Source organism: Zootermopsis nevadensis, unplaced genomic scaffold (assembly GCF_977971745.1).
Source record: "Zootermopsis nevadensis isolate Lab colony 2312 unplaced genomic scaffold, Znev_1.0 Znev_ptg000008l, whole genome shotgun sequence".
Classification (NCBI taxonomy): domain Eukaryota; kingdom Metazoa; phylum Arthropoda; class Insecta; order Blattodea; family Termopsidae; genus Zootermopsis; species Zootermopsis nevadensis.
The window spans coordinates 14,362,657-14,475,638 of NW_028259140.1; the positions used below are offsets into that span (position 1 = coordinate 14,362,657).

Below are 112,982 nucleotides of genomic sequence, written 5' to 3' on the forward strand. Positions count from 1 at the left end.
GGGTTTTTGCGTTTAAGATGAGGGATATTTGACTAGCTGAGCGACCATCAGCGTCGCGGATTAATCTCTTGGCCTGTTCCTTCGTTTTGTCTGACGTCCTTTGGCGTCTCCGCCCTTCGGCTTGTGCCGACAGAAGATCCGGGGTGTCGCGTTCTCAGGCGTTCTTTGCGAGGCTTTTAAAGTCGTGTTTATATTCGTAATTCTCCTCGTGCGTCTTTAAATACTTGCGTGCAGTTAATTACAAAGATGTAATTATGCCAATTAACTTTGTCACGTATAAACATTAATAATCTTTTTCCTTCAATCACGATACCAGCTTCTGATTTAAGCCTCGTAACTGAGAACTCGTGCAATGAAAACTGATTGAACAGGAAGCGGAAAGAATTTTTAAGTAGGCCTTGGCTTCCGAAATGAGCTCTAATAGCTAATAGACTATGTAAACCATGATTTATTCTTGCCATAAATAAGGCAGTCAATAATTTTGGTGCCTGCCGGCTGTTTCGTTTTGTTCCCATGTATTTTTTACCATGGAGCAGAGTCCTTGAGAATATAAGAGTACTCCAAACTAGCGAAACAGAGTTATTTGCATTTTATGGACCGAGACGTTTCATTATCGTGTTCGAGATAGCCCGCCATCGTCCCTGTCCTGAGCCTCGTTGCCCCTCGTAGATGGTCACAGGTCACGTTGTTCCGATGCCCATGTTCTTGACTTCATTGCAGAGAAGGTTGTCAACACTGTATCTTCCAAATCACACGACGTATTGTTTCCAAATGATATTTTACGAAGATAACTAACTAGATGGCTTACTGAACCCGGAGGTTCATCACCGAATTAACCAAAGCCCTGTCCTGGGCCAACAAAATCCAGTCTCCTTCAACTCCTGTCTCCCATAGATCCCGCCTGAGATTATCCTCTCATCATCTAAACATCGCAAGATGTGGATAGTAATATTTTTAATAATGATACCCGACGGGGGCAGAGGATTGTTCGTGTAGCCTCTGCGTCCAGACCGGCTCTGGGGCCCACCCACCGTCCTTCCTTGGGGGTCCTCTCCCGGGGATAAGGCGCGACCCTGTCGTATCCCTGGCAGGGAATCGATGGACCCTGGACTCCCCGCGTCAGGATACGAACTGAAGATTAGCCGAGCAGTTGCTAATTTGATCAGATGGCCTCGGAGCTACTGACTAAGGCAGCGTTTAAGGGCGAAAGCACAAGAACAATCTTCAATCGATTCCTTTATTACGAATGAGATTAAAATGAAGAAGGTGACACAGAATTCCTGGGTTTTTTTCCTGTACTCAGTGGGTCCAGGTTTGGGTCTGAACAGGACGGCCAAGAGAAAAACCACTGTTTCTGCCGAAATACGAACACCGGTCGTCCAATCCGTTGCCGGTCACTTCACTGACTGCTATCCTCCCATCGTGGTTCATACTAATATTTGATATAAGTCTGGAACACTTCAAATTTATTTTGATTTTACGGATTAATCATGTAGTTTAGATAACATAGCTTCTACAGCGTTCCATCTGAAAACTCCTCCAAAGTACACGACGTAGGGAGCATGGATTAAATTCAGCCTCCAGCGGCTTCTGTAAACAACGGACGTGGAGTAGCAAAAACAGAATCCGGGGTTCGATTCGCTCTACGCGTCCTTTCAACTTTTGGTCGCGTTGTGTCTGGAGGAACTGCTCCCTTGGATGTGTCCTGAGCCCCTGCTCTGAGAGTTGGGTTAGGAGCGCGATTTGACGTAACCCACTGACGCACGCATCCCTGATTCGACACGAGGAGCAGCGCTGAAATCTCGATGAGATCAATTAACATTCTACTGATGCAGTCGGTTAATTTTGGCATCACACGAAGAGCTGTGTGCATTTGTTTCCGTTGTCTTCTGAAGTCAAGTTGAGTGCAGTGCATAATGGAGACAGTAGTTATTAAAGTGTGGAGCGCGAGTCAAATTGGGCTGAAACACTGGTTCTGCTTTAATGGTTGGTCAGTTCGTGCCTCAAAGCAACGTCGCTTTTGGCGCTTCGTTGTAGAGTTTCTCAACCTGTGTGCCGCGACGCGATCTTAAATATGCTACGACATTTTAAATTCAAGTTGGATCTTGGTTTACAAGTGTGTTAATATTAAAGGTCTCATTAGCTTGTGTCTTCGTATCTGTGTCAAATTTCAACTGCTTTCGTATTTTAAGTGTTATCCACAGCCTTATCAGTTTCCTCACCACTGGGCAGAGACTTTCTTGAAGAGTTTGTAGTCACTCAGGTTATCAAGAAGGACCTAGTTATATGAAATTAAAAATTAATTTTCGTCTTCACTAAAGCTTGGCCATGAAGCAGCTTAATGTAATTGATAATTTCATAGTAAGATACATTTTATCATTATCCTCCCATTTAATTCTCTCAAGCGATCCTTGAGTAATTTCCAATCACAGACTTCTGTAAGAATTTATAATTTATCCTATGGGTGCTACAAATACCGCCCACCTTCCATTCTTGATTTCGTCAGTTGAACAATGTTAAACGAGGAGTGTAAACGATAGAGACCTTCGTTGCGTAAATGCTTAAAAAAATTGCTCCACTGCGTTAAATGAATATCTGACGTCCTGTTTGCTGCCGTATCACTAGAGAAGAGGGAACATTATGTCGAATCTCTTATATTTTACAAACACGTCTATAAAAATTTATGAAAAACGTTTGTGTATTGGCTTACAGTATACTACAGAAAGGCATTGGTTCGCGTTACTACACATTTGAATAACGCATCGCAGTAATGGTCTAACAAAAGTCCTTTATTCTTCTGTCGCAAATCATAGGTTCAAATATTCTAAATGTATAACTTCTAATGGAAATTTAAGGTTCTCGTGGCGCAGAATATGATGAAGGCTGTATTCTTGATTGTATCGCCGCGTAGTATGATAAATATTTACTATGTTTCAGAGGTGCTTGATGCCACCATCATCAGGGCAAGGAATCGGATTGAGATACATGGACCAGGAAGAGCATTGCCCGAGGCAGTGGGATTTACACGGCGCAACAACACGGAAGACAGCCATCTCAGTGCAACTACACGGTACCCAAGCAGAGTGCCTTTGTATTCATTCAAGTATATGTTACGTTGAAAAGAATAGCTGATCTGCAGTGAACTGACATACTGACTAACAAAACCAAACACTCAACATTCCTTTAACATCGGACGACACTGAACAGAATCCTCAGGCAGTTCAATCCTTTCCATATCCTCTCTAGTATTTATGTGCTATAGAAATGAATTTGTTATCGCCGCCTTACCGTGGAGCCACCTGTACAACGCTGATGTGTACACCTTAACAAAAGACTACATGAATCGTTCATTTGGGAACAAAGAAAGATATCTTTAAATGAAGAATCGAATAAGTAAACACGTGCCTTTTCCTTCCCAAAGCAGTCATCCAACGTCAAATGTTTTACTTTTTATGCGGCCATATCAGCCTTTCTGCCATCTCCAGGCAGATCGCTTCACCGCAATGAGCATTATTTCGAGGGTATTCAGAGGCTAAGTCCGGGGAAATTTATTTCACTACTGGGAAACAGAAGAATCCAACTACGATTATATCTTTAGGGGAGTATAAAAACGAATCAGATGTTGCATAATAAGCAGGAGGTGCTTTCTCAATTGCCTTTAGTAACACAAGTGTTGGATAAAGCGATGAAGCATGTAAATTGGGCGAAGAACAGATCTTGCGATGTTCTTCATTATGTCCGGATGGATACCGAGACAGTCCCTGTACGTAGGTCACCAACGGTTAACACAGTACGATGAGAGCGACAGCGGTCAATAATTGTATTCTGGAGATACCGGGTTTGAATCATGGCTGTGTTGTTACCTGCTATTTCCTTCATCGTCGTCATATTCTAGTCAGTTAAATATAGTAATAGGTGTTTTTCACATTGTTTTTGAATGTAAGTAGAAATTGCCTCGCATTGTGTCCAGATACGTCATGGCCAGCCACCACCTCTAGCGTGGAATACAAACGAGAGATGAAACTACATATACTTGTTCCAAAGCGGAAGCAAACTTCCACCACGAGTTTCTCCTTTAACTATTGTTTGTACGTTTGTCACGAACATTCAGAATGCAAAACCTACGCTTTGTTGGAACCGTTATGTATGCTGAAGGTGCACCGGCCAAAGTTGTCCACCATTTTACCCATGTTATTAAACGTAATCTTCAAGCAATAGCAAACAATCTTAATCGATGCATATGCTTCATTTTTGTAACCACCCAAATTGTTTCTTTGAAATCTCATGGAGTTTACCACCAGTTTTATTAACATGTGAATCTTGTTTCAAACAAGCATGAAATAAAGAATGTATGCTAAGCAGTATTATGTTGAAACTTCAAATAAAATTTATAAAAATGTAATGTAATAACAGTTTTCTTAAAACCTCATTCTCAAACACCCCCTCCCACAATCTTTCCTTTTCCTTAGACAGAGCTTCAAACCTTAATAACTCTTTCGCAATACCAACACTTTTATAGGGACCGGACACATGGGTGAGCACGAAGTTAAAGTATTCAAATTCTGAATTGTAATTCAACATTTGGCTTAGTTTAGCCATGATAAAGGAAGCAGGAAGCACTTCTGAAATGTCAAACTACTACTAGACTACACAAAACGTCCCACAAGTCATTTTCGAGCTAAATAAATTAGAGAACCAATACAATTATTTTATTAATTAGTCTAAAACAGTCTAATACAAGTACTTGAGAAATTTCTCATTCATGGTTGAAGAACTACAGCCATATTTAACTGACCTGAAAGATTCATGTTCACAAAAGCCTGCTTAACTCCATCCTGAGCCAGCTACATTCAGTTTGCTCCATTGATTCCCATCTCCCTGAGGTCTTCCAGCAGCCTCTTTCATTCAGGGATCCCAACCAATACATTATATTTCTCACCCATCAGTTCAACCAACTTGCGAGACATTAACACAACTTCAGTTAAAAAACATTTGGTACAAGTATTTGAGAAACTTAAATGCCGGTAGAGAAAAGATGGAAGGTAAAAGAAATTGCACAAAAAATATTGCTTTCAAAATGAACTGAAGCACCTGATCAATAGGTTGCAACATTATTTGAAAAACACAAAATTCTTACAATACTGACATCCCAAAATGAAACTGGAGTTGACATTTAGTACTCCTCTGCACTGTATTCTTCTCCTTCAACAGTATCCATGCCGACCTCCTCGTAATCCTTCTCCAGGGCTGCGAGATCCTCGCGAGCTTCTGAGAACTCGCCTTCTTCCATACCCTCACCCACGTACCAGTGAACAAAGGCACGCTTAGCGTGCATGAGGTCAAACTTGTAGTCCAGGCGAGCCCAGGCCTCGGCAATGGCGGTCGTGTTGGCCAACATGCACACGGCACGCTGTACCTTTGCCAGGTCCCCTCCTGGAACAACAGTTGGTGGCTGGTAGTTGATGCCAACTTTGAAGCCAGTTGGACACCAGTCCACGAACTGGACCGTGCGCTTCGTCTTGATGGTCGCTATGGCAGCATTGACGTCCTTGGGTACGACGTCTCCTCTGTACAGCATGCAGCACGCCATGTACTTTCCATCTCTTGGGTCACATTTCACCATCTGGTTGACAGGCTCAAAGCAAGCATTTGTGATTTCAGCTACAGAAATCTGCTCATGGTATGCCTTCGCAGCTGAGATGACAGGGACATAGGTAACCAGAGGGAAGTGGATGCGGGGGTAGGGCACCAAGTTAGTCTGGAATTCAGTCAGGTCAACGTTCAGAGCGCCATCGAACCGGAGAGAAGCGGTAATCGAGGATACAATCTGGCCAATCAGTCTGTTCAGGTTGGTGTAGGTGGGACGCTCAACGTCCAGGTTACGTTGGCAAATGTCAAAAATGGCTTCATTGTCAACCATGAAAGCACAGTCAGAATGTTCAAGCGTGGCGTGGGTGGTGAGGATGGAGTTATAGGGCTCGACAACAGCTGTTGAAGTCTGAGGGGCGGGGTAGATCGCAAATTCCAGCTTGCTCTTCTTTCCGTAGTCAGCCGACAGCTTTTCCATAAGCAGAGACGTAAAGCCTGAGCCAGTGCCACCCCCAAACGAATGGAAGATCAGGAAACCCTGAAGACCGGTGCACTGGTCGGCCAGCTTCCGGATGCGGTCCAGAACGAGGTCAATGATCTCCTTGCCGATGGTGTAGTGACCTCGGGCATAGTTGTTAGCAGCGTCTTCCTTTCCAGAAATCAGCTGCTCGGGGTGAAATAGCTGACTGTAGATGCCAGTGCGAACTTCATCTGTGAACACACCAGTCAACGTCCAATTTCAATATATCAACATTACACTCTGCTACATTTCAACAGGCATTTCCCAATACAATTAAGCAGGATTCTCCTTTGCTTTACTTATGAGATTTCAAATAAACATACCTACTACTGTGGGCTCCAGGTCCACATAAATTGCCCTTGGTACATACTTTCCTGCCCCAGTTTCACTGAAGAATGTCTTGAAACTGTCATCACCACCTCCAAGAGTCTTGTCTGATGGCATTTGACCATCAGACTGAATACCATGTTCCAGGCAGTACAATTCCCAGCACGCATTGCCCATCTGCACGCCAGCTTGCCCAACATGAATTGAAATACACTCACGCTGAAACACAACACAACTTCAGACTACCCTGTCACATGACAAGACATTGAAAGTTCCTGACCTTTCAAATGTAATAAGTGAAACATGAAATTACAAGAGCTTATGAATTTCTTAAATGTTTTAGAGCCACAGTTCAAAACTCACACATATGGAAGCAGTGATTCTTCAGACAATGCCACATCAATGCATGTACAAATATATACAACTCATGCATCACTGGTCACAAATCTCTTCTTAGCAACATTGTAAACTCATTTCATACAGAACCTCACTGATAGTTCCAAGTTCATAACAAATTAATTCGAGACTCAAGTTTTTCTAACAAGGAAATTTCATCGTTTACTCAAGCCTTGACAAAAAAATTTAAAACTCAGTGGCAATAGTTCCTGCATTGCTGACATGCAGCAACTGCCACGTGGAAGCAAGATTAATTAAATTTAGGTTACATAACAAAATTATCACACAAAATTAAAAATTCATATTACTTTCGCATTAATTAGATGCTAGAACTTACATTTTATTAATCACAAGTAATAACGTATTTAGCAGAGGTAGCACATTCCATTCGTGAAAAACATTGTAATCAAAGAACACAACGAAAATTTCTTCCTTAAAACATCTGAAATGAGCAAAATATAATACTCACCATTGTAGTAGCTAATTTGATGACTTATAACAGAAAAAATGACAGTGGAACCACGGTTCTGGAGAATCTGACGTAAATACGTACTCCGTAACCAAGCGGATTGTGATATGTAAAATCTGAAAACAGATATGGAAATCTCAAGAGGTAATTCGCATTTCGTACGCAATATGTCCGATCCATCTCTTATAGTTTTCGAGAGGCGGGCGCTTAACGAGCCAGATGCATTGAAAATTGTACACATTGGTTCATTAAAATTACAATAAATGTATAAACAATTATAATTACAATAAAATACATTACAGATTCTGAAAGGTCATAATTTACTGATCATTTTACAAATAGATTATATTACCCTTACTCTTACCATTCCTGAGGAATTAAAATTTAAAGGTGACCCGGCGCTGGATCTTACACATCTTCGTAACTAACGCAGGTTTGCCTAATGACCGTTCCGTATAGACGTACGAGTATTTACGTCAAAAGAAGACAAGACTAATTCTCTTACACGAGTTCACAAATGCAGATGAAAACATTAAATGTGATGAACAATAATAATAAATAGGAATCCCTTACCTCAAACTTTGTTCAGTTGTAAGAGACCACGACGTCCACCGTCAATTATCAATTTAACCAAAACTAAAATGGAGTATCACAGATTTCTTAATAATTCTTATATAAGATAAGTAATTGCGATATTCTAAAACGTCTTTAACAGCACAAAATTACCTAGTCCACGACGCACTTCTTCTACAACCGATTCACAGCAAAGCTCTTTCCGCAATAACGAAAGCGGATTGTTGACAATAATGAAACACAACAATGACGAGTAAACAGATGATGTAACAATTAGCTCCTTAGGTAAAGCATTGTTACGCACGCAGGAGTTCATATAAAAGCTGACCATTGTCGGCCATATTTACAGGGGACGCTCACCCATCCGGGTCGTGTGCCACCCCCAAGCAACAACTTAAGTGCTGCAGCTGCGGAGGCAACCACACTGCGAACTATAGAGGTTGCAGTAAGTGGAAGGAAGCCAAGACGGCCGCTGCACAGCGTGCGAAAGGGGATCGCGGCCGAAAGGACGACGTCTCCACGCGCCTGCCAGCGCCCAAATCGGCGCTAGCTAAGCCTTCCCTCGAGCAGGAGAACTTGGGCCCTGGGTGGAACCACGTGGTCCGTGGTGGCCGCGTCGTCAAGGCTGCGGCTATGAAGAACCCCGCCCCAACGCCAACTGGAGCCATTGTACAGACTGAGCGGCAGACTATCCCCAAGGGCGGCCGTGCCAAGCCCGCTCGTCCTGTGGCGCCGGTGGCAAATCCCACAGCACCTGCTCTCAAAAAGACTGACCCCACCCCACCCAAGGGTCAATCACCGCTCCAGGACATCTCAGATATCCTGGAAACCCTCTCACCACGGGTCTGCATTGAGTTGACACGACGTCTCCTCGCCGCGATCCATTCACTCCCCCCCGGGGGGTCTCGTCCGCGAGCCCTCCTCAAAACCGTTCTCCTCTTCATGGCCGACAATGACTGCACGGCCTAGAGGACACGGTAGCAAGGCCTTGCGGCTGGCTTACTGGAACGCCGACGGTGTCCGCGACAGGAAGCTGGAGCTGGAGCAGTTCCTCGGTGACTACGGAGTCGATGTTTGCCTCCTGAACGAGACGCACCTCACGTCGGGTCGGGCCTTGAGGTTCGCGAACTACGTTTGCCACCGTACGGACCGCCCGACGCTAGGGGGTGGCACAGCGATCCTTGTCCGCAGGGGCATTGATCATTACCCTGTGCCGGTATCGGGTCTACAACAACTAGAAGCAACCGCCATTCACCTGGTACTGGCAACCAGGAAAGTCAAGCTAGTGGCGGCATACCTCGCACCCACCCGGCCATGGATAGAGTCGGACCTGACCGAGTGCTTGAGCGGGGGTTTCCCGGTCCTCTTGGCTGGTGACCTCAACGCGAAACACACGGACTGGAATTCTAGCCTTATCTCTACTAGGGGCTCGCTCCTGCGTGATTACGCCAACAGAAATTCCTGCTTCATCTACGGGCCGGATTCTCCAACCACGGCTCCCTACACACACAACGCCACACCTGACGTCCTTGATATTGTCCTCATCAAGGACTTCGTCCTACCGGTGCACCTGACTGTCTGCCCCGCACTCAGCTCAGATCACCTGCCCGTCCTCGTCGACACCACGTGCCGATCGTCCTTTCAAAACCTGCCTGATCGCCCGGACTTCGCGAGAATGGACTGGGCTGCATTCCAGGCTTGCCTCGAAAGCAGACTACCGGGGAACCCCGTGGTAAACGACGAGGAAGAAATTGACAAGTGCGTCGAGGAGCTGACCAGTGCTATCCTGGAAGCCACAGCAGCGTCCGCTCCCAAGCTTCGACCCCGCATTGACAGGCGACCGCTTCTACCCGCTAGTATTCGAGATGAAATACGCCTGAAGAACCGGCTGAGGAGGCGATGGCAGGTCACAAGAGACCCCGCTCTTAAGACCCAGGTCAATCGACTCCAGAGGTCGGTGACCTATCGTCTCAACGAGTGGCGGAACGAACAGTGGAGCGACACGCTCGAATCCTTGGACTGCGAGGACCAGTCGCTTTGGAAAATGACCAAGCGTGTGATGCGAGTCCCCACTCCGTCGCCCCCCTTCTTAGTGATGGGAGGACTGGCTCTCTCGAACCCCGAGAAGGCAGAAGCCCTAGCCGACAGCCTTGAGGTCCAGTTCCAGCCGGTAGACTACCCGTCGGACCTGACTACAATTGACATGGTTAACGAGGCGATGCGAGCATACGAGTATGCCCCTGTAAATGAACCAAAATTAACCAGTCCATCGGAGGTCGCCCAGGCCATCAAGGGACTCAAGCTTGGCAAGGCTCCGGGCCCCAACGGTATACCGAACAGGGTCCTGAAACATCTCCCACGACGCGCGGTAACCTTTCTCACGAAAGTGTTCAACGCGGTCCTTCGCAGGCAACACTTCCCCTCGGCATGGAAACACGCTCGAGTGGTGTCCATACTGAAGCCGGGGAAGGACCCCACGCTACCTTCTTCCTATAGACCCATCAGTCTTCTCGACACGGTCGGCAAACTCTGCGAGAAAATCCTACTAACGAGGGTCCTACACGAGGTCAGTGAACGCGGGCTGCTGCGCGACGAGCAGTTTGGGTTTCGACCCAGACACAGCACATCGTTACAGCTGGCTCGCCTCGTCGAAAGGGTCAACAGAAACCTTGATGAGAAGCGGCTAACTGGCGCGGTTTTCCTGGACGTGGCCAAAGCCTTCGACACAGTCTGGGTCCAAGGCCTCCTATACAAACTGACCGTCCTCAACTTCCCGTCGTACTTGGTAAAAACCATCTCTTCCTACCTCGCTGACCGGACATTCCAGACATCCTTCCAGTCGGCCATGTCCACACGTCGTACCATGCGGGCTGGAGTTGTGCAGGGCGGAATTCTCTCCCCTGTGCTCTTCAGTCTGTATGTCAACGACATACCCACACCGTCCCGCCACGTCGAGTTAGCACAATACGCGGACGACACGGCTCTAGTAGTCACGTCCCGTAGCCCAACGCTTCTCGTCAGGTATCTGGAGACCTACCTCAGTAGACTTGAGCTCTGGCTCAGGGCCTGGAGGATTGCTATCAACGTCTCGAAGAGCACCGCGGTTCTCTTCATTTCCGCGAGAAGACACATCCAACAGCCCCGAGCAGTGCAGTTCCTCGGACAGCCGATCCAATGGGTCAAAACAGCACAGTATCTGGGGGTCACCCTTGACGCCGGGCTTACTTGGTCGGCGCACGTCAACCAAGTGGGAAAGAAGGCAGCGCAACGATTAGGTGTGCTAGGCCCGCTTATCAATAGGAGAAGTGGCCTGTCAATCAGGAACGGTGTACTACTCTATAAGCAGCTCATCCGTCCCATAATGGATTACGCATGCCCGATCTGGAGGTCAGCTGCCCACAGCCACGTCCAGAAGCTGCAAGTTCTGCAATCCAAGTGTCTTCGAATTGTTACTAACGCGCCCTGGTACGTTAGTAACAGGCAAATACATGAGGATCTGGGGGTCCCTTTCTTTGCCGACCACATCAGAGCACTAACTGAGAGGTTTGACTCGAGGTTAGCTGGTGTGGGGAACCCCTTAGTTCGGCAACTCGGAAGACACTCGTGCCGAATGAGGGCTGCCAGAGTTCACCCAAGGGCAACCGAGGGCGACTGATGTTCAGCAGGCCAGCCGAAGCCATCCCCAAAAGACGGCCAAGTCAGCACAACGAGTGGTTAGACTACTCGGCTACCCTGACTGAGGTTTTCCGTGCTTTCCTCAGTTGTAAGGCGAATGCCAGGGTATAACTTAATAGGGGCACGGCCCGCCACCCTTCCCCCCGATCATGGAGGCCATCAGCTGAAGTGATCTTCCCCCCATGCCGCAGAGGCCTTCAGCCGAAACGGCCCCTCCCTCTCTGGGTTCATACCCCAGAGACCCAACCAACCAAATTCCTTCGACAACTTGCCTGACAGGATAACCTCCCATCAGCAGCAACAAATCCCAGTTTGAATGGTCGAGGCTCCCGCCACGACGAAACCCCGTTAGCGTTAGCAAAATTTCCGTTCTTATATTACGACCGTTTACCATTTCCAGCAATGCGTCTTGTGCGCAGGAATGGTTTCACCTAGGTAGGGACGATGCTTGCGCTTGCGCAGGCCTCTGCCCTCAGTTAGCTTCTTTGGTTGGTTTTGGTTTCCATATTTACACATTGTTGGTATGAATCTTACACATTTTCCTAACGCTGTTTTCCCGAATGACCCTTCCGTATAGACGTACGAGTATTTACGTCAAAAGAAGACAAGACTAATTCTCTTACACGAGTTCACAAATGCAGATGAAAACATTAAATGTGATGAACAATAATAATAAATAGGAATACCTTACCTCAAACTTTGTTCAGTTGTAAGAGACCACGACGTCCACCCGCAATTATCAATTTAACCAAAACTAAAATGGAGTATCACAGATTTCTTAATAATTCTTATATAAGATAAGTAATTGCGATATTCTAAAAGGTTTTTTACAGCACAAAATTACGTAGTCCACGACGCACTTCTTCTACAACCGATTCACACCAAAGCTCTTTCCGCAATAACGAAAGCTGATTGTTGACGGCAGTAATTAAATACAACAATGCCGAATAAACAATTAGTTTCTTAGGTAAAGGAGTAAAGCATTGTTATGCAAGCAGGAGTTCATATAAAAGCTGACCATTGTCGGTCCATATTTACAACCCAACCAACCAAATTCCTTCGACAACTTGCCTGACAGGATAACCTCCCATCAGCAGCAACAAATCCCAGTTTGAATGGTCGAGGCTCCCGCCACGACGAAACCCCGTTAGCGTTAGCAAAATTTCCGTTCTTATATTACGACCGTTTACCATTTCCAGCAATGCGTCTTGTGCGCAGGAATGGTTTCACCTAGGTAGGGACGATGCTTGCGCTTGCGCAGGCCTCTGCCCTCAGTTAGCTTCTTTGGTTGGTTGGTTGGTCCATATTTACACATTGTTAATATGGATATTACACATTTTCCTAACGCTGTTTTCCCGAATGATCCTTCCGTACAGACGTATTTACGTCAAAAGCATAAGCCATTTCCATAAACAAATATAGAATCATTTCTTGGGTCTGTTACTGCTGTCGTGTTAGCTTTTAAATTATCTTCATTTGGAGACGTTTTACAAGTATTTTGTTTCGTAAAAATGCTGAGTAAGACAGCCGTTCTTCTTTCAGTTAAAATTTGCGGTGATGATATTCATTGTCATGAACACTGTTCTGGCATGGCCGATTTCAGCTCTGTATCATTTCGATTCGATATTTCAAACGGCATATACCTCTCAATTGAACAATTCATAATCACCCAGCAATTCGAACTTAGTTTCAGGTAATTATAATTTATATTCTTATATCAATAAATTGTCTGTTCATAAAAGAGGAAGAGTATGCTTAATTTGTTATAGTTCCTAGACCAGGGGTCGGTAACCTGCAGCCTTAAGGCCACATGTGGCCTTTTGACTGAATCCAAAATTTACATAACAAATCCTTTTATTTTTATTAATACATTTTTCAAGACGCCCTTAAGGTCACAAATGACGGATACCCATCTAGAGGATCAACTGAAACTGCGGACCTCCATGCTGCAACCAAACATTCAAATGCTCTCCAACAAAAAGCAGACACAACAAAGTCGTTAAAAGATTAGTTAACTTTAAAATTAACAAATAGTTTTCATTTTTTGAAATTATTAAGTACATACTAGTTAGATTTTTACAAAATAATGTACATTTTTAAGTATGTCTAATTGAAGTTTCTTGAATGCGGCCTTCCAACATGAAAAGGTTCCCCATCCCTGTCCTAGACCTCCAAATATTACATCTGTTCGAGAAAAGTATAACCAAGTCAAAACATCTTGTGAGCAAAACAGACACAAGTATCATTCCTGCCAGACACTTTCCTGAAATTAGTTGTACTCTCCTTTTCTAAAATATTTTGATTGCATTTGCTATAATTTTAGAACAAATCTCAACAGTAGAATCGAAAAGAACAGTGAAAGTATTGAGATGGCGTTACTATAGTAATCGCACCAAATTATAATAAAACAGATAGGGATAGGACAATAGGTTTTGATGAGATCCCAACGACATACTTTCCTCTAAATGTTTCAATACACATGGCGAGACGAGCAGGAGCTATAAAATGAAATATAAAATTTGTTTTTGTCCATAATTTGCAGTAGTACAGATTATACGTTAAATGATCAGGCAGTATCAATAAGTAATATATTGAACACAAAGGCAAGAGAAATTTCAGTTGCTCACAGTGGCAAATATGAAAATGACAGCGTTCTGGGATATTTCACCGCGTAGTCACATACAAGTAATTCATTCTAAAGGTGCTTACTGCCTCCATTATCTCCCTGATGACAGAGACAATAAGCACATCCAAAACATCAGTAGAGTAAGATATTTGCCAACCCATGCAATGTCTCTGAAGTTTCAATCTGAAATACAATCTCGGTAGATACTTAATACACGGAAATTAAAGAAAACAATGAGCAAAAGGACATAATGCGATCAGAGAAAGAGCCGAGTATTTTGTTTCGCCCAAAGAGGATTATAATAGCACAGGAGAATTAAATATTGTGCCAAACGTGGAATACTCTCCTACAAATTAAGTGCTTTATAAACACTAACTTTATTTCTTGGATTCCCTTTGTTTCTTATGTTCCGACAGCTGACCTTTCAACTTCTGTACCGAGTCTTCATAAGTGGCATCATATTCTTGAAAGAACGAACGTGCCTCTTCATTGACTTTCGATATGTGATCTGTCATGAGCTGAACGTTTTCTCTACTGTCCTTCAATTTCTCTCCTTCCTCCTCAACAAAAGGAATCTTTACTACAATATCCACACAATCTTCTTCCAGTCTCGTCAAATTGCATTTAAGAATTTGTTCCTCATTCTTTACTTTCTCCTTCAGGTTCGTCACATCTGCCTTCATATCTTCCACCTCCTTCATGTACCTGCCGTACGCTTCAGAGGTTGGTGAACTCGCGTTCACGGCCTCTACTGCAGATTCTTCCTGCTCCTCTGTACGTGTTCCCATTTCGTTCAGTTTCATTTTTAGATCTGTCCTGAAGTTCTTCGTCTCATAAACAATTTGCTGTGAATGAAACAAAGATGTCAGAAATTATGATTAACCAGTGATTCTTTTGTAGGATCTATACTTTCATGGCCACTAAAGTCAATGAAGTCTTCTCGGAAAATAAGCTGCGTCAGACGGCCCTAAGAAAACCGATGTTTTGAGAAATGTCAGTTTCTTGCAACCACCTGACATGGCTGATTCCCTGAGAAGACTTCAATCATTTATTTGTTGTTGCAATTGATAGGTATTACGCAATGCAAAAGCTATATGGAGCACTTTTGTTGTTCAGCCAAGGACAACTTGTCCTCTTTGTATACAGGGAGTACCCCATGCCTGATCACTGTACCCCTCCACCAGCAATTTATAGACTGAGCATTGAGAGGACAAAATGAATGGAATTAAGAAGACAAATCGCTCCATGCTACCATTGCAGATCACGTATGTCATGCACCTCATTAATATACTACCAAACCATCAACTCTGGAGTCCAGTCAGCAGAACTGTACTAAACGGGTTCGAACAGCCTATTCCAAAACGATGAAGGTTAATGAATTTGTCTGTCTGTTTTAAAGTGCAATCGCAGCTTCGTTTTGAAGGGAATTAAGAAAACGATAAAACTCTCACTTAGGTTAATCAGACTGAGTAGAGAATTGAACACACATAAAAAAGAGAGAGCTAATGACTGAACTGCCATTGTAGACCTTACCTGCATGATGAGATTAGTATCTGTGTGCATTTTTATAGACCTTATAACGTTTTCTTCAATTATAAAGTAAACAACTTCAAACGCTTGACCCTCGATGTCTAACAGATATAGATTATACGTTTCTTAAGTCACGATTGAGCTTCGAAGGTGGGGACAGTTTGTTTCTTTGAAACAAGAATAATTAAGTGCATGTTAGTGGAATAACTTCTCACATTGCTAAAGCACCTATCCTTCTGCATACTTCAGCATTGGTAACTTTATCCACTCATCTTATTTACAGTATTTTTCTATAACACCACATCTTAAAGGAGACCAATCTTTTCTTTACTTCAGCCCCCATCATCCAACTTTCACTCCCATACAACTCAATACTCCAGACATACGTTTTTAATAACCTCTTCCTAGTCTCAATACTGACATTATCCGAGGTCAATAGCCTTTTCTTCATATTGAATGATTTTTTGCCTGGTTGATTCTGCAGCCTACCTCTCTCTTGCTTCGAGCATCCTTAGTGATCTTACTCCCCAAATATGTCCTCTATCATCTGGTTGTTTACAGATATTCGTGCATGCGCGTCTCCATCCTTGTTGCAAGCCATAACTTTAGTTTTTCTTCTGTTTATATTTATATTGTACTCCTTCCCCATAATCTCTTCCATCTTATTCAGAATATTTGTGGGGTCTTGTTCACTCTCTGCCAATATTGCAATCGTCTCTCCTTGTATCTTCACTCCTACAGTGATTTCATCTCTGACTTTATCAAGGGCATTCTGAATATGAGCATTAAACACCCATTTAACATTGTCGAATGCTTTCTCAACGTATCAATAAAGGTTTCCTTGTCCTTCTCTACAATTAATCTCAAAGCTAGAACTGCCTCTGCCCTTCCAGAATCAAAACTGGTCTTCCGTCAGTCTACGTTCGATCTTCTTTTCCATCATGCGAGAATAATGGTTGTAACAATTTTGGAGGCAGGCGTTACTAGACTTGGTGTGCGGTACTACTCGCACGTACTTGCACCAGCTTTCTTTGGGATAGGAACTATGATGCTTTTCTCAAAATCTGCGGGTACTTTCCTTTGTACATAGATATCACAGATCAGATCATACAATCTCTTATTCAGTCTCTCTCCTCCCGCCTTGATGAGAATCTCATCAATCCGTGGTGCTTTCTTGTCTTTCAGTGATTTCAATGCTTGTTCAAATTCTTCTTTCGTTATAGGATCGCCAAGTTCATCTTTGTCTACTTCAGTTTCTAGTTCAATAGTTGTTTCATCACTTATCTCTCCTTGATAAAACTCTTCAATGTACTCTTTCCATCTTTTTGTTAAAAGTTCCTCGCCATAAAGGATTTCACCATTTTCACTTCTTACTGAATTTCCTGGGTACCTGCATCTTCCAAAAAAGTTTGTCGTCGTTTTCTATGCTGTTTCTATCTTTCTCTTTTTTATGTCCTCTTCCACTTTTCCACAAATTTCTCTGAGATAGTTCTCTTTCGCTCGTCTAGCACCTCTATTAACAGCATTCTGTACTACCACTGATTCTCCGGTTTGGTGGAGTTTTTAAGTTTCCGTCTTTCCTCCAGCATGATCAGTAACTCATCTGTAATCCGTTCTTTCCTATTCTCTGACTGCATTCTCCTCCAAAAAAATTATCATCACCAGCATAAAGGAATACAACATAATTTTACAAATACAAAATTTTGTGTAACCACATTTCAATGTGCACAGGCTACTAATATTTAAATAAACGTTCATGAAACCAGTAGTGACACTTGAATAACAGCAAATGCTAATGGAAACAGAATGACCCAACCTAACCTGTGCACATCATTTGGATAAATGAATCTTGATTAAAATTGGTATTGCATGTTCTTACTAATATTCATCATCCAAATGGAATTTTGACCATAATGTGACAAAGATGTATCATATGTGAGACTTGAGGTTTTCATTGTCTTGAAGATGTTGATTGTGATCTTCTGGGTTGTAACATTGTATAATCTTGTGGGTGATTGCCATCAAGGCAATGGCAAACCACTTCTGGATCATCTGCCAAGAACTTATATGAACAGGTCTCAGTCCGAGAAAAGGATGGAAGGATCCTGTTCATATGGACCTGTCGTCAGACAGAACACTAAATAAAAATGATGTAGCCGGTGGATTCATATTATATTCAGCTTAATCACTGTGCAAATTTGGAAAGACGGTAGTGGCGTCTTAATCCAAGTAGATGCAGCGATCTTCAAGCAAAAATATCGAGCTGTTCGTTTTTGTCTCTACCAACTTAGATACCAGTACATCAAATCGAACACACAAACAGAGGGACAGCATTGGCTTATGCATGTAAAAGTGAAAATATTATGAACTAATTTTATTTTGTCCGAGCTAAAAGAACACGCGCATACTATGTAAGCTTTTAAAGATTTGCCCGTACATAAAAATTAATGAAATTAGACCTTTATAGCAACAACTATGAACGCAAAAAAGATTTTCTGACGTGTCACCAATGTAATGTTTCAAATTCCTAAAAACTTTGTTTCTCATTGACCGAAGTTCAACAAAACTACAAATTTAAAAAATCAAGATATTTCTCAGTGGAATGAGTCCCAAGTAGCAATTTAAACTTGATTGTTTTATTACATTAAAATAGACAATGTAGACCATATTAAACTCTGAGCCACACTGGAAAGTATAAAATATATATAATCGGGGGGTGTTGGATACTTCAGTATAGATACTGAAGATCGGGATTCTATTCCTGGGACATGCCTTTTTCGACTCAATTCAGATAGACTTCAGCTCTTTTCCAGTGGGTGTCACGGACCGGTTAAAATAACTCACCTCCACCTATTTTAGAAGTCAACACGCGGCCTCCCTCTCAAATACATCTTCGTGGTGTGTTACTTAATATGATATCGTTACCCAATATCATATATATCGGACTTGAGCAATAATAATGCTCCGATCCCTACAAAAATCCCGGTCCGCTTGCTTAACGTGACTGAAACAGGCTACTGGCAATGACCCGCTTACAAGCATGCAGCAGACGTCGTATTTTTACAACAGGCTGGTAAACCTACTTAGGTTTTGAGAATCGTACAATCGCATCCATCATTTGAACATTTCTCCAGCCTCGAATGTCACAGAAGTATGTAAATAAACAAGTCAATTCGTAATTGACAAACTCACACTCCACAATGCACGCCCGTACGTAGTGTTTTGTCAGCTGAAACATGTTTATATGTCCCACACCACGGACCGTCGCGCGAAAAGAACAATTCTGCGACCTCTTGCATTGCAAAGTTTCTCTGAAAATACGAGGGTCGCTCATTAAGTAATGCCCCACATTTTTTTCCTCAGAACATATTTATTCAAGATGGCTCAAATTTAGTGACAATATAAATCAATGTTTCCTTTACACATACTATTTTTTCACATAGTCCCCATCAACTTGTACGGTTTTACGCCAGCGTGGAACAAGTGCATGCATGCCTTGCCGGTACCAGCTCTTGTCCTGTGCACGTAGCCATGTCCTCACTGCTTGAATCACGCTCTCGTCATCTTCAAATCTTGTTCCGCGGATAGCATCTTTAAGTGGCCCAAAGAGATGGAAGTCGGAGGGTGGATGGGGCAGCACCGTCCAACCCAATTTGGTGATTTCTTCCCGGGTTCTCGGACTTGTGTGAGGGCGTGCATTGTCATGCAGGAACAAAATTTCTGCTGGATGCTTGTGAGGCCGAACTCGTCGGAAACGCTTCTTGAGGGTTTCAGGGTCCCGATGTACGCGTCTCGCACCTCTTGGCATTACATCCACAAGAATGACCCCATCACTGTCCCAAAAGACAGTCATCATGACTTTTCCGGCGGAGGGAGTTGACTTGAATTTCTTCTTTCTCGGTGATTGAGGATGATGCCACTCCATTGACTGCCGTTTTGTCTCTGGCTCAAAGTGGTGTATCCAGGTTTCGTCACCTGTAATGATCCGGGACAGAAAGACCTCTCCCTCAGCATCAAAACGCTCCAACAATTCAGAAGAAATCGTTTTCCTTTGAATCCTGTGGTCTGCTGTGAGACTTCGTGGAACCCATCTTGCGCACACCTTCGAATATGCGAGAGCCTGGATAATTGCAATCACACTTCCATTGCTGACTGAAAGCTGTTGGGCCAATTGTCGAGTTGTGATGCGCCGATCCTCACGAATAATGGCATCCGCGCGGTTCAACATGTCTGGAGTGGTGGCTGTGGCAGGACGCCCAGAGCGCGGCAGATCACGGAGCTCGGTTTCTTCACTTCCTGAAGCTTTAACTCTCTTAGCCCAGCGACCAACGGTGCTCCTATCGACTGCACAGCTTCCAAACACAGCACACAAACGTTTATGAATGTTCACCACCGTTTCTTTTTCAGCAACAAGGAATTCAATTACAGCTCGTTGCTTGTAACGAGAGTCGTTCACAGACGCCATTTTAACAGTTCACTACAGCTCCGCTATCGGTTGGAATCATTTGAAACTCCGTACACGAACGCGGGAAACATCAAATCTCAAGCATGTAAAAGTACACTTTTCTATCTTCATTATTGGCTGAGAAAAAAAATGTGGGGCATTACTTAATGAGCGACCCTCGTATATTCATGCTCGTCGGGCTATCAAACGCGTCAACTCATATTAACAGCATCTGCTTCGCCACAAATTACGAATGCTCTGTCTATCAAACTTCCCTCCTCACTCTACGTAACCTGATGTCCTACTGGACGTATTTTATCTTTATAAAGAAATAAGAGTCTGTATCTTGACATACACATTTCTGATCAAGGTACATTACAAGACGCAATTCATTTAAAACATCCTCCGAGATATATAAGTGTTTCGTAATAAACTATAAAGTCAACATAAGCAAAAGCAGCAACTGTATTCATTCACAAAAGGCAATTATTTTGGCTAAGGTAAATAAATAAATGTACTTACCCCCTAAAAGATTAATCACGTTCTCATAAATTAACTGAAGTTATTTTAGCATAAATAAATAATCTCACCATTTCTTTCACCACACAAAATAATCTGAACAGTCAGACATCTAGACCTGCAGCTGCGACATTCAATTACACGTAATTCCGTGTAGGTGTTCAGAAGCTTCAGTCATTTAACAAGCAATTAATATTTAGTTTCAGAATTAATTCATATGAGCAAAACATAAATAATAAATAAATAAATATATTATAATAAACTTGATTACTCGGTTTTCTGTCGTGCGTTCTTACTGAGAGTAGTTGGCGGTAAAACTTGAGGTCACCAAGTAAACAGAATCTTTGCGGGAATTCGTGTTTCCCGATGTGCTGGGCCTTTGAAAATCGGGAAGTTGAGTGATGTCAGATGGCATGACAAAAGATGTTGAGTGTTCTTCTTGAACTCCAAGACTAGAAACAACATCCGTAATCTTCGTTGGAAAATCACGGTCTCTGAAGATACTGGCTTGGAAAGGAAAAATCCAGTCTTTCGAAATCCTTTCACTGCGACTTCTATTGGGGCGGAAGGCGCACAAGCTTTTGCGAACAGTGCTGCAACTTCATAGTGCGTGAGTATTTAAGCACATTTGAATTTCTGACTCTGCCTGGTTCCAGCCGGAGGTGTGACAAGTGCCAGTCGTGCCAGCAGGTGCGCCATCCAGCAACTCTTGATTTCATATTCTTCCTGGGGAAGACCAGGAACGGATGCACTCACGCATGTGACAACCGTTACCAGAGCTCCCCTCTCAACTGATGAGAGACTTGCAACTTGCCTTTTACCTTTCGTACTTTTGAGTTGCACTAAAATGGAAAAGAACTGATCGGCATTCTCTTTGGTGAAGCCACGAATTCTTGCAGCGGTTTCCTGAATGACAAGTTAGGGGTCTCTTGACACACAGCTTGAGACATTTTCTCTCTTGAGAAGAGATGCCTTACAGCATTCCATACAGCAAGCCAAGCTGTATGCCACACGCTTGGCATCCTTTGCCTATAGGCGGAATTAGAATCTAAACGACTTTCCAACATGGCAGCGCGTACCTCCGACATGCTTGTGACAAAGTTGCTAACACCAGCGTGCAATAGCCTCTGGCATCTGTTGTACATTTGGAACAGTGGGCGAAATTTGGTTACTTTCCCTTACAATTTGTTTCAAATAAACAAGTTTCTGTGAAGTATCGTGAAGTGGCTGAGAGTGTGGTTAAAAAAGTAGGCCCCTGCTCAATTGAGCCCGGAATCCAAGAGTTTCTTCATTTACAGAGTCAATCACGTCCTGGTTGGGGGCGATGATGATGTTGGGAGGATCCCCAACAGGGGTGATGCCGCCGCCAATATTTCAGTAGATACCTGTGGTCATCAGTTCCATTACCTCTCACAACCTATTCCAAGAACAGACACAAATTTACTTATTCTTCGCGGCTCTGGTCATATTTTTACTATGTACTGGTTTTAATTATGAGCCGGGATAGCTCAGTCAGTATAGTGACTAGCTACGGGCTGGACGACCGGGGTTCGATCCCCGACGGGGGCAGAGGATTTTTCCTCTAGCCTCTGCGTCCAGACCGGCTCTGGGGCCCACCCAGCCTCCTCTACAATGGGTACCGGGGTCCTTTCCCGGGGGTAAAGCCGGCCGGGGCGTGATGCTGACCACTCACCCCCATCTAGTGCCGAGGTCAAGGAAGAGAGGAGCTATACCTCCTCTCACCCCAAACGCCTACATGGCGTATAGTGGGACAAACTTTACTTTTTTACTGGTTTTAATTTGATACAAATCAACTATCGGGAATAAGATAATGTGAGACTACTCAACTGCGAAAAGAAGACACTGTTATGAGCGGATATTTTGTTTCTGATTGAAAAGTATTGCAATTCTGTATAAAGTAATCACAATACTTGTAAATTAATAGCGACCAGAATATGTCAGTGGCAACCACATTAAAAGTGTGTTATTTGTCCTGCAGTGACGAGGAAGCAGATATTTCTTTTAATTTTTCGTAATTTGATGTTCATTGGCATTCTGACAAGAAAGTCGTGATCAAGCGTAGTGTATTCACCAGAGGACACACCTTTCTGTTTGTTATCTGAAAATTACACCACAGAGCTTCATAATCATTTTGCTTGCTTTACTGCATTTCGTATCTGATTACATTCAGCAATAACGTATTCTAAAATCTTCTACCTCAAACTGAATGAAATAATATCGCTCATTTCCTCAAAAAATCTTCAACTTTTGAGGTTCCACAGATTATCACAGCCCATTATTGGACCGTGACCTAAGTCATAAAAGTTCGGTCCGCGTCCTCACATCAAAATTCTTTACTTACATTTTAATATTATCCTCCAATTTATATCTTGGTCTTTAAAGGTGTTCTATTCTTTAACGTTTCCTTATCTCATGCGTGCTATGTTCTACATCCATATAATCCGCCTTGTTTGTTACCAAAGTATCTTGTAATGAAAACGTCGACATTATGAAATTTTCTGTAACATTTTTTTTATTTTCCTTCCTGTTCTTATGAGTTTCTGTGACTACTAGTCGTGCCAACATGAAACATAATGAGGTTGGTCAGACTGCCAGAGGAAAATTCGGACGACACCGCAAGAATTCGTAGGACCAAAAAATGTTTCAAATGAATTCGTTTCTTATCAAATTTGTTGGCAGTCTCTACGAAATATGGATTGCGATATTTTAATTCAGTACAGAACGCGCCTTTGGCACCAAACGAGCAAACACTGAAAATAGTGATGACAAATATGACATTAAAAATTGTTATGCATAACAAAAATATTGTTTTATTTTGTAAAAGTCCATTAATTTAATCCCAATTATTATCCAAGTCCCATACTTAATTTGGAAATATTTAAAAAAATGGATTATTTTAGGAGACCCGGTTATACGTGCCTGTGTTCAATAATAGATCCTTTCTCCACGAAAAATTTAGAAATCCAGAAGGAGAAGCAAAGACTTAATAACACTCTTTTCCAGAAGGCAGAAGTCACACTCATAAATACGAAATGCACGCAGTCGTATTCATTGTGAATACTCGGGTTGTATGATCTCTTACGACAAAATCTGTACGAATTCATTCAAGCATCAGTCACTTGAATCCGCATCTAATATGGCCGCGGCCATATCAGCGTCAGTTCACTTCGCGAAAACACTGAAGTGAATTTTCTCGATCCTTACGACATCGTTTATGCAACGGCGTGCAAAATAAATCGATGAAGTAAGATTCCAAGTAGGATCTGAGTCCGAAGATGGCTGTCTTCTGGTTTGTAGCGCCGTCTAGTCTAGTAGAAGTTGAGCATCGTTTCATAGGTCCTTACTGCCTCCATCATCAGGGCGATTGAGGCACGAAGGACCTCCAAAACTTTAATAAACTTCTACAAAGTTAGACTTTGCTAGAACCCAGAATACAGCCATCTTACACATTGTTCTTGCCCTACAAGCGTAGACAGCCATATAGTCGAATATGCCGGTCTCTGAAAGGATAGCCACCATTATCATCATGGAGAACAGCAGAAGCAAAGTCTCTACGTCGATCCCCGAGAGCAGTTCCGACGTCGTCGGCCTCTGTAATGCGTCTTCACTGTCACACAGTTTTGTGATCATACAACAGTGCCTCAACATTTTCGCGGCGCGCGAAACGAGATTTTGGGCGGTTGTCTGTCTGTTTTGCGTACAGAAAAACTTATTCTTTTCTGTGAAGAAACTCCGCGGACATATCCTATAGAAATTAAATCTACAAACTCTTGTTAATAGGTAGACCTAACTTAAGAGCACTCAGTGAATAATTACTGTTAAAATATTTCCATTACTTTCACTGTATGATTTAACATTTTATCAGTACTGTGAAGATGGCAGAGTCTTCTATACAAATATATGAGGAAATCTTATAAGCCTGTTCCAAATTACCTTAATATATGCTATAACTAGTCTCTTTAAGTGTCCTCCTCCATTGCTCCTTCGGCAAGAGATAGTTATATCCCGAACTAGTGTCAGTGGGGGAACAAGGATCACCTCAGGGTTGACGTAGTAAATCTTTTATATAAATAAAAAGTTGACATTGGAACCACAGTTCCGGAAAATTTGACGTAAATACGTCCATACGGAAAGGAAGTTTATATATTGGCTTTATTCTAAATATTTCCTTTATACATGCTTTACAATTGAGATAAATTTGTTTAAGACATTGCTTAATTAACTTGAATTATTTATGCTGAAGATGGGTCTGTGGTAGCTGAATGTAATGTAAAGTAATGTAAGGTAAGGTAAGGTAAGGTAAGGTAAGGTAAGGTAAGGTAATGTAAGGTATGGTAATGTAAGCTAATGTAATGTAATGGAAGGTAATGTAATGAAATGTTTTATAGGTAACAACAATGCCGAGTAAACAGATGACGTTTCCTAGGTAACAAAATTGCCGAGAAATGTAACGTTTCCTAGGTAACCATTATTGTCGATTTGTTGATAAACAGATGAAGTTTCCTAGGTAACAATAATGCCGAGTAAACAATTGACGTTTCCAAGGTAACATAACAATCCACTTTTTCGTTCCAATTTTTCGTTCCACTTTTTGCCGAATGACACTGACCCTAAAATACAGACGTATTTACATAAAAAAATAAGAAGATAAAATACTTTTATTCTTGCAAATTAAATCCTCTGATGCACAATTCCCATAACAGGTAAACTACATGTGACAGAGACCCTTGAATTACGAAACAACACAAATCAAAGTCCCTTTCAAGAATTAACGTCTTGGCATTGGTTTCTTTCGGATTTCTGGAATGTTCTGTTAGCACTCGCGTGTTAATCAGTGAAAATGCATCGGTGCGATAAACGGCTATTGTATACCCCTGAAACAGAAACGAATTGGGGAGAAATAGATAAGAGATTCGCGTTTTTCAGGAAGTCAAACTAAAACCCATCTGTTCACATCGCTTATAAAAGCCATGCAGTTGATATGTTCGGACACAGATTCAATGTTTAAAAAGCCATTGCTTCAAAATACAAATGAAAGCCCTACATTTGCATCTACGCATGCAAAACGATTTGAAGCTCTAGTTAGGACTCAGACAGGAAAACCTTGCTCCAGATTCCAAAACATCGTTCGTAGGAAACTTTAATCACTTTCTGCATATATGCGTTTTGAAATGGGTGCTGACACACAGACCGCTGGATTTTAAATTCGGCAATGCTTCTGGGTGTGGCCGATTTAAACCTATCGCCTACTCTAAACGACGGGTTTCATAGTGGGTCTACCTCGCAGTACGTAGCCCGCCTTGAAACAGTCAACGAAGGAACGATTTAAGTCGAAGCCTTTCAATTTTAACGCACGAGATAGTGTTCTCTTATTATACGACGTTAAATAACTGATTCAGTTGGTACAGGATCGTTATTCCCCTACGGCAATACATAACTTGGTGAGCAAACTGATTGTTGGAAGTGTAAACTGCGAGATATGACGTCAGTGCATTGTTGTATTACGTTGTCTCTCTGTCTCATTGTCGACTGCCTCTTAGTAACTTCCTGTTGACGTCTTGTGTGGCTTTCAATCGTAGACCGTAAATATTTTACTCAGATAAATAATTTAACCACCAGGAATATTTTGGTCATAAAATCTTCGTCGGGATGAACGAGTTTATTCGCTGTACCAAGTCAAAACTTAAACGTAGCAACGAAGGGCCTGATAAAGTTGGAGCCTGCAGTCGACAGCAAAGGCAACTGCACATCACGGACTTGCCGCCAAAGTTGCTGGCTCGCATTTTCGAACTTTGTTCTTACGATTTCTTGGCTAGAAGAGTGAGGCCCGTGTGCAGACGATTCCGTGACGTCGCCACCTTAGTTCTCAATTGCGGGTTTTCGACCTTGGGTTCCAAGATTGATCGAGCTATGGTGGGTGCCGTGTCTCGTTTTGAAGAAGGTCGAACTTTGGGAGAACTGCTGGTAACGACTTTTCCTTTCACTTCAGCTATGGTGGATGTCGTGCCTCGTATAGGACAAGTTCGACCAACTGAACAACAACTGCTGATGGATCAACATTGCATTGCGCTGATGCTTATGAAGGATAGGGTAAGAGAGCGGAAGACCGAAACTTTGTAACAACTCACAGGAAATTGAAGCGAGCTGTGTCACGAACAAAACCTTAATAGTGTTGACGAGGGTTTTAACATTTCTGCTTCTAAAACAAGTGCTTAACTCCTATTGTTTGACGCGGACTGAGACAGGGCAGAATCAGACGCGTTCCTGAAAACTGCTGTAGGCCAAGGACTCTTCGTCACAACAACACGAAGATAAGAGTGCACGTGGTTTACGACAAAAAGCGACGTTGAGCGTTTAATCGAACAGAGTAAATTGTCAGCGACCAGGACACTGGTCGACAATCAGATTTCAGTTCTGATACTGTTACTATGTAAGAGTCTTTACGGAACAGTGAAAAAATAAAATTAATATGTTTGAGGAGGATATTTGGGCCTAGGAGAGAAGACGATGGGGCATGGAGAAAACTGCATAATGATGAGCTTAAAAATCTGTACTCCTCCCCCAGTATTATCAAGGTGATAAATTCTAGAAGAATGAGAAGGGCAGGGCATATAGCGCGCATGGATGGGAAAAATGTGTGCACCGGGTATTGGTTGGGAAGCCTGAGGTGAAGATACCACTGGGGAGACCTAGATGTAGATGGGAGGATAATCTCAGGCGGGATCTATGGGAGATAGGATTTGAAGGCGACAAAATTTTGTTGGCCCAGGACAGGGACCGGTGGAGGCCTTTGGTTAGTTCGGTGATGAAACTTCATGTCCCGTAAAGCATCTTGTTATTTAGTTACTTAGAAACAGCGAAACCAAATCACTGATGAAACGGAAGAAATATTTCTCATATGCATCCTCCGTGTTTCCAGATCGTCTGCTTAAAATATGTGGAATCCAGTTCTAACTGCAAAGATGGCTTAAGTAACCCGATGGTTCATCACCGAATTCCCCAAACCCCTCCACCGGTCTCCGTTCTCCTTTCTATTTCTTGTAAAGTAGTGTCGGCTACAAATAGCATGAACAGCAAAACCACCCAAAGCAACAACGACTGTTCATTCGTTAATGATTTAAACGACGACATACCAACTGCAGGGTTTGTATTCAGCTGCTCATAACTTGAATAGCGGTATCAGAAATTCATACGTGTGAACTGAAGGACATCGTTAGTTATGTTGACAGCCCATGTGGTCAGCTGGCCGTCTGACAGTTGCCCTGTTTGTTTGCAGTACCGCCTGTTGAGATACGTCACCTGGAGACACATTCACAGCCCCTATTCCGGCTCTGGACATCCGGCGTGCTTCTACGCCGGCAGTTTGCTGGACGAGTTCCTCAGGTTCCTGCGATGGGCCCACCATTCGCCAACACTCTTGGGGTTCTTCATGCTTAATCCAAATAAGTTAAACGAAATCGTCAAACTGTTTGCTCGCTCCTCGATATTCATGGACCACTTCGAGATAAGAACTTATAATTTTATTCGCAATTATTCAATCTCTGATGCAAAGCTTAATGACCTTTGCCATCGCTTGAAGAAGTTGTATTTCTTAATGACCCCACATGAAGAGGCGGTGACAGTCAATGGAACGGAATGCCACATCGAGGCTCATTTTAGGTAAGGAAGTGCACATTAACTTGGGGCCCCGTGACACGGAAATACTTTTATCAATAAAGAACTCGCCATCTTCAGTTTCTACTGCGAATTAACAACACTGTCGAACTCCAGGGGGCAAGGTTTGCAAACGGAATTTTTGCAGGGAATCATTCTGGAAGAAGTCCACTGGGCAGACCAGGAAGACGATGGGAAGATAATATCAAGATGGATCGAAGGAAGGTGGGGTGTGAGGATGGCAAATGGACGAAGTTGGCGCAGGATCGTGGACGGTTTCGGACTTTGGTTTTGGCGTTGGACCTGCGGGTTCTCCTACCAGGGAGTTCAGTTCGTTTGTCGGTCTCCAGAGAACGCACTAGTGGTGTGTTCCTCTGACAGCGCTCACAAAATAGGTCCAACGCACTGTGGCTGTGAGATTGTATTCGTACGCTTTCAGTTTGGAATGATTTTGCAAAACACTTTTGAGGAGGCCTCGTTTAAGCGTCAGGTCCAATGGCGAAGTCAGAATATTGAAGCTACTCACAGTTGCTTGTAGAATGCTCTGCTATAAAGCTGGAGTCCCTAAACATGTCTGAAGATTTCTTACGATATTTTTGATGCTTGGTACAACTTTATGTGCTCAAAGTTGAAGGAAAACACAGAAGGAAGTCTTAAGTGCTTTACAGTAAAAATGCTTCTTTCTCGCCGTGCTATAAATTATTGTTCAACCCGAAACTGATGCCGTCAGTTACAGCGACTTGTTCAGTCAGACGTAATCCGGAAATTACGTAAACGCAATTACTAAAACCTACGTTTATTCCAGCCGAGAGTCATCGTCTGTTCAATTCCCTGAGTCGAGCAATTTTGCTGTTTCTTTTGAATCCCCTTGCTCGTTGCCGAGAGTGAATTTGCGTAAGCAAGAAGAAATATCAAATCTGAAACCGGAGACGGTTACCTTGATCGAGGTTTTCCTCGCTGAATTTCACGTGAGACTCCATGAACGACTCTCCACTGTTTTATTGCTTTTGTTTCTTTGTTCGAAGAATGCCAGCCGATTGCTGAGGGGCATAGAGCATAGCACTTCAACGTGAAAACAGGATAAGTTATTGGCCGCGCGTTCATTTACGTACGTCTGTATGTCGTACGTGATGTTCCGAAAAAAAGGAAAGCGACGTTTGTGTCCGTGTCGGGAACCGAGTGAGGGAAACGGTTGTCAAAATGGGCCGCTGTCTTGTCCACCCCCCGAATTTAAGAGCCCCCTACTGGACGAAAATTTCGAAAGTCTTTAACTGGTACTTCATTTTGTAAATCTGAATCCCCGAAAGGACTTTAGAACATTTGGCATATTAAGAATCTGTTCGAGTGAAATTGGTTGTTCTTGCACTTTTATGTGCGCTCTTCGGATATTTTGCAACGCCTTACCAGGTTATGTAAAGTAAAGTAATGTAAAGTTTGTCCCGCCATACGCCATATAGGCGCTTGGGGGTGAGAGGAGGTATAGCTCCTCCCTTTCTTGACCTCGGCACTAGATGGGGTGATTGTATAGCATCACGCCCCAGCTGGCTTTACTCCTGGGAAAGGACCCCGGTACCCATTGTAGAGGAGGCTGGGTGGGCCCCAGAGCAGGCCTGGAAGCAGAGGCTAGAGGAAAAGTCCTGTCCCCGTCGGGGACCGAACTCCGGTCGTCCAGCCCGTAGTTAGTCACTATACTGACTGAGCTATCCCGGCTCATCTTATCAGGTCATGAGGTTCTGTAATCTTGAGTATCATACGGAGATTGTCTGAGTACGATAACCCACTGGCCTCAGGGGTGCAGATTCTGCGAGGTGGGAGCCTCCCGATGACAGAGTGTGGTCACATACAATCACAACATTTTTGAAAATTCTTTGAGCTGAAGTTAAACCACGAACCTCTGACTCATGCATGGCCTGAGCTTGATTGTCGCAAAATATCTCCGAGCTTTGTTGTAGTTACAAACAGACAAAGAAATTTCGCTGGAATCCAGAATTCTGGGTAGGGGAGTCGGAGGGAAAGTAACAGAGCACATGGCGCCTTCGTCCCCTTGACCTCTTCGTGTGACGTAGCCGAAGGTCGCTGGAATTTTCAACCCAGTTCAATTCCCTGCACTGATCACAGCACAATAGTTTAATCTGTGTTTATGTTTCTTACAGGACGCCTTACACGTGGTTCAATCGCCTGCCTTCATCTCATGCTCAACCTAATCAGAGGAGCGAAGAGCCGTGGCCGATATACCTGCGCATGCGCCAACTAATCGATGGTAGGAACCATTTCTTCCTCGAGAAGATTCACCACGAAAAAGAACTGCTACTTCGGAAAGGACCCTATATGTTAGCATTAAAATACATTGTACCTCCTCTTTACAACGCGTTTCACCAGAATAATGGCTTTTTATTTTTTTATGGAACCATGGATCGGTCTGCTTATGACCTTAATTTGCACGAAGGAAGACCTCCAACTGTTCAGCTCTTCGATTATTTTAATCTGGATTTCTTTACTTCACATAACGAAACTGATTCTTCTGACGGCGTAGTTAATGTTCCAGAATCTTCTAACATGGACCTGGATATTGACATGGAACTTCACTCACCCTTAAGACTGGCACCAATAAGATTTTCTGATAACTCTCTAGCATACATTTCGACGCCCAATGTAGGAGTTAACGGTTATCGCCAGATCCGCTTTAGGTGAATCACGGAACTAAATTCCTTTTTAGACAATTTCTATAAATTGCTCTGCATTTCTTCCAATCTGCCTAACTTCTACGTTTCAACATATTATAAGCTCTAGCAAAAGTTATTAATACAGAAGATGGCTGTCTTCTGAGTTATTGCGCCGTGTAGTCTGCCAGATTTCCACCGACTTTTCAGAGGTCCATGCTGCCTCCGTCATCAGGGCGATAAATGTGCCCATCCATCAGAAACGGCCAGGTTTATAGGGAACGGAGAGTAACCGGAGTAGCCTGATCATAGCCAATGAGAGAAAATCAGGCGTGGGTGGGAACCAATAGGAGGGCGTGAGTGGGTCTCGGGGTGTACATTCATTGCCGAGGTAATGGAGGCAGCATGTACCTCTGAAAAGTCGGTGGAAATCTACCAGACTGCACGGCGCAATAGACTCAGACTCACCGCTGTGAAAACCTCAAATAATACAAGATTAATACAGTTTCTTTGATTAAGTGTATCTCAGTACTGATTTATTTGTTTAGTTCACTATGCTACAAATTTATGTATGTAAATAGAATTTAAGTAGAGAGGAAATAAACACAAAACATGTACACAAAGATTTACATTGCATTTCCTTGTGTCAGTTTGAATGCATTCCACCAACAGGCTTAAATTCCCATTGTAAGTGCATGCAGTGGAGAAGCGTGTCTTTTGAAATGTGTCAGCCATGTTGCAGAGTTTCGACTTATTTTTGTGCAGAGTATGCCTGTATTAGATGCAGCGAGATGCGCTTGAATATTAGGTAGTTGTTATGTATCACCCGGTGCTTTGTTTCCATTAAGAATGGAGTTGGTATCCTGGCTCGAATACCTAATAATGTAGTGTCATTTCTGACACATGTGTGCTTGGAGTACGTGGCGTTTTTCCCTTTAGAAAGCTAGCTAATACCCAATGCTGCAATTAAAATCGTAATGCGACAAAAGTTAGAGGACAGGCAGTTGATCGTTGACATCCAAACTGAGTGGATGCAGGTCACCTCAATCGACGTCATGGCAGCCGCAACGCCGAGTCATTTTTGGTAGGCCCAGGGAATATCTGAGTTTCTTTGAAGGAAAACCAAGACGGGACTTACTGCATTGAGTAGGCAAATCGAAAATAGTTAATGTGTACAATTTTTGAGCCATTCCTCATGGCTTGGAGTGACTATCTCCCGCTCTCAACGTTCTTTGGAGCCGCTGGCTTCGAGGCCTTGATGAGGCAGAGGGGTGGTCAGTCTGTGTGTGTCCGATCAAGGAGAGACCTTGAAGACAGATCGGTCTGATTTTTGCGTTTGCTTTACGTGACCCTGGCCGGAGCCTGAGACTTGGGAGGTTTGATTGTTTGTGTCTGAATGTCCTTTTTCAAATTTACTAGAGCAGAGCACCTCTTTCGGAGCTCAGGGTCATTCGGCAAAAAAGTGTAAGATCAATATCAACATATCGACAACAATGGTTACCTAGGAAACGTCATCTGTATACAATGCCGAGTAAGCAAATGATTGTTTGATGACGTCATTTTTGAAGACAAATTGGTTGGCTACAATTTGTTTGACGGGGACGGGGAATCAGAATTCTTATAGTACATAAGAGATATATATATTTTTAAATACATTCTGGTAAATTTGAGAGTGCATTTATTTTCTATTTTGGGTTAACCCCTGAAACAATCCTAGGGTCGTACCACCTCCCGGCATCTGGGATTATTTTAATCCTGTCTCGGTCTTCGGTAGGGCGCACTTTAGATCCGCTGTTGGTGAGAATTCTCTCTCAACTATTCTAAACTTAGAATAACAGAAAAGTTTTAGAACAGAGAATTCTCTGCACCAGTATCATCTCTGGTGGTTATATCGCAGTTTTTCTTATTGTAGATTATAAGGTCCAGTTCTTAAGAGAATAAAAGTGTGTTTGCATTCGTCGTTCGCAATTTCCTGGACTAAGCGCGAATCTCAGAAGCGCTTGGGCTCAGGGAAGCGATACTGTGCAGCGATCGGGGAAGCCTTCGCTACCCCGACAAATTGTAAGCAAACTCCACCCGGGATCGTTGCACTTGGTGGCAGAGGTATACTTTCCAAGCCCACCCTTCGTGATTTTGTTCAGGCATTTTTCTGTTTTGAGCAGTTGAGTTTCTCGCATTATTTAGCACTAAAATCTTAGGCTTATCCGTCAACTCCACCCATCCCAGTGGTCGATCGCAGTTCAGTGACAATATTATTAAAATAGACCTAGCTAATATCTAAAAACATGGAGATGAAGGAGCTACATGCTTTGCAACGGCAAATAGCTCACCTCGCAGCTAATTCGGCTCAAGAAAAGAAACCTCAAATCTTACAAACGATGGAGGATTTATCTGTGGGTTCCTTCATTCCCGAATTTAGTGGTTCGAATAAATCACATACTGTTTACGAAGTTATTGACGCGGAAAACGGAGCAGGAAAAATGGGTGCATGGGCGGAGGATGACAAAATATATGCAGCAAAGTTGAAACTCTCAGCCGCAGCCAAGACATTTTACACAGGAAGTACATATTTTCATCTGGAAAATACAACGTGGGAAAGTTTTATTGAAATTTCCAAACAAAGATTTCAAGACATAATGCCAGATCAGTTTCATTATTATTTTAATATTATATTATTTAGTGTTCTGTCTGACGACAGGTCCATATGAACAGGATCCTTTCATCCTTTTCTCGGACTCGGACCTGTTCATATACGTTCTTGGCAGATAATCCAGAAGTGGTTTGCCATTGCCTTCTTCTGTGTGTGAATGGAGTAATTGTTGGGATGCCACGGAGAAACCGGGGAAGCCCCCGGAGGAAAACTCCGTGTTGCCTAGACCACGGCCTTGCCCAACACAAGTTATAAATTCGGGCACCGCCGGGAATCGAACCCGAGACCCCAGGATTACAAGGCCTGCGTTCTAACGGCTAGATCACCGTGGCGTTCAATTTCACTACCAACAAATATTGACAGTAAAAGAAGCATAGACGAGGATCCACAAAGTTCTGCAGATAGGGTCCGCACATTGGCAAAGAAACCACTGACCTCCTCGCGTATCACAGCGGTTCAAGATAGACCTCGAAAATCGACAATTGTCTTTAGTTTGCGTCCTACATTTCAATGCAGATAAAGTTTAAATCCCCTTAATAGAGAACACGACTTATTTAACTGTCAATGCGGAGAATAAGTCGGATAATGTTTTTGTTACCTACAGACAGAACAGGCCCGTAATAACAATCGAACAGCAGGATATAACAAGAGGTCCGCTAATCACAGTTTTCACACCAGTAACTTTCAGGTATTTCCTTGCGCACCTACACCACCCCTCATACGCTGGTAGTTGCTTTAACTGGAAGTTTCGGTCAATTTGCAAGGGACTGGAGGCAGCCACGAGCAGACGATCGTGACACACGTGGTTACTATTCTCGTAATCGACATGAAAATAGGGTGCTCTCGCAGAGACAGAATTGGTACCAAAGGCGCAACCCCCAAAATGTAGTGCACCGAAAGGAGGTACAGTCGGGAAAGGAAAGATGGACAAACGCGAGTCGTCGTCAATAAACGTACGGGTTGTAACCGAAGAAATCAGATGAACCCCTTGAAGTCAGCTTCAGCCCCAGCGCTCGAAGCCAATATTCTACGAAATTCAAAGAAATTAATTATTGACTCGGGGGCAAGAGATTTTCTGAGGCAACGTGGAGCCACCGTTAGCTTCGAGGACCAAACTTTGCTGCTGGACGGACAAAGATTTGACCTCGTAGGTACATCTAACTCAGCAGAAGGATTTGTGGAGCATTTGAGGGACGCCTCTGAGTTTCGCTCTACAATCAATGCGTCGTCGTCGGGTTCGACCCCAGTGTATACCTCGGAGATCACGGTCACACAGCCTCTAAGCAAATGCATAGAGAGAGGAAAATTATCGGGCCCCATGGCCTTTCCCATATTGAGAATGTGTAGACCCAGTAGATCTGCAGACGCGAGGTCTCTCTGTCGCGTGTTCTAACTTAAGTTAGACGCACTTTGAAAAACCAAGTACGCACAGACGAAACAAGTCCCCCTGAGCCAATGAGCGGTGTCAGTGTACGTTTGGGTTTCCAACAACAGGCTAGAGAACATATTTACTATGGTGACTGAGACGAAGGCAAATTCAGGGCACACATTGTTGCAAGTAACAAATGCAAGTCGAGGGCCCCTTCTAATTCAGAAGCACGTGAGATATCAGAATCTCTAATTAACGAAGTCAACGTAAACGGAAATTGCGAAGAAATCTCAAAACAAAGAAACAGAGTTACAGCAAGGATGACGCCACTACTAAGGAGTGAAATGAAACATTTAAGAGAGAGGGAGAGAGCAGTGATAGATGCGGTCATACAGTAGTACGCCCACGTAATTTTTTGAAGAGGGACACTGATTTCGATTGTATTAAAGTGGTAACTCATACCATAGAAACACGAAATACAGCGGCGATACGGAAACGTCCATATAAGATACCGTACTTTTTAAAAGAGATGTTACGAAAGAGTAAATTCATGATTTGTTGGAAAAAGGTATTATACGTGAAAGTGATAGATAGTCCATGGACAAGCCCCGCCATATTGACCCCAAAAAGGAGTATGGATGGCGCACAAAAATGGACTAATTATTCAAATTAACACGCACTATCACTACATAATTTCTGCATAACAGTCACCTCATTTAAAAGACGCATCCTATGTTAGATAGAGGTCTGTTAAACGTGTTTGATTCACGGCACTCCCAGTAACGAAGTATATAACACACACAAATTAGGTTAACTTTGTAACATTACATCATGTATCGCAACTCGGTAGCAAAAAAATGGAACAGGCCCACTCTTACATAACGTACAATCTGCTTTAAAAATCAATAATTCGGAGTTCTGCAGTGTAAAGAGCGCTTATTTACTTCAACATAATTAAACCCTTGTAATGGCTGAGCTGTCTTCTTTGAGTTAGCACTGAATGTTCAAACATCATTTAGGCGACTTTAACCTATAGAAGGTGAATATCTAATTGATGCTGATGTGGCTACAAAACACTTGCACATGAAAAATGCAAACAAAAATGGTAAAATAAATGAACATAAGACATATATATATAGGAAAAAGAAATGTCTTTACCATTCTTTTAAACATAAAAATGGTTGACCTCAACATGAACTGAAGCAGAGATGAAGTGTGCCGAAATCACTTACAAACTGCAATTTTTATAAACACAATTGCAGTGACGTAACAACAAAACCTAAAGTCAAACGTTCAAAAGAAATAGTTGTCATTTTATGCATAATTTGCCTTATTAAGGTAACATCCATCACTCAGTTATAAATGTTAAATTAATTAATTACAGAAAAATGGAAGTTTTCGAGTTAAAAATGACGTAACTATAATGTTTTAAATTTTATCATCACAGTAATTCTAATTCAAAGGGGCATCTAATATTAACTGAAAATATATCACGTTTACTCCGTCATAAAATACATAAAACCAATCATAAGGAATTCATATCCAACAATATTGTCCACGTTAATACAAATTGATATCAAGTACATAAAACATTTATGAAAGTATTTTAGCAGTAAATTAAAGCACACTACATGCCTCTAAATACATGACAAATTTAAGTAATTTATATATTGAAATAGCAGAAATGTATGAAATTTTAAAAGAAATATTTTTACATCAAACAATAGTATAACCTCGTTGACTGAATCATTATTTGAAGAGGAATTAACTTGTGGGCTTCGAGCACTAAATAGTGTTGGCATTTGTTTTATTTATTTAGTGTTCTGTCTGACGACAGGTCCATATGAACAGGATCCTTCCACCCTTTTCTCGGATTGGGACCTGTTCATATACGTTCTTGGTAGATGATCCAGAAGTGGTTTGCCATTGCCTTCTTCTGTGTGTGAATGGAGTAATTGTTGATGCCACGGAGAAACCGGGGAAGCCCCCGGAGGAAAACTCCGTGTTGCCTAGACCACAGCCTTGCCCAATACAAGTTAAAAATTCGGGCACCGCCGAATTGAACCCGAGACCCCAGGATTACAAGGCCAGCGTTCTAACTTCTAGACCACCGTGGCGGTTATTGTAAGGTAAGGTAAGGTAAGGTAAGGTACGGTAAGTTAAGTTAAGGTAAGGCATTTGTAGACGGTAGAAAATAGTGAGTTATGAAGAAACCCCTTATTATGAGCTAAAGTAAGTTTATGTGTTTATAAACAGTGGAAGATCATTTGAAGTTAAGATACGCTGAACTAAAATAATTAAAATAAATTAAATTAAAGCAGGTGATAAAATGGCAGCTGGCTTCTATACAGCAGCAGATGCTCTGAAGCCATGTTTATTAATTCTCCCAACTAAAGAACTGAAAGTTGCGGACGTAAGATTGATCACGATCTTACAAACTCTCTTTATAACAAAATACCGACGCGCCTAATTAACAAACTCCAGTAAGAACAAGCATTTCTTACGATCTAATATTAATTAATCTGGTCAATAAATTGAACTACTTTTATGGATACTGCATATTAATTGCCCAGTTCATAACAGCTCCTCCCACTGAAGCACAACGTGGCCCAGACAAGAATAGTCCACACCCTGATATTCTACGTCTTTTAAGATCGATTTTAATATTATCCACAATGGTGGTACAAAAAGACTTACAGTGACAGTGATGTTACTGTAATAAAATAATCACTATACGTAAACCAGGTATTTTGGAAAATAAATTAGGAATATGCAAATATTTGATTTTCCCAAGTATGATCTGTAGCTGTCTTCTGTCTCAACGTGATGATTTCTCAAAATCAAACTATAAAACAAGCACACTACATAGAATTTATACTCTGACTCTTTATTTTCTACTGCACAAATACCAAATATGTACGTACGTACGTTTCTGTTTTTATATTTGTACATAAAACAGTTTTCTTTTATCGTTTGCATATCCCTAATATCAACAGATCATTTAGTGTTTTGACTGATAAAGAACAGAATGAGATAAATTTCTGTAGGTGATAAATCTTGCTGGTTTCAACTTCCTCTGCAACATGTTTCACACGGATGAACGTAAAATCAATTTTGATTGTCGCAATTTGACACTTCCTATATCCACAGATGGCAGGATGAATAACTAAAGGCAACATAAAAGTGTCAACTTTCAAACAGTGTTTTAAAGCTATGAGGTCAGGCTCAACACTCCCTGTCATTCACATCATCATGACCTAGATTCAGTGAAGGAATGACATCTCCAAACTGTAGTTTTCTGGATATTCCAGCTGGTAATGATTGATGGGCGAGCACAAGTTCGCCCAGTCCCACAGCATCACGGTACGCCCCCTGACCGACTTAACAGTGCGATGTTGAAATATGGTCCGATACGCGAAAAGAATCTGCTCGATACAGGACGAAGTTTACATTATCAAGTCAAAGCACGTAATTTCACAGAGGAGGGGATAGTAACTGGACGTATGAGCTGCAAACTGAAAAATAAATAAAATTATCAATTTAAAATTAGCTTCAATTTTCGGCCTCTCGCCTAATCTAACTGACGGATTTCAAAGTGGGTCTACCTCGCAGTAAGTAGAACGCCTTGATGCAGTCAACGAATAAACGATTTAAGTCAAGGCATTTCAATTTTACCGAACGAGATAAAGTTCTCTTATTATACGATGTTAAATAACTGATGCAGTTGGTACAGAATGGTTATACCCTTACGACAATACATAAATTTGTGTGAAAACTCGATATTGTAAGTAAATCGCGAGACATAAGTGCATTGTTGTACTACGTTGTCTCTCTGTCTCATTGTCGACTGTCTCTTAGTAACTTCCTGTTGACGTCTTGTGTGGCGAGAAACGTGAACAACCTTTCAATCGTACACCGTAAATATTTTACTCAGATAAAATAATTTGACCACCAGGAATATTTTGGTCATAAAATCTTCGTCGGGATGAACAAGTTTATTCGCTCTATCAAGTCAAAACTTAAACGTGGCAACGAAGGGCCTGATAAAGTTGGAGCCTGCAGTCAACAGGAAAGGCAACTGCACATCATGGACTTGCCGCCAGAGGTGCTGGGTCTCATTTTCGAACATTGCTCTTACGACGTCTTGGCTAGACGAGTGAGGCCCGTTTGCAGACGATTCCGTGACGTCGCCACCTTAGTTCTCAATTGCGGGTTCTTGACCTTGGGTACCAAGATTGATCGAGCTATGGTGGATGCCGTGTCTCATTTTGAAGAAGGTCGAACTTTGGGAGAACTGCTGGTAACGACTTTTCCTTTCACTTCAGCTATGGTGGATGTCGTGCCTCGTATAGGACAAGGTCGACCAACTGAACAACAACTGCTGATGGATCAACATTACATTGCGCTGATGCTTATAAAGGATAGGGTAAGAGAGCGGAAGACCGAATCTTTGTAACAACTCACAGGAAATTGAAGCGAGCTGTGTCACGAACAAAACCTTAATAGTGTTGACGAGGATTTTAACATTTCTGCTTCTAAAACAAGTGCGTAACTTTTATTATTTGACGCGGACTGAGACGGGGCAGAATCAGACGCGTTCCTGAAAACTCCTGTAGGCCGAGGACTCTTCGTCACAACAACACGAAGATAAGAGTGCACGTGGTTTACGACAAAAAGCGACGTTGAGCGATTAATCGAACAGAGTAAATTGTCAGCGACCAGGACACTGGTCGACAATCAGATTTCAGTTCTGATACTGTTACTATGTAAGCGTCTTCACGGAACAGTGAAAAAATAAAATTAATATGTTTGAGGAGGATATTTGGGCCTAGGAGAGAAGACGATGGGGCATGGAGAAAACTGCATAATGATGACCTTAAAAATTTATACTTCACCCCCAATATTGTCAGGGTGATAAAGTCTAGAAGAATGAGATGGGCAGGGCATGTAGCGCGCATGGATGGGACAAAATGTGTGCACCGGGTATTGGTTGGGAAGCCTGAGGGGAAGAGACCACTGGGGAGACCTAGATGTAGATGGGAGGATAATCTCAGGCGGGATCTATGGGAGATAGGATTCGAAGGCGACTGGATTTTGTTGGCCCAGGACAGGGACAAAGCAACAACGACTGATCATTCGTCAATGAATTAAACGACGACATACCAACTGCAGGATTTGTATTCAGCTGCTCATTACTTATCAGAAATTCATACGTGTGAACTCAAGGACATCGTTAGTTAAGTTGAGAGCCGATGTGGTCAGCTGGCCGTCTGACAGTTGCCCTGTTTGTTTGCAGTACCGCGTGGTGAGAGCTGTCACCTGGAGACACATTTACAGCCCTTACTCTGGCTCTGGACATTCGGCTTGCTTCTACGCCGGCAGTTTGCTGGACGGGTTCCTCAGGTTCCTGCGACTGGCCCACCATTCGCCAACCCTCTTGGGGTTTTTCATGCTTAATCCAACAAAGGGAAACGAAATCTTGAAACTGTTTTATCTGATCTCGAAATTCATGAACCACTTCGAGATAAAAACTTATAATTATAGACGCAATTATTCCATCTCTGATGCAAAGCTTAATGACCTTTGCCAACGCTTGAAGAAGTTGTATTTCTTAATGACCCCACATGAAGAGGCGGTGACAGTCAATGGAACGGAATGCCACATCGAGGCTCATTTTAGGTAAGGAAGTGCACATTAACTTGGGGCCCCGTGACAGGGAAATACTTTTTTCAATAAAGAACTCGCCATCTTCAGTTTCTACTGCGAATTAACAACACTGTCGGACTCCAGACACGCAGGGGTTAGGGGGCAAAGGGTGCATACGGAATTTTGGCAGGGAATCCTTCTGGAAGAATACCACTGGGCAGACCAGGAAGACGATGGGAAGATAATATCAAGATGGATCGAAGGAAGGTGGACTGTGAGGATGGCAAATGGACGAAGTTGGCGCAGGATCGTGGCCGGTTTCGGACTTTGGTGTTGGCGTTGGAACTGCGGGTTCTCCTACCAGGGAGTTGAGTTAGTTTGTCGGTCACCAGAGAGCGCACTAGTGGTGTGTTCTTCTGACAGCGCTCACAAAATAGGTCCATCGCACTGTGGCTGTGCGATTGTATTCGTACGCTTTCAGTTTGGAATGATTTTGCAAAATACTTTTGAGAAGGCCTCGTTTCAGTGTTAGGTCCAATGGCGAAGTCAGAATATTGAAGCTACTCAGAGTCGCTTGTAAAATGCTCAGCTACAAAACTGGAGCCCCTATACATGTCGGAAGTATTCTTACGATATTTTTGATGCTTGGTACAACTTTATGTGCTCAAAGTTGAAGAAAAACACAGAAGGAAGTCTTAAGTGATTTACAGTAAAAATGCGTCTTTCTCGCCGTGCTATAAATTATTGTTCAACTTGAAACTGGTGCCGTCAGTCACAGCGACTTGTTTAGTCAGAAGTAATCCGGAAACTTAGCAAGGATACTTGATCGCAAATTTCGTAAACGCAGTTTACTATAACCTACGTTTATCCCAGCCGAACGCCATCGTCTCTTCACGTCCTTCAATCGAGAAATTTTGTTGTTTCTTCTGAATCCCCTTGTTCGTTGCTGAGCGTGAATTTGCGTTTGCAAGAAGAAATATCAAATCTCAACCCGGAGACGGTTATCTTGATCGAGGTTTTCCTCGCTGACTTCCTCGTGAGACTCCATGAACGACTCTCCACTGTTTTATGGCTTTTGTTTCTTTGTTCGAAGAATCCCAGCCGATTGCTGAGGGGCATAAAGCATAGCACTTCAACGTGAAAACAGGATAAGTTATTGTCTGCGCGTTCATTTACGTACGTTGTAACCGATCTCCCTTTTAATTTGTTCTTGGTTATTTGTTGGGCGCCAGTGGACCTCTTGTGTCCACGAGAGATGGTTGCTCTGGGTAGCTCAAGCCGACAGAACACGCCGTCTGTACACTCAGGTTAGTGTAACGGCCGGACTCACGGTGATGCAGCGGACGCTCGGACTTATGACACAATTGTAGGTTTTCAACAAGCCCAGATTTATTGTTATAAATTGAAATTAAATTGTACACAAGTGTTCACACTGTCTATATTACATACTAAATCACACAGGTACACTTCTTCACCTCGCCTCTGCCGATGTATGCAGTTCCAATATATTTTATCAAATTTGTTATAAATTTTGGTAGATATCGAACTTGGTATAATTTCCAATATAAAGGCCGAATTGTGGCTGGGCAGTTTGCCACCGACTTACTAAGGGAAGAGCCTAGAAGCATCTGCACACACGACTAAAAACCCTCGGCTCTCCAAAACCAGGGGTACCTGCAGCACATCCTTGCTTTTGATTGGATCCCCTAATTTTGGGACCCACACCTAAATTTTGTAACAAAAGGATCTCAAAGGCCATCGGTCAACCCCGTTATTACAGGTAGTGCCATTAGACTTTGCCCTACCTTAAGATTTAACAATATGGCTTAGCTCTTAAGCGAAATGCTATACAAAAGAGGCCTTCTGTTAATGTAGCTTCTTTTGTCTTCATCAACAGACATGCTAAAGGGGCATGTTTTCAATAACATGTCGCCAATAGATCAACTAACTTATAAATAGATACATTAAACTAATATAAAGTAAATAAAACCTTATCGGCTGAGGGTTCGGACGACTACAACGTCTGTCTGTCGTACGTGATGTTCCGGAAAAAAGGAAAGCGATGTTTGTGTCCGTGTCGGAAACCGAGTGAGGGAAACGGTTGTCAAAATGGGCCGCTGTCCAGTCCACCCCCCAATTTAAGAGGCCCCCACTGGACGATAATTTCGAAAGTCTTTAACGTGTACTTCATTTTGTAAATCTGAATCCCTGAAAGGACTTTGGAACATTTGGCATATTAAGAATCTGTTGGAGTGAAATTGGTTGTTCTTGCACTTTTATGTGCGCTCTTCGGGTATTTTGAAACGCTTTATCAGGTTATGAGATTCTGTAATCTTGAATAGCCTACGGAGATTGTCTGGGTACGATAACCCACTGGCCTCAGGGGTGCAGATTCTGCGAGGTGGGAGCCTCCCGATGACAGAGTGTGGTTACATGAAATCACAACATTTGTCGTTTGAAAATTCTTTGAGCTCAAGTTAGACCACGTACCTCTGAGCTTGATTGTCGCAAAAGATCTCCGAGCTTAGTTGCAGTTACAAACAGACAAAGAAATTTCGCTGGAATCCAGATTCTGGGTAGGGGAGTCGGACGGAAAGTAACAGAGCACATGGAACCTTCGTCCCCCTTGACCTCTGCGTGTAACGTAGCCGATGGTCGCTGGAATTTTGCACCCAGTTCAATTCCCTGCACTGAACACGGCACAATAGTTTAATCTGTGTTTATGTTTCTTACAGGACGCCTTACACGTGGTTCGATTGCCTGCCTTCATCTCATGCTCAACCTAATCAGAGGAGCGAAGATCCGAGTTCGATATACCTGCGCATGCGCCAACTAATCGATGGCAGGAACCATTTCTTCCTCGAGAAGATTCACCACGAAAAAGAACTGCTAATTCGGAAACCACCCTACATGTTAATATTAAAATACGTTGTACCTTCTCTTTACAAGGGGCTTCACCGGAATTATGGCTTTTTATTTTTTTATGGAACCATGGATCGGTCTGCTTATGACCTTAATTTGCACGAAGAAAGACCTCCAACTAATCAACTCTTCGATTATTTTGATCTTGATTTTTTTACTTCTCACAACGAAACTGATTCTTCTGACGGCGTAGTTAAAGATCCAGAATCTTCTAACATGGACCTGAATACTGACATGGAACTTCACTCACCGTTAAGACTGGCACCAATAAAATTTTCTAATAACTCTCTAACATACATTTCGACGCCCAAAGTAGGCGTTAACGGTTATCGCCAGATCCACTTCAGGTGAATCATGGAACTAAATTCCTTTTGACAATTTCTATAAATTGCTCTGCGTCTCTTGTAATCGGGCTAACTTCTACGTTTCAACATATTATAAGCTCTAGCAAAAGTTATTAATACAGAAGATTTCTGTCTTCTGAGTTATTGTGCCGTGTAGTCTGGTAGATTTCCACCGACTTTTCAGAGGTCCATGCTGCCTGCGTCATCAGGGCGATGAATGTGCCCATCCAGCAGAAAGGGCCAGGTTTATAGGGACCGGAGAGTAACCGGAGTAGCCTGATCCTAGCCAATGAGAGAAAATCAGGCGTGGGTGGGGACCAATAGGAGCGCGTGAGCAGGTCTCGGGGTGTACATTCATTGCCCAGATAATGGAGGCAGCATGTACCTCTGAAAAGTCTGTGGAAATCTACCAGACTGCATGGCGCAATAGCCCAGAAGACAGCAATCTTCAGACTTACCGCTGTGAAAACCTCAAATCCTACAAGATTAATACAGTTTTTTTACATAAGTGTATCTCATTACCGATTTCTTTGTTTAGTCCACTATGATACAAATTTCTGTATGTAACTAGAATTTAAGTAGAGAGCAAATAAACACAAAACATGTTCACAAAGATTTACATTGCATTTCCTTGTGTCAGTTTGAATGCATTCCTCCAACAGGCTTAAATTCCCGTTGTAAGTGCATGCAGTGGAGAAGCGTGTCTTTTGAAATGTGTCAGCCATATTGCAGAGTTTCGATTTATTTTTGTGCAGAGTATGCCTGTATTAGATGCAGCGAGATGCGCTTGAATATTAGGTAGTTGTTATGTATCACCTGGTGCTTTGTTTCCATGAAGAATGGAGTTGGTATACTGGCTCGAATACCTAATAATGCAGTGTCATTTCTGACACATGTGTGCTTGGAGTATGTGGCGTTTTTCCCTTTAGAAAGCTAGCTAATACCCAATGTTGCAATTAAAATCGTAATGCGACAAAAGTTAGAGGACAGGCAGTTGATCGTTGACATCCAAACTGAGTGGATGCAGGTCACCTCAATCGACGTCATGGCAACCGCAACGCCGAGTCATATTTGGTAGGCCCAGGGAATATCTGAGTTTCTTTGAAGGAAAACCAAGACGGGACTTGCTGCATTGAGTAGGCAAATCGAAAATAGTTAATGTGTACAATTTTTGAGCCAAGCCTCATGGCTCCGTGTGACCTATCTCCCCATCTCTGAGATCTTTGATGCCGCTGGCTTCGAGGCCTTGATGAGGCAGCGGGGTGGTCAGTCTGTGTATGTCCGATCAAGGAGAGACCTTGAAGTCAGATAGGTCTGATTTTTGCGTTTGTTTTACGTCACCCCGGCCGGAGCCTGAGACTTGGGAGGTTTGATTGGTTTGTGTCTGAATGTCCTTTTCAAATTTACTAGAGCAGAGCACTCCTTTCGGAGCACAGAGTCATTCGGCAAAAAAGTGTAACGAAGACGAGTAACAAAAATGTGTAACATCAATATCAACAAATTGACAACAATGGTTACCTAGGAATGATTGTTTGATGACGTCATTTTTGAAGACAAATTGGTTGGCTACAAATTGTTTGACGACGACGGGGAATCAGAATTTTTATAATATAAGATATATATATATATTTTTAAATACATTCTGGTAAATTTGGGAGTGCATTTATTTTGTATTTTGGGTTAACCCCTGAAACAATCCTAGGGCCGTACCACCTCCCGGTATCTGGGATTATTTTATTCCTGTCTCGGTCTTCGGTAGGGCGCACTTTAGACTCCGCTGTTGGTGAGAATTCTCTCTCGACTATTCTACACTTAGAACATCAGAAAAGTTTTAGAACAGAGAATTCTCTGCACCAGTATCATCTCTGGTGGTTATATCGCAGTTTTTCTCTTTGTAGATCTTGAGTTCCAGTTCGTAAGACAATAAAAGTGTGTTTGCATTCGTCGTTCGCTATTTCCTGGACTAGGCGCGAATCCCAGAAGCGCTTGGGCTCAGGGAAGCGATTCTGTGCAGCGATCGGGGAAACCTTCGCTACCCCCACAAATTGTAAGAAAACTCCACCCCAGATCGTTGCACTTGTACTTCTAGCCCCACCTGTCTACTAGCCTCTAGTAAAACTTCTGCGTTCCTCTTTATTGTATTCATATCGTCACCCAATAAATTAACATCATAAGCATATGCCAATAGCTGATGTGTCCCATTCAATTGCAAATCCTCCTGCCTATCTTGGACTTTCCTGATGGCATATTCTAGCGCAAAGTTAAAGAGCAAGGGAGACAAAGCATTTGTTTTAGACCGTTCTTGATGAAGAATGTCTCAGATACATATTTACCTACTTGAATTTTGCTACATGTTTCATTTAAGCACATTTTTATTAGACTCACCAGCTTCTTTTGTTTACCAAATTCAATAAGAATATTATATAACACTTCTCTCTTCACAGAGTCATAGACTTTTTTGAAATCTATAAATAATTGATGTACGGTCCCACCGAACTCCCACTTTTTCTCTAGTATCTGACGAATGCAAAAGATCTGATCAATCGTTGATCTGTTTCGTCTGAACCCACACTGATGATCCACAAACTCATTAATAATTAACAGGAATTTGTGTATATAAATTTTTATTTTAATGGCCTTTTATATCAGTTATATATAACTCATATACTTCATTATGATCAATTGTATTTTTTAATCCATTGAATTTGGTGAAATAGTTCCTAAGATACTATATAATTGTAAAAGTTTGCATATAAAAACTCACCATTCTGCATACTAAAAGCAGCTTCCTCCTACACAGGATAACTGCTACACCAAACTGGAAAGGAAAACAGATATAGCAAGATAATTATTTTAACATGAAGGAGTTATATTATTTTAATGGTCCCTTATAACAGTTATATATAACACTTTTACTTCATTATGTCGTAAATTACATCTCTATTCTGTTGAACTTGGTGAAATAGTACCTGAAATATTAATTTTATTGCAAAAGCCTACAAATAAAAACTCACCTTTTTGAATACTCAAAGCTGCTTCCTCCCACACAGGACAAACATTCCACCAAACTGGAATAGAAACCAGATATAGCAAGATAATTCATTATTGTAACAAGACACTTTTATGCATAAAAGGAATATTAAGTTACAAGTGTGCACATCAGCTTTTCCAGCACTTTCGGCGTTCTCTACATATTCACATTAAATAATTCATCAATACTTAACAATAACAAATGAACGCAAATTCTTATTATTTTAATGGTCCCTTACATCAGTTAAATGTAACACTGTTGTTCCTTGAATGGGCGTATGTCCCACTACAGTGGACTATTTCTTTATTAAAACACACTTCAAACTCAGCCACGGTGGTCTAGCAGTTAGAACGCTGGCCTTGTAATCCTGGGGGTCTCGGGTTCGATTCCCGGCGGTGCCCGAATTTATAACTTGTGTTGGGCAAGGCCGTGGTCTGGGCAACACGGAGTTTTCCTCCGGGGGCTTCCCCAGTTTCTCCGTGGCATCCCAACAATTACTCCACTCACACACAGAAGAAGGCAATGGCAAACCACTTCTGGATCATCTGCCAAAAACGTATATGAACAGGTCCCAGTCCGAGAAAAGGATGGAAGGATCCTGTTCATATGGACCTGTCGTCAGACAGAACACTAAATAAAATAATAAATACTTCAAACTCGCACAGAACCTGCAGCAACCTTCCCTCTACGAAGGCACAAGGCAGAAGAGGACAAGAATACAGTACCAACATTATACACTGAACAGAAGCTAAGGTTACAGTCGTACCAACATTAAACATCGAACAATAGCTACGGTTACAGTGCTACCAACATGAACACCGAACATTCTGCCTACCTAGACGGATGTCAACACTTACTACAAATTACATTACTTGTAAATCCAAATTGTTCAAATGTAAACAAAACAAAACAAAAAATGATGTGTAAGTTGAACGATATTCGTATTCATCGGTCACTAAAAGGAATACTTATTCACACTTAATTTATTTAAAACCCCTTTCACTAGTACAGTAAAACCCCTCTAGTTGGACACCCCTATATCCTGGACACCCCTCTATATTGGACACTTTTAATTGGAACCGGCGAATATCCTATAATTTTACATATCCACAATACCCTATATCTTGGACACCCCTTTATCCTGGAACTTGGTCACCCCTTTTGTTGTAAGTTGGACAGGTGCATGCATGCATGCACTTAGCTTCAATGCTTTTATGGGAAACGTTTACAGTTAGTATTTTGTTGTTTTGAATTTCTGACTGATGAATGCCTTCTACCTGAGGATTAGCTTATGGTTGAGGGTGTGAGACATTGAACACATCATTGGAATCCAGTGAAAGTGTATAGTTATTCTTTTGTTGAACCCCTCACTGGAGTTTTAACTTTGTCAGTACAGTGTTTGCAACTGAGTTAAACAGTGTTAACAGAAATTGGAAAGGTATGCTTTCCCTCATAGTTAACCAGGAATGGTTTAAACTTTATTCCGACTGCTGCGAAAATTAGAAAGGGAATGGACAAATTCCAAGATAAAAGCAAAAGGCAGTGTCTTGTGACGAAATTTTTACAAGAAATAAGTGACATTATATGTTGAGCTAATGCCGTAAGTACAATTAAAAAAATACATTCTGAACATTGCAACCATGAGAGTGGGTTTCAAAAGATTATTATTATTGTCATTAATTCTTAATTTGAGCAAGCCTACAGTAGTTAGATTATGTAAGTAACTAGATTACATTGTCGATAAACGTAAAGTATTGGTGCCCTTCCCTTTGAACTTATCCAGGCAAGTTTAATTTAGTGAAAACAAAATTTGTAAAAATTTAATTTACCCTTTTGATTTTTGTCATCAGTAATTCCCTTTTTTGTGGGGGGAAGGGCTCCATAATACCCTACAATTACCACATTGTCATTACACCACAATTTGAAAAGATGCTTTTCCCCTTTCCCTCTATCCTGGACACCTCTGTAAGTTGGACACATTATCGTGGAACCGCAAGTGTCCAAGTTAGAGAGGTTTTACTGTAATATGGAAGTGGACACAGTTTATTTATGTCTTTTCACTTGACCCCTTGCAAGTTTAACTGTCGGCAGTCTTGCCGTCTCTTCCTAGATGCACTGCTATGACCTTGCCCATTCTCCAGGTAAGGGGTGGCAGCCCGTCTTCTCGCAGTAGCACGATGAGCCCCACCTCGATGTTACGTTTTTGAAATTTCCATTTTCCTCGTTGTGAAGTTCCCTGAGATACTCCTTGGACCAACGTTGCCAGAAATGCTGCAACATTGAAGATTAAATTTGAGTTGTCAAGGTAATGAGCTCTTCCAGGGTCAATGCAGTGTTCTCAATCACTCTTCTGTAATGAGATTTAAATGATTTCACACCGGCCTCCCATAGCCCACCAAAATGTGGAGAACGCGGAGACAGATAATGACATTGTATTCCTTCATTTGCCAGAGTTGATTGCACTGCCTGCTGATGTTGGTTTGATTTGCAAAGTTTCCTTAATTCTGCAGTGCTGTTGGAACACAATGTAGCTGCCTTTGATGATAATCCTTGGTGATGATAATCGTCAAATGGTGTTTAGGATCTGAAATTATTTGGTCCCTTTGTTCTTCTGAGAGATTAGACTGCTGAAGTCTACCGCCTACCCTCAACAATCCATCTTGGCCAATGAATGGGTTCGAAGCACTAGTTAGACTTCTGGTGGAAATGGGATTGCCCTTATGAAGTTCGTTTATCTCTTGTGGAAACATTTGCCTTTGTCCGATCTTCAGGATGACGAGCATTACAGAATGAAGTTCCTGAGCATTTAATGAACCTCCGACTCTTTCGACTGGAGAAGTCCTTGCATTGTGTGTAAACCGAAGGGTGTAAGCAATCACTCTTCTCAGTCTTGTTAATGATGAAAATTTGTCCAGCAAGTCGTCATGAGTTTCCCAAAGAACAAACGTGGTGATGGACTTCTTCCCTTCAACCTTGGATTCTTCAGGCATTTCCTCCATTGTAAATGTGGGCCAGTTCTCCTCTGTAGTTGTCAGCCAAGACGGTCCTGACCACCAAACATCTGACCTTATGAGCTGTGTAATGAAGGCTCCTCTGGATACCAGATCTGCTGGGTAATCATGAGTTCTGACATGTTTCTATTGGCTTATGTCGGATCTTTCCTGAATCCTTGCAATTCGATTTGCTACAAATGTATTCCAATTCGTTGTCAGAGCAGAGAGCCAATACAATACAATACAATTGTGGAATCACTCCAATAATATACATCCTCTATGAGCATGTCAAGTGCTGTTTGTACCTTGGTCTTCAATGTTGTTGAGAGTAATGCTACACATAGTTCTAGACGTGGTACAGACTGAGTTTTCAATGGAGTAACTCTAGATTTTGAGCATATGAGCCTTACAAAAATGTTGCCATCTTCATCAATACATCTCGTGTAAAAGCATGCCCCGTAGGCATTGACTGATGCGTCACAGTAACCGTGCAGATGCACATGATTGTAATCATCTCCAACTCTTAGTCTTCTTGGGATGTTGTAGTCCTCAATCAGTAATAAAGTCTGACGATGTTCCTTTCATTTCCTTTCAATCTCTGGAGGCAGAGGATCATCTCAGTCGATTTTACTTACCCACAATGCTTGAAGTAGCATCTTGCACTTTAAAATGACTGGACCTATGAGTCCCAAAGGATCAAATAGACGTGCAATATCAGACAACATGGTTCGTTTTGAAAACTCCGAGCATTGTGGAAATATGTTTTTCACTGCAGATCTGAATACATCAGTACTTGGGTCCCAAAGTAGACCTAATGTCCTGATTATACCTTCTTGATTAATTGTCAATGGTTGCTTTGTAAATTTGTTATTTTCTGGGATGTCTTCTAGAATGACATCATGATTGGCACTCCATTTCTGAGATTAAATCCTCCCTTCTTAAGCAGATCTGTGAGTTCAGATTGTAATTTTCTTGCTCCTTCGATTGAATCTGATCCCGTAAGCAAATCATCGACATAGAAATCTCTCTTCAATATCTCTGCTGCTGCTGGGAATTCTTTGATTTCATCTGTAGCTAGTTGTTGTAAAGTTCTGGTTGCAAGAAATGGTGCGCATGATATTCCATACGTAACTGTCGTTAACTTATATGACTTAAGAGGTTGATTGGGATGTTCTCTCCGTAGTATCATCTGCAGACTGGTGTCTAAGGGTAAACTATAACTTGATGATACATCTTCTCTGTCTGAAGTCATTGTATATTTGTATCTTCTGAAACGTAAAATGATGGAAAAGACATCGTCCTGAACAGCAGGCCCAACCATTAAAATATCATTTAAGGATTCCCCAGTACTTGATTTGGCTGATGCATCAAATACCATCCTCAACCTTGTCGTGGAACTTGAGTCCTTAATAACTGGATGATGTGGCATGTAGTACTTGACTGATGTGTCATCTTCATGTTGGTCATCTGCAGCAGCTTCCATATGTCCTAGCTACATATATTCTTTCATGTATACGCAACTCCGGTTCTTTCAAGAATCGTTTCTCAAGCTTGTAAAATCTCTCTTCAGCCATTTTTCTTGACTCAACTAGCGAGTCGGGATTGTCCTTAAGACGCAGTTTGACCACGTATTTACCTGTGTCCAATCTTGTTGTGGTTTCACAATAATGTTCGCATTTTCTGTCCTCCCCTGTGAGAGCCCTTTCATTGTTGCATTCTTCCAACTGTCAGAAAAGTTGAAATTGATAATTGATGTTATGATTGATGCCGAGACTGCACACTGTGTAATTTGCTGAAGTAACAGGAACAACCCTACCTGTTACTACCCAGCCCAACTTGGTCTCTCAAACGACCAACTTGTCCACATTCAAGTTGATTTGTGCTAAACCAATGATTTCCCAGAATATGTCTGCTCCTAGGAGAACTTCCACCTTACTTGGAATGTGGAAATGTGGGTCAGCCATTTTGATAGCTGAAGGTAATTGTATCTTGCTTACCTTTATTGAACTGGAAGGCATCCTGTCAATGATCCTTGGAACGAGTAAGAATTCTGCTGATTGCTCAGTCTGTACACCGTGACTTGAAATTAGTCATGACACGACGATTTACTGAAGTTGAGGTTCCATTGATGCCTATTACAGGTATTGAACTATTCCTGCCTAGTAGACCCAACCTACGACTTAATGACTCTGCCATATACTGACTCTGGGATGCTGAATCCAATATGGCTCGACATGTGACTGGATGACCTTTCTGGTCCAAGATCTCAGATTGCACAGTGGCAAGTAAAACTTGAGTTTCACTTGAATTGGTTGAATAAGCTACAAAGGAGTCCTCCTTGTTAGCTTCTGAAGTAACATCTTCCCCTTTATCCCTTGTGTTGATTGCCTGAGATGAATGCAATAACGTGTTGTCTCTTTTCTTGCACTGTTTACAGTGACCGGATGTGCACTGCTTGCTTAGGTGATCTGACCTTAAACAGTTAAACAAGGTCTCAATTTCTTTACCTTCTCACATCTCTTCTCGTGATTCAATTGCAGAAACTGGAGACATTTAAATATCTGGTGGTCTCCAATGCACATGCTGCATGTGGTTTGACGTGACATGAAGCATGACATTGCCTGATTTTGCTTCACAGGTGGTTTTGATGTGGCCTTGACATTGAAACTTCTTGTTTGGTGTTTATAATTGCCTTCCACGGCCCCCAGGATTTGACTCCTCTGTTGTAGAAACGTTGTAATGTCCTTTATTGTTGGCATCACATCTTACTAGCCTGTTGTTTCCCAATGACATAAGGTAACTTGATCCAACTTTGATGTTAATAAATGCACGAGTGTGTCCCAATGCTCTGTAGGTTGTCCAAGTGCTTTGAGTACTCTTAAATGCTTTAAAGTATCATCTAGCAGTTTCCTAAGGGCAGCAGCTGATTCCCTTTCCACTCTTGTTAACAAAAAGTTGTCAGTGGAACCACGGTTCCGGAGAATTTGACATAAATACGTCTATACGGAAAGGAAGTTTATATATTGGCTTTATCCTAAATATTTCCTTTATACATGCTTTACAATTGAGATAAGTTTGATTAAGGCATTGCTCATTTAACTTGAATTAGTTACGCTTAAGATGGGTCTGTGGTAGCTGAATGTAATGTAATGAAATGTAAGGTAAGGTAAGGTAATGTATTGTAATGTAATGTAAAGTAAGGTAAGGTAATGTATTTATTTTTATTTATTTAGTGTTCTGTCTGACGACAGGTCCATATGAACAGGATCCTTCCATCCTTTTCTCGGACTGGGACCTGTTCATATACGTTCTTGGCAGATGATCCAGAAGTGGTTTGCCATTGCCTTCTGTGTGTGAATGGAGTAATTATTGGGATGCCACGGAGAAACCGGGAAAGCCCCCGGAGGAAAACTCTGTGTTGCCTAGACCACAGCCTTGCCCAACACAAGTTATAAATTCGGGCACCGCCAGGAATGTAATGTAATGTAATGAAATGCACAAGGCAGAACAGGCCAAGACTACAGTACCAACATTATATACTGAACAGAAGCTAAGGTTGCAGTCTTACCAACATTACAACATCACACATTAGCTAAGGTTACAGTCCTACCAACATGAACACCGAACAACTGTTTTACTTCATTATATTGTAAATGATCTCTCTATTCTGTTGAATTAGGTAACATAGTTTCCAAGATATTAACTTCATTGGAAAAGTCTGCATAGAAGTTTAAATTCCCTATCGGAGCTGTTCAGTGCATTGCCTGCAGTAGAAAATAAAACTCACCATTCACATACTCCAAATCAAAAACTCAGAGAAGCGTACGTCAAACAGCCAGCAGCCCTTGACGATCTCTAAACACAAATTCAAGAGTAAATTAAATAGATTCTACCGGAGATGTTGCAGTGCATAATGAGGATCTTCTCCACATGTTTACGACATGTCCGGCCTGACTTAGCTCATCCAACTAATGTTATTTTTAAAAATAACAATTTCTGTGTTATGTTTTTTAAGAAACATCCTGTGCTTGAAAATTTGATTAACACTCAAGCCCCAAAAGAATTATCATTCTGAAAACCATCGGGTGTTACTGATGGACCCTGCAAAATATTCATAATGAAATATGTACGAAACATTAGCCTACATTTAAGCGCATGCCACAGCATAAAACAACGCCATGGTAACTTGCTACTCACTTTCAGGATTTGAGGTTTTCATGGTAGTGAGTCTGAAGATGGCTGTCTTCTGAGATGTTGAACCGTGTAGTCTTGTAGATGTTTACAGCCATCTCAGAGGTCCTTGCTGCCTCCATCATCAGCCTGATGCAACAATAAAGAACACAGAGCCATTATATTCGCTGCCAAGTGATCCTCCAATTATATTTTGATAAAAATGTTTTTTTTTTAATTTTCAAGTATGAGTAATATCATGTAGGTAGTTGGTGCCTATTTGAATGTCAGAAATTAGCATACTTCCCTAAGAAAAGAATAGTGCAATAAGCATAAGATATGTATGATTATAGAATGGCATGAAATGTATTTACTATCATTTTCACCAGGGCCAAATTCAAACATTAAAGTGCAAAAAGGCCCATGCCAGTGCAGACTTGTGGGAGCCAGAAGTCAACCAAACTGTGATAAATCCCCACACATTGCAATGTGAATGACCTAAGGTATGGCATAACCTGCATGCCAATAACCCTATATGATTGCTAACAATATATACAAAGTCCTCAGCCACATTAAAACATTTACAGCAATATCTACAGAGAATGCATAGAGAAGTCAAGACACTGGCGATACAGGGACTCATCCAGAATTGAGAAACACGCCATACTGCACATTCCAGAGCGTGCATATTAAATTGTTAAAGTGAAGGTACATTGGACCTAACCAACACTTTTCCGAGGCTAACCAGGTCAATCATCAATGCTGTCAATGTCTCATGGCATTAATCTATTTCACTGCTCCCTCGAAACCCAACGACACATAACCTCAACTGACATATGACATCTCCTCACACTTTCCAGTTTCTTCCTCAATACAGTAAACACTGTTCGCATCGAGTTCCTAACTGCAATGAATTCTCTTTCATGTCCTATGAAAAGACCGGATACATGCCACTACAAAGGCAAATACTTTTGTCACGCGCAGAAAGCCACGAAGGGCGAAAACCTGGTCATATCCAATATACTGAGAGAAACTACATATGCCAGTTACGCCACGTTTACAACGCTCCAAAGGCCGATGGATACACACCTACGCTTCCGAACTCTTTGTCATAGTAGCGTAGTAGTAAACTACATCTTACGCAGGAAAAATCTGAGAAATGATGGCAAAAAAAAAACTTGAAAGTACAATCTTCCGTGTGCCTGGTGGTCTAGGGAGCAAGTCAAGAGAGAGAAATGCACAATGCAACCAATTTGCCTCTAGCCATATCTCAACTTCTTAAAAGAAATGAAAAAAGAAGTCACTCGGCCTCAGTCCCTTCTGGAGGCAGCCACCTACCTACTGTGGTGAGCATCGTCATCGTCAACCAAACTAAAATATGTTACTTACTCTGAGTGTGTTATACTCTAGATTTAATGGGGCTAAACGCAATATCCAACTGCCCAATCTGCCTAAACAGCCAACAGAGGTCACATGCACAAACACAAAAATAAAATTCCAAGCAGAATGCAATGTATTTTTATTATGTTCTATATAACTGGATTCTTGTATGCATGAATAACAGCAGCTCAGTTCAGATACTGGAAAGGAATAATGCTTCAAGCTGGAGACAAACTTCATTAAAGCTTTTAAGGTTAGATTAATAGCTAAAATCTTTCTTGTAGCCATTTGAATATTATTCCCTCATCCTGGCAGTTGCTAAATTGAGGTCAAGTGCTTGAAAGATGGTGCTTTGCTTCACATAAAGTATATAACAATAACACAGAAATCTGACCAGAGCGGCAAGTCTACAAGAAAACATCTCAAATCCTGAACAAATTCACAATGTAACTATTGGTCACAACCTGTTTGAATAGATTTCAAAACACATCACATGAAATATAGCTGGCAAGTAGTTTAAATCATATCTTCATGACAGAATGCAACTACAAATAAAATCATCAAATTCAAATGACAGCACCTACTCAAATTGGAGTGCCTCAAGGTTTAATACTTGGTCCTCTGCTTTTTCTCGTATATATCAATGATCTGCCCCCAACAAACTCACATTAAATTTTTACAAAAAAAAATCATGAAATTTTGTACTAACAACAGAATTTGTGTAAATCTAAATGTGGGGTACGTTGATAAAATAATCGAAGAAATAGAAACATCTAAATTTCTTGGCCTACAAATTGACAACAAATTAAACTGGAAAACACATATTCAATACATCATCCCTAAACTAAGCTCGGCATGTTTTGCTGTGAGGGCAGTTGCAGCACTCATTAAAACAGAAACTTTAAAATTAGTTTATTTTGCTTACTTCATTCCATCATGTCTTATGGAAGCATTTTCTGGGGAAATTCAACAGACAGCAGAAACGTACTTTACATTCTAAAGAGTATCATTAGAATAATGGCAGGCACTAAAAGGAGAGCCTCTTGTAGGGAATTATTTAAGAAGTTTAATATTCTTCAACTACCCAGTGAATTCTTGCTCTCACTATTATTTGCAGTGGATAACAAAACAAATTAGATATCCACAATATAAGAACAAGATACAAATACAACATTCAAGTGCGCCAACTAATCGAGAAGATTCACCACGAAAAAGAACTGCTAATTCGGAAAGGACCCTATATGTTAGCATTAAAATACATTGTACCTCCTCTTTACAACGCGTTTCACCAGAATAATGGCTATTTATTTTTTTATGGAACCATGGATCGGTCTGCCTATGACCGCAATTTGCATGAAGAAAGATCTCCAACCGTTCAGCTTTTCGATTATTTTAATTTGGATTTCTTTACTTCACATAACGAAACTGATACGTCTGACGGCATAGTTAATGTTCCAGAATCCTCTAATATGGACCTGAATACTGACATAGAACTTCACTCACCGTTAAGACTGGCACCAATAAGATTTTCTGATAACTCTCTAGCATATATTTGGATGTCCAATGTAACCGTGAACGGGTATCACCAGATACGCCTCAGGTGAATCATGGAACTAAATTCCTTTTGAAAATTTCTATAAATTGCTCTGCATCTCTTGCAAACGGCCGAACTTCTATGTTTCAACATATTATAAGCAATAGCAAAAATAATTAATACAGAAGATTTCTGTCTTCTGGGTTGTTTCGCTGTGTAGTCTGGTCGGCAAGTATAAACCACTAAGCCAGAAAACTACACGGCATAACAGCCACTGTCGACACACCAATTGTAAAACTAAACACAGAAACTCATGGTTGGAGAGAAGCAATTCAATCTTATACATCTATCACTCAAATTATCACCTTGGTGATGAAATATTCATGGTGTACAACGGTCCTGCTGTGGCACAGTTCTCTGGAGGAGGTGAGGACCGGCCACGCACATCCCCACTGCTCTGATTGTGCCAGTTAACAAGATGGATAGCACAGCTATCGTCAGAACTTGTGATGCCAGTTCTGATTTGTCGACGTCCACTGGATCCTCCTTGCGTGCAAACTCCACAACCGAACAACTACGAGCAGCCTGAACAAATAAGTCACATGTAAGGAAAAATGTATGGTGCACAATGCACATAATAGGCTGACTGAAGTTATGGCAATTTTTAACTTAACAACAAATTGAAAATTTGTGGCTACAATAGATCATTCATATCCCTGTTGCAAGAGTACTTGTATGAGCAACGAGAGAAGTGACTATCTGGACAAAAATTAATTTATTTAACATTATAATAGCTAATATTTCCATTTGTGTCCTAATTCAACCTTTTTAGCCTCTCCCTGACGAAGCATTAATAAGGAGTCCATTTCTGAGGTAGGGGCAGATTTTGCTAACAACCCCCCCCCCCCACCCTTAATGGTAAGATGATGGCAAGCTGAAGAAGCCTGCAGATTAATGTGGACCTAAACTGTGATTGGATCCTGGTCTTTCCAGCACTCATAATGTCTCACACCTGTAAGGAGTTAGAGTAAGAAAACGCAAATTCAAAAATATCTTCACTGGTTGCATCCGGACCTTTAGATCGCCAGGTCTCCTTCTTAGGAATAATTCATATTACAGCAAAATCAGGGTGGACGTAAATAGCCCGAGTGATTTCAAATGTTTATTTAACAAAAACTAAACAGCATGTGAAAGTGAAACACCACTAGAAAGATACTTAAGAAAGTGTTCTCGTACATTAGTGGAGTTTGACATGCACTCCATTTGTGGCTCTGCACACATCAGAACAATACTAGATTGTTCTGCATCACTGTTGGTTTTCTTTGCTGTATCTACCAAAGTGTGTGAATGTGAGGCAACTCTAATACCAACCTCCATCTAGTGCCGAAATCTAGAACGGTGTAACTTTACATCCATGCCCCTTATGCCTTCATAGTGTTGTTACCAGAACAGTTGCTTTTGGAAGTGATGCGATCATTACAAACAGCATCTCTCTCAGGTTCAGTGTTCCCTTCGTCATTGCCACGCATCTTGCCAACAGTCGCCACTGAAAACAATATATTTATTGAATGGTTGAGTTCTTACAAACACACATCCTGAAATATTGTTGGTGGAACAAGAGAAGTATGTTTTCTGTCTTCTTTCTGGGATTGGGATATAATAAATAAAAATTAACTTTACTCTTTTCCGCAGCCTTTAATTTCTCAGCACCATGTTTGAAAACAATACCAACTTGTCCTTTGATCAGTGACAGGCATATGTATTAATGCTTTTAGAAATTGATTCTGGTATGACCATAAATGGTCCTTGCCACACTGTAAAGGTGAAAGTGGGGTTTAACCTCACAGGCCTACCTCAGTTAAGACAAGAGTGGAACGACATATTTTCCAGATGCAATCTGTGACTTTATATACTTCACTGAATTTTATGTTTGTTTGTTGCGAATACAAATCCATTTTCATATAGATAATTACAGTACAGATTCATTGCACTGAGTTATAAATGTTTTCATTACTTCATTATCATCGCCCACGTGTCACTGCTTACACAAGATCCAGCTGACCATATATGACTTCAGAACATCACTAAACTTGTTCACCCTGAGTTAAAGTCCATCTAGCAACCCCATAGTACAAGGGTTTAAATCCTCTATTAACCATACAATGAAGGTTAAATTTTCACATACAAAAACTGTTGTCAAATAAAACATGTATGTCTTAACCCTTATGCAAAAATTGGGAGGGAGGATATCTTCAAACCCACAATAGGCAGCGAGAGTCTCCATGCACTTAGTAATGATAACGGTGTCACAACAGTAACCTTCGCTATGTCAAAAGATTTAATTGTAAAAAGTACAAAATTTCCACACCGTGATATCCACAAATACACTTGGACTTCTCCAGATGGCAGCACACACAATCAAATAGATCATGTGTTAGTAAATAATAGAAGGCACACAAATATAATTGATGTGAGGTCTTTCAGAGGAGCAGACTGTGACACCGATCATTATCTGGTGGTAGCAAAAGTGAGGGAGCGGCTTTCAGTTAAGTAGACGAACTAAGCAAAATTTTGACACAGAAAGATTTGACTTGAAAAAATTAAGTCAGGGAGAGGCAAAGGAGCAATGTCAAGTTGAAATTTTGAATAGGTTTCAAGATAATGAAAGTGTGGACATCAACAGGGAGTGGGAAAATGTCAGAAACTGCATCGAAAATTCAGCCAAAGAGAAACTAAGATACTACAGGAGAAAACAAAATAAACCGTGGTTTGATGAAGAATGTTCAAAATTAGTAGATCGAAAGAAGCAAACAAAATTTCAATGGATGCAGGACCCAAACAAAACAAATGCAGATAATCTATGTAACGTGAGACGTTAAGCTAGTAGAACCTTTAGGAATAAGAAAAGGGAAAGGAAGTTGAAAAGTTATAAATCTCCAGGTATTGATCAGATTCCAGCAGAATTAATTAAAGCAGGTGGCAAAGGGTTGCATATGAGGATCCATAAGCTTATTCAATTAATTTGGGATAAGGAAGAGATGCCACGACAATGGAAGGAATCCATAATTATTCCTATTCATAAGAAGAGGGACAAGAATGAGTGTGGTAATTACCGAGAAATTTCTCTATCAACCTCGTACAAAATCCACTCAAACATTATTTTGGCAAGATTAACTCCATATGCAAATGAAATTATTGGGGATCGTCAGTGTGGGTTCAGATGTGACAGATCAACGATTGATCAGATATTTTGCATTCGTCAGATACTAGAGAAAAAATGGGAGTTCAGTTGGACCGTACATCAATTATTTATAGATTTCAAAAAAGCCTATGACTCTGTGAATAGAAAAGTGTTATATAATATTCTTATTGAATTTGGTATACCAAAGAAGCTAGTGAATCTAATAAAAATGTGCTTAAATGAAACCTGTAGTAAAATTCGTATAGGTAAATATTTATCTGACTCATTTTCCATTAAGAAATGGTCTAAAACAAGGAGATGCTTTGTCCCCATCGCTATTTAACTTTGCGCTAGAATGCGCCATCAGGAAAGTCCAAGATAGGCAGGAGGGTTTGCAATTGAATGGAACACATCACCTATTGCCATACGCTGATGATGTTGAATTTATTGGAGGACGCATACCCCAGGTTGAATACCACTGCTCTAGACTACTGCCCAGGACAGCAAATAGTCCACACCCCTCCTATTAGGAAGGCTCGTTCACTACCACCCTCACCTGTAACACCATAATGGAAAGAATAACTTACGTTGCATAAAAATAAGCACAGAGATTTGTGTTTTCATAACAATAAACAAATGTATTTGCGCTCTCAGATATGTAACATATGGTATTCTTTAAAACATATGCAGAAATATTCCTTAATAGTGATAAGCAAGCAGTTTTTTCCATAAAACAAAACACAGGAATTAACTTAAAATGGAAGAAATAATACTGGCTGAAATAAGGATAAACTTTATGGTGTTTCAAAGCTTCAGTTATGGTAAGAAAAGCTTAAGAAATGTATGTATTGCTTATCTCCAGCCTTTGTCACATCTGTATGATGGCATCTTCTTTCTATAAAGAAATGCACTGTTGATATCTAACCCGATAGAGCATATTAACAGACACAAAAAAATGTATTTACTTGCAATTATTATGAGAACTGTAAACAAAAACAGTATTGACAGACAGAATGAAGCACTCATAACCTCTGTGCTGTGAAAAATCAACTCAAGTGATCATAACCTCAAAATTCTAATTGGCCAGTAAGTTAGTATCTTTTGAAGCACTTTAACATTTAAGTTGCCAGACACCACAAAAATCAGGAATATTGACAAGAGAAACATAACCTAACAGAAGGTTAATATACAACAGTGAAACATTAAGACAAGGAAATAAATTATTATTGTGAATGACATGATGATTATAATGAATTACATCATCTTTATGGAGATTGAACATCAAAAGAATTCCCATCCTATCCCAAAACTCAAACCAACTGCCAAAGCTATGGGAATACGTGCTAACTGCTGCATCACATCACCTGCAATACCACACCAGAACTAGAAAATAGTGCATGAGTGTGGGAGGGGGACTGCTGTGTTGAAACTGGGACTGACTATCCTGACAGACATTTTTTGTTATCCTTGGCCTTTCCATGCAAATGGTGCGAAAATACCTTAAAATATGCTGCAATTCTTTCCTCATACAATTCTCTTAGTTCATACATTGTATATTTCATTTGTTATTACATAACCTCATTCTTGTGAAGTTTCCATTTTTATAGGTTCCCTATTCTCATACTCCACAACTGTCCATAATTCCAGCTAACTTCTTTCAAATACCTTCTGTCCTTGCTTTAAACAACATTACATATTTTACATACAAAATTATGGTACATCACTTCATTACACATCCAAGGAGTTAACATCCAGATTTGTGTTTTCGTAACAATAAACAAATGTATCTACGCTTTCAGATATGTAATATATGGTATTCTTTAATACATATGCAGAAATATTTCTTTATAATGATAAGCAAATGAGTCCGCATTATTAAGAAATATAATGAAAATCTGATCCCGGGATCTTCAATGTCGATGGACAGACAGCCAATTAACACAAACAAAAGAGCTAACAGGGATATTTTTTTAAAATTTCAGATTTAGACGTGCCTATGATTGATGACTCTGGTATGTACTTATTTCACTGCTGCAAGCTTAATTACATTTCTTATCAAAAGAAGTTGTTGCAAATTTTGTTGTGTACTTTAACACAAGAGGTGAATATCACACTATATTTAACATTTAAATTTCTACATACTCATGGAATGGAATAATTACCATGCTGTGCCCTATCTCCTCATTGCCTCAGGGGCCAAGTACTGCGGTGTACTGCAGATGGAGTATGTTAGTTTATCCTGCTGACAAAACATTTTACATGTGACAGGACTTCAGAAAGAGATGCCACTCACTAGCTGTGGTACTGGAAGCAGAACATTGAGGACTGCTAGAACTCAAGATTGCCACTGGAAGCAGCACAGAGCCAGTTCAGTTCTGTTTCTCAAACATCCAGCTTAATGTATATTCCAGTCTCCTTGGTCTTAGTGATTATGTCCTTGAAAGCATCCATGAAGCTAAACAGTGCATTGGTGACACTTTGCTTTTGCCAGGCCACTGGTCTGAGAAGACATTCAAGAATGCAGTCTGCCATCACAGAAAGATCGATACTGCTGCAAAAAACATTTTCGATGACCTCAGTTTAGGGATAACAAAATCTGTGCCTTTTAAAATTTTCTTCAGCCATTTGTTATGATTTCTTGAAAAATATAAAAGATCTCCCATAATCTTGTTACAAGAATCGTATGTAACACCAATCATGACTTGGCTGAGTTTATGAATTTAACAGTTAGATATTGGCTGTTCACAATTGTAAAGGTTTGTACACAGATAAAAGTTGAAACTGTAACATCTTCAACTTTCCTGCATTTAGTGAACTCGTGTTAAGCTGCAATCATCTTGCTTCAGTAACAGTCACTGCTAGATGGCTCAGAAATCAGACCTGTTTTTTATAGGCAGAGAAATGCTAATTGCACTTACCACCTACCACATCACTTTAAGGGAAAATTTAATTTTCTTGCTTTATGAACATTGTTTACAATAGCTAAACGCTGAATCATAGCGAGTAATTCATCATGAAGACAACACAGAGAATTTTGTAATAATTTCTGCTCTACGTTTGATTATTTGACAAAGTTTTGCAAAAACACTTTTGGCAGAATTTCTCTGTATGTCAGGGGAATAGATAAACATATTTGTACTTTCACATGTTATCATTTGTATTAAGAATAACAAACACCAACTTACACTTACCAAGCAATCTGTTAACTTCAAAACTAGACATGCCTACAATGACATTTTCCTTCACCACAAACAAATTACAACAACTTATGTGGCCATAACAGCTCTAGACTCTTTGTATGGCGTCACCAGAGATGTCAGTGCAAACAGAGCGCACTCAATTCAAATCGTTTGAAAGCTAATTAAGGTGGCCGCATTGCCTCAGGCGGCGTAATTTCCCCCACTTTCTCTAATGTACCCGAAATCTTCTATGGGGAAACGACAAGGCCCTGTAACAGGCATCATAATTACAGGCATGTCCAAATGTACCTTTAAAACACAGTGTATATTACAATCAAGGAGGCGCCAACACCTCAAATGGCTTTCTCCTTGGCGACCTGCCGAGTTCCTGACCGTACGACTCAAAGGTAATGTGTTTAAATATTTTCATATATAGGCTAATGTGTATACACTGTTTAATTATATTATAGAAATTTACAAGCTGCTGGAAACTAAATACAGCCTTTTCTGTTGAGTGATTTTTTCTAAATCCAAATTGTTCCTCTAAAAGGACGTTGTTTGAGTTTAAGAAATTATTTACTCTCTTGCACATAACTTTCTCAAAAGTTTTAGAAAATGTTGTCAGCAGTGAAATAGGTCTGCAGTTAGAGATGCAGGATTTTTCATCCTTTTTATATAGGTGTTTTACTTTTGAATATGTAAGTCTTTCAGGAAACATTCCTACAGCAATTGAATTATTAGAAACATAACTTACTGGAATACTTATATAATCTAAACAAGATTTAAGTACTTTAGATGAAATTCCATCATAACCACATGAATTTTTTGACTTGACAGAAGTTATTATACTTTTAATTTCATTTGGTGTGTGTGGTAGGAATAAGATTAATATTCGGAAATCAATTAGGAATTGCCTTAGCCAAGAACTTCATTGCATCTTCGGTTTTTGGGGTAATGGTGTCACTGCTGTTCATTCTTTCTACAATCGTTAAAAAGTAGGTATTAAAATAGTTAGCTATAAGTTTAGCATCATTTACTCTGCTATTATTTATCATTATTGGTGGGCTTTCAATGTCTGTAGATTGTTTGCCAGTTTCCTTTTTTACAATTTTCCAAACAGTTTTTACTTTATTTTCAGACACTACTATCAATTTATTGTAATGCATGCGTTTAGCTTCCTTAATGACTAGATCTTAAAACTTTGCATACCGTGTAGTGTATTAGAATATAGAGTGAACAAACCAAAAACTATTAACACTATAATGGACACTATTGCCATACGCGTTTCGATCTCAAGAGATCATCATCAGTGGCATCAGGGAAATTAATACATATAGTCAAATGGTTCGAGCAAATTTCATAATTAAAATAAAAGGTAATTGACAAGATGACTGCACTAGACGCTGTTATTCACAGGAGTAAAACTCACACTTGGCTGTTGATTCCGTTGTACGGTGGCCGTTGCTGGTCTCGGCAAGCTGTACTTGCGTCGCCTGTACAGGTACATGCAATAGTGTCCATTAGAGTGTTAATAGTTGTTGGTTTGTTCACTCTATATTTTAATGACTAGAGATAAAATTTTCCAATTTTTTCTATAGTGTTGCATCAGTAGTTGGTTATTACTGGACCTGCTATTTAGGTAAAAAGCTCGCTTATATTTGCATGTTTTGATGCCTTTAGTTAACCATACATTGGTTTCAATTTTTTCTCTGTTTTAGTAGGAAAACTTTTTTCAAATATGCTTAAAAAGATGTTTAGAAAAGAACTGAACTTTGAATCCATATCACCACCACTGACTAATAATTCCCAATCTTCACTACTGAGATGTTGTATAAATTCATTTAAAGTGACTTCATTCATCACTCTAGTTACCTTCTTATCATTGTGAAAGTTAGAAATAAGGTTTATGTTTTTTATAACTAATAGCTGAGCATCATGATCAGATAGCCCATTTATTACCAGTTTAATGGAAATGTGTTCTAACTTGTAACTATCTACAAAAATATTATCAATGGCCAAGTTGGAGCTATTTTGAATTCTTGTGGGAAAACTAACTGTAGGTGTAAGACTAAATGTTGCTAAAAGAGAATTTAGACATTGATTAAGGCAGATTTCAGAGAGATAGTCAATATTTATATCCCCACAGATGACAAATTCCGTTTTCGGTTTGTAAAGGTAGTCCATAATGCTGTTTAACTTGTTAATAAATTGTTTCAAAGTCACCTGTTGGTTCTCTGTATATTGCTAAAAAACATAATTTAGAAAAAATTGTATCAAATTATACAGCACAGCATTCTATGTCCTGCTCCTTGCAAAACTGGACTAGCTCTATCTGGCTAAATTTTAGATTATTTTTAACAAATATACTCACTCCTCTAGCTAAATTTTTCCTGCAAAAACTACTCGCTAGTGTTTAATTGTCTAAATTAACCTGTAAGATATCTGGTGCTTTCAAATTATGTTCAGTTAGACAAAGAATATGTGGTAATTTGGCACTTTTAAGAGAAATTATCAATTCTTCAGTTTTCTGGGAAAAGTCCTCTGATGTTCTGATGGAAAACCAGGAGATTTTCTTTCTGGGTGATATCTAAGTTTTGGGTTGAAAGGCCTCTAATGCTCTGATGATATAACAATTCAAAGAAACATCGTTCTTCATTAGACTCCGCCAGACTGTCGTCAGAACGTTTAGAATTAAATCTCATGGATTCTTTGAGACATTGTCAGGTGGAAGGAACACCATTCAGTGCGCCATCACAACTTTTACATGCTGATTTAAGCATCAGGGATGAATTTGCCTTCCCTTTAGCAACTGAAAAAAACCCCGAGCCTTGCCTCAACTTCATACTTTTTAAAATTAATTATAACCTAGAAATATTCACACAACCAGCAATATGTTATTCATAATTTTCTCAAAAACTGATCATTGTAGAAGTAATTGTTTTATAACCCTCAAGTGTATTCTCACATCTGAATTATTCCTACAATTCTTATTTTCTCTTTTTTAAGTGTGTTCAATATGTTGCTTCATTTGACATCTCAAGATGGAATAGAGAATATACACAAAGAGAGAGGATTCTGTGCACATACGTCTGCTGTGAATATCAAACATAAAAAGCAATTTTGATTATGCCTACATATAGCAACATTCATCACCTCAATATAAGGCTATCAGAAAATAAACACAAAAATATTGGATCTGGATTCAAACTCACCTTCATCTCTCCGACCACAAGATGTACACACCAATGCAACAAAATTCCAACAGGTCCAAGGCAGTGCAGAATAACTCTGCGTGTTTTCAAATGATCTGTGCATATCTTGAGAAATGTGGATGAATGAAAATCCTGTTAATTCCCCTGTAAACGACAAGTATTAACCTAATGAAAACATTTTGAATGTGAAGCTGACCCCTTTTACACTTCCAACACTGGGTGAGACGGCTTCACAGTTTAATTTTATGGCTACATTAAGTGCAATTTTCATCGAAGTACAAATGTATAGATTTTATAAATTAAATGGAATTTCAAAATGTTCTTTGGATATGTAAAGATATTCACAATATATATTTTAATTTAATCTTCCAGGTTACAAACAGTTAACTATCTGCAACAAATAAGAAATACAATTCCTACCTCTATCAACAATATCCTTCTAAGTATAAACTGCAGATCACATCAACATGCAAGGAACTTAACAGTTCAGAGGAATGTTTAGACCAGGCAAGATTACAGACTTGAGATCCAGTGTCCACAAACTGCATTGGTTGTCCTGTGAGCGTGTTCCAGAAACGAATACACCAATCAGCTGCGCCTCCACCACTAGCCAAGAGTCCATGACGGTGCGGAGACCATGCAATAGCTGTAAAATAAAATTTAATTGTGTATATTAAGAATTGTGTCCAAATTATCAGTTTGATACATCATTCTGCATAGAATATTAAAATAAAGAAAGAGAATGGAGGAAGCAAAGATGAGAAATGTGAAGAAATTTACTTTGCAAATTATAAATGCTGCACAGAACAGTGAAATCAATGACATCCAAAGAGTATGAGCACCATGCTGGAGAAACCATGAACTTGTATCAGTTACATATGATAAACTCAATGATTCTTACCTTCCACTGAGTGTAAGTCTGCACAGGTGATAACGAATGGAGATTCCAAACATTGAGGCGATTGTCATTGGCTCTGCTTGTCTGGAGACCACTTCAAGCCGCAAACCTTTAAACAAAAGATATTTATAGTAATTGAAATTGATGACAATAATTTTAAAACATATTTTTTAGCTCTCAACGATAATAGCAAAATTTGATGTGAGGTTCTGACAGTGGTGAAGATGTCTTCTGGGTTGTGATGCAATGTGGAGATGAACAGTCTTTATCTTCAGAGCTGAAGATTGAGACTGTATGTATCTCCAAAACTCTGGTACCCAAAAACACGACACTATTTTGCAATAACAAAATTAATAACAATTAAATGATTTTCTACTAACCTTGTGTCGATGACCAACCAACCTTCTCTCTGTCACAAGACCAGGAGTTCTCACATCAAATTGTAAGATCAGTACATCCCGACTTCTTGACGACACAACATCCCCGTTCCAAGCAAGCGATCCAACTCTGTCCAAATTGCCTTGCAGCTCATTATTAACTTTTGAACTTACAGCAACGTGCCAGACTTGCACGTAGCCATGATATGTGCCAACAGCTAATAAATTTCCCTAAAAATGCAAAACACCAGGTCATTATTGTGTCCACTAATTAAAGCAAGTCATAAATTACATCAGAGGTGATGATGAGTTATCTGTTTGGTAACATTTCCTGGTCAGAATATGCACATCCTTACCTATTATCTACAGCTGTTGCAGAATATGGCCATAATATTTCATTTATACAAAATGAAGACATCATAGTAGATCAAAATACAGACAAATACATTTTGGTTCGTAGGTCTTCATGGCTGGAGCAGCCTACATAAACAAGGCCTTCACAACTGGCCCCATCCAATAACCAACTTGAATGTGTGTTACTGCATTGTTTGCAAAAATTATTGTTAATACTAAACAACTGACATGGCTCTCACCCACAAGCCAAAGTTATACAGACAAATGCATGTATCCTGAAATAAGCATAGCTACCTCTGAGCAAAAATCTCTATACGATAAAACTACTTAAATTTTGGGCTTAGTCTCCCTCACTTGGCAGGCGGAGGACATAATTCTTTTCCACCTTCCTCCAGAAGGTTTGGAACTAGAAATCCAAATTCTCCAGATTTCTCTTAATGCACACAATAGCGAGCTTCAAAAATACAAAGATGTTTCCTTTGTCATGGACATAAAACATAAAATGAAAAGCAGAAATAACCCACAGAAATGGGGTTAGCAGTTGACACTGATTTGAGATGGGTACAAGGAAGACGAGTAGAAGCAGAATTGCAGGAACAACAAGAGGCCAAAATTGGGAAAAGTCAAAATGGGGACTTTGGCAACTTTCAGAATTCAGAACAGAAGACCACAGACTTTCTGGGCATGAGACAAGCCTGAAGAAAGTTACTTTATGACAGGCAATAAAAAGTCAAGTCCGACAGATAACAGCCCTTCCTGATCCTGTGTTGCTCTATAAGAAAGGGACCTTCGTTTGCTCTAGCTTCAAAGGCAAATTCTACAAGTCATATGTTAGCTACAGTTGAACAAAACATCCAATATGGTATATACGCGCACAGTATAGTAGAGTGTTAAAGGGGAAGAGGCTATGGAAAGCTCATCAAATATTGGCCACCTAATAACAGGACCTGCTCTCCAATAAATAAATGTGTCAATCGTAAACTAACAATTACGTCACATAGTATTCTAGTGACGGGTGACCAAAGGCTGCATCTACTTTATGCACTGCATGATAATTTTCCAATACAATTAATAATGTATTTATATATAATACATACCTTAAAGATTAACAACAAACACAGCAATAACCAAATTCAAGATTTCTGTCTTCTGGGTTGTTGCGCTGAGTAGTACAGCCGATGTTTACCAACGTTTCTGAGGACATACTGCCTCCGTCATCAGGGCGATGAATACTACACAGCACAACAACCCAGAAGACAGAAATCTTCATACTCACCGCTGTGAAAACCTCAAATCTTACAACCAAATTCAAATTTAACAGAAATACTTTTCAATGACCTGAGTAAAAACAGTCTGGCCAATACTTATGCGCTCATTCCATGCAACTGATGTCACAGCGTTGCCATCTCCAGATGCACCACACACCCTTCTGACTTCATTACAGCATCCACAGCAAAGATAAACGCAACTTCCCAACCCCACGCATAACACATTTTCTGAAGACCAGTCAATAAGATTGAGGTAGAAGTCATCTTGAAGCTCAGGGGCATCCAACACCTTCAAGAAAAAGACATAAACTTCAATAATTATGGACAAATAATGAAGTACAGAACATGAAACTCCCAATGCTTAATATAAAGAAGAAAAAATTACAACTATTTCATAACAGACACCCTATCATTGTCTCGTGGTTTCTGTTGGCAGAAAAGCTGATCACGAAGTCACAACAGCCACCTCAGCCAAATCATATTTCATCAGAGACTGGGGGAGAATCGAACACTGAGGCAGGATTTGGAGTGAGCATAGACACTTCATTTGTGGATTTTAGAACTTTAAAACTAATGCAATCTGTGACTAACCTAGAAGGGTCTGCGTGATATTTCACATGTTGCTTTTCTTGATGTCCTAAGCAACTTTTGGCTTTGTGCACTAAGTGGCGACAAGGAATATGCCATGGATGTTGTATACTGTAAGAAAACAAAAAGTAATATTTGATAACAGGTATAACATTTACTAACAATGCACAAAATATACACAGTTTACAATTTCAGTCTGAAGCAGTAACAAAATGGCTGTCATCTGGGTTGTGGAGCCATGTAGTCTAGCTGAAGATAACTGACATCATTTCAGAGGTTATTTCTCCCTCAATGAATCAAACTTTATTTTATTAATATTTTCTTCCTGCTGATGTCTGATATCTATTACTGTACCTGAAAGATATTTGATCCCTCCAACTGGCCTTTAAGATCTTCAATGTTGGCGCCAAGAAGTTCGTTTTTCAGCAAACAAGAGTATGCCAATCTCCCACTCCCTCCTTCACCATTTTCAGCATCTTCTTTTGTAGTCAATCCATTCTGGCCAGACACCTATATTTAAAAACAGACACAAATTTCATTGACATTTCTACAACTTGCTTACCTTAAGAGAAATTCATAAAGCTTGTAGACAATGGGGAATTGACAACTTCATGCAAAAGACCTGATGGGAAGTACATCACAAATAGCAGTTTTAAATGATGGTTTGATTCACTCACTCCATGTCCAAAGAGAAGAAAAAGTAAGTTAATTAGAGGGGCTTACAGCACTGCTTACGTCCTCAATTTGATAATCTGATAACATTTTTGTACAGTGCAACTGTAGTCAATTAAGAAGAAACCAATTTCTGTGGATAAAGGGTCATTTACATATCTGATAAAGTACTGTCATGAACACAAATTTATCTCATCCTCAGCACAGCATACTCACTTCATCATTCAACTACTTTTAAAAAGTCACAAAAATCATAACTGAATGAAAAACACTTACTGTGTTCATGAGAAACTTCATGCGCCAACTGTTGTCAGCACACAACGGAATAAAGTGATCGCCTGACTGCAAGTAAGGAAAAGATGTAAGTAAAATGTCACAATTCCTTTAACCACATTTTCTAAACTAACTAAGAGAAGAATACACAATATGAAGATAACTGTCTTCTGGGGCACTGTGCCAGGTAGCCTGGTACAAGTCCACAGACGTTTCAGAGGAGCTTGCTGCCTTCATCATCAGAGCAAAGAAGGCCAAATGTGCGTCTGAAATGTTATCAATTATGCTGATCCTATCATGGTAACATCATGGCCTGAAGATACACTTCTGAAGAGGGCACCTTTCTGTGCTACATATTCTGATTGCTCTGAATTCTGCCTGCCTAAGAAACAAAGTGCAAGTCTCTCCACAAGGATCAACCATAACATTTAACGTGAAAGTAAATGATGAGCTCCACATAAATAACGCAAGTGGTCACATTTGCAACCTTTCTTCCTTCAGGTAGGACTTGAGGTACTCATGGCAGCGGATGTGAAGACGGCTGTTTTCTGGGTTGTGAAACTGTGTGGTCCAGTAGACGTTTTCCAGTATTTAAGATGTTCTTGCTGTCTTCATCATCAGGGTGACTTATAGCCATCATGATTGGAGGCAGCAAGTAACTCTGAAATGTCAGTAAACTTCAACCAGACTACATGGCATGTGAACTCATAAATGAGCCATCTCCTTACATCCTTTGGACAAAAGACTTGGTTTGGCTCTAGAGGTGTTTGGACACGTTGATAACACAAAACTGAAATGTGTCCACTGGGATTTGCTCCCAGCCATCCAATTCAATTATTCATCATGCTGCCATAGTCATCAGCGACTGTCTACACGGTATCTATAAGTTTACAAAATCAGAAATGAACTCCACTTACCATTCTAGTTGATTCTAATTTGGCAGGAGTAACCTAGTGAAGCATTTTAACATCGATCACCTTCTTAACTAACAAATACACATTAGTTCAGGCTCAAAGGGACAAATTATCCTATAAAAGTGGGATAGGAGAATAACAATGAATAAAAGTTACAACTACTGAAATAATAGAAATATTTGGAAGTTAAAACCGGTATTATTATTATAGAAAGTAGGAAATATTAAACTTCTCTGTTGTGAAAGGTTATGTCACAAGACACAGCTCATCCCCTTCTGTATGGTGTTCTAGTTGGTACTAAGGAGTACTGAAACGCATGTATCAGAATCTAACAAATTTCACTAAAGTATATTTATCAAATGAAGAAGAAACTACAGTACCATTACAAATTAAAGTCAATTTTAAACAGTTCATTTACAGCAAATCTGAACTAAAAGATGGAACTAAGAGAATCAAGTGAATGACAAAATATAGTCAATGTAGAAAAGCAGTTAAACACAAACCTACTTACCTAATTACACCAATTAGTTTAAAGTTTTCTACAAATTAGTTTATATATATATACAGTGTATGTTTACAAACCTTGAATATTTCAGTTTTCAGTAAAATAAGAGGAAAGGCACTCCGTCTCAACTCAGACAAATTCAACGGCAGACCGCAAACAGCTGTTAAAGACAAAAGAGTATCACTAAGCCCCATATCGATTAGTAAACGCTGCCACCTACTCCTGCCATCTATGCATATCTCGAAATAACACAAGAATGCAAGGGTGCCAATGGTTGGAACTGCTTTTTGCCAACGTTAAAGCTAAAAGTAATGAATTCTAGTAGTATTTCGTTCACATAATTCAGCAAAGGAACCATTTCTTACCTGGCTATATTGTTTTATTCTACACATTAGTAAAAGCGTTGAGAGGGGACCCCGGTTTTAGTTTTGCATAAAACAATTCACCTTAAGATATGAACTGCCAGCGAGGATACGTTAAAAATGGACACGGCCCCAGATGAACAAGACTAGACTTCTTTAAAAGATGACTTACAGGAAACGTTTTAGAATTACGCAGGTTACCAATACTGAAATTTTGAACGAATGTATAAGATGCAAGGCTATATTAGGATGGCAAATTACCAAAGAAATGTACCAAATTTAATGCTAAAAAATGAGTATTCCCTGTGCTTAAATGTGGAATGTTTTCATAACTGGAAAATTGAGGAAATTTTTAAGAAAACGGCACTGACCAGGGGAAGTGGGCAAGGAATTACACAAGTTCATCAGAAACAATGAGAGTAACATTTTTTCGTTACATACAACAAAACTTAAAGACAGGTTATACTTCGAGTGCAGTTTATAAAAGTTCGAAGAGTAACCAACCATATTTGTTTGTTCCATCATTACTATCGAGGAATCGTGTACGAGAATTTGTTTACTTCACCTTCCATGTACTACAGTATTCTGTAGGTTCTTTAATGTTATTTGTTGTAAGAAATAATGCCACTGAAGTTCTTTGGCTTGTGAAAACACTATTTCCCACGTAAAAGAAATTGTGATCAAGCAGTTTTAAAAGCAGAGTTGCCTGGTCCTCTAGTACGATAGAATTCATGCAGTTGACGTCTCATACAAAACTGAAGCTGAACCCACTGAAGAATTTCCAAAAACATGACAATTTATGCTAACTATGGCCCAACTTGTTCTGGCACAATGATATGTAACATGGACACCATAAAAACCTGTACAATATTTAGAAGCACGCAGCTGCAACCCTTGAACGTTTGTCCTCTGGTTCGTCCTACAACCTGCCTGTGTTCTTACAAGTGTTCCTTTTTCTATTTGCAGACTTTGCGGAATGTGGAAAGCCATGAAAAGAGAACAGAAAGAGGAATATTTTGCCCGGACACGCCGGGCAGATACAGAGCATAAAAAAGTATCCCTGTAAGTAATTAAATCTCTTTTAATGTCAATAAGCAGCAGAAAGCTTCCAAAAAATGTACTCGAGAATTTTGAGAAACTTGACCAATTCAGATTTATTTGGGATTGATTGCTAGCGATTTTAAGTAAGAGAATTGTTTCAGAGTCATTATTTTTAGTGACATATTTTAAGATTTGAGTCAATCAGAGCTGGAATGGCATAAGTCAACAAAAGTGCAGAAGGTGAATACTTTGTTATATTTTGAGTTCATTTCCTGCCAAGTCTACACTGCACCAAAATCCAGACTATAATCATCATCCTCAGCCTCACCGCTGCAAAAGCCTCTCAATGTCTTGTGGTTGTGTATGAGTTGAAGTGTCTTCAACTTCAATACCGAGGCAGTACCTTACCCAAAAGAACTCACTGTAAAGGCACACCGCCGAGAAATACGTGTCAACTTTAGAGTTATTAATTTTTGCTTCATTTTTATAATTGTAATGGAAATAATAATTTTGTATTACCAGGAGTTTACACGGCGACTAATTCGATACCAACGTTTCGGAGAAAGATCCTTTCTCAATCTTCAGGGCTGAAGTGCCTATGCGGTGAAATGGAGACATTTATATTAGAGGACAGAAAAATTGGAGACACTTTCTCCAAAACCTTTTCATCTACTTACGAGTCACGGCACCAGAACCCAGATATCGAGATGTTATAATATTAAAATGGGAGTAACTTAAACATTTAATTTTGCAATTAGATATGTTCAAAAGGCATTTTATTGTTCCTGTCATTCTGTAATAAATGATTTATGATTTTCCTTCTCTGATGAGTGCATGTTCTGAACACGGGAAATTTCTCATATATAATTTTACAGCTTTGCACCATTTCCATTTTTATAATCGTTAACATGCATACAATGATCATACATGTCCGCTGAATTCGAATAGCTTTGAAGACAATTTGTCGATCACTAATACTCTGCACATTAGATTATTAACAAGTGATTGTTCTGAAGTACATTTTGCATTGCAACTTACCTCACAATGATCTGTTTGTTACTGTCTGCCGGATACTGGAGAGCCATCTTCTTTCTCCATTCATTAGAGGGATTTTCTGATGTAGATTCCCAACAGGATGACACTTTGGTGTTTGTTTGCCCGGTTTTACTTGTCTCTTCTCTTGAAGGTCCTTTGGCTGCCATGTAAATTGCAGCTGTTGTTGAGCCTGGTGCAAATGGCCTGAATGCTGTTGCTGACTACTGTCCATAATGTCACAGAAATTTCCTGAAAGAATAGTGGAATAAATAACATAGTGTAAAAACTACAATAATCAGAATATGGTCTACAGTATAAAAAATCATGGCTGTCTCCGATGTACCTGACCCTGCAGGACACATAATTCCCTATTTTTTCTGAAGAGTTACAGACATACAAAGCTTAAGTAATAAAATATGCAGTGTTGACTTATCTGAATGTGGTTGAGTGAACAGAAGGGGTAAGGTTTCAGTAACATCAGTATAACAGAAAATATGTGAACTGTGAATAAGAAGAGGCACAGTTTTGTGTTTCAAATGACACAGAGAATAAAAATATCTAATACTACGGAACATTACATGCATGCAAATGACTGGTTGGTTTCTGTATCCCTCAGCCATAAGGAATATATGATATGCACATTACTCAGAAAAAATTACTGCTTGGATGACATTTGAGAGAGAAAGACCAATTTACTGTTGCAGTCCTACTGACATGAATTTGAATAGTTTACTACAGGTTATTTTACAAGCTCCCTCAACTGCAGACATTAAGTAATGCTCGAAATGAACATATTTGGTGGGCCCCTTTTCACCATGCATAATGCCTCCTCTGGTTGCATATTGAGGACGTGGCCCTCAGATATAAAGGCAGGTGCAAATAGCGGTACCTGACTTTGGGTTGGATGAGCGTTTATATATAACCTGTCACTGCAAACAATAAACAATGGTGTTTTAACAGGTGTTTCAAAACAACTAAGTTCATTACAATTGACTATATTTAATCCCACAGAGCAGTTACAATGACCAAACGATTTTGCAGATGTATAGAATCTGTACAATTTCTGTAGAATTGTTTCACAGACTAGAGGAGCTGCATTAATTTGGCAAGGACTGGCATTGGAGGTCTGTAGATGCACACATCGATAATAAGAGGATTAATACATGACATTTCAGACACTCCCACTGTAGTTATATTTGTGTCTAAATTAGGCCAAATTGCTATTAGTAGGTAATAAAATATCCAGGAAACAGATAATTGTTGCACAACAGAATTTTTACAAAATGAGAGGTGTTTTCAAATAGTGCACATTTATAGTGTTGATTAAAAAACAGAACCCAGTGGATGTTGGTGCAAGCTCATCAGGTTATCATAACATTTCATCAAATGCCTTGTCCTGTCCAAAAGCTGATGGTAACCATGGTAGAGATGATAAATGCAAAAATACATGCCATTTCAGTTGAAAAACCTTAAGGAAAGTGCCTTAGTGGAATTCTTAAGAATGCATGGGAGGATAATGAAAATTGATCTTAAATAGAATTGCTGAATTTGTCTGGCTCTCTTTTCAGTTGAGGGGTGGGCTCTTGATAAATGATAACAACCATTTTGATTCCATAAAAGGTAGTCAACCAACAGCACTTGATTTGAAGATTGCCATGTTCTGGGTTACTGCACCGTGTAGTCTGGGAGATTTCCACTGTTTCAGAGGTCATACTGCCTCCATCATCATGGCGATACTTGAGGTTTTCACAGCGGTGAGTATGAAGATTTCTGTCTTCTGGGTTGTTGCGCTGTGTAGTCTGGTCGATGTTAACCAATGTTTCAGAGGTCATACTGCCTCTGTCATCAGGGCGATTAAAAATATGAAGATTTCTGTCTTCTGGGTTGTTGCGCTGTGTAGTCTGGTCGATGTTAACCAACGTTTCGGAGGTCATACTGCCTCTGTCATCAGGGCGATTAAAAATATGAAGATTTCTGTCTTCTGGGTTGTTGCGCTGTGTAGTCTGGTCGATGTTAACCAACGTTTCAGAGGTCATACTGCCTCTTGTCATCAGGGTGATTCACCTTCAGACTCACCACTGTGAAAACCTCAAATCCTACACAGTACTTGATTTACAAAAAAATTTTCAAGGGTTGTGTAACCAGAATTCATTGAATAAACCGTCTTGAGCATTACAGTGCCATTCACTAACAGATGGCTCTCTCATTAATACAACAATCGACAAGGTATTTATATTTCAGTATTTTTCTGAATTATCTGATAAGTTATTTCCACAAAGGAACTAACCTATTAGTTTTGCTGTATTTGATGGAAGTAATAGTGCCCCAACAACAGGACTTGCTAATTTCTTCCATCCATCTTCTGTTAGTTTCTTGGGAGAAAATTGACCTAAGAATCTAAATGAAATTTTATGTAATAACTTATGAATCAGCATTTCTGTCAGAGTTTTATGAATGCCATAAATGGTACTTTTATTATACTAATTCAGTCTCAACTTATTTCAATTTAAGGTTATGGAGGTAAGAGCCCCAAAATATTTTGGGAACAGGCTTGTGTATAGGTTGAGAAACAAGTCTTGAGTATAATTGTAGCTCTCTGTGAAATAGGCTTACTTACACATGGTCCGTTTTATGAAATATCTGCATAGGGGCCACTAATTTTGAGGAAATAAATGGTAATAAGCATCCAGAATGGTGCAGAATCTAAGACACAGTGGTCATCCCAAGTCATATAGTTGTATCAATGCTGAAGGATGCTGTCCACGTGGTAGCACTAGTGAAAAAACCAACGTAAAGAAACCAACAACAACAAATTAACAATAATACTTCAATTAAATCTGAAGCTGACCACACAAAGCGTGTTTCAAATGTAAATAGGCCTGAAAAATAAAATACTATGTAGGCTAATTTAGAAAGATGCCATAAGTTTACTTTATTGTAAAATTGCCTTTAAACATGACCATCCACTGAAGTTGTAAAAATGTTTTGTTATGAGCAATGGAACACATTTTTTATTATTCTCTGTGACCAAAGGTAAATCACTTTCTTTCTTTCTTTCTCCATGTCCTCTTTTACCCGTAGGTGTCGAGGTTTATTTTTATTCAATTGATCTATTTGGACAATGGTAGGACTCCTTGGATGAGTGATCAGCCCGATGCAACTCTCTACCTCCAGCGCTCGCGTCCACCTTTGGAACGTCCCGACTCGCGTGTGAGCGCCGCGCCGCAACCCATCAATTGAGCAAATACTTAATCAGACTATTACTGACTTTTAATTTATTTAAGGAGTTACGATTAATAGACTAATAAAATGTTAAAACATTGTATAAAAGTCCAATTGAAGCTTCGATTTCATCGATTGAAGTTTCTAAGCAGTCTCTTTGCCTAGAATAATTTTCTCTAATTTTCTCTAGTTTTTTATTTGTGAATTTTGTGATATCACCCAATAAATTGTCTGGAAAAAATAGCTGCCAGCACTCGATCTCGGTTTTTCAGTTTTTTGCGCATCCCTTGACCCCAGGAAAGTGAGAGATAATGTTTTTCATTGGCGCCTTTTTACTTCTTCATAGGGGAAATTTTCGAAATTTAGGCATTTTATCTTTGCCAAGATAAAGATCACTTATTCCTGCATTGGAATCTTCATCTAAACTTTCAGCTGAGTTTTCTGATTGACTATCGTGATTCTCCTCTCGTGGTTCCTCATCAGAATCCTGACTATCATCGAATTCACAATCTATAATTTCTCCTGCACTCACTTGTTCTCTTTCACCTTCTTGTTCTAATAACCACTTCAACTAAACATTGGGATCAGAAGATCTTGTTTTAGAAGCCATTATTGGTATACGTGACCAACAGAGACGAAATTAACCCAAACTTAAAAACAATTCACTTTGGAACACAAACACTCGCGTGTGAGCGGGCCGCCGCACTATCAGAATTCTAAAAGTAAACTGAAAAAAGCGGGTCTATAGTCGTAGCTAGAAATATTTCCTTTGAAATTTCCATGGAAGGGGGTTTCCTCTTAACATAGATAAAGCGACAGGAGAGAAAACAATTCCTAGAAAGAGTTATCAGACTTTTACTGAAAATGCGACGCTGCGCTCACAACGCGAGTCCTGGAGGGTTAAAACGCGTATAAACATCCATGCCTTGAGTAGGCCTAAGAACCCACCATACAAGCTACCATGCCCACAAATCATGTGACTCAAGCCACTGCGGCCGGCCGATAAATTACAACGGTTGAATTCACGTGTCGGACAGTAGTAAAACCAAACATGGCTGCTAATGGACAACCACTCGAAAACATGGAGCAAGACAATTTGGTGGAGGAGGTAAGTCTTTCCAAAGCGAGATTCTTCGAATTTAGACAAATTTGGCGTGAGTGTAAATTCTATATAAAAAAACGTGTTATTGTAAAATCCTTCTCGAAGGTATCACAGCCTTGTCGAAGGCAATCTGCCGGGTGAGGGTTGCGTGCTCAAATGACCCTTAGGGCTATGCCGGCCAGAGCTTCGGCTCATGGTATGGTCACCCAAGCCGGACAGGTCTAAGGCGATGCGCTAGACTAAGAGTGATACCCTGGTCCTCTATGTTCGGGGTTGGGCGTAAGGCTAACAACCTTTCACTTTTAAAAAAAGCTGTGTTACGAAAAAATCAACCAAGCCTCGGATCAGGATGGACTCATTGGCACGACCACGGCAATTGAAAAAGGACATGAAATTTGGTACTTGGAACATTAGGAGCCTCTATAGGGCTGCGGCACTGAAATCAGTGAGTAGGGAATTTGAGAATTATAAGTTAGACTTAGTGGCAGTGCAGGAAATGCGATGGGAGGGGGAGGGCACGATCCCTGTGGACAATTTCAGATTTTTCTATGGAAAGGTAATGACAATCTTCAGTTAGGGATGGGTTTTTTTGTTCATAACAGAATTAGGGCAGCAGTTAATAGAGTAGAATTTGTTAGTGACAGGTTGTCTTGCGTAATTTTGGAAGGACGTTGGTGCGACATCATTTTCCTTATGTTCATGCCCCAATTGAGTACAAAAGCGATGATATCAAGGATAGCTTTTATGAAGAATTGGAATCAGTATTTGATACATGTGGCAAGTATCACATGAAAATTCTGCTAGGAGATTTCAATGCAAAAATTGGGAGAGAGGATATCTTCAAATCCACAATAGGCAGTGAGAGTCTCCATGCACTTAGTAATGATAACGGTGTTAGAGCAGTAACCTTCGCTATGTCAAAAGATTTAATTGTAAAAAGTACAAAATTTTCACACCGTGATATCCACAAATACACTTGGACTTCTCCAGATGGCAGATAGTAGATAACAGAAGACAGACAAATGTAATTGATGTGAGGTCATTCAGAGGAGCAGATTGTGACACTGATCATTATCTGGTGGTAGCAAAAGTGAGGGAGCGGCTTTCAGTAAGTAGACGAACTAAGCAGAATTTCGAGAAAGATTTGATTTGAAAAAATTAAGTGAGGGTGAGGTGAAGGAACAATGTCAAGTTGAAATTTCGAATAGGTTTCAAGATAATGAAAGTGTGGACATCAACAGGGAGTGGGAAAATGTCAGAAACTGCATCAAAATTTCAGCCAAAGAGAAACTAGGATACTACAGGAGAAAGCAAAATAAACCGTGGTTTGATGAAGAATGTTCAAAATTAGTAGATCGAAAGAAGCAAACAAAATTTCAATGGTTGCAGGACCCAAACAAAACAAATGCGGATAATCTATGTAACGTGAGACGTGAAGCTAGTAGAACCTTTAGGAATAAGAAAAGGGAATACCTGAAGGGCAAAATTGCTGAGCTTGAGACAAATAATGAGGAAAAGATATCAGGATATCAACCCCAGACTAATTTGGTAAAGGATGACAGTGGCAATTTGCTTGCAGATCCAATAAAAATTGTGAATAGGTGGAAAAATTTCTTTAGCGAGCTCTTAAATGTTCATGAGACTGGTGATATTAGACAGATTAAAATGCATACAGCTGAACTGTTGGTGCCAGAACCTAGTTTGGATGAAGTGGAACTAGCCATTGGGAAGTTGAAAAGTTATAAATCTCCAGGAATTGATCAGATTCCAGCCAAATTAATTAAAGCAGGTGGCAAAGGGTTGCATATGAGGATCCATAAGCTTATTCAGTTAATTTGGGATAAGGAAGCGATGCCACAACAATGGAAGGAATCCATAATTATTCCTATTCATAAGAAGGGGGACAAGACTGAGTGTGGTAATTACTGAGGAATTTCTCTGCTATGAACCTCATACAAAATTCTATCATTGGCAAGATTAACCCCATATGCGAATGAAATTATTGGGATCATCAGCGTGGGTTCAGACGAAACAGATCAACGATTGATCAGATCTTTTGCATTCGTCAGATACTAGAGAAAAAATGGGAGTTCGGTGGGACCGTACATCAATTATTTATAGATTTCAAAAAAGCCTATGACTCTGTGAAGAGAGAAGTGTTATATAATATTCTTACTGAATTTGGTATACCAAAGAAGCTAGTGAGTCTAATAAAAATGTGCTTAAATGAAACCTGCAGCAGAATTCATATAGGTAAATATTTATCTGACTCATTTTCCATCAATAATGGTCAGAAACAAGGAGATGCTTTGTCTCCCTTGCTCTTTAACTTTGCGCTAGAATATGCTATCAGGAAAGTCCAAGATAGGCAGGAGGGTTTGCAATTGAACGGGACACATCAGCTATTGGCATTTGCTGATGATGTTTCTTTATTGGGGGACGATATGAATACAATAAAGAGGAACGCAGAAGTTTTACTAGAGGCTAGTAGACAAGTGGGGCTAGAAGTAAATTCAGAAAAAACTAAGTACATGTTAGTATCTCGTCATCAGAAGACAGGCGGGCAAAATTATCTTAGGGTGGCTAATAAATCCTTTGAAAGGGTTACAAAGTTCAAATATTTGGGAACAACAATAACAAATGAAAATGACACTCATGAGGAAGTTACGAGGAGATTAAATTTTGGAAATGCTTGCTACTTCTCCGTTCAAAATATTTTGTCTTCCCGTCTAATTTCTAAGAACCTGAAAATTAAAGTATACAAAACATTAATCTTACCTGTTGTTTTGTATTGGTGAGAAACATGGTCTCTCACTCAGAGGGAGGAACACAGATTGCAGGTGTTTGAGAACAGGGTGTTGAGGAGGATATTTGGGCCTAAGAGGGAAGACGATGGGGTGTGGAGAAAACTACATAATCATGAGGTTAAAAATCTGTACTCCTCCCCCAGTATTGTCAGGGTGATTAAGTCGAGAAGAATGAGATGGGCGGGGCATGTAGCTTAAAAAATGTTGCTGCAGATACTAACTTAATTAAGAAAGGAAAAGTAAATAATGAAACAGTCATTCAGTTTCAGCTTCTTCTGAATAATGAAACATGGGAGTCTCTTTATGAAGTCAATGATACCAACACCAATTCTAACTCATTTTAACTAAAGGGTTTTATGTTTCAGGCACATCTAAACCAACAAGGCCACCAACAAGACATATAATATACATATTATAAAGTACAATTCATACTATTATATAAATTTCACATAATGCAAACAAAGGATTCACCTAAAGTAATGATAAGCTACAAATAAATCTGCTCATTACACGCAGAAGAAAGTTTATCACTTATTTGTAAACAACATAAATTCATTGACAGAGTAAAAGGAGTGTGTAATTAAGTATCTTTCTAATGCTACCATAGCTATAATCATAAAATCTGCCTCACATTTTTATTTGACATAGTTTCATACCAAAGGGCTGCAAGTCTACAAATGATGTCTTACTATTTTATGGACTATGAATTGGTGTAAATTCTGTACTCTTCTGTCCTGCCAATCTCATCTCTTGGATAGCAAGAATGTCAATTTTATAATCATTTGTTATATCAATTAATTGTTTCAGCGCCCCACTTCTATATAATGAAAGCAAATTTCACGTTCCTAATCGGAGTTCCTTGTTCTTGCTAGGTTGTAACATTTTTGGGATTCTCAACAGAATTGCTTTTTCAAAGGTGGGATCATCAACCGCCACCAGGTCCCCAAACTTATATCCCCCTGAGACAGGGTGGCCCACGTAACTTGGGAGCGCCGCTTCCTGTACTCACAACTCGAGCCCCTGAGTGGTGAATTTAGGTTATGTCTGTTTATTTGTGGTCGTGTAACTGACATTAAGTGAAATAGTTTTATTTGTGGATTGACATTAAACTAAATTAGGCTTTAGGAAAGTACTTAATTACAGTGAAACCTCTATCCATCGTTCCCGGAACTATCGTTTTCCCGGATGCATCGTCCGTTTTGTTCGGTCCCGAATACATCCCATATAAAATAATGTTACATTTTCCCGCTTCTATCGTTCCTCGAACTATCGTTTTATCGCATCGATCGTTCAAAAATCTTAGTCCCGGCCCACAATTTTCCCGCAATGATCGTTTCTGAGAATTTAAAATGCTGATTTTTGAGATAAATTAATACCGAAAGACGCACAATGTTTTTGGAATACACAGTAGCGGTAACCTGTTATGTCGCCCAACCAGCACAGATTCTTTTGGAATGAGGGGTCAGCGGTGCAGGGGTGATAGTTGGAGTGAATGGCGGTGCCCATTGTCAGAAATTTTACGATTTTAATTTGGGTGCACTCATATTTCGTTCCAGCGATGCCAGATGGCATGTGCAGTGTGAATTTCTTCACAAATGCTTTTATTATAAGTACAAAGGAAAGGCGAGCGAAACTTTTTCATTCTTCTGGTTCATATCGTGTCTTCTACAGCTACGTTTCGTTGAGTTCGGCAGTAATAGTACTTCCATTTTTCCTGTTATAGTCCGCGAAGGTTGAGGGAGCGGTGAGGAAGAGGGAGAAACGACGAATGCGAGCCCGAACTTTGCCGAGTTTTGCCGAAGCACACGCTGCATTGGCAAAAGTGAAGTCGTTCTTTTATGCGCATAATATTAGTGAACGTGACGAAGAAAACATTTTGAACGTGGAAAGGGCTCTGTTTGGCCTAAAACGTAAAGTTTCGACAAACCAGTTGTCCATTAAAGACTTTTTTGGTAAAAAGAAGTAACTTTGAAAGAGAAACATTGTTTTTTTTAAAAATTTTAATGCTTTCCCGCATCTATCGTTTTCCCGCATTCATCGTTTTTATTTCCCACCCCCGCCGAAAACGATGCATCGAGGTTTCACTGTATTATTATAAAAAACCTGCAGAGGGGAGGTGCGTGTATTTATGTTAAGAAAGATCAATGTTTCAACAAAATTGATATTTCACAACACTAAAAAACAGGTTTTGGGAATTTGTGCAATTCAACTAGAGAAAAACAGCCAACTTAGTTGTATTAAGCCTGTACAGAGCTCCATCAATGTCTAAGGGGACTAGATGCTACTCCAAAGTATCTGTACGATCCAGAAACTGAATTTTTATTCTGTGGTGACATGAATGTAGCCTACCTCAATGAAAAATGCCGAAGAAACATTTAAACTCACTACTAGCAACATATAATTTGATACATGCTCTAAACTTTGCAACAAAAATTCAAAATGAATCAAGAACAGCTATTGATAACATTTTTGTGGATAGAACGAGACTTGGCTCAACTGGTACTTCATAATAGGTGTTCTATCAGACCATGATGCTCAGTACCTTGTGGTTAATAATATTGCTGCTACAACTAACTTAATACCTTTGAAACAGAGAAAAAGAAAATGAAATAATGAAACAATCATGCAGTGTCAGCTTCTTCTGAAGAATGGGACATGGGAATGTGTTTATGAAGTTTAGTGAAATTTGGCATGAGTGTATATTCTATAGAAAAAGTGTTATTGTAAAATTTTAATGTAAGGGTTTTGTGTTTCAGGTTACTCCACAAGAAGAGGAACAGGTAAGTCCTCACAAACGGGTTCTAGCGATGCCTTGCGTTTTCAAAGCGAGATTCTGCGATTTTAGTGAAATTTAGTGTCCGTGCATAAAAAAAATCTCTTCTGTGTGTCTGTCTTGCACCTAACTTCTGAGCTTGAGTTTCTCACAAAATGTACTGTTTTCTGCAAAACACAAAAATTTGCTTCATATTGTTTTACATAGATACATATTTTATTACATTCCATGGATCCATAAGACAGTCAGATGACAATAGGATCTGGAGAAAGTCATAATAATAATAATATACATATTATAAAGTACAATTCATACTATTATATAAATTTCACATAATGCAAACAAAGGATTCACCTAAAGAAATGATAAGCTACAAATAAATCTGCCCATTACATGCAGAAGAAAGTTTATCACTTATTTGTAAACAACATAAATTCATTGACAGAGTAAAAGGAGTGTGTAATTAAGTATCTTTCTAATGCTACCATAGCTATATACAGCTATAATCATGAAATCTTCCTCACGTTTTTGTTTGACATAGTATCATACCAAAGGGCTGGAAGTCTACAACTAGATGTCTTACTATTTTATGGACTATGAATTGGTGTAAATTCTGTACTCTTCTGTCCTGCCAATCTCATCTCTTGGATAGCAAGAATGTCAATTTTATAATCATTTGTTATATCAATTAATTGTTTCAGCGCCCCACTTCTATATAATGAAAGCAAATTACATGTTCCTAATCGGAGTTCCATGTTCTTGCTAGGTTGTCACATTTTTGGGATTCTCAACAGAATTGCTTTTTGCAAGGTGGGGTCGTTAACCCCCAACCTGGACATCCAGGTCCCCGAACTTATACCCCTGGGGACAGGGTGGCCCAGCTATACCCCCAGGCACTGGGTAGCTGATGAACCTGCGGAGCGCTGCTCCCCGCACGAACAAGACGCGAGCCCCTGAAGGGGTGAATTTAGGTTATGTCTGTTTATTTGTGGTCGTGTAACTGACATTACGTGAAATAGTTTTATTTGTGGGTTGACATTAAACTAAATCAGGCTTTGGAAAGTACTTAATTATTATTATAAAAAAACCTGCAGAGGGGAGGTGCGTGTATTTATGTTAAGAAAGATCAATGTTTCAACAAAATTGATATTTCATAACACTAAAAAACAGGTTTTGGGAATTTGTGCAATTCAACTAGAGAAAAACAGCTAACTTAGTTGTATTAAGCCTGTACAGAGCTCCATCAATGTCTAAGGGGACTAGATGCTACTCCAAAGTGTCTGTACAATCCAGAAACTGAATTCTTAATCTGTGGTGACATGAATGTAGACTATCTCAATGAAAAATGCCGAAGAAACATTTAAACTCACTACTAGCAACATATAATTTGATACATGCTCTAAACTTTGCAACAGGAATTCAAAATTACTCAAGAACAGCAATTGATAATGTTTTTGTGGATAGAACGAGACTTGGCTCAACTCGTACTTCTCTCATAATAAGTGGTCTATCAGACTATGAATGATATTGCTGCAGATACTAACTTAATTAAGAAAGGAAAAGTAAATAATGAAACAGTCATGCAGTTTCAGCTTCTTCTGAAGAATGGAACATGGGAATCTGTTTATGAAGGCAATGATACCAACACAACGATTAACTCATTTTTGTGTTCTTTTCTAAATATTTTTGAAGATAGTTTTCCTATTACATATGAAAATACAGGAAAAATAAAGAATGACTGGATTACACAAAGAATAAAAGGAGTCTGTACATCTGCAGTAGGAACAGTAATGACCCACACACAAGAGCATTTTATATTAAGTATTGTGTAATCCTGAATAATGTTATAAAAGAGGCTAAAAAGCAGCATTACAGTAGACTTATAGCAAAATCAGACAATGAAATAAAAACAACATTTAACATAATAAATAGGGAGACAGGAAAAATACATTCATCAGATCAGATGCCATATCTTCCAATAAACAATGAAAAAGTAAAGGATCCAGGAACAGTGGCTTCTGCCCAGGACAGGGTCCGGTGGAGGGCTTTGGTTAATTCGGTGATGAACCTTCGGGTTCGGTAAGCCATCTAGTCAGTTAGTTAGTTAGTTAGTTCGTTATTGTAAAATTTTAAGGGTTCTGTGTTTCAGCCACATCCAATGACACCACAAGAAGAAATAGAACAACTGAAAGACAAACTAGACAAAAAAGAAAACAAAAAACTAAGAGCAGAACTAATGGAACTACGAGGAGACGAGGTAAGTCATCACAAACGGGTTCTAGCATCATCTTGTGTTTTCAAAGCGAGACTCTTCGTTTTTAGTGAAATTTAGTGTCCGTGCATAAGAAAATTTTCTTCTGTGTGTCTGTCTTGCATGCTTGTGCACTTTAAACTTAACTTCTGAGCTTGAGATTCTCACAAAATATACTGTTTTCTGCAAAACACAAAAATCTGCTTCATATTATGTTACATAGATACATATTTTATTACATTCCATGGATCCATAAGACAGTCAGATGACAATAGAATGTGGAGAAAGTCATAATAATAATAATACATATATTATAAAGTACAATTCATACTATCAAATCTAAAACTTCTTGACGATGGTGAAGAGTCAATTGAATAAAAATTTACTTGGATATTATCCATCGTCTAGTAATAAAACGTAAAAACCGTAAAACGACGTTTCGGAGATGAGGCTCTATCTCCGTCTTCAGGTTCCTACTCAGTTGGGCCCACTAGATAGAGCTAATCCCTATCTCCGGACAAATTAAAAAATGAAAGTCCCAGAATAAAAAGGCATAACCACACCACCCATCTGTGGGACGTAAAAGAATAAATAGTATAAATAAAATTCGTTAAACACGATAAAGCTAAAAGACACAAACTCACAAAAAGTGGGAATAAATATATATGAATATTAACTTGAAACTCGATGCCCCCCTTGGATTTCTTGAGAGATGACAGGTATCCAAATAGGAGATAAATCCAAACTAGGCTGGCTGATAGGATTGGCGAGTAGTGCCATGTGTGCCGCCTCCTTGTATTTTCTGTAGATGGTATTGGGTTCAGTTAATAATACTTTGGCCCCATCCCAACAGACATGATGATCTTCTTCGTACGCATGTTGGGCCAATCTGGATTTCTCCAGCAGGCCCTGTCTGAAATTATATTTGTGTTCTTTCAATTGTACCTCCAGAGGTCTGTTGGTTTCGCCGATATACCATCTACCGCAATCACATGGTATTCCATACACACACTGCCTAGTCTGTCTCTTGACTGTTTTTGGTCTCATGGAACTCAATAAACCACGGAGAGTGTGTCCGGAGATAGGGATTAGCTCTATCTAGTGGGCCCAACTGAGTAGGAACCTGAAGACGGAGATAGAGCCTCATCTCCGAAACGTCGTTTTACGTTTTTTACGTTTTATTACTAGACGATGGATAATATCCAAGTAAATTTTTATTCAATTGACAATTCATACTATTATATAAATTTCACATAATGCAAACAAAGGATTCACCTAAAGAAATGATAAGCTACAAATAAATCTGCCCATTACATGCAGAAGAAAGTTTATCACTTATTTGTAAACAACATAAATTCATTGACAGAGTAAAAGGAGTGTGTAATTAAGTATCTTTCTAATGCTACCATAGCTATATATAGCTATAATCATGAAATCTTCCTCACGTTTTTGTTTGACATAGTTTCATACCAAAGGGCTGGAAGTCTACAACTAGATGTCTTACTATTTTATGGACTATGAATTGGTGTAAATTCTGTACTCTTCTGTCCTGCCAATCTCATCTCTTGGATAGCAAGAATGTCAATTTTATAATCATTTGTTATATCAATTAATTGTTTCAGCGCCCCACTTCTATATAATGAAAGCAAATTTCACATTCCTAATCGGAGTTCCATGTTCTTGCTAGGTTGTCACATTTTTTGGGATTTTCAACAGAATTACATTTAACATAATAAATAGGAGACAGGAAAAATACATCTATCAGATCAGATGCCATCTCTTCCAATAAACAATGAAAAAGTAAAGGATCCAGGAACAGTGGCTTCTGCCTTCAATAATTTTTTTCTAACAATTACCAAAAGCTTAAATTTACATCAAGCAGGGACAGAAGATGCTGTTTCATTTTAAAAGCTGCATTTCCTGTAAAATTTTCTCGTCTTAATATTATTGCAGCCACTGAAACTGAGGTGAAAAGTGTAACACAGTCCCTGAAATCAAAAAACTCGTCAGGTTATGATGAAGTAACAAGTAAAATTTTGAAAGCTTGTCCAGCCTTAACCTCTCAAAGTTGAACCGTGGCCTCTTCAAATCTTTCGCCTCCATTCATTTCTATCTCTAGTCTTTGTTTTCCAGTTCCTTATTCCTAGAAATTTATTGGCATTCTCCCTCACAGCATCTTCCCACCTCTATCTGGGTTTACATATTCTTCTCTTTCCATATACAGTAAAACCCCTCAAGTTGGACACCCCTCTATATTGGACACTTTTAATTGGAACCGGCAAATATCCTATAATTTTACATGTCCACAATACCCTATATCTTGGACACCCCTTTCGTTGTAAGTTGGACGCACTTGGCTTCAAAGCTTTTATGGGAAAGGTTTACAGTTAGTATTTTGTTGTTTTGAGTTTCGGACTGATGAATGCCTCCTCTCTGGAGGATTATCTTATGGACATTGAGCCCATTGCATTGCAATTGTTTAACTATTCTTTTGCTGAACCCTTAACTGGACTACAGTTTTGCAGAAGACACAGTTTTAACTCCATCAGTGCTGTGCTTGCATTTGAGTTCAATCTGTGTTAACAGAAATGGAATTTTTATTTTTACGATGGGAAGCTATAATTGGTGGAATTAACTTTAGAAAATATTATTGAGGCTTAGGTGTAATGTGAAATGCATGGGAATGGGTTTCAAAAGATTACTAATATTATTGTCATTGTCATTAGTTCTTAATTCAGGTAAGCATACAGTAGTTAGTGCATGTAAGTAAATAGATTATATTGACATTAGACCACAATCTGATGTTTCTCCTTCCCTCTATCTTCGACACATTTTCGTGGTACCCCAAATGTCCAACTTAGAGAGGTTTTACTGTACATGTATTGTCTCTTGAGTCACATTTTTGGGTATGTGATTATCCTCCATCCTAACCACATGGCCAGCCCACCGCAATCTCTTGAGCTTAATAAACAGGGAATATTTTAGGTCCTTGTACAGTTCACAAATTTCATTATTATACCCAATTCTCCTTTCTCCATCTACCAGCTTTGGACCATAAATTTTTCTTAGTATTTTCCTTTCAAAGACATCCAACATGTCTTCAGATTTCCTTACCATGATCCAAGGTCACACCAATAGGATCCAGTCGGTCATATGAAAATTTTGTGTAATTTCACTTTGTTATTTTGCTGGACTGGAAAAAGGTAGCAGGACTTTTGGATTAACAATTTGTCGAAGGCTCAAAAAGTAAATCAATAAAATCTCCTCAGGCAATCAGCCGCTTTCGCTGGTTACCGTAGTAAACCGACGTTTCGGGAACAAACTCTGTCCCCATCTTTAGGGTTCTGATGTGACTGGATCCTCGTCCCGAGCAGGAAGTTACACAGGCGACTTCCGAGGATCTAGTCACATCATAACCCTGAAGATTGGGACAGTTTGTTTCCGAAACGTCGGTTTACTACGGTAACGAGCTAAAGCGGCTGATTGCCCGAGAAGATTTTATTGATTGTACTCGCCGCGAAAGTCTCAAATCCTAGCTCAAAACGTACCTTGGAATTTAAGTAAGATCTAATGCTAATTCTAAATTAACGCGAAGTAAATGAATGTGCGTAGAAAGCAAAAATACGTAGAACAAGGTCAACTTACTAATGCCGTTTCCTCCTTGAAGAGGGGGCCAAATTTGAATATCACTTCTGCCCAAATACTTTGTCACTAGTCGTACTTCACAGAGGCGACGGGCTTCAATTTGAGAAAAGAAAACTCCCGTAATATTTGGTACCATTTCGATGACGTATCGACGGATGCCCAGTGGCGACTCTTGTGAACGCAATCGACAGAACAGTCTGTTACCTCACTGACGACGCAGCAGTGCTGCCAAATGGGTGTCTCATTTGATAAAAGCTGAGACCCGCACAGTTGCCAAATTGGCGAAAGAATTTTGCTGCGCGTTGACGAAACCGCGTAGAAATGGATTAATATTGGCTTTTAAACTTTCAAGACGTTAAGTTTGAAATGCAAAGAAATTTAAGCGCTGTGTGCGGGTGCCCACATTCACAATACTATAAAGTAATCAGCCGCGTTAACTGGTTACGGTAGTAATCCGACGTTTCGGGAACAAACTCTGTCCCAATCTTCAAGGTTCTGACGTGACTGGATCCTCGGAAGTCGCCTGTGTAACTGGCTGCTCGGGACCAGTGCACGCAGTAACACAGGCGACTTCCGAGTATCCAGTCACGTCAGAACCCCGAAGATGGGGACAGAGCTTCCTCCCTAGAATCGCGAAGGTCCCGGCTAGCCTCCGAATAAAAGCGAAATGTAAAGTTTTCTTCCGATGTTGCATTTACAGAGACAAAACTTGGAATCAATTGATGAAACGGATGGGTAGAAATTACGCAGACTGTTCTATCTGATAGCAAAGGAATAGTTCCACGAGATTCATTGCCTCATTAGGTTATTGCTCTTACATTAGAGCTATTATCTCCATTTTAATTTTTTAAAACTCTGATCGAGTGTAATTCTAAATTCTCGATAATTCCATAACCAATCGTAGAATGTCAGACACTTCGACCCGCTCCACGACTTCGCCGACTTGCCTGTCGATTAATTTCTAATGAATAATGCTGAAGGCAGAAACAAAGCAAACGCTCGCTGCGTGACAGATAAGGGCAGTGATAGTCATTCTGTTTTTTGTTTACAATCTTTTTATAGTCTCATATTCACAAACAAAGACGCGCAGTTGCGACAGTCATTGAGTTGAGTGACTGAGGAAAATCTGAGGCGAAGTAGTAGTTGGCGTGGCGGGCGGCCGACGCAGTAGGAGGTAACATAACGTGCAACAAATCTTAAAAATTATTTCTGACGAAAGGAAGTTGAAAAGTCAACTGGAGTACAATAGCAGACAACAGTCAAATAGGCCTTCTTTTGCAGCAAAAGAAACTGCTAAGCCAATGAACTTCATTTCGTGGGAGTGGACATTCGTTTTTCTCTGGCCTCTGTAGTGCAATAACTCACATGGAAAAATTAGCGTAGAATTAAACCAAAATTTGACGAATAAATCAGACACACATCGACATAAACAAACATTGGCATGCTGTAAATAATTATGCTTATGTTACAAAAGGAATGAAATGATCGGTCAATTAAATGAAAGTGATATTTTAATCCTAATTCTAGATCAGTCGGCTAGGTCATGGGTGTGGGTTACGCTATTCCGAATTGTTTACAAATAAAATACTTTTCTGTAAGCCCTAGGTCGATTGGTTACTCCCAAGGATAAAATGAAATCAAAAGAGAGATAATGAATGCAGTTCTTAAGGTCCTTAAATTAATACCACAATTGAACTCACATCTGCATTGATGGCCGATACAACGCGTAGACAAGTTTGGTGGGCTCAATTCTTCGTAGGTCCATAAACCTACTGCGATGAAAGAATAATACATAAATAAACTCATCGCTAAGCAAACATTTGCCTTTGACGTGGACTAGGTCGTGCTCGTTCGTGATGATCTTGAATTACGTACTTTCGCTTTTCTGTTAGCGTCGGGTTGTAATGTCAAAGAAGGTTTTAGTTAATTTTTATTTTACTAAAAGCTAAGAAATGCTGTGGAAGCGTAAATGAAGGGGATTGTTCGTCCTTGAAAGACTCCACATTCATGTAAACAACTCTGAAGGCGTCCGGCATTTCCTTTGCGAGCGAGAATGAGGCACGCAGGCATTCGACTGCGTATTTGCCCTTAACATTTAGCAAATCAAAATGACTCAGGTCTGAATGTCGGCAGAAACTCGTCTAGAAATCTGGATTTTCATCAGTTCTTCCGGGCTAATTCCCCGATGTAAGTTGAGAGACCGTTTTTTATGAAATCGATAATTTAACAACTTAATGTTATCAAAGACAAATATTATTCCAGGGTAAATATCCCGTGCAGGGTGCTGAAGTGTCCTTAAGTGACGCATAAATCATCGATCAAGATACGCAATTACAGATCTTGATCACAGGGATTAAAATATTTGCACTTTCACATTACAGCACCCACGGCTGCAGAGGTGGAATTGGGGGCTGGCTGTCGTGGCCATACTAATTGGCCTTGTCAGCCAGGTGGCCTTCCTGGTCAAACAGGGACTCGAACACCCCGCCTTCTGGCCCGTGTTGTTTGTAGTATGTCCCACCTTCTGTTTGCAGGTAAGTGACACGTAGTCTTAGGTTTCCGTGTTCATTCCTCACACGCCCATTCTTTTCCTGCCTAAGCCTTGAACGATCTACGAGATTATTTGCCGCGATGATCCTTTGTCCCTGTGACCTTTGACGTAGTCTTATTACGCAGAAGTGTAAATTATTTAAAAGAAGGCGAAAGAGGAGCGGAGAAAGTGGGGCCGGAAGGAAACCAAAATAAATCCATATAATGACAAGGAACAAAGATAAATGGCAGAGAGTGCAGGATTTAACAAGTAGGGAAATTTGCTTTCAAGTACCTAGGATCGGCATTAAGTGAAGGAAATTGGAGCTAATTATAATTTCGCTTAACTGATCAGACAATTTAATTAGTCTGCATGTCATAAAACCTCGCTGACAGGCCCGAACATTCCTCATTCTTTATAAACTAAATGAACGCGTGTGCATTAAGTCAGTCTTCGAATGTGGCTAGATCTCGGAGATCGAAGGAAGTCTCCAAATCACACGCTCTGTCCTTTAATAGGGAAACCCCGATGACTTTTTAAAACTGCTTGTAATAAGCAGACTCCAGTTTAAAATATGAGGACAGGACCAAGGGATCTTCATCTGTTTTACTTAGGCCTGCCATTTTAAGCCGCTAATCTACTGCACATTAATCAATGCTCGATTGATCTGTTTAGAAACTCCTTAGGTCACAATCGATTTGTAAGTACAGTAGCAATAATATAAGATCTATTAATTACATCTGCATTTAAAGTGTTTAAACGTCCACATTGAGCATAATTTTGATTCACTTGCGTAACTTTAAATCAACATTTCATTTCACAAGTGACGGGTATCGCTTTGTTGTAAGTTACGAAATGCCTTTGTTTTTATTTTTTGTTTTCTGTTTTGTTCCGGGCCTCAGGTTGGTGTGGGCTACGTCTTCGGCTACCACCGCAAATGGTGGAAGTTCCATTTCTCGAGGTGCACCGTGGTTGTGTTTGGACTTTGGGTAGGAATCTTGTTGTCGGTGGTAACGGCTTTTGGCGGAAGCATTGCCACCTGGCAACATGTAAACCACACCAATAATTCAACCACAAATTCAACCACACCGGTAAGATCGAGTCTTGAGCCATACGGGGCTCAACAGTGTGACGACTAAGCCACGTCTTCACCGCCGTCAGAACCTCAAATGTCACCAATAAATCTGACTTCTTTATTAATTCTTCACATGGAATTGTACACTGACCCATGCAAGAGGAACCCCAAAACGCACGTTTTAACAGAGCCTCGTATTCGAAATTGCATTCGAAGAGCTCCGTCTCTTCCGGGTCCAATCTTCTGCGACTTTAATACAATTTCACAGGCTTCTCATATTCCAATACATTTTAATTATTCTTTGTTGTTCTGGGCCCCGCAAGGAGTTTCCTCCCTTGTGGGTTCCTAACAAACATGTTTTAATTTATTTCTATTCGACGCGTGCTATATGCCGCGCCCATCCCTCCATTCCATAAGCCGACAAGCAAAAATGTTTAATCTCCTCCACTTTGATCCCTGTTACTTCATGCTAATTCACATCAACTGAATGAGATTTCGGGTTCTCACGGCGAGAAATGTGAAGATGGCTGTCGTCTGTTATGTTGCGCCGCGCTGTCTGGCAGTACTTTGCCACCACCAGCGCACTGAAGATGGAGGCAGCAAGTACCACAGAACAGTCTGTAAACTGATAAAAAATTAACACTTCGCATTAACCCAAAAGATAACCATTTGAACACATAAAAACAAAGCAGGATCACTTTGACTGATGGTCAAATAAGACTGCTTTTTGGGGGGGAGGGGGGAACTGGAGTTGAAAGAAGTGGCAATGCGGGGAAGTATAGGACTTTCTTTACACAGAGTTGGAGGGAGGCAAGGCCACTGAATGGAGTCTGTTATTTCTCCGAAAATATGAGGGCTATTATGTTTCAGAAATAAATGCTTTTCTAGAAAGTGGGAACCTAGAAACGTATTATTGAATTGACGTACGAGAATCCTCCTTGAGAAGCTGGTGGTGGCTCAGCTGGCTTAGAAGCCGTCTGCAATTTATTTGATTGAAGATTCCCTCTGGGGATTATTCTCAGCCACGTTAAAACAGACCCCGATTCTTTAAATATACATAATGTTTGGAAATAGTTTTTAAGCTTTTTATAATTTAAAATAATTACAGATTGAACGATGGATTTTGCAAAGTTGTGTCAGAATTACAATTTTTGTGCTTTCCACATCATTTTCCCCCCGTGGCATAGTATAGTCATTTCAGATAATAAGAAATATGGCAAAAGCACTGATTGCAGTAATGTAACAGAAAGTGTTTGGAAGTTTCTTTATAGTGATGATTCACCATGTAACATAAGAACCAGAAAATTATTTAAACATTTTTGATACCTTTCATTGCTTTGAACGAGAGTTTTACCATATATCAGATGTAAATGCGGTACTTTCAGGTTAACTATAAAATATTTCTGCCAGTCTGGTTTTTAAACATGACTTAATTATTAGGAAGTAAATTTTATCTTGTATTTGCAGGCACCTGAGGTGGACTAACTTAGAACTGTGTGAGTCGGCGTACGTGTACGAGTAAGCGTGTGACGCTCGATAACAGCATAGCTAACAATTATTTATTTTAATCCGTCTTATCACAATATTTAAAATTTCTTATAATTAAGATAATAAAATATCATTGATGTTCCATATCGATTGATCGATTTACATTTTGGAACATCCTTTACACAACATGTTTCAGTTTTTATAAAACCATCTTCAGGTGTAAAAGATTTACGAACTTAAAACTCAAATATGATTCCATTTTGGTGATGTTTCATGCCATTTGTTTTTCAATTTTGGGCGAGTTGTTGTCTTTTCTTAAAATAGCATAGCTGTAAAGTTATTGCACCATATCATTACTGTATTAAAGTTAAAGTGTTAGAAAATGTAGCTTTGCAACTCGTTGGATATTATGTGGTTACGCCATTGTAAGTACGTGATTCCTAACGGAGGTCAGTTGAGAAGTAGCAGCACTAAAACTGATTCCGATATTGAAATTAAATTGTTTTGTGGATTATGTAATGTAAAGTGTCCATAACAGATATAATTGTTTTACTGGTTCTTTCATTACTTCCCATATGGGTAAAAGTGATTTGTTAATGAGATCACATGTGATATTGGGAACAATGGTAAAGTAAATTCTCTCATGTTGGTGCTTGTGTGTGATTGCATGATAGTGGAAAAAGGGTTCAGTATAACTTACCCTATATATATATATATAGTTATTAGTTTGTTTTATGGTTCACTTGAGTTATTAAGGCAAAGCCTTGATTTTATTTAGTTTCACATAGTAATTAACTAAAATTTCTGTATTTCTAGGACTGTCACTATACATTTTTAATATTGACACCTTATATGTGTATAAGTTCAGTTACTTAATTGTCCATTAATTATTACAGTTACCAGTATATTATTTAGTTTTGAACTTTAATATTAGTTCCGTATGAACTGTCTCAGGCAGTATAACGTATTATGTATTTGCAGTGGCTTAATGGTTGGTTTTTTGTCCTGGATGTTACTTTTTAGCCAAGGTGCTCCAATGTTTATTTGGGGCTTGCTGAATGTTTTCGCACAGTTCCTATTCTTGTAAACACTGCCATTAGGCTAAGTCGTGGTGCCTCTGTTCTCCTAGAGACACATGTAATGTGTTCTGTTGAAATTCATTCATGTCACAGTGCAGTTGTATGTGTTGGGTATTCAGTATTATTGATACGCTTGTCCAGATCCTTAAAAATATTCATCCTCTTGGGTCTTGGATAACACCAAATAGGACCTCAGTGTAATAACATTACATATTCCCATTTTCACTCGCACAACCTCATAACTTTGATGATTATATTTAAAATACTAATTAAATGGGCTGTGATAGATTTAATATACTCATTGTGGGTGATATAATAATAAGACTGAATTTCTAGATGAATAATAAATTATTCACAGATATTAAACAAAAATATTTAAGTCTAGTGAAGAAACCTAGCTTAATGCCATGACAATTTTTGGGCAGGTCAGGACCACATCAGTAGAATTTTTTCTAATATTAAAATATTAATTAAACTATTAGTGCGTATGTTAGACTACGAAATGTGACTAGTTGAAGCATGTGAAAGTGAGCTGGTTTCTGAGAAAGGAGTGAAAGCATTGTGTTGTAAATTCATTGAGCAAAGACATTTCTTTCAAATTCAAAAATGAAAAGTATTTTGGTCTTCATTTAAAGGGGAAACAGATTAAGGCTTTTTGTCTGGATAGAGAAGGATAAAGTTTTCTCTTCAGTCAGGTCTGAAATTTGAAGCCGCAGGATTCTGTATAAAAAAGCCTTTTTATATTGTATTCGGTAATTATCAAATTTATACCAAGAAATTGCAGTCATGCTGATATTTTGGACATAATTGTAATAATATGCTCTTTCACATGTTTTCTCAGAATCCATATCAAAGTCATATCAAATCACTCCATTCTGGATTCTTATAACTGATGTTTTGGCCATTAGAGATTTTAAACTATAGATAATTTTATAACACCATTTCTTATGACATCTTTGAGTGAAGATGCTCTTAGCAAGCTGCTGTGATATAAAAAAACATTTACTGTTTATTTCCATTGTGTTCTTGACCACTGGCACAAAAACAAATTTGCCATTAATATATAATAGAAGCATTTGTTTTCTACATTATAAGAAGTGTGAATATTTTACTAAGTTTACTAGTATATTAGTTAACAGCTACAGCGAGTTTGGTCTTTGGTTATTCTTGAGGAGCTTCGAATCGCAATACAGTCACTAAAATTAGTACTAAATGATTTAATAAGAAGTCTTGATTGAAATAAGTAATTCAGAAATTTTATTGTAATGTACGGGTATTTGGACCAGTCGTTTAGGTGTTCTGTAAGAAAGTAAAAGGTGTTCGAGTATCCGTTCCTATCCAAACATTGGTTGCTAGTGGTCATGTATTGTGCAATTTCCAAGTGATACTCATGTTGTATTATTATTAAGTTAGTTACCTTGTGTATGTGTTATTTTCTTTGTTTGTTTATATGTACACAATACAGGTTGTCATTTTATATTTCTCAAGAGCAATGTCAAAGAAGTCAATAGAGACAAGAAAACAATATATTGTATTTTTGTACAAGCATTCCAGTGCTTTTCGCCTATTTAATACTGTTCCTAACAAAATAAACTTCGTTCTGTGTTTCTTTATTTTCTTGCTCACTGTTCCTTCAACCTACCTATAAGAAATTGTGTAAGTGACAGACTTATCATTCTACTGAAGAAACTTCATTCAGGTGGTCATATTTGATACAAAAATTGCCAATTCACATTATCATCTTCTGGTCATTGAATTTAGAAATACCTTTCACCCTGTATCCCTCCAACAGTCAAGTGACATGTTGGTCATAACACACTTTGGAACAACATATCAATACTTGATTAGCTGCATAAAATACGTACCTATAATTTTCAAAGCAAAGAAGCAAATGTTAAAGTAGGGCATGCCTGTGACAATGGCAAATCTAATCTAAAGTCAGGTCCAAAAGCAAACTACTTCAGTTGTGAACACAAGTGCTCAATGCCAACCTGAAAAATCAAAGATCCCTAACATCAATCTTCACAGTTTAAAAAAATCTGCACAGATGCTCATTAAAGTTTTATCCATATAATTTTCATGCAGTTTTTATGTTGACATAACATCCAAATAAGTTGAAGAGATACAGGAGACTTTGGTACTGCCACTAATTTTTTTCCCAGAATTATTATAAAATGCTTAATAATCTAAAGTCTCATATACATATGTCTTATTTTTATATTACATAAATACCGAATTTAGTTTGTTTAAATAAATGTGGTGGCCAGAAGGCAGTTTGCATTATAGAAAGTCAATAACGAAAGTAAACTTATAAAGCAGAATGCACCAGAAAGATATTTAGAAACAGCATCTTGCGCATGTTGAACAAAAGTTACACCACAGAAAGTTCTCATTATGATTTTTATGTGAGTTTATGTTGATATAACAATTACAACTAATATTAAGACTCGCTGAATATTATATTACCTTATGAAACTCAAATGTTATCTACCAGCAATTATTTGAATGACTGCACATCATTAAAAAATAACATGCAGCAAAAGTTTCAGATGATGAATATTACAGAAAGGGGAAAGAATGATACAGGCTTCACCAATTTAATTCTCTTTATTTAAGTGTATAAAGAAATTCATTGAAGAGTGAAGTTGTTTCAGATTTCACAGCACTTTACAAAAACTGAGGGTGAGTAGGTGACAAGGTGTCTTCATAAATGGGCATGCAAAAAGGTTGCTGCTGTACAAGTTATAACAAGAACATATGTCAATAAGGCGTCATCCATATCTTACGGAATGATGATTCACAGTTCATATCACTTCAGCTGTTGAACTGTTCAATTGCTGCCAACCACACAGCAGTCATTTAACAAACAACTACAGAGCTAGAGCAGAACCGTAATTTTATTTCTGTGACAAACATGTTCCACAGTGTTGTATGAACTGGATGTGGCAGCACAGCAGCTTGTAGTGTTCAAGCAGTTCTCCTCTAGCCCTCCGTCTGTCGCTATTTTGCTTGCACTATGCCCTGCAACTGCCTTAGCTTTGCGCTCCTTAAAACCATATAGCTTTTTGTACTCTTTAGCTTCCCTCCGTGCTTCGTTTGATAGTTGCCAAGACATTTACTGGAGACACTGACACTGTCATATTGTTCACCTGCGAAAAAGATTAAACAGATAATTTAACTTTTCGAAATATAACTTAAAGTTGTGAACAGACAAAACCAAAACTATGGCATTCAAAGGACAAGATCCCATCAGATCTAAGATAATAATAAATAATATAATCATACAACAAATTAATACATTTAATTATCATATAATTACCTTTATCATATGAAACATAAAAGGATTTCACAGTAAAATTATCAAAATACAAGTTACAGACATCATTTATGAAATCTTTAAACCCTCTAAAACCCCAACAGAAACTAGATCGAAAATATATAAAACCTTGGCCATACCTTTATGGATGCGAAACCTCGATAATGAAACAACGCGACAAATCAAGAATTGCAGCAGCAGAGAGGAAGTTTTTTTTAAAAAAACAGCCAAATACACATGGAGAGATCATAAAAGAGATGACGTCATCCACAAAGAACTACAAACAGAGCCAATATTGGAAAAAATCCACAGATACAGAAGAAACTGGATCCAACATGTACGAAGAATGGAGGAGGACAGATTGCCACATCAAATTTTGAAACATAAACCAACAGGAAAAAGAAAAAATTGACGCCCTTTAAAAAGATTCCTGGATGACTGAGGCCAGAACGGGTCACAAGGCTCAAAATCCTTGACAGCTAGATGATGACGATTGATTCAATATTCACACATTCTTAATAATCATATTTATCCTAGGACAGAAAGTAAAAGAATATCAACACAACAGATATTAAGAATGACAACTTATGGAATTCCCTGGAAAACTGTTTAACTACCACCCTAAAGGAAGAAAAGAGACAGCTTGAGTGGCAAAGAGATGGAAGGACCAATTTGACTAACCTTGAGACTGGAACGGGTAAAAAGGCTTGAACCCTGCAACTACCATTACCATTCCAATAATAATTCTTGACACTGCAAACTAGATCCAAATGTTTTGCTGAAGACCAGATGGTTATGGCACATCTATTCTGTTTAACAAACTCTGATTTGGGGAAGTCCTCAGCCCATGTTTGGATTTCCAAACTGCTTGTAATGTCATGGACTTTTATTACATGATTAACCATTTCAGAAGTGTCTGAAGTGTGATCCTCTCTACTGCCATAAATGCAGACTGGATTTCAGAAACTGCATAGATGAAACTATACAAATTAATGTCAATACGCATGAATGGTAATCACTTTCTTCTTCGCTGCAGCGGGTAATGTTACGGGCATGGCTTTGAGTTGGACTAACAGCTGCTGTCTTGCCACTTACAGTCTTACAGTGGCCTGTATTACTTGTGGTCCCCTGCGTAAGATTCAAGGCCAGTTTCTCTGCTTCTGTGGAGCAGAATAAACAGGCCACAATGTGTAGAACAAAGCACAGGAGTGATACATCACAGACGTGAAATGTTAAACGCGAGTTCATCTGATTTACTTAAACTGAACCAATTGCCCTGTGAACTTTGCACATTAGAAAATTCCAATCTAAAAAATCTTGAATGGAAAAACTCAATCGGTATACTTTATAGGGTACTACAAATTTGGAAAACAAGATAAGAAAAAATGGAGTAGAATAGATAAATTATGACTTACATTTACTAAAAGAGAAGAAATTTATACTGGCTTCTTAGTAAAATCCAAACCCAAAAAGTACTTCTGAATGGAAACATCATACCTGCTTGGACTGATATGACTGTAAAATAAGTTTGAGCATTCTAAGAAGTCTTATAATCTCTTCAGAATATAAATGCAAGGGAAGTGGGAGAATTAACAAATCACAAAGCGCCTTACAGTCAAATATTTGTTTCAAAGAAGTCCTCAATTTTCTGTATCTTAATGAAATCATAGATGAATGCTAATTATATTCATTATCATGTACACTGTAACATGACACTGACCTGTGGTAGACGTTTGCACCTCTTCCTGGTGGGCAGGAATGGGCACCTGTGCCAATTCAACTGCAAGGCTCTGAGTGGCAGCGAGTGTTGCCTCTTCTATAGCCTGCTGAGTGCCTGAAGCTGACAGTGACTGGAGAGGTGACAATCATTCTGCGGCTGCACAATGTTGTCGCGATTGTTGTCGAGTGCATTTTGTCAAACTTGCTAACCTCATGGGGGTTAGCCCTGTTCTGCAGGAGTATCTCCACAGTGTCCACATGCTCACATTCCTCTGCCCAGTGCAGTGGGGGTCATGTGCAGCTGTAACATAATTCATGAGCTTACAAAATTAAAATAAACCAATAACATGTTCTTTACACATAGTGCTGTCTGTTTATCTCCCAGATCACTTGACAATTTCAGATGAAATGTTGTATGAAAAGTATTCTCCCAAATTTAAACATGTTTCATGAATCCAGACATTATGCTGCTGGTTTAATTCATAACCTCAATTGTTTGGCAGAAATGTTGATATTTTATCTAATACTTTCCTAAACCATGCTGTCACCCACATGCCATTCAAATATTCCAAGGATGCAAAACTATTTAAGACTTCAAACTGATACTGTTCTCTAAATTTCACACAGTTTACTTTCTTTAGATTATGTCTTTCTGTCTCCCAATAAGCACACACATTTTTTTTACACAAAACGTTATTTAAAATATAATGTGGCCCGGCCATGGCAAATGTGACAGTGATGGATTTACAAGATGAAATTCTTATATCCAATCCATGAAGATACAGCACTGCAAATCGAAGTCAACACACAGAGAAACTATTGACCTTATTATTTGAGAATAAGGGATTTGAACCCCCCCCCTCCATACTACATGACTGTGGGCCAAGCATTGACTCTGGTGTTTAAGAATTTAGTGGCACGCTACTCTGACACATGGACGGTTGGAGCAACATATTCCATAACATGGCTGATGAAGGTTAATAATTCTTAATTAAGACACATACAGTGTTTCAAAAGTCAATGCTACTCCCCATCTTAGATTTATAGGATAGTCTGTTAGTTAGCATACAAGTTTGATATTCAAAGGTATTTTGGTATTCAAAAGGTTCGTGGTACGATCCTAACTGCTGCCATCAGTACCAGAACAATACCCAGTCAACACAAAAAATGAGTAGGACCAACATTCACATGTATATATGTGTCAGGCAATGGACAATGTTTAATGTAAGTGTGGTGTTGGATTGAACACACAGACAGCAAGAACTGGCGACAAATATATCAGATGAACTGAATGCTGCACTACATTCTCTTCAGTAGAAACAAAGTAATTAACTGAAGGTACTGTGTCTAAGTCGGCAAACATATCTTCTCTACGTGTGTCTGTCTCCTGAAAAGATAAGGGAAACATAAAAGCTGTTGTGTAGTGTCTAAGGTTGAAGTACAGGGAAAAGGGAGGATGTTATTACAATACGCATTAGTTAATAGTGAGGCCAAAACTGACCAGTGTGGAAATGCGGCAATTCTAAATACTCAATAATCTGGACGTCCAGGTAATTTGTGGAGGTGTGTAAAATTCTGAGGAAAAGATGTCTGAATTCAGTGATGTGGCAGGATGAATCTGAATTGATGTGGGAGGCAGCAGGTGTGGCCTACTTTAAGGTGTTATCCTGGAATTTCCCAGGACTGAGAAATATTATGAACAAGATGATGTAGTTGAATAAAAATTTCCTTGGATATTATCCATCGTCTAGTAAATATGAAACGTAAAATGACGTTTCGGAGATAGGGATTAGCTCTATCTAGTGGGCCCAACTGTGTAGGAACCTGAAGACAGAGATAGAGTCCCATCTCCGAAACGTCGTTTTACGTTTTATATTTACTAGATGATGGATAATATCCAAGGAAATGTTTATTCAATTGACACTTCACCATCATCAAGAAGTTTTAAAGATGATGTAGGATGATTCTAAGTCATGAATCAGAAAGGACACCCTATTTTGGGCAATGCTCTACTAGTATGTCACTCAGGCTCTCATTCATTGGTCAGTGTTTTAAACTTACTGCAAGGAACATTCACCTAACAAAATCAATTATGATGTGTAGTCAAGTTACATTTGTTGTTGTGAAATGCTAAAGAATAATGCAAACTGTAAACATTGGTATGTTTTAAGAACAACTTAAAATTATGAAACATTTCACCATCTTGCACATAATCCTTGTGCAGGGGCCACGCTAATCTTCACCACATTACTGCAATGTTAGTGTGTGCAGTGCCGCAGTGACTGCCACTCAAGCTACTGCCATTGGATAATTTAATCTACATATTTAGGAAACTGAAAGATTAAATGTTTCACTGCTTGAGAAAGAAGCTGACAGATGACTGATTTTGTTCTCAATAATTTTGTGAAAAAGTATTCTGTACTTTTCCCCTACAGAATATCCCAAGTGAGATTTTACCCTCTTCATTTCTTTGAGTTGTGTCACTGAAGTGTGAGCACTTTGTCATGACTGAAATTCTCTTAATTTATGAATGTAATCTATGCTCACACCGTCTGTTTGTAATATATGAAACAAAATGTCAGTACTAAAGAAACAAAGTGTTTAAGCAGATAAACCTGTTGCCTTCATGAATGTACATCAAGATGAAATAATTATCAGAAGTTTCATCCATTATTAAGTGGTTCTCATATTTGTTGTAAAATGCCATCTAGCATCAATTCATGGACGGCTTTAATGAAATTATTCTGGAAGACCGAAGATGTGACTTTGAAAACAGTAGCTGCCTCTAAGTGGTCAGTCAAAAGAGGATCATAATCTTCTAGCATTTGCAAAGATTCTATATAGTTGCCTCTATCAAGGAGTGATTCAGATTGACAGTAACCTCTAAATGGCAACAGGCAACCCTTTCAATCATCCAAACATTTCTCCATTGTATTTTTCATTTTTTGGTGAAGTTATGAGGTTAGGAGAGGCCCCTCAAATAGAAATATTTTGACTTTCTTGAAGCAGCAAGCATGGCCAGCTAGGCAGTTATGTCTAATACAAATTAATTAATTATTTAATCAATTAAGATGTTTACATTTAAATTGTTAATTTCTTAAATTACATATTAAGAATATTTTACTGTCTTTCACATTCACTCTATACAGCTAAGAGAAGAAGGGTATAAGGGATGAGCTTGTAACAGTCAGAAAGCTGCTTTGTATGTTCTCAGCAACCCCTTCCCAGAAAATACTTGAACCATGGACTGAGGCACTTGAGTAGCCGTGAAATGCAAATGAAACTGATATGACAGGAAGTACAAAGTACAGTCCCTCAGAAAGTCAAGAAATTCCCCACCTTTTACTAAACCCAAATATTCCCTAACATGTTCACAAGAACATGCCACCTTTCACTCTCCTGAGCAAGATGAATCCAGTTCACAGGCTACCACCCAATTCTCTTTAACCTTTCAAGCAGAAACTAGTCTTAAACACTTCAGCATTCAGTCATAACCTCAAATAAATCACAACTCATAACCATCAATGAGCAAGCGGTCAGTGGCAATTATGGACATAACAGCTGTTTACTCTAAGGACCACTGGAAACTGATAAATACATCTGTGGCAAAATGAAGGTATTATTTTCAGTGCATGTACCTTGAAGCCAAAGTGTCACGGGCCCAATATGTTATGTTATGTTATTAACATTCATTTCATGGCCTAACCTACTGTACATTCAAGATGCTAAATTTAATAGTCCTCAAGGGGTGGTATTTCACCATCCAACTTTGCTGTACGTTGCAGACACAGAAAACCACGCTGTCAGAGAGGTAACTAGATAATCTAAATCTATATTGAATTGATGTTGTCTTTCAAACTTCAATATATATACCATTTTATCAGCCTGTATTTAATTCATTTTTTTTCCCATTTACCAAAAATTATCTCTACCAAGAGAACATCAAATTTCCTTTACATAAACCAGTTAATTGCAGGATCTGGCTAATGTAATAACATAGTGCTACCTTCAAAATCACATGAAAATTGTTAATGACCTCTCCGAAGGGCCTTCTTCCTAGTTCACTGCACAACCAATAGAAGTCACACATGTGCACTTATCCATCTGTATCATGCTTTGTAAGATGAAAACACAGCACTGAATCTTTATATGCATACTCTTTTGTTTTGTGACTGCTTGCTAGCAACAAGTTTGTAACACACAGTGTGAAGCTATAACAAAAGCAAATGTAAGAAACAGCTGTCTGGTCTGATGAGGAGGAAATTGGGCTTATTGGGTTCTGTTTGTTTCACAATGGATGTACTGATGAAGAAAATCCCACACAATTGAGATCAGTTGGGCTTTGACATTCTGAGCAGTGCATTCTTAAATCTGCACATACTGCAATTTCAGATCAATTTGCAATCACTGCGTGTCATAACACTCGTTGGCAGAGGAGTTGAAGGTTTGGATCTTGTCAGTGGAGCGCAGTTTAGAGAACTGGTGATCTCATCACCATGGGATCTGTGCCTGGTGTCTAGCACTGTGATTTCTGGGGCTTCAACTCTAGAAGAGTCAGATAGAGATGTACTGCTAATTGCCATGGCAGGAGTGCATCAGGTCTGGGCGCTGTTCCTCAATAAATCTACATGGTGGAAGGGCAAGTAAGTAGAAACTTATAGTATTCTGTATTAATATCTGTTCCTTATATAAAATGTAACAGAGCATCCTCCTAACCAGATTTAACTGTGTATTTATACATCGGTGACCAAAGATCAAGGTCAAGTGGTTAACAGACCATCTTTATGTTCAGGAGGATCCATGTTCAAATGTCAGCTAACCTGACTGAAAGCAAAGTTATTCCGCTTGTGCTGCTGTTGTAGGCAACAGTAAAGAAGAAAATCGAAACAACTCATACCCACACGCGGCTGGATTAGCACAGCCATCGGGTCTCACCGTAGCAAGCGAACTGCAAACCGTCTTGGTTGCTGACAGTGAGAGCTGCAGCATTCGCGAGATATCGTTAACAGATGGGAAGGTGTCGGCTGTGGTGGGGTGTGACAAAAGTCCCTTTGTAAGTCACAGCTGATTTATGAAAAAAATTCTCTTCGTAATGCAGTTTGATGCTGGATGGTGGGACTTAATAAAACTCAAATACTTCAGTATGCTTTTAAGTAAACATTTGATTTGTTGTGAGATTTGAAGTTCTTGCAGCAGTGAAGATATTCACACCTTCTTCTTCCCTGTGTATCAAATATAAACTGAATGGGATAAATGTTTTCGTGATTTTCAGAATCTGTTTGCTTTTGGGGTCAAAGACGGAAAGCAGTTTGACGCAAAACTACAGCACCCTCTGGGTGTTGCTTGGTGTAACCTAAACAAAATTCTGTACGTTGCAGACTCATACAATCACAAACCAAAGGCTGTGAATGTATAGAGTAGTGTCTGCACAACTGTAATGGGATCAGGAGAGCCAGGCAACAAGACTGGGTGTTATGAAACTCCAGACGCTGTACAGGCAACAGTCATCAGAACTTGTGTAATTTTAATTATTCAAAGGCAGGAAAATAATCATTGTATGATGAAGAGGATACCGCTGTTGTTATTGTTATTGATGTGATGGGGTGAGACTATGTCTCTGTGGGACTGAGTCTGTAACGGGCCCTATGTTTAGTTCCTAGATGATATATGATAGAATATGGAGCAGCTGTGGAGTGACACTTTTAGGGAAAAACCAAAGGTCTCAGAGCAAAATGTGTCTCAGTGCTACTTTGTTCACCACAAATTCTCATTTGGACTGACCTAGGTGCAAACCCAGGCTTGCGTGAAGAAGCGCAACTAACCGTCTGAGCTGCGGCATCATCATTTGTGTTCCCAGTTCCCTCATATGGAAGATTTTGACATAATAAAATGTTTTCATTGTAATTTTTGGGCATAATATTGAAAGGCCCCCCCCCCCCCCCCCACCAGTATGTATAAAAGCTTCTACTCTTGTGTCTGTTGATTGCAGCTGAATGAACCAGGTCTTTGCGTCAGTCATGCCAGTCAGCAGCTGTACGTTGCTGACACCAACAACCACTGCACTAAAGTTGTCCAGTTGGAGGATAAAACAGTTGAGAAGGTAAAGACCTGCTGCATTATTCTTCATAATGTTTTGTGGAGATACTTTGGCACATTTCAGTCGTTGATATTTGTAATTCTGAACCTGAGAGTCTTAGTATCACAGATTTGTTAATTTGTTGCAACTATCATATGTCGGTATCCTGATTTCTAACAATAAACATATTTAATTTGTTTGTTACTGGATGAGTTAAGAGGTTATTTAACAACTCCTGTACCAAATGCAGTGATTATTTAATGTCAAATGATGCTAAAGGTTAGCTCCATTCATTGAAGTTGAGAGGATCTGAAAGGAGCAGTCTTGCCATATTTATTGGTGCTCTCTGGAAATTTAGGGGGGGGGGGGGGGAACAATGAAAAGATCAGTCATGAAATTCAGTGTCCAAGATAAGATTTTTAAACTGGGCATCTCTGCAATACAAATAAAAAGTATTGAGCCACTTTCAACAATTTTATATGTTACTCATGGCGAATGAATTTAAATTGTACATTATTTATAGTGAGCGGGTAAAAGATGGTGTTACGAGATGGTTTGTTGCAGCTGGAAATATTCCTGCCACAAGAGGTCAAACAGGTGAAAAGTAAGAAGACTTGTACAGTGCTGCCAACAGATCTGACAATCAGTTCAGCTGGTGGTGAAATCAGCCTGATTCCATCAGTCGCACTAGATGATGGCCTAACACTCACAGATGGTGCGCCTCAGAAATGGGCTCTGGAGTTCCCGGGTAATGACCTACCACAATCTTGCATATGATTAAAAAAAATATTTTCACTTTCGTGTGTGATCCTTCTTGTCTAAAGTTGAAATCCTGCCTCTGGCATGGATGTTATTTCTAGTCAATAAACATTTATCCTGCCATAACTAACCACCTTTGTACATTTTCAACAAGTAATAGAATTATATTTCCACTCTGCTGATAAGTGAAGTTCATATTCTAGTCAGATAAATATAGTAATAGGTGTTTTTCACATTGTTTTTGAATGTAAGTAGAAATTGTCTTGCATTGTGTCCAGATACGTCATGGTCAGCCACCACCTCTAGCGGGGAATACAAACGAGAGACGACACTACACATACTTCGTTCCAAAGCAGAAGCAAAATCCCACGAGTTTCTCTGTCAATTATCGTTTGTCACGAACATTCAGAATGCAAAACCTACGCTTTATCAGAACCGCTATATATGCTGAAGGTGCACCAGCTAAAGTTGTCCACAATTTTACTCACATTATCAGACCGTATCAAACGCAATCTTCAAGCAGACCATCATAATCCATCTATATGCTTCATTTTTGTAACCACGCAAATATTTTTTTGAAATCTCACTGAGTTTACCATCAGTTTTATTAACATGTGAATGTTGTTTCAAACATGCATGAAATAAAGAGTATATGCTAAGCAGTATTATGTTGAAACTTGAAATTAAGTTTATAAAAATGTACTGTAATAGCAGTCTTCTCAAACACCCCCACCCACAATCTTTCCTTTTCCTGAGACCAAGCTCCACACCTTAAAAACTCTTTAATAATACCAACATTTTTATAGGGACTGGACACACGGGCGAGCACTAAGTTAAAATATTCAAATTGATCAGGTAACATTCTAAAGAGTAATTCACCATTTGAATTAGTTTGGCCATGATAAAGGAAGCAGTAAGCACCTCTGAACTGTCAAAACTTCTACTAGACTACACAAAACACCCCACAAGTCATTTTCATACTAAATACATTAAAAAACCAATAAAATTTAGATAATTAGTCTAATACAAGTACTTCAAAAATCTCACATTTGTGGCTGAAGAGCTACAGCCATATATAACTGCACCTGAAATAGGAAAAAACCTTCTTCCTCAGCACCTCCATGGTAACAGGCATTTAGGAAATCACACATTAAGCACAGTACATTTCTTGCATCCATCTTGGACTTTGGTTTTCCACCTACCATGTTCTTTTCACAAGTACGACCAATGCAAATTGAACAGGAAAATAAAAAAAATTCAGTGCCTTTACTTCAAATCACTGAAGTATTTCTCACTAATCACAAAAAATTGTAAACTCAATTTGTCAAATGGCACTTATGCAACAAAAAGATTCATGTTCACAAAAGCCTGCCACCAAACTCCATCTTGAGCCAGCTGCGCTCAGTTCGCTCCATTGATTCCCATCTCCCCAAGGTCTCCTTCCTTCAGGGATACCAACCAATGCCTCATATCTCACCCAACAGTTCCACCAACTTGCAAGGCATAAACACTTCAGCTAAAAAAACACTTGGTACAAGTATGCAAGATATTTAGATGAAAGTAGAGAAAATGGATGGAAGGTAAAAGAAATAGGCACAAAAAAATTTCCTTTCAAAATGAACTCACTTTATTACATTGGCAAGCACTGATGGACAGGTTGAAACATTATTTGACAAATACAAAATTCTTACAATACTGACAACCAAAATTGAAACTGGAGCAGACATTCAATATTCCTCTGCCCCCTCTCATTCTCCTTACAACTGAATGCCTGCCTGCCTTCTCGTAATCTCTCACCAGCTTTCTAAGCTCGTTGCGAGCTTCAAACGACTCGAGTTCATCCATACTCCCACACAAGAAATCATCAACATTACTTTTACTGTAATTGCTCCTGACAGAGCTCCTAATCTGATTAAAGACCTTCGAAATGGCAGTCATGTTGGACAACATGCAGAGTGCAAGCGCTGCCTCTGCCAGGTCACCTCCTGATACCACAGTTGGTGGCTTGGAGTTGATGCCAACAATGAAGTCAGGTGGACACCCGTCCGTGAATTGGATCAAGCGCTCATTCATGATGGTCGCTTTGGTAGTGTTGGCACAACGTCCCCTCTGTATAGCATGCATCCGGCCATGTACTTTCCATCTGCTGGGTCACACCTCACCATCTGGTTGGCAGGCTCAAAACAAGCATTTGTAATTCCAGTTACAGACAGCTGGTCATATTTGCGTAGTCATTTGACAGTCTTTTCATCAGCTTCACGTTCGAGCTGATGAGAAAGCTGTCGGATGACTACGCAAATATGACCAGGCTTAACTTTGCTGTCTGCTCCCCCACTTCGGATCAGACACCTGTCATGACTTTCAACATTCTCCTTACCACTCGGAGACAGCTCAGCAGCGGTGAGCCATGCACTGCGACCTGGGATGTTCCCTGCCTTGTCATGTGAGATGAGCGGGGCATAGCTAATGACAGGGAAGTGAAGGCTTGTTTGGGCACCAAGGTATTCATCAATTTAGCGATGTCAGCATTCTGATTGTAATCAAGCTGGGAAAAAGCGGTTATGGAAGATACAGCCTGGGCAATCAGACTGTTCACGTTGGTGTTGGTGGGGCTTTTAATATGCAGGTTATGTTGCCAGATGTCTAAAATGGCTTCATTATCAAGCATGAAAACACACTTAGAATGTTTAAGCATGGCGCGGGTGGCAAGGAGAGTGTTGAAAGTCACGGCAGGTGTCTGATCCAAAGTGGGGGAGCAGACTGCAAAGTTAAGCCTGGTCTTATTGCCGTAGTCTTGAGACAGTTCTTGCATCAGCAGGGACGTGAAGCCGGAGCCAGTGCCCCCACCAAAGGAATTGAAGATCAAGAAACCCTGAGGACTGCTGCACTCCTCGGCCAGCTATCGGATGCAGTTCAGAACGGGGTCCACGATCTGACTGCCGATGGTGTAGCGACCTTTGACATAGCTGTGAGTAGCACCTCCATTTCCATTATTCAAATTATTATGGTCAAATAGCTGACTGTAGATGCCAGTGTGAACTTCATCTGTGAACACACCAGTCAACTTCCAATTTCAACATATCAACATTACACTCTGCTACATTTCAATGGGCATTTCCCAATACAATTAAACAGGATTCTCCTTGGCTTCACTTATGAGATTTCAAATGTACATACCTACTACTGTGGGCTCAGAGTCCACAAAAATTGCCCGTGCTACATGATTTCCTGCGCCAGTTTCCTTGAATGTTTTGAAGCTGTTATCATTGCTTTTTACAGCCATTTGACCATCAGGCTGAATACCATGTTCCAGGCAGTACAATTCCCAGCATTCGTTGCCAATTTGCCAACATGAATGGAGATCCACTCACTCTGAAACACAACACAACTTCAGACTACCCTGTCACATGACAACACATTGAAAAATCCTGTCCTTTCATATGCTATTAAGTGAAACATAAAATTATAGTAGATTATGAATTTCTTAAATGTTTTAGAGCCACAGTTCAAAACCCACACATATGGAAGCAGTGATTCTTCAGACAATGTTTAGCCAATATGAAATACGTACCATCCATTTTCAAGACTGCCACATCAATGCTTGTACAAATATATACAACCGATGCATCACTGGTTACACAAATCCCTTCTTAGCAACATTGGAAAGTCATTTCATACAGAACCTCACTGATCGTTCCAAGGAACATGGCTGTTCGCTCGCCCACCAAGTTTATAACAAACTAGTTCCAGACTCAACTTTCACTTACAAGGAAATTCCATCATTTATTCAAGCCTTAACAAAAATTTTAATTTTTCAATACTCAGTGACAATAGTTCCTGGGTTGTCGACATGCATCAACCGCCTACTTCTAAGCAAAATTAATTAAATTTAGGTTATATGATAACCGTATTACACAAAATTAGAAATTCACATTACTTTCGCATTAATTAGATGCCAGAACTTATATTTTATTAATCATAACTAATAACGTATTTCACAGAGGTAGCACAATCCATTCGTGAAAACCATTGTAATCACAGAACAAAACGAAAATTACTTCTTAAAATATCTGAAATGAGCAAAATATAGTACTTACCATTATATGGATAATTTGATGAATTAAAAGATAAATAAAAGTCTTGATTATTAGCGACGCATCACCTACCTCCAAACGACCACGTGACAAATCCAGACATCTCATTGGTTATCCATTGTGAGTGTCATGTCAAATCTTATTGG

At 39.7% G+C, this 112,982-nt stretch overlaps 4 protein-coding genes, 1 long non-coding RNA gene, 1 other non-coding gene and 2 pseudogenes across 34 annotated transcripts; 5 read left to right on the plus strand and 3 right to left on the minus strand.

The window, feature by feature from the left end:
* Positions 1–4,683: 4,683 nt before the first annotated feature.
* Positions 4,684–90,910, minus strand: LOC147874482 (tubulin alpha-1 chain-like). Of its 20 annotated transcripts, none has more exons than XM_087345204.1 (22): positions 90,701–90,910; positions 74,904–75,149; positions 72,540–72,622; positions 71,047–71,112; positions 70,453–70,608; positions 70,102–70,209; positions 69,581–69,799; positions 67,892–68,119; positions 67,515–67,620; positions 66,614–67,259; positions 62,385–62,773; positions 60,639–60,778; positions 58,413–58,587; positions 57,407–57,626; positions 54,155–54,277; positions 53,745–53,812; positions 46,948–47,001; positions 46,698–46,751; positions 12,241–15,020; positions 7,302–7,417; positions 6,433–6,655; positions 4,684–6,300 (listed from the first exon to the last, which is right to left on the minus strand). In XM_087345204.1, the coding sequence occupies exons 20-22, from the start codon at positions 7,302–7,304 to the stop codon at positions 5,174–5,176; spliced, it is 1,353 nt and encodes a 450-aa protein (XP_087201330.1). In that variant the 5' UTR covers positions 7,305–7,417; positions 12,241–15,020; positions 46,698–46,751; positions 46,948–47,001; positions 53,745–53,812; positions 54,155–54,277; positions 57,407–57,626; positions 58,413–58,587; positions 60,639–60,778; positions 62,385–62,773; positions 66,614–67,259; positions 67,515–67,620; positions 67,892–68,119; positions 69,581–69,799; positions 70,102–70,209; positions 70,453–70,608; positions 71,047–71,112; positions 72,540–72,622; positions 74,904–75,149; positions 90,701–90,910; the 3' UTR covers positions 4,684–5,173. The 20 variants fall into 20 exon arrangements, with proteins under 20 accessions (XP_087201330.1, XP_087201335.1, XP_087201328.1 ...); XM_087345209.1 differs by having other exon boundaries at positions 66,614–66,757; positions 67,135–67,259; positions 67,515–68,119; XM_087345202.1 differs by having other exon boundaries at positions 66,614–66,757; positions 67,034–67,259; positions 67,515–68,119.
* Positions 26,137–31,590, plus strand: LOC110840865 (uncharacterized). 2 transcript variants are annotated; one of them, XM_087345197.1, is made up of 4 exons: positions 26,526–26,602; positions 26,679–26,779; positions 27,966–28,348; positions 30,496–31,590. In XM_087345197.1, exons 2-4 carry the CDS (start codon positions 26,681–26,683, stop codon positions 31,031–31,033), a joined length of 1,020 nt encoding a protein of 339 aa, XP_087201323.1. In that variant the 5' UTR covers positions 26,526–26,602; positions 26,679–26,680; the 3' UTR covers positions 31,034–31,590. The 2 variants fall into 2 exon arrangements, with proteins under 2 accessions (XP_087201322.1, XP_087201323.1); XM_087345196.1 differs by having other exon boundaries at positions 26,137–26,779.
* LOC147874483 (uncharacterized) lies at positions 38,869–44,546 on the plus strand. The gene is made up of 3 exons (XM_087345198.1): positions 38,869–39,447; positions 40,318–40,700; positions 43,403–44,546. Exons 1-3 carry the CDS (start codon positions 39,007–39,009, stop codon positions 43,938–43,940), a joined length of 1,362 nt encoding a protein of 453 aa, XP_087201324.1. The 5' UTR covers positions 38,869–39,006; the 3' UTR covers positions 43,941–44,546.
* LOC110840875 (uncharacterized) lies at positions 72,719–74,642 on the plus strand. Of its 4 annotated transcripts, none has more exons than XR_015534195.1 (3): positions 72,719–72,770; positions 73,791–73,886; positions 74,388–74,639. It is a non-coding gene; the product is annotated as an uncharacterized LOC110840875 (long non-coding RNA). The 4 variants fall into 4 exon arrangements; XR_002547036.2 differs by lacking the exon at positions 72,719–72,770 and adding an exon at positions 72,806–73,366 and having other exon boundaries at positions 74,388–74,642; XR_002547034.2 differs by lacking the exon at positions 72,719–72,770 and adding an exon at positions 72,807–73,411 and having other exon boundaries at positions 74,388–74,641.
* On the plus strand, positions 79,031–98,485 carry LOC147874484 (uncharacterized). 4 transcript variants are annotated; one of them, XM_087345227.1, is made up of 7 exons: positions 79,162–79,230; positions 84,788–84,811; positions 85,571–85,775; positions 86,954–87,061; positions 93,082–93,234; positions 94,133–94,321; positions 95,773–98,485. In XM_087345227.1, the coding sequence occupies exons 4-7, from the start codon at positions 86,963–86,965 to the stop codon at positions 95,788–95,790; spliced, it is 459 nt and encodes a 152-aa protein (XP_087201353.1). In that variant the 5' UTR covers positions 79,162–79,230; positions 84,788–84,811; positions 85,571–85,775; positions 86,954–86,962; the 3' UTR covers positions 95,791–98,485. The 4 variants fall into 4 exon arrangements, with proteins under 4 accessions (XP_087201351.1, XP_087201353.1, XP_087201354.1 ...); XM_087345228.1 differs by having other exon boundaries at positions 79,170–79,230; positions 82,904–84,811; XM_087345225.1 differs by lacking the exon at positions 85,571–85,775 and having other exon boundaries at positions 79,031–79,230.
* Positions 98,486–99,460: 975 nt separating this feature from the next.
* Positions 99,461–112,109, minus strand: LOC110840597 (tubulin alpha-1 chain-like; annotated as a pseudogene). Its single transcript, XR_015534192.1, has 5 exons — positions 111,920–112,109; positions 111,176–111,787; positions 109,790–110,968; positions 101,909–102,208; positions 99,461–101,348 (listed from the first exon to the last, which is right to left on the minus strand). The product of XR_015534192.1 is annotated as a tubulin alpha-1 chain-like (transcript).
* On the minus strand, positions 104,087–104,193 carry LOC147874485 (U6 spliceosomal RNA). The gene has a single exon (XR_015534242.1). It is a non-coding gene; the product is annotated as a U6 spliceosomal RNA (small nuclear RNA).
* On the plus strand, positions 106,033–109,407 carry LOC147874486 (NHL repeat-containing protein 2-like; annotated as a pseudogene). The gene is made up of 4 exons (XR_015534186.1): positions 106,033–106,550; positions 107,897–108,007; positions 108,548–108,731; positions 109,021–109,407. The product of XR_015534186.1 is annotated as an NHL repeat-containing protein 2-like (transcript).
* Positions 112,110–112,982: the final 873 nt, after the last annotated feature.

Bases quoted from the DNA above. Each gene is read 5' to 3' on its own strand.
- LOC147874482 (XM_087345210.1), bottom strand. The intron at 6,301-6,432 runs GTATGTTTATTT...GTGTGTTCACAG, and splicing joins CCTGGAGCCCACAGTAGTAG to ATGAAGTTCGCACTGGCATC.
- LOC110840865 (XM_087345196.1), top strand. From the start codon at position 26,339: ATGAACGAGTTTATTCGCTGTACCAAGTCAAAACTTAAACGTAGCAAC. The intron at 26,780-27,965 runs GTAAGAGAGCGG...GTTTGTTTGCAG, and splicing joins TGATGCTTATGAAGGATAGG to TACCGCCTGTTGAGATACGT. The intron at 28,349-30,495 runs GTAAGGAAGTGC...TGTTTCTTACAG, and splicing joins CACATCGAGGCTCATTTTAG to GACGCCTTACACGTGGTTCA.
- LOC147874483 (XM_087345198.1), top strand. From the start codon at position 39,007: ATGAACAAGTTTATTCGCTCTATCAAGTCAAAACTTAAACGTGGCAAC. The intron at 39,448-40,317 runs GTAAGAGAGCGG...GTTTGTTTGCAG, and splicing joins TGATGCTTATAAAGGATAGG to TACCGCGTGGTGAGAGCTGT. The intron at 40,701-43,402 runs GTAAGGAAGTGC...TGTTTCTTACAG, and splicing joins CACATCGAGGCTCATTTTAG to GACGCCTTACACGTGGTTCG.
- LOC147874484 (XM_087345225.1), top strand. From the start codon at position 79,174: ATGGCTGCTAATGGACAACCACTCGAAAACATGGAGCAAGACAATTTG. The intron at 79,231-84,787 runs GTAAGTCTTTCC...TTTGTGTTTCAG, and splicing joins AAGACAATTTGGTGGAGGAG to GTTACTCCACAAGAAGAGGA. The intron at 84,812-86,953 runs GTAAGTCCTCAC...TCTGTGTTTCAG, and splicing joins CTCCACAAGAAGAGGAACAG to CCACATCCAATGACACCACA.